This window comes from Vidua macroura, chromosome 15 (assembly GCF_024509145.1).
Source record: "Vidua macroura isolate BioBank_ID:100142 chromosome 15, ASM2450914v1, whole genome shotgun sequence".
In the NCBI taxonomy this organism is placed as follows: Eukaryota; Metazoa; Chordata; class Aves; order Passeriformes; family Viduidae; genus Vidua; species Vidua macroura.
Window position 1 is genome coordinate 9441044 of NC_071585.1, and position 116457 is coordinate 9557500.

The window sequence follows — 116457 nt, forward strand, 5'->3', positions numbered from 1 at the left end:
CTTCAGATCTCAGTTCCCTAAAGATGTCTCATCCAAATGCAGTCCCAAGCCAGAACTACGGGACTTGGATCTTCACAAATGTGATTAACTTCACTAGTGTGAGTCGTCCCATTGGGATTCTTCACCATAGTACAGATAAATGTGTGTAATTGAAGAATCAAGGCCTTAGGCTGTGAGAAGTGAAGAAATCACAGCTTGAGGTACTATATCTGCAGCTTCTTTGTGGGAGGTTTTGTATTAATAGTCAATTAATTCAGTGTGTCAAACAAATAAAGCTTTAAATATTTAGAGATTAGGAGATGCCTAATAAAAAATTTACAGGAAAAAAGGAAGATTCCCTGATCACTACAGGGGCATTGAGATATTCAAAATAAAATAGGTAGGATAATGTAGACAGTTAAGTACTTCACTTTTAACATGTCAAGAGTCTGTGAGAACAGCTTTAGATGTATATAAAAATGCACCAGGAGAGGAAGAGACTTTTCATCCAGCCAGACTTCCCAGCCTGTGTTTTTATTTGAGGTTTTTACTGTTTGTGGAAGCTGTCCCAGGCAAATACTATGCCTTATTTGTTTGGAATTGTTTTCTGGAAGAGGAAAGGTGTAATCAGCAGGCAATCTGCTGTAATGTGTGAGTTGGCAAGGCAGGTTCTCCGCCTCTGCTTTGGATGGGGCTCCATGGTGAGTGGCTGGTTGGACTGTGAGTGGGAAACAGTGACCAGAGACTCTGGGTGAGTGGGCAGCATTTGTGTGAGCAGTGCCAGCTCCAGCACTCTGTTTAATTTGTTGTTTAAGTATTAAAACAATTATCTGACCTCCTCTCCCTGATTTTGTTAATCTTCCTAATGGAGGAGCTTCAGCAGAGTACAGAATGTGTGTGTCCTGTGTTGTCACGCTGACAATGGATCACAGACCCTCCTCAGCACTCCTGACTTCCTTAGAAATGTAAACTGGTATAAACCCTTGGATCCAGCCTTGGGCAATATGAACACCCTGTAGCTAGAGCAGTAACTCAGAGGCGTTCTTTTTATTTCATTAAAGTTTTGGGGATAAAACCAGTCCAAAACTAGAAGACCAGGAAAGAATATGTGCTATTGCAGGCAGGTGGACAGTTTTGTTGAACATGAATTGTCACAGATAATCTCTGAAAATATCTTCGTATTAATGATGGTGAAAGAGGTGAGAGGAAAAGGAGCTAAATCTAAGAAAAAATTAAATATTTAGAATCAATGAACAAACCCCATTAACAGGATGCTGCACTGCTTTTGCTGCTCATTCAAAGGATATGAGTCTTCTAGAAAATAATTTATCTTGGATTATGTGTGTGTAAAGGAGAGGGCTTTTTGAGCTATTATAGGAACTTGAGGTAGTAGTGTTTGAAAATAAATGGGCTTTAGGATTTGTGGATATTTTTTGCTTAGCATTGTTACTGCACTTTGAGTTCATCTCATAGCTCAGCCACCATGAGCAGAGAACAAAAAATAGGCTGAACTTTTTAGACTTTCTGATAATGACTGTAATTAGCATCACAAGCTATGGAAATTGTGATATTCCCTAAAGGTTTCTTGTCATTATCCTCGGTTTCTGCATTGAAAATAAAGATTTTTAAGACAGGGTATCTTCTGTATTTGGTACTGTCCCACTAATGGTAACATTCAGCCTCCGTGACTGCGTGAATCCATTCTTAATGCTTGTTTCTGCTGTGGTCTGTGTGAAAGCTGTATCCTGCCAGAAAGCAAACATGCTCCTCTCAAAGAGAGGATGTTGTTCAGCATCCAGAATGAGCCCTTTTTCATGATGTGGTCAAAGCACGTAGTGAGGGATTTTTTGAGCTGGTGCAAGCGTTACTAGAAGAAAGTTTGTTTTAAAATCCCACTATGTCATTGTTTCAGTCAGGAGTTCAGTGAGGTCATAAAATAATTTTTGCCCTTAAACAAGTGCCAGAGCTGGGTCACACTACTGCAATAAGGCAGATGTGGTCTGATGGCACTGATAGCAGAGACTTGGATGTAGAGGCTGTTAGTGGTGAAGGTGGGCAGATGTCCCTGCCCCAGCCTCCACCTGTAGCACAGGGTACTCAGCCCTCAGCCCCTAGAACTGAAAAGATCTTGTGTTTCTTCCCTTGTTTTTCAGTTTGGGTCATTAACTGCCATGTCTGATGCATTTCTAAGCTGAATAATTTTGACAGCTGCCAATTTGGTACACATACCATGGGCTGAGCTGGGAGCCACCAAGCTGGGAGCCACCAAGCTGGGGAGGACTGAAGCCTGAGCAGAGGCTCTACCTGGCACAGCAACAACCTCAGGCATAAAGGGGGCCCTAAATAGGTATTGGTCAGGGAACGAGTTGGTCAGAGAAAGGTCACCCCAAGCATCTGAGCACCACAGAGGTTTTTATCCTGGATGAACCTCTGCTTGCAGAAATCATTGAACACATTCACATTGCTTTCAAAGCCCCGTTGAACTTTTAACCGCTCAGTCTCAGTGTTAGATTATTAATTACACTGTTCATTATCATCACCATTTATTTACTCTGTATTTTTTTTAATATTTTCTGGGTTTTTTATATTCGTGTCAATTTTGAAATTGACTTGGGTATGACTAGAAGATTATGGGTTCAGGGCTTTGTCTAGAATTCTGCCAGATAACTGCAATGTCCAGTAAATATAAATATTGTTATTTTATTACTTTGTGTTAGTTCTATCATTATGGGACTTGAAGGATTTAATTCTGAAATATGATACTTCACACAGGCGGAGGCAAATTGTCTTCAATGACTGACCAAAGTGGGAAGAAGGCAGAAATGCCATCTCCTCTGAATTAATTATGAACCACACAGCTCTTGCTATTATCTGTTTACACATTATTGGCCTTGTGATGTGCTGGTGAGAGATTTTCTTTCACTGTCTGGTCCAAACGTACATTAAGTCCAATTTCATTAAGAAGGCTGCTCGCCTGCCTTGTTGAAAGGGTCATTGTGTTAGTTATTACAGTGTTTTCTTTGTGCTGGCTTCCCCCAAATCCCAGTAACTATTTTGTAGAAAAGTTGGAAAGTGAACTTTTGATGCCTGTGAAAGCTGCTTCATTGACTTTATTGACTCCAGAGCCTGAAGTTCTTTATCCACAGAGATCTTTTAATGGACACTAAAAAGTTTCAGCCAAAGCTTATAGAATTTGGTACTTATAGTATAGTTAAGTATTATAGACCCAATGCTGTTCCCATGGAGACCTGAAGGAATTTTTCCATTGAATTAAGTGGTAGCAAAGCATACCCTTTATTGAGTGGGAGAACTACTGGACTGGAGAACTCCATTTGTTGTTCCCAGTTTTGTTTGTGTGCTTTCTCTTCTGTATAAAGAAATAGCAAAATTAGATTTTAGGAATTTTCAGTGAAATTTTAAGTATTTTCATTGTGATTCATCTGCTTCAAGCTTGTGTTTGGGGGTGAGAGGTGTGTGTTCTAGGGTAATAACTCACGGCAGGCAAAGGCAGAGCTCTCCTTTCACTCACTGCTGGTGTCTTTCCCTGCAGTCTGGGATGTGAAGAGTTTCAGTCTCCCACTCTCCTGCTTGGGAGAGGTCAGAGGTACGGCTGGTGCTGTTGGCAGGTGGTGTCAGTGCATCTCTCTCGGGTTCTGTGCCACCTGTTCTTGAGGACACTTCATGTCAATTTGTGGAAACACCAACTTGTTAGTGCTGGAATTCCAATTGTTTACTTAATACTCAAAGAAGTCCCAGGTAAACTCATATTTAGAAAGAGTTTTCCCATGCTGGCAGTTTGGGGTATTGCTCAAAGGGTTGTTGAAAGTCCTCAAGGAGCCCTGCTCTAGCCATGGCGTCCAGTGGGAGTTCTGCTGCAGGCACATGGCCAAATCCTGCAGTTCTGGGGTATAAACTTACAGAAAAAAATAAAATGGAGGCCTCAGATTGTACAATATGGTGCTAAAAAGTGGTTTTGGTTGAAGCTGTGTCATGAAATCCTTGGCTACTGAAGTCAACAGATTTATGATTGATTTAACCAGAGTGAGAGTCTTGTCTATAATGAAGTCCTTTCATTTTGTCTCACTGAGATTCCTCTTGTTCTTTCTTAGTGCCTTATGACTTATTCACTCCATCCTTGCCTCAGACAAAGAGAAATTATACTATCATGATACCCTTTAAATATTTTCTATTTGAGGACCTACTGAAAAGGCTCCAGAGGCAAATTTTTTGTTTAGAAGTTGCTATTTATGTCTAGACACATCTGAATGTTGTTATGCTTTGAATGTCCTGGATTGCTTGCTGCTTTCTTTGTAGAGATGGATGAGTCAAGAGAGAGAGCAAATTATTTTAAATTAACTTGAAATAAGCTTTAACCAGCTCAGGGTTTTACTTGTTGCAACTGGCTCCCTTGATAAAAATACATAGCAGAATAAGTGACGCCACAAGGAAAATCTTATTTATTGATGTTTTAAAACAGAGCAGAAGCAGGTTCTCAATAGATGACATTGGATTCTGTTCGCATATTATTATTTGAATTATTATAGTGTCTCAGACTCGTGGACATGGCAAGGAGCCTGCATGGGCTCTGCCTTGTCTTTACTCCAAAGGGCTTCCAGCACAGGTGTAAGGCAGGTGATGACAGGGAATAGTCAGGCACAGAAGGGAAGAAAATAACAAAATCATAATTAGTGCCAAGAGAACTACTGGTCTCTTTTTGCTAACCAATTATCAAACATCATAATAAATCAATAGTTAAGCTTGGCAATTTATATATTTCATTAAAAATATGCACACCTGAAGTAGAAAGCCAAATTGTCCTCAGTGTGTGTATTTCAGCCCCACAAGCAGGTTACACAATATAATTCTCATAGACCGGGTGATCTCCACCTCTGTTTTTCTGCAGTTCTGCATTTCTAAAAGTATTGTAAAGCACCACAAGTTAAATTGCTGCTTGTTTCTGTTCTTTCCTGCAAACTGTATTTGCTTACCAAGCAGGTGAGAGTTATGAGGGTCAACATGAAGAGCAGCCTGGCTCTCCAGCTGTACTGGTGCACATCCATCTAAAAAAAGGATGGACTCACAGCTCTGAAATTACACCTTCCTTGCAGTTTTGTAGGTATTTATCTCACTACATTCCTGGGTGGGTTATAGTAACAAATACATGGTTCTCTAGAGTTTTTATTTCATGAGAAACAGTTCCTCTGGGTCAATCACAAGACTTCTTGTTTCTGAATTTGGAACAGGCAGGGCAGGAGTCACTGCAATATTAGTAGGTAAAATGTTAGGCATGTACAGGTACAGATGTAGAACAGAACCATAGAATCATTTAGGTTGGAAAACACCTTTTAAATCATTGAGTCAAACTGTTAACATCTCCATATCTGCCCTGGACCTCAGGGGTGGAGCTGGCTCTGGCATCCACGCTCAGCTCAAATGGAATGTTTGGGCAGCATGTTCAGCAACATCTCATCCTTAAAGCTGGCAAGACAGAGGCCAGATGTATACAGGAGAAGTGAAACTCTGGGTTTACATCACTTGAAAGACCACAAAATGTCATTAAATCTCTGCATATTAATTTATCCAGCTAAATTGTCTCACTGCTGACTGCATGCTGGGTAACATTCATTTTCAAAGGATGAAGCAAATATTTCAAATGAATGATCAAAAGAATATTTTTCTCTTTTCACATTCTGAGTATGGAGTCTATGAAACATTTATTCAGGAAATGAAGTATTAGGGCCTGACAGATATCTCTAGTGTCACAGAGTAAGCAGGTTATCTGGAGATTTCTAGTGCAAACAATCCTGCACTTTGATGAATACACGAGTAATTGCCATTACAAGGGGTTGAAAGCAATATTAGATTGAAGTTGCAGTCATTTCAGCAATTATAAATAAACTCTCAAAATTAAGTCGATTAAAATGAGAAATATCTTTTTTCATCGGTGCATTTCTTAAGCGAAGAATAACAGAGAATTGTGCTTTAGAGTGTAAATTATAATATTTTTGTTGAGCAGGGGGCTGGATGTAAGGGAAATAGATTGATGCCTGGTGTCTTAGGGAATTCTGCAGGAGGATCTGTGAAATGCTGCAGTCCTACATGGTCATAGCTTATGTTTGTCCTTGATTTTATGTATGACATTCGTCTGGGATTTCGACACTTTATTTTCAGTCAGTGTTGTCGTCAAAATGATGCAGACCTTCTCTGTTAACTTAAGTGTGTAGGAGCTCTGAGACCTTAAATTGTAATTACATTGCTTCAAATGTCAGGTTCTTCAACATCATATCCCTGCTGGTGATAGAAACCTAAGCAGCTTAGGTGATATAAACCTAAGGAGCTTAATAGCTTCACGATGCCTTATAATGTATGGGGAATCTCCCTGCACAGGGAACCTGATAGGGGACATCTGAGTCACGGTGACAGCTTCAACAAGCAAGCAGGAGGGGAAGGCAGGGAGGGTGTGATGAGCTCAGAGGAGGTGAGCTGATGATTTGCTATTTATAGATGCACAAAGAGGCTCAGAGACAGGAACTCCAGGCAGGGCCACTCTGCGCTTCGCTACGAAAATGATTCCTCGTCAGAGCTGCAAGCAAAACACAATTTGGAGCTGGCAGAGTCTCAGGGTGCCCTTGTTGTATGAACACATGGGCATGCCACAGCAGCAGCAGCTTCTGATGAGAGCCTGAAATACAGCATGTTTTAGCAATTCACTGCTGAATTTTATCTTTCTGTTCCTTGGTGTGTTTTGTTTTTACAGGGAAAGAATGAAATGATGCTGTCAATCCTCTACACCAAAAGCAGCCTCCTCTCATTATTTTAAACTGAAGGAGTGCCGATTAGATTAGCTATAAAGAAGGGGTTTTTTTATAATGCAGGTGGTAAAATACTAGCAGAGGTTGCCCAGAGAGGTGGTGGGTCCATTGAAACATTTAAGGTTGGGTTGGACAGGGCTCTGAGCAACCAACACCATGTCATTGACGTCCCTGCTCATTGCAGGGGGGTTGGATGGCAGACCTTGAACAGGTCTCTTCCAACTCAAACTGTTCTATAATTATGATAGGGAATTCATTATTCAGGAATTAATTATTCCAGTTTATTTACTGGAAGACTCTCTTCTCAGCCAGTTCTGGAAACTAGAGTTGTAGTATTTAAATCCAGTAACCTTCTCTTCAAAGAAACATTGATGATTACAAAAACTAGTTGTATCTAGCATCCTCATCACCTTCAATCAAAACCAAAGAGATTGTGTTTGTTTCAGTCACTTGGTAAAAGGGTGTCATAATTTAGTGATTTCCTTAAAAATAAGGGCAGAAAGGGCAGACTGGGCTCAGAGTTCCAGCTAGAAGCCTCACAATCATTGCTTGGAGACCAGGAGCTGCAGCTGCAGCACTTTCCCAGACCATTTGTATCCTAGGTAGGGCTAAAGAGTAGTTTGGGCCATTTTCAAGCTGTGGTTTGGCCATGCCCCCTCTGCACCAGGGAGGGGAAGGCAGTGCCCCTCTCCTAGCTACTCCCAGTTCCAGAGAGGGGTTCAGCACCTTCCATTCAGTCAGGGAGGCACCCCCTTTTTCCTGGAGAAAGGAAAACATTCAATTAGATGAAGCCATAAACCAACAGACATAATCTTACAAGCAGGTTGGACGTTTTGTCATAAATTATTTTCTCAATACTCATAGAATCATAAAATTATTTGGTTTGGCAGGGCTCTTACAGATCATCTCAATCCCCCTGCCATGGCAGGGACACCTTCCTCTATCCCAGGTTGCTCCAAGCCCCATCCAACCTGGCCTTGGACACTTCCAGGGATGGGGCAGCCACAGTTTCTCTGGGCACTGTGTTCCAGGGCCTCCCCACCCTCACAGGGAAGAATTTCTTCCCAACATCTAATCTAAATCTCTCCTCTTTTAGTTTAAAACTGTTCCCCCTTGTTCTGTCACTGTCTGCCAGTATAAAAAAATCCCTCTCCCTCCTTTTTATAAGCTCCTTTTAGGTACTGGAAGGTGCTGTAAGGTCTCCTTGGAGCCTTCTCTTCTCCGGGCTGAACAACCCCAATTCTCTCAACCTGTCTTCCTAGGAGAGGTGCTCCAGCCCTCAGAGCATCTTCATGACCCTCCTTTGGCCCTGCTCTAATAAGATCTTTTCTGCCTTTCTGCTGCAAGAAAAAAACACTTCCCCACCCCACCTGCATGACTGAATGTAGCTCTGCTTCTGCTGTGGCTTAGACCCATCCAAGTCCAGGATCAATGTCATGCCTGTTTCACAGATGCTGAACCAAGTGCTTAGGGCCGAGCTCAGAGCCTGCACACTGTTAAATCCTGATGAGCTCAACGAGCGCGGAGGGAGCTCATCACCTCGGCGGATCAGGCTGACAGTGAAGCCACTGAAGCCCATGCCACATACTTAGAAAGGTCAGTCCCATATTTACAAAAGCCCATCAGAGCTGAATTGTGCCCTGATTGAGATTATACTGGAAGGAAGACCTGGCTGTGCTGATGTTGACATGATTTCCTGAGAAAGTAAAATTCAGGCATTTATTTCTGATGGTTTTGCACAGCGCAGAGCTCTCAGCCTGATTTGTATTCAGCTGCTGCATATTAAGACTGGTCATTGCTCTTGTAAATGGTAGATAGGAAGAATTGCTATACAGAGAAATATTTCCTCTGTTTTAGGGTAGTCTTTAGCTGTAGCCCTTCAAGTTCTGATAACCAAAGCCAGAGTGATGTGTCTGGCATTCTCTGCCCTACACTCCCAGTTATTTATTCTGCGATGTGCAGGAAGGAAGGAGACGTGTGCAATCTCCATTCTTGTTACCAGGAATTGTGCACTTAATTCTCTGTGCATTGTACTGAAAATGAACTAGTAAGATGTGTTCTGCATCAGCAAAAAGGCTCCCTTATTCAGCTGGAATGAGAACATGCACACTTTAACTTGGGAGTAAAGAAAATCGCTGTAAACGATTTCTTTAAACAGAATCTGTTGGGTTTTGCCTTCAATTTTTGCTGAGAGTGAAGATTCTACAGAGTTTTTTTCTCCTTTTTCCTACCCAATTGCTAACCTTGCTGTTGCATGTGTTTTTGCTGCTTCTAGCACTTTTCATTCTGATGGCAGTTTTTCATCTCTTCACTAGCTTATGGCTAAAACAGTCCTTGTAACAGGAATTTCAGTTACTCACTCTCCAGAATAATTATTTCCATTTGTTCCCACTCTGGTCCTGGGGCAAAGGGCTTCCTCGTGTCTTGCCTTGATGGATCTGTCCTCCCAATTCCTCCGCTTTGTACAAATGTCTTTTCTGCAGGTGTTAACACCAGGTGACAGCCCATCCCTGAGATGTATTTTAAGTCATTCCTAGCTAATATGTGGCCTGTACATATATTAGGACTTATTACTAGGACTGGAATTTCCCAGCTGGCTACTCAATTAATAAAAATGCATCAGCATACACATGCATAATTATGGAAATGTGCGTAATTCTGTGACTTAGTCTGAAAACTTTGCAGAATGCTTCACAGACGGGCTGTGAAGTGCCACTAATCACAGCGCAAACTCCAAACACACACAGGGAATGGAGTGGGTTCTCCTCACACTGTTACTCAACAAGTCCCTAAAATAACCAGGGAAACACATTAAAATCGGAATCTCCTCACCCACTGTTCTTTGTGTTAGCTACTACCTAGATCCAATGTGTTATTTCTGTAGCAAAAGTTAGGATAGGAAATTGCAACTCAGAGTTTTTTTCCTGAAGCAAAGTCATTGGTATATTGTGTGACTGTCTAACAGTACAGACCTACAGCTTTATATGGTGCCTGAAGCTTTTAAAATTACATGTCCTGATGTATCTGAAAGATCTGCAGCTGATAGATATCTATTAATGAAAGAATCACTAAAATTAGAGAAAGAGTAGCTTCTTATCTGCTCCCTCCACCTAATAGCTGAACACTGTTCTGTACAATCTTTTTTCACATCAACATGTGTAGGGTGAAGTTAAAACCACTGCAGTTCTGTAAAGGCAGATGTTGGGGTACAGCATGAGCACCTCCACACCAACCAAAGAGCCATGAACCAGGGAAAGGCCCAACGTTTGGAGCACAGGACAGGGCACTGCAGGGATGGCAGAGAATCCCTCTGGGGACAGAGCTCCCTGTGCTGGCACCTCACTGTGCTGTCCTCAGCCACACAGCTCAGAGATCATTTACAGGAGAAAGCCACCTGCTTCACCTAATCTCTAAATTTCAATCAATACAAGTTAATATCAATTTTTCCTGGTTTGGTTGGGACCACATTTGACTAACCTATAATAAGCCACTTTATATGGAAATCAGTGTCAGCGCAGCCCTCGCTCCAGTCGAACTGTATCCATTTATGGATTCACATTAAGTTCTGCAGCAATACAACTTTCTTCTGTAGCAAAGCCCTCGGAGAGTCATCAGCTTCCTGTAGCATCAAGGCATGGAAATATGAAGTGAAGGCTTAGGACATTTCAGCTGTATCAAAGTTATGAATTCTGCCTGAATTCATGAGGCTGCTGTATTATTTAATGCCTCACTGTATAAAGACTCAGAGCTTTGTTTCAAAATTTATGTTGTCTGCTTCAGGTCTGAGCTTAAAGAGTTTTGAGAGGAACAACCCAGTGTCACTTACTGCAATGATCTGCTGGAGGGAGGTGAGGATGCTGACCTGGGCAAAAGGCAGAGGAAATCTGGGCTCTGCAAGTGACTGACAGCAGTGGGAAAGCCCCAGCAGAACGAGTAAAGGCAGATGTGTACTTAAGGGCTGTGAAGAGGGGACGTATCTGGTGATGGGAGGAGTGGTTACAAACAGGAATCATGAAGCAGCCTGTGCCCACAGAGGTCAGGAGGCAAATGACAAAATTAAAGCAGAAACCAAGTGATGATGTGGGTTCTGAAGGGCTCGGAATTGCCTGGAGACGTTCAATATACCACTTAAATCTGTGTGCACGCTCAGCCTGTGAGTAAATGCCTCGTGAGCCTGTCTGCCTTCCTCTGAGAGCCCTGTGCACAGCACACCGGCTCGGGCTTTATTCCTCAAGGGTTAAACTACAAACTGAAGTACCCTTGACTCAGAGCTTAAGTGAGGGTGGTTTTGAGTATCCAGCAGTCTTATAGCAGCTGGAATGTGGAGTCTCATTCCTGAGCAGTAATGCCCATGCACAGAAGCCGTGTCTGCAGAGACACATTTACAGCAGAGACACATTTACAGCAGCTCCCACGTTTATGTTGGTTATAAGCCCCCCAGTATTGATCAGAGGGGTTTCAAGGGTGCTAACCTGCATAAAAGGAAAAGTGGTCTTTAAATACTAAATAAAATAGCCATTTACAGTTTCACCACTACAAGGATTTTTTGCTTGCTGGGAGCAATGTCTTGGCACTCATGGACTGTAGGGTTGCTTGAGGAATGAACCATGATGGATGAGCACACACAAATAAAATACTGACCCCAGCTCAGAGTTTCTAAATTCTACCCAAATCCCTTTAGCTAGTGTTTCACACTGGTCAGGCTTTGCTGGCAATAGGCACAGGGACCAGACACTTCACACTTTATGATAAATAAGAAGAAAGAAGAAAGGCTTCACCCTTTATGAGAAGTAACCATGTGAAGTCAGAACATTCCAAGAGCAGAGGCCTCCTTAGGCCATTTCCAGCTAATTAACATTGTAGAGGTCAGTGCAGGCATTTTGGGTGGGAGATCTTCCTGGCATCCAGGGGCTGGGACACTGACCTCTCCACACCCATCAGGAGCCAGGACTGCCCACAGCCTCAGAGCTCACTTTATGTCTGGCCTCCGTAAGACACCAAAACAGAGATACCCATAAAACTGTCTTTCAGGTTACATTCAGTGAGAGGATGGTTTTCCTTCACCCTCCAGGGTTTACAGTGGGGATTTACACACCTAGGCTGGAGAACAGCAGGTTGTGTGACCCTCTTCACCAACACATCCACACATAGGGCCAGATTTCTTTATTTTTGGTTGCCTTGTGGCTTCTTTTTTGTCTTCAGTCTGGTGACTCTGTCCTGCAAAGGAAGTGTATTTAGGGAGGTACATCTGTAGTTGCAGCCTTTTCATCATGTTCACTTTCCCCTGTAGAGAATATTTAACTGCTACTGCTGGAATGATTCTCCAGTGATTCACATTACTAATTATTGAACACCCATTACAATTACAGTACTCTCTTCTTTCAACCCTGGGGATAAATTTTAGAGTATTACGATTTATTTAATTTTTTTTCAAAACCAGTGCAAAGCCGAACTTTCTGTGTTGCCCCTGGGTTTCACACTGCAAACTTGGTCAGTCAAGCATGCAAAAATCTGGTAAAATAAACCCTGGAGACCAGGTTTTAAATGGCCCTTTCACCATCCAGAATTCTCTTCTGCTGAAAGTAGTTGCCCAAACTGAGCACAGAAGGTTTAATAATAATTAATTACTCTAAGCTAGATAATTTAAAAAGTGGTATAGACAGACTCCATGTACACATAACCAGTTGGAAGCATTAAATTTATTTTCTTCTGGTGCAAACCATCAGTAATCAAATTTCCATTACCCAGTGATGGGTGTGAACGGTCAAGAAAAATACTTAGTTGACAGAATTCCAATTAGAGATCTGTGAGTATCCTGCTTTAAATATGGCAAAGTAAGGGAATATTTTCCCAAGAGGATGGTCCTCTGATGAGTAAGTGTGGTTCTGAGTATTTCACTATAACAAGTATTTGGCAGGAACAAGATCAGTGAAACAAGCCTCCCTCAAGTGCCTGAAGAGAAAAGAAGTGGTTTCCTTTGTAAATGAATCAGTCCTGCTCTGAAATTGTTCTTTATAACATGGAGAAGCTTAAAAGTATGGTGAGACTGTCTCCCAGACATGACTTTTCATGCTGTATTTATAGCATGATACTATTTATTCAATTTCTTCTGATTTGGAGGTACTGCTCAGATTTGGATGGTTGTTTGTGCCAGGTGAAGGATGCTATGAGAAGCTACAGAGCATAATCATTCCTTGGGAAAACATGATCAGCCATCCTTGCAGCTGGGAAGGAGGCAGGGTTGGGTTTGGTCCCAAAGATGAGGGCGTCAGGAGAGGGGAGTGCTTCTGACTGCACTACAATCCTCATGCCTTTCACAGCCATGTTGCTGAGGTTTGCCTCAAAACTCTATGTCTTAGCTACATCACACATGATTTTGAGACATAATTAATATTAATAAAGCCCATTATGTAAATTTAGCCATAGACAGGAGATTCTTTAAAAGGTGAAATCATAATAGTCATGATTGGAGTGTCTGTTGTTGCTGGGAAACTGGGACCTGTCCTGGGCTGCTCCTCAATATTTGCCTTTCATTACAGACCTTTCCTCCCTACTTGTGGAAAATGGGGGTTTAAAGGAGAGAAACAACAATCACTACAAAGAAAATTCTTTCTCTGAGTTTTGGTATTTTTTGCAGTTGAGTCTCGGGTCCAGCAGATAAAAGACAGGTGGAGATTCCTTAGCAGTGGTGCCCTGCAAGGAAAACCAGCAGCAGCACAGGTGGGTGTAAGGCATGATGCTTATTTGTTTGGGAGTATTTCTGGGGGATCCTCATTACTCATTCTTCCATTTTGTCTTCAGAAACTGTGGGGCAGGTTCCCAATCAGGTGTTGTATCTGCAAATCCCTCCATTTCCCAGCACAGACTTTGGCCATTGACCTGTGAACACGTCCTTCAGCCACTCCAATATCTGCCATGAGCATTTAGGTGCGGCCTGCAAAGAAAGCAACTACACACTCTTGAAAAACCTGCAGCAAAAGTGCATAAGCTTAAAAATAATCCCACAAGTGGCACATTCAGCTAATCAGGAGTTCCGATTGTCTCCGTGTTTCTGCGCACAAATCAGTTGCATTTTGGAGGCTGAAGCGGGGAGTCACCACTGGAGCCTGATTACATATTTTAAGTGCTGCCTGATTAAATTAAACTTGGTGCTGTTTAAGGCTGATTTTGAGCAAATGGGAAAAATCAGAGATGCAATCCAGGCACTTTAAGCTGATCCAGATTTTGAGAATGAAAAATTCAGGACTCAGACCTAGATCCAAGTTTTATCCTGAGGCCCCTGTCTTCAGAGTGGGCTGATTCAAAATCTTGCAAGGAAAGTCTCTGGGCTATTCCCCTGTAGTAAACTTATATTTGCTTAGGAATAAGTGACTTAATTCTTAAGGACTCTGGAAGGCTTGTGTCCTCGGCACTGAGTTCACCATAACAAAATTCTAAACCACTGAGTGGTTTACTTAGACAGAGAAATAGGCATCACAAGGTATTTCATCAGTTCCTACAGTACAGTCCAACCTTTGCAGGTTGGCACATGTATTCTCTTTCAGCCTTTTGATTAACTGCATAGTACCAAAACCATACGTATTTATAGCTTGCAGAATTAGATAAATTCTCCAGATGTGGCTTCCTTTTAGTTATGCTGAGATGACTGGAGATCAAAGCCTTTGATCTTCAGCCTGACTGAAACCTGCTGCTGATGTAAGTCTAGAAAATGATGCAGTGAGGGGAACTGGCCACTCTCAACTTGCCCCAGAAGCATCTCAAACAAAACGTATGGGATGAAACTTTGTGAAGGATATTTCTATACACACCATTGAGTCTCTACTCCTGAAAGTATAAGGCAGTTTTCAATGAACCTTTTACTCTTAATAACATATTTAAATAGATTGATTTTCTGTTCCAGCTCAGAAATGATTTAAGACTTTTCAGTGCATGCATATCCTCTATGATACACAGAACTGGCAGGAAATGTCATCATGAGCTAGTTTATAACCTCAATTAAGGCCATTTCCATTGCTCCAGATGTGTAAAGCAGACTTATAGCTGAGTTCCTGGTATAGGGAACTCCCTGATGCATCCCAGGCTCAGCACTGCCAGCTCAATGACATCTTCTTCATGACCCTTGGAAAAAATGATGAATAGCCGGGGAATTGCAAATTCAGACTGACTTCTGGCAACATGAGCACTTTATACAAGTCTTACTGGCTAGGCAGATAGCACAGTCTGAAGACCCTTATCTGGTACCACAGGCTCTTTAGCAGCTCCAGCTGCAGAGCAGTGCAAAGTTCTGTGTGGCCACTTCTGCCTGTCTCTGCAGCTTCATGAGCCCCACAGCAAGGCCATAAACCCTCAGCTCTTTGGGTGATACTGCCAAGAGAGTTCTGACTCCCATGGCCACTTTCATGAGCTGTTTGCTGTAAAAGAAGCTGATAACAAAACAAAACACACACAAAATAAACCCTAACCAAAAACCCCACACAAAACCCTTGTATTCGAACTTCAGTAATCAGAGAATGGACAGATTTTCATTGGAGAGAAAAGGCAGAAATTTACTATCCTAGAGAGAGCACAAGAAATGCAATTTATTTACTAAATCATAAATTCTTTATCAACATCAGAAGCCAGAACTATAATTTTAAGATTACTGAAAATTATCATAAAGGATTAGCTCAAATACATAAGGGAAAATTCAAATGAAAAAGGTAGAAAACCAAATGCAGCCAGCAAGAGACATCAGGGTCAACAAGAAGTAGTCCTTAAGCCCATTAATAATGTGAGAAAAACCAATGAAAGGTTTGTCCTCCTGAGGGGTTTGGACCAAATGATCCTTAAGGTCCATTCCAACCCACTCTGTGATTCTATGCTTCTATGAATTAATGCCTATTTCACAATATTCAGTAGAAAGTAAATAGTGAATAAAAGTTTACTAAATTAATACTAAGGAAAAGAAAATTCAGCACAGATTAGGGTAAAATCAAGTTAAAGAATACTTAGATAAGTTAGAGATTTTGAAATTGGCTGGGCCTGACTTAATCCTGCAGTCCTTGAAAAACTGTAATCTCAGAACCACTAATGGTATCTCTGAATTCCTGGATGGGCTGGGGTGATGCCAGAAGACTGATGTATTGCCTATCTTTAAAAGGTGGGAGAGGTGAGAGAAAAAAGGAGAATTGTACAACAGGCAGCTTACTCTTAAAATCTGGAAAAATGCTGGAGCAAATAGACACATACCTGGAAAATAAGAAGATGAGCAACATCCAATACAGATTTGCCAAGCACAAGACATGTCACAGTGCTCTAATTTAATTTTAAAGAGTAAAAGGCCATGGGGATAGAAGAAAAAGCGGAGATATCAAATATAATGACTTCAGTAAAGTTTTTGACACACTGATGGTGTTCTGCTTTTTTGTCCCTTGCAGAATTTCCCTTTCTTATATAATTTCTTTAAAAAATAATATAGAGGAAAATTAAAATCTAATATTAACCAATTTTAAAAATCCTTTGAAGTTTAACAATTCAATATAATGTACAAAACAGAGGATAAAGATTACAATTTCTGAAGGGTGACAGGACAAACTTCCCCTCACCTCTCAAGAACTCTTATGAGGGCTCACACCCCTCTTAGGTGACAAGTTGTTTGTGTCTGTGTAACCCATGAACACAAGGAAAGATGTGAGGGATGAGATGTCTTCCCATTGCAGGCTCTCCTTAGATAAGGAGACACAGACACCCTATTTTCTCTTTTTTTCTGGTGTGAGTGTTTGGTTGTTGTTTTTTCTTCTTGTTGTTGTTGTTTGGGGGGGGTTGTTTGTTTGTGGGGTATTGGTTTTTTGCTTGTTTATGTGTTTTTGTTTTGGGTTTTGTTTTGGTTTTTTCTTTTTTTTTCTGTAAGTCTGCTGTTCTCAACCTCTCTGTTACAAACTTACCTAATAGAGACCACTGGAAATAGGGAATGGAAAAGGGTGAGACTGTAGAGAATGAAAAATGGTCTTGTTTTTGAAATAAGCACAATGCAATAGTGTAGGGGAAGCAAAGATGAGCACAGTAGAAAGAGTCAGCAGTAAGCAGAGAGATAAATGACAAGTGCACAGCTTACAAGCCAAAATATGGCCCTCTGGAGCTGTACAGAGTGAGTAATGGGCACTTGCACCAGGCATAATGTGTGGTCTGAGCCCTCTAACCTCTCTGGACTGCTCAGCTGAACTGAAGCCAAGAGCAGGAGTGGTTTGTTGTCTTCTGCAGAGCCCAGGTATTGCCCTCAGACTGCTGTTCAGCCAGCACTGTGCCTCTCAAGGGAGCAGACTTTGCCCTTCAGCCTTTATGTGATGTCCTGCTGTCGTGCCAGACCCAGCAGCACGCAATCACCTTTTGCAATTTTATCTCTCTCTATATTTTTATGGCATCACCCTCCGTCCCACTCCACCTGTCTGTCCTCATCCCTCCTGGTTTGCAGCTCTGGAGCACACAGCTGCCTCATCATTACCTCTATCTGTAATAAAAAAGTTTACAATCTCAAAAAGCCCCAAGCCCATATGGTTCAACATCTGATTTGTTTCAAGTCACTTAAGTCACAAGTGGAAAACCCTCCCTTGTGCATATGCCTGGGAGTCAGGGTGTGGATTTCTCCAGAAAGAAGTCTGCTGTCTGCCTTTAAAGGGAGCAGCTTTGCCTTTGATGTAGCCATAAGTGAGGAGCTGGCCTTGTCTCACCGTGTGTTTCCTTCACAGAAACCTTGACTGCTGGGCATTATTTACAGTTCATACAGAAAACCAGAAGCAGAGTCTTACAACACACTGCTAACCCTGCCCAGGCTGGATTTCTAACATCTGAAGCACGGTACAGATGCAGGTTTGGTTATTGTCACATGGAAAGTAGAGGTAATGTCACATATTCTTCACTTTTAAGGGAAGTGAATGTTCTCACAGCTCCAGGGTCAGGTGTGGGCACCCACAGACATTAATGACCTGGAGCAGCTGGTCCCTCTCAGCTGGGGACACCCCTCACCCTCTGCCCAGGAGCCCATTTCAGCTCAGCCCAGGACCCTCCATCTCTCCCTGAGCTGTGTCAGGGAGGTGCTGGGCTCCAGCTCAGCCACAGGCTGTGCTGGCTGTCCATCCCCTCCCTCAGGCTCAGGTTATGGACCTTCTGCCACGAGGGACTTGCTTGGGAATTGCTGGATGGTGTCTGACCTGGATCAGCTTCAGTAGATCTCACCTTGACCTGTGGCGTGTCCTTTGAGCTGCCCCAGCTCCACGAACCTGCCTGATGATGTGGGCTTTTGGCTGAGCCTGGCTGTGACCTGTGGGTCTGCTCTGCTCCCCTTGCTCAGGTTCTGAGGGCTTTGCTGGGTGTGTTACCAGGCTGGGCTCCTGCCTTCCATCCCTAGAAGCATTTTTAAAGCTTAAATCTCTTTGTTTAAAGTTAAGTTTAGTGAATTGACTCATGGCAGAGGCTGAAGAAGTCAGTAAAATATGACCCTTCCCCAGGACTACAGGGCTTGTGCTGGGGAGATGATGTTGTCCAGGGCCATCTTCCAGCTGGTAAATGGAAGTTGTATTTCTGGGCTTAGGTGGATTAGGCTTACTACTGCAGTGTGGGGTATGACATGCCCTTTTTTGGGTGCAGGAGGGCAATGGGAAGTTCAAAGGGATGTGGAGTGTTCAGATGCACCCACAGACTGCAGCTGACACAGGAGCACCACATGCTCCCAGAGCCCTGTACTCCTGAAGTATTATGAATTTTAAAAAAAGATAAAAATTATATTTATAGGTGACATGAATGGTTAAAACCACAGGTACTGTGTGTCTAGGTTGTCAGTCTGGAAGATGTTGCCCGACCCCCTGGCATCCCACCCAAGACTGAAACCCAGGGATGCTGGTATTACCAGGAAGGGAGGCAGTCAGTAACATCTGTGAAGCAATCTTTGAATGTCTGACATTTTCCTAAAGAAGGCTACATGATATGAAAACAATGTATTTTATTCTGTTGGATAATTGAACTAATCAATCCAAATAACTGAGGGTTTACCCCAAACCAAAGTTGAATCTAAATTCTGACAATTACTGCTGCCCACAGCTTGCTTTTGTACTTTGAACCATTTCTGCTGCCTTTGCTCCACTCCCAGGTAGAGGCTTTCTCTGTGAGCACTGCAGACCTGCACTCTTATCTCCTGGTTAGTCAGCTGAGCATTGCTCCCATCTTTCTGCACATCCAGTATTTTGTCTGGATTAATCATGGGCTGTAAGTTACAGTCTTCTGCATCCTAACATTAGCACTGAGCTCTGTCGGGGGGGGGGGGGGGGGGGGAGCCTCTTTTCTGATTCTTAAATTGTCTATCCAAAGTTGAAGAATGTGTTGCAGCTGAAATGCTGATAAAAGCCCGAAATGTGGAGCTTGCTAATACAAAGCTATAGCAGCAATTTAGCTTGTTATCAGGCAGTAAATAAGACTTACCTGCTATTCTTTGATCAACCTTTTTTCTGTTACAAACTGCATGTGTTGACAAATTATGTCACCAAAAAGAAATCCAAGTCTTTGATGAAATAACAGGAAACATGCATGTGCTGGAAGTCTAAAAATTTAAATAAAACTGCTTTAGGATTTTGGATAGTGGTGCTGGATTTGCTTAAGGTGCATGAGGAAGGGCTGGGCACGACACTGGGGGGCCAGGAAAAGCTGGAGTGGCCTCAAAGTCACCCTGAACCCCACACTGGAACTGCAGCCACCAGATGTGACTGATTCTGCTTTGGGTTTGTAACAATGAACTGGCAGTTTCTGTAAATGGGTGGAAATGGATGCCTCTTTAGAGGATGGGTGCCTCAAAGAGATCTGCACCGTGCATTTCCTCATTGTGATAAGCAGCTCTTTAAGGGTGAGATTTGGATCCAGAGCTCTTACATGTGAAACTTTATTATTATTAGAATGCTAACAGTGGTGCTTGAAAGGTCCAGTGGAGCTTAGACATGAGTCTTGGTCAAATTCCAGCTTTCTGAACTGTTTCCCAGAATATTAGACAGGACTGAAACCAATAGGTTTCCACGGCTGCTTCTTGAAAAACACGCAGAGAGCCAAGTGAAATGAGATACCACAACAAGGGAGAAGTGTGAAGTTGGAAAGCACAGATTTGGACCTGAACTCCCCCAGAGTCTGGAGGCTTTTAGATCCAAATTCTTCATTTGCTCCATCTCAGAATGTGAGGCTGCCCCTTGCATCCTCTCTGCCTTGAATTCTCCCCAAGTGCAGGAGAGAGGCTGGGACTCTTTCTGAGGTCAGTTTTTTCTGCTGTAACTGAGCTCTGCAGTCAAAATCTCTAAAAGCTGGTTCTTCCCTAACTATAGGCATGTGACTGAGATGGGCTTCTGTCAAGTGGGAAAGTCTCAGACTGTACCATGCTGGGTCCAGCTGGCTCCTCACCCTGTCTCCAGCAGGCTCAGTCTCACCCTGTCTCAGAGGCTGCAGAAGAGCATCCAGGAGATGTGGTGGTGGGCATGTGCACAAAAGCCTGTTCCCCAGGAGTATTTTCTCCCCCCAAATATGTTAGTCTAATACTTAGGGGGACTGGCTGAAAACTTGATCTTTTCCCAGGCTGTGGCTCTGGATATACAGTTATATTTACCCACACAGGACTTGGGGCTCTCTTTGGTTGTTGCTGATTTATGAGCATACAGGATTTCTTCCAGCAGATCTTACAGCCTACTTTATCAGTTTTGAGTTCACCTCTTCACCTTAGTGAACATTAATTGACTACTAGATCAGATATTAGGAAGAAATTCTTCCCTATGAGGGTGGTAAGGTGCTGGAAGAGTTTCCCAGAGAAGCTGTGGATGCCCCATCCCTGGAAGTGTTCAAGGCCATGTTGGAGCAGCCTGGTCTAGAAGAAAATGTGGCAGAGGGATTGGAATGAGATGGGCTCTAAGGTCCTTTCTAGCCTAAACCATTCTATCATGATTACTTAAACAATATTACAGTTAAATTATCCTTTATGTAGTAATATATTCAAATTCATAAGAACTAAGCCCAGAGGAATTAAACAGGAATCTTTCACATATTTTTCCAGTGGCTCCAGCACTTACTGATCTGAGTTCTCATCCCCTTCTCCTGAACATTTCCCATGTGAATGGGAGCTACTCTGCCAGAGCAGCACTTCAAATTGACCTTGTCCAGCACATTTTAACCATGGCTGCTCTAGGAGTAAATTAATTTCTCCTTCCCCACTGACTGGCACATGCAGGCTGGTCAGGTAGATCCTGCAATTAACAGGGAGAGACTCACAATTCATCTTAATCTCTCTCACATATAGTGCTCAATAAATACATTTGATTGCAGCTTTGATGGAGCTGCTGGAGCTCCAGAGGGCTCATGAAATCAGTGTGTTCAGTCAATTTTTAACCTGCAGAAGCAACCAGTGAAAGGTGTAGATCCATTTGTTGGGAAAACAGCTCAATTGGAGAAATGAAACATCTCACCAGGAACAAATATTGTTTGACAAGGTTGGGGGTAGCAAAATACTTTTCACGGTATTTTTCTGCCTGAGGCACCTCCCTTTTGCTGCCAGTATAACATACAGGAGGGATGATGGTAACAGTGGTGAGATGGGGACAGCTTTCCCCTGTTCTTTCTTCTTTGCCTCTCATCACAGCCACCAGCACAGCATGGGGAAAAAACCCTCAATGGGAAGCTCCCTTGCTGCCTTTTTGCTAAATTAACCTGCACAGGGGTGATAGCTGTGGAGGAGGTAGGGGATTAGCCTTTCCAAATCCCTCTGATCCTCAGTTCTGCAGGAGTCTTGAGATTCCTCTGGAGACATTTTTTGCTTGCAGTAAGTGCTGAGGCGTCCATGGGCTCCTTCCAAAGGTCTGGGAAGGGTTACTCAGGAAAGCCAACCTACTGCAGCCCCTTAGGGGAAATACTGGGGGCTTCTAAGCTGGAGAGGCTGCTGACCACCCCTTGGGAGTGCAGGTACAACCAGGTGGAGCTGTGCCCCTGTCTGAGCCTGCTTACTCCTGCCTCCCGGCTCCGGGCTGTGCTGCACAGACTTGCCAGCTGTGGCTGCCCACAGAAACAGGCTCTATAACCTGAAGGGAGGTTTGTAATTCCAGACAAGCCTTGCTGCACCACCTGTGCTGGGGCAGGTCTCTCTCCTCCCCTCTCCTTAGAATTCACCCATTTGTTTTGTCTACATCTGCTGGATCTGGTAGGAGAGTCTCTGTAAGTCCAAGGAGTAGGAGGTCACAGCTATGCAGGAATTGAGGACCTTTTTAATTTAGGAAAGGGATAGAACTGCTGTGGGAAGCCTGGGATGATTCCTTCTAAAGCTTTTTTGTACATTTGGGTGATGTGAAGAGGACTTGACATAACCTGACTTCATGAGAAAGCCAAGAGACCAGCCCAACAGCGGTAAAATGTCTGTGGTCTCCAAATCTGCCCTAATTTGAACTTGAAAGTGAGCTCCAAAGCCCTGCTGCTCACTTTTGAAAGTACAGCCTTTTCCTAGTGCAAGTGAAGTTCAAGCAGCTTCACCAGCTTGAAGGCTCTTAGATCCCCATCCCTGTAAAGAATAAACTCTGCCTTCCCACCACCCCTCTCTGTAGGGGAACATCAGTGCCCGTGGAAGAAGCTCTGGGAGGATTTTTTTAAGCTTCCTGTAGTTATCTCAAACCTTCATCTCTAAAATGCAAAGGCTTTTATAGACTTTGTATTCTATTAGTGTAACACCGAATGCCCTCGTTCTTCAGGTATTTATAGCAACTTCTGCAGCTCCCATAATAACTCTTCGTGGCTCAGCACCTCACAACATGATGTCTTGTTATCCCCATTTCACAGATGTGGAAATAGGGCACACGGAAATTAAGTGATTTCTGCAGGATCTCCTGTAACCCACTGCAGTGCCTTGACTGTACCACCACCTTCATCTGAGTTTCAGCTCAGGTAGGATATTGTGGGCTTCTGCCATTCTCTTCATTTAAGATTATATAAAGAGACATAAATACTAATTCTAGAGCAATGCCCTGATTTTTAGCAGTTCTGAGGAACCTCAGATGTCTCTGGACTCAATGCAGATATCCAGGAACTCAGAAAATTAGGCTGAGTTTTAGTTGTTTAAATACTGGTGGTGTACTTGCTGACAGAGCAGGGGATTAACAGGAGGTGGAGAGTTTGATTAATTCTTACAGCTACGCTCAGTCTCAGTCAGGAGCTGAGCTGCAGGGGATCCAGAGCCAGGCCTGTGAACCAGGGCAGAAGTGGAGTGCAGGGCTCCCCAGGAGCTGTGTGGGTACACATGGGATCAGGGGATGGAGCAGCAAGGCTCTCCCCCCTGGCCTGATGAGGCTGCAGGATCTGCAGGATCCCAAGCACATTGCAATCCCTCTATGCCTCAGTTTCCCCACCCACAAATCATGCATGGTAATACTTAACCACCACATTGAAGCGACATACAGCTGGATTATTTTCCAGCTTGAGTTTCAGGTCTTTGACTTTGTGACAAGAGTGTGATGTAGGGGCTGGACTATTTGGATACTTGATAAGCATGATGTTGTTTTGCAAGGTGATGACACATTATGGATTAAGTTCTTTATTCCCTAACGATGGAGCAGCTTTGGAATGCCCTGTGCATGCCGGCAGTGAAGGATGACTGTTGGGCAAAGGGCTGCTGTTGGTACAGGAATCTTTCCCTAAGCTGGTGGATAAACTGCTGCTGTGGGATGGTTTTATGCATCCAGAGATGTTTCCTTCTTTTCTTCGGCACAGCAGACCATTGCAAAGCTTGTGCATCACCGAAATCCCTGCTTTGTGCCATCAGGAACAACTCTGGCTAATCACAGAATCCCAGAATGGTTTGGGTGGGAGGGATCTTAAAGATCACCTAGTTCCAACCCCCCTGTACTGGGCAGGGAGACTTACACTGGACCAGGTGAAAGGTCTAATGAATGGCACTGGACAGAGCTGGATCAGCAGGTGCTCAGCATCCGTTGCCATCTTCCTCAAAAAACAACCAAAGCTGAACCTTCAGCTTTTTTGAGGAGAGCTTGCCTTGTCCTGAACCACACTGCACTTGAGACTATGTGGGGAAACTTCAGGAAAATGGCTTTTCCCTATAAAACAATATGAAGACTGCCGTTGGTAAGGTTTTCATTAACCTTGCTCTGGGAATGTCTATTACTTCCAGCCACAGTGTCTGGTACTGCTCAGTACTGAGCACACGTGGAACAAACCATTCCTGCCCCAAAAGAGCCAGCAGTGCAAAGCTGTGCCTGCTTTGGAGACGTTTGCACACGGACATCAAAGGTCTGCAAAGCCCTCCGTGTCAGTGTGTTACACAGATGGAATCTTGGAAAACTGGCAGGTACCAACACAGGACATTTTTAGAAGGATTACGTTTGGTGCAGCACAACAGTCCTTTAGAACCAGGGCCTTGATGTGCTGCTGGTTCACGATGGCAATTAGCTGGATTAAGTTGCACCAATATAAACAAAGTATTAATGAGACAGTTACAGTAAATGGAATGAGCAGCACTCGTCCTGTGCCAGCTGCAGGGGCACTGTCAGGCATTTGGGATGCAAAGCCTTGGGTGCTTGTGGCACTGGGGAGGACATTCACAGCCAAGCCATGAACATCCACCTGCTGTGGTGGCCTCTGCTGCTAAATAGAGCCGGATGGGGAACAGCAGCACTGCTGGCATCCCAGCAGGCAAGCTGCTTCCAGGCAATGACAAATACTTCATCGTGGGAGAGACGAAGGGCTCAGAGGAAAAGGTGAAGCAGCAAGGCTAGAAGTAGGACATAAAATCAGATTACAGCTTTGCTGTGTTTGAATTGCATTGCTTAATTCCAGTTTCTACTGCTCTAAGACTAGACATCAAATAGAATGTTAAAATTATTTGAAACCAAGCTACAAGTCTCAACATCAGAATGCCTATTATACTTATCTGTGACCTTCTTACCATTAAAACCACCACATTATCATTATTGTACATTTTCAGATTATTATTAGGCTTCTGAACTCTGCTGCAGCTTGATTTATAGAAACTGCTTAGTCACTGGCAGCAGTGCTGTGCTGGGAGTGGGAGAGATGCTCGCTGGTGTTTCAGCAGAGGCTCCTGCCAAGAAGCAGACACTGCCCTTGACAGATCATTGAGAGCTGCTGAGCGTTTCCCTCTCATGTAAAACTTCTGGAATAGCTGGAAACCAAACCAACCTTCTTCCCTACCAAGAGCAGAGGTGAAAATACTCAAGGCTTAATTAATGCATCCCCTCCAATCACTTTGGGCAGATTTATGTTGCCCTTTGCATGGAAAGCAACGTTCTGGTTTGCTGTGTGCCTTGCTGGGAGCACTGCTCTGGATTTTGGGGAGGTAGAGCTCCCATGAAATTGGGATTTAGGCTTTGGAAGGAGCAGTCTGACGGGACAGAAGTAGTCAGCAATGCGGGAAGGAGCCAGGTCGGGATGGGAGGTGGGGATGCTCAGCAGGTCCAGGCACCAGAGCACAGAAGACCACATCCAAAATGAAATATGGAGGAGGGCACCTGCTGCTTCATGACATGAATAGGGTGATGTTTCTGTGACCCCACACAAAGAGAAAACACTCTGAGCAGAAGTTGCAGGACAGGCCCTTACATGAAGGGTGTTTTCCCTGGGTTGTACACGCACCAGGGTATGGTAAATGCTAATAATTTACAACCCTCTGAACAAACCAAATTACAAACCTGGTTAAGTAGCTTAGTCTTTAGTTTTATTCACACTGAAGTAAACCATTGCCAGAGATTTTCAGGGAGCTAACAGGAGAGAAACAATGGCTCTATTTGGCAGAGTCCAGTGGATGAAAAGTATAAAAGTATAAAGTCCTAAACTGCTGAAAATAGTGAAAAATAATGGATTGGCTCTTCTCTCCTGACTCAATACCTTTATTCTTTTTGACATTTATTTTTTTATTGCCTTTTCTCCTCTAATGCATTGTGGTGACTCATGTGAAAGGTCTGTAATAATGTTTCATTGCTGTGAAGTTACCAGATAACCACTACTACTGCTCAGGCCCTACACAGTTATGTGTGTTTAGAATACAGCCAGAAATGGGCTGACATTAATAGAACAGGGTAAATTAGAGGTGGAAAGAGCATCTAAAAGCAGGTACTGAGAAGTCACACACCCAGAAGACAATGATTTATATATCTGTTGGAAATCAGAAAGGGCATGCAATAATCTGGGTGATAAACAGAGCTATTTCATGGGATAGCTGGTGCTACAGCAGCTCGCTTTCTCCTGTTCAAATAATTGCACTTGCTCACAGATACAATGCTTTAGTCAATATTTTCAGGAACTTTGCAACTCACTTAGGCCCAGACCATATCTGGCACTTTTTGCTGTCTCAAAGAGCAAATCCCAATTCATGTGATCCTGCAGATGTGCAGGGCTGTGCTGCAGAAGCAGAGCTGAGCTGGGATGAGGCTCTGGAGAAGGAACCCATTCCTTGGTTAGCCTTGGATTTGGTGTTCAGGAGGGAGGTGCCACCTCCCTTAAAGTCTCTGTGCCCAGTTCTGAGTTTTCCAGCTCATTCAGATGCCTGGGTGTTGCTGTAAGGAGCAGAGAGCCTGTTCCCAGGGACTGGACTTTCCTCTTTAGCAGAGACATCCAAGGGCCATATTCCAAGTAGAGACATCATGGCTTTGCCTAATAATAAACCTATTGACTTAGGGCATTTGGGGGCATGAATTCAATTAATTTGTATTTTACTCAACATAATGTTGGCCAAGTCCCTTCTAGCCAAAGGCCATCTCTTCTGAAACAATCAGGGCCCTAAATGCAGCAAAACTGAAAATTTATAACTAAAAAATGGAGTGAGGAGTGTTGGTTTGACAATATTGCACAGTCCTGTCCCAGTCTGCATTCAGTTCTCAGCTATTCTCTGCCTGCAGTCCAATAGTAAAGTCATATTTATTTTCTTGGCTCTGCTGTGTTAATGAAAAAGCCACTTAACAAAACAAATAGAAGGAAGGACATTTGCAACCAATTATGGTATTGCTGATCAGTCACATTGTGCTGGAAATTACATGCTGAAGTTCAGCCCAGGCAGCTGATCAATGACCTGGTAGCTTGGCACCGGTGCACGCTATCAACTTAATAAATCAATGTAATTCCAGTCCCCGTGCCAGCATATATATGTGTAGTCAATATGACATCAATATTATATAATGATAGTTAAAACTAATTGCCCAAACACCGTGCTCTCTTATCTGCTGTGCAACCCCACCAGAGTCTGATGGTGCTCCAGCAGGCAGGGTGGAATTTGGTACTGGCTGTTCCTTAAACATACCCCTGGGCATCACTTAAAATCATGGGTTCAAGGCTTTTTTTTTTTTTTTTTTTTTTTCCCTTTTTTTTTTTGAAACCACAAGGGAAGTCAGCACTCCAGCATGTCATTCAGGGTTGACCAAATTGCCAGCCAGCTCTGTGCCTCTGGGAGGACGAGGTATGCACGCCAGATCCTGGCACACGCTGCAGGAATGGGGTTTCTCCTTGGTGGCAGATGCACATCTTGGCTGGTTTATGCATGGCTTCCTCCTCTTAATTAGCTCTGACATTTTAGCTGTTGTAATATGGGTTTGGCTTAGGAGTTAAGGCTGAAAACTTTGGGAGTGTTTTGCTGGAAATGATGTTTGGTTTAAGTGCAGGGCATTTGGGATGCTTCTAACACTTCTGTGTTTAAGCTTTGTGATGGGCTGGAGCAGGGAACTACAGGAGCTTCTGAGCATGCTGGTGGTCACTGCCTCCCACACCTGATACCACCAGTTTCAGTGCTCTCTGCTCTTGTAGTTCACTCTTGTCACAGAAACTACATAGTTTGTATTTATACAAAACCTGCAATTTATATTAACTATTTGGAAACAGCTTTTTTAAGGGTACCTGGACACTGAAGACATCCTAATAGGATTTTTGTAAGTCCCAATCCTCTCCAGTCAAGTGATTTATTCATCTCCCCACCTCTAATGTTTTATACACAATATTTTACCTGGAACCACAGTAACATCCACTCTGGCACATGCACCAAGCCTCTTACTTGGCCATGGCTTCAGCTTTTCTGGGAACACACCTGGCCCTGTGTTATGTGGGACCTGCTGTTTGTCCCACATCATGACAACAGGAAAAGGGACATTTGGCTGGTACACACCCACCTTGGCACAGTAACTCTGGTTGTATCCTCACACCTCAGCTGCATTTCTCAGATTCATCATGTCCTGGAATAATTGGAAAGATATGTGAGAAACTTCTATCTCATTCCTCTGTGCTTAATTCTTATTAATTCAAGTGTTTTACTACATAAAGGATATTTTAACTGTAATATTGATTAATCAATCATCAATGAATCATGATAGAATGGTTTGGAAGAAATCTTAAAGTACATCCTGTACCAACCCCTGCCATGGGCAGGGACACCTTCTACTAGATCAGGTTGCTCAAGGTCCCATCCAAACTGGCTTTGAACACTTCCAGGGATGGGGCATCCACAGCTTCTCTGGGCAACCTGTGCCAGGGCCTCACCACTCTCACAGAGAAGAATTTCTTGTAATAACCAACCTCTGTCAGTTTGAAGCCATTTCCCCTCATCCTGACACTCCAGGCCCTTATCTGACCAGTCTGATCTCCTGTCCCCCTCTGCTCTGTGCCAGTGACAGCTGCAGCTCACTGGTGGCTCCCAGCTCTGCTGCACCTTTCCTCCAGGGAATGCTCTGTTATCAGCACGTGTTTATATTCTGGGAGCATGTACAGGAATTGAGCCATGGCTCTGCAAGGTGCTCTGCAAAAGTGGAGGGGAAAAGGCAATCCCTGCCCTGAGTGTATGTTCTGCAGGCACTAAGAGCCAAGGGGACATACAGCACACACACACACACAAAATGTGTGTGTGTGTGTGTGTGTGTGTAAATATATATATATATAAGGCAATGAACTTTCTTTGGTAGCATAATTTGGTTTGGCTAATGCTTAGCTGAGAGCAGACATAGGGAGCAAGGAAAGGAGGGAAGAAAATCCTGATTCATGTTGCCCAGCCACAGCTGAAGCTAAGTTTGGCTGGGTTTTTGGCAGAAGTGAGTTGTAAGGATAGTTTTGAAGGAGGAGAAAGGAGTGGCTGTTCAGATTTTATCAGGAAGGTTTTCCCAGGCTTAAAAGAAAGCTGGGCAGAATGTGAGTCTGAGCTTTGGGAAGGAGCTGACAGAAGGATTATAGAGCCTGGTGGGGCAAAGGCTGAGGGCTGGCCATATGTAGGCAGATTGCTGGTTCAGCCAGGTAAGAGGAGATGTGCAGAGGTAACAGGAATAAAGACTAGAAGGAAAGAAGCTCGTAAATTATGTAACTGAAGGACTGGTATGGTCATGGAGTGAATTGATGTGGCCTTGAGGGTAGCTGCTAAACCTGAAGTTTGTAATAACTCATGTAAGAAGAGGGAGGCTTGGAGGAGATTTTTAAAAATAAAATTTTAGACATGATAAAAAGAGAGAATTTGAGACACAGTTCCAAGAAATCCAGCCTGGTATCACTTTGGTGAGAAGGAAATGGAGAAAAGAAGGAGGATGGCAGAAAACAACCTATTCCTGACTGATTGGGAGGGTGTAAGATGGGGGGAAATGCTGACTGGGCTGCTCTGTAGAGCTCTTGCAGTCTTTTTGAGTTATTTGGCTATTTCCCCAATTTATTTTTTGATTAGTGGATTTTTTTTTAATATCACTAGTGATTCTGGTAATTTACCCAGTGTCACAAAACACTGGTGACTGTGAGTGTACCCAGCCTGGTTCTTCTCATGGGACAACAGCTTCACACCAACTTGGTTTCTTTTGATATTTCCAGAAGTTCATAGCAGAAAAATACTCTGAGAAAATTTTGTCTTGTGGTGGCTTATCCTTTATAACTCTGGCCATCACTCAAATAAAAAATGGCAGTGGTCTGTGGAAAAAAAAAAAATTGAAAAATTGATTCCTCCTTATGTTTTTCCAAACCACCAGAGCAGTTTACCATTTCTGGGAAAAGATGTAATCAGGCACTATTTCCCTTAATGTCAGAATGCAGAATAATGCTTAGATGAATTTTTCAAAGAAGACACTTTTATATTTGTCCTGTCAAATGGAGAACATAATCAGCTTTTTCTTTCTCTTACCTTAAATATTTACATCTAGAAACATTAAGTAGATTTGTTTTCCTTCCTTAGTGTGCTTGGTTTGGGAAAATAAAAGGGATTTTACATTGATTTTTTTGATTTGTTTGTGTTGGAGTATACGACCAGGATGTAGAACAGTTGCAAATGGGCTGGGGGATTTATCTTGGAGGACATCATATCTCAGTATGGTATGATGGGAAGAAGGGGTGAAACCCTGCATCCAGTAGCATCAGCAGCAACACTTCCTTCAGTTTTCATTACCTTTATTAGATAAGAATAATGGAATAATTTGTACTCTTTCAAGGTTTCTCCAAAATAAGTGACCTCTTCAAATTGGAAGATTTAACTCTATTTGACCTCACAACCACACCAGGAACAGCTGTGTTTCTGTGTGGAGAAACCTTCATCACAACCTTGGCTCAGGGTTTGCACAAGGAGACCCCAAACCCCTCGTGCAGCCGGGGTGGGATGCTGAGGAGCAGTGCTGCTCTGGGTCTCTGGCAGGTGATGTGGATCACACCTGAGCTCGTGTGGCCTTGCTGAGGAGGGAGCAGCTCTGTGTGCCTGAGGCATCTCCTCCTGAGAGCTCTCCCCGAGGGAGCTGCGCAGCCAGGAGCTCCCTGAGGCTTGCAGGAGTCGCTGTACCTGCCCCACGTGCTGTGACAGACATTTCCTCTCAACAGATGGCTGGAGGGGGAGTGATGAGGAAGGTGAAGTGGTGCAGTCTCAGACTCTGGTCCCCACCAAAAGATGCAGCTCCCGAGGCTCCAGTTTGACCAGCGAACCCACAGATCTGCAGGAGCATTCTCTGCTGAGACACACGGCCCCAAGAAACCCTGTGGCTGTCCTTGGTCTGGGGTGGCACGCACAGACGGGCATCTCCAGCAGCCTGAATCCCAGCTCCTGGCTCTGCCATCCTGGTGACGGCAGCACATTTGCATAAAGAGCCACCGGGTGAGTAATACCTGCCTCTGCAGACACAAATCCTGCAAACACTTTGTGGTAAAGCTGCTGCTGCTCTGGGAAGAGGAGGCACTTTACTCCGAAAGCAGAGGATGAAAGACTCTGTGGCAACGGCTTCTCTTTGAAAGGGCTGAGCCCAATCCTCTGCACAAGCAACTGTTTATTATCAGAATCACTGATCTCCAGAGCATTAATGCCCTGCCTGCACCGAAGGCAGCCAGAACACACTGCAGCCTCGCAGCCTTCTGCTGAGTATCGCAGGCTTACTTCAGCAATGCTGCTGCTAATTGCAATAGAACCGTGGATTGAAGGGATTCACCTGTTCCAGTCACTTGTCGGGTAGGTCAGGATGGTACACGGTGACAGCAACAACCTGAAATGGCTGCACTTGCCCAAATCCTAAGCTACAGGTGTGCAGCGAGGCAGACCTGTGCCTGTCAGCACAGAACTGTCTAAAAATTAACCACATTTGCACCTTCCCTATCTGTCTGCAGATAAGAGCGTTACCTCAGAGACAGGCAGGGGATATTGCTGATAGACTGAACCTGGGTGCTCGCTAACTCCTGACTTTGACCTTGGCCACATATCACTGGAGCAAAATTCTGCATGCTTCTGTTTGCTTACATGGAGATAAGGATACTAGTCTCTGGATTAAAAGTGTCATTAAAGAGGCACATTATGATTATAATTATTATTTTACAAGCTGAAAATAGTGTGCAGAAGCTGGCAGGGCTGCTGCTGAGGTTCTTCAAGGAGTGTGTGCCTTTGCAAAAGGCTGGAAGAAACCGTACAGGAGGATTTTCTCATACATAAGCTGAGGAAAAGGATTATCTGTGAAACAGCTAACAGTTTTTATTTACTGTGAAAATCTGAGTCTCACTCTCAATTTCCCATCAAGATAAAATGCAGGCATTTGGTTAAAATGGTAACTTAATGCTCCAGAGGTTTAATTACCACCACTCTATAATCAAAATCAACACAGAGTGCAAGCTGTAGCTCCCAACTCCAACAAGAAATGCAGCTTCCCACAAAGCAGTCAATAAAAAGAAGATATATAACATGTGCTTGGATTTTGTGGTCCTTCCCACAGCTGAACTTGCAAATCTGCTATTGCTAATGGTTTTCTTTCAAACCTCAGGTTCTCCCTTAGCTTTTATCGAGCTCCAGAGCTCCTTATTTCTACATTTTAACTTTCTCTGTGTATAATATCTATATACAAGGTACTGAATTAAGGGAGTTCACAGTGCTGGGAGCTAAATTTCAAAATTTTTTTCTTGTACCAACAGAAAGCACTGAACTAATCTCAATAGTGGTTATTACTGAAACTTTATAAGGGCCTTGGTTGGGAAAACTGTCACGAAAGCAGGGATGTCTTCTGGGCTGAGGCTGGTGTGATCCCTGGCATGGATCTCCACAGATCGAATGATCCATCCTCCTCCATTGCAGTTCCTGGTGCTTTTCTTTAAGGACTTCAGGACTTCTGGATCATAGGACCAGCTTGGGTCTTGCTTAGGACAGATTTTCCTCTGCAAGTAGAGATTTCTTTTCTCCAGTGCCTTCTCCCAGAGCATTTTCTGAATGGGGCTGTTGTGCTGTGCCAAGTGATGATCCCTGTGAAAATTGCACACGCTCTGTACTTTTTCTGTTCCCTTGCAAGTCAGGTTTCTTGTGAGCAAAGCTTTTACCTGTCCTGCAGCCACGGCCCTGCCAGGCACCAGGGCAAAGGTGTCCAGCACAGATACTGTTAACAAAGCAGTCCTCTGCCCTCTGCCAGGGGCTGAGCCCTGAATTTACATCCTGGGATGCTCCCAGATGCTGCAGTAGCAAGCACAGAAGTTGCTCTCCAAAAAAAACTTTGCTATGGTTTCTGCCCTCTAAGCAAGGGTTAATTTTCCTCCTCATCAGCCCCCCATAAAAAGCAGCACATTTTGTGACCTGCTCCTACCGACTTGTGGAAATAAGAGATACCCTATTAGCAATCCCTGTCCAAACAGTGTTGGACTGGTTAGTGCCAGCACTTTCCATCCAGCACTAGTATTTGTTTTTCCATGCTCTTAATCTTAGAAATTGAATTGAGTCTGATAAAAGTGACTTCCTGAATATTGCATAACAGTTTACATCTGTCAGAAGGGAAGACAAACAGACCTGACCTTGAACTCGAAAAGTTTCCTCCCAGCAGGTAAAAGCTTCCAAAAGTCTGAGCAGGGGATCCTTGTCTCCTCACTGTCCTGGGACAGCAGTGAGGCTTCCCTGGCAGCCATTCTCTCCATAAAAAAAGCTCTGTAAAATGCTTTGGATCCTCCTCTGGGACCTGAGAATCCCCCGGAAAGAGCCGCAGCAGGAAGGCAGCTTCATGTTCTTGCTCCGAAAAGGAGGCAGAGGAGAAATCCTGTCCGTATCTGGCAGGGTTTAGCCTCCAGGGATTAATTAAAGGCTTTTTCAGTTTTTCTTTCAAACCTCACAACATTCATCCCCGCCTCACTGAATAGGGAAAAGGGAGAGGCATTTTCTCTGGTGAAGCACCAGCCTGTTTCAATTTTCAGTTTTACATTGCAGTAATATGCTTTTCCTAAGGGAATACCACAGGAAGGGCAAACTTTGGCTTCTCACCATTGGAGCATTACGTCATTAAAACTAGCTGGAAATCTGAGCAGCGGGCAAAACAAATTCCCTGAACTTAATAATTCCCCCTTCCCTTGGTGCTTCTGTCCCTCTTCCCTGCCCACAGGCAAGGCAGGTGGAGCTGTTGGCAGAGCCAGCATGGGATGGGGACCAGGGAACGAGGAGTGGCTGATGATGCTACAGGAGCAGGAAGGTGTCCTGCATCTTCTGAGCTGCTGGCACTGCTGGGGTTGGGACTAACAGAGCTCTGGGGCAGCAAAATCCTTTCTCCTTTGACTCAGGCTTTTGGTGGTGGCTGCAGCAGGGTGCCACCTGGTTCTCAGGACTCCCTGTGAAACATCTGGGGACTTTTGCACAGCTTTCCCACTACCAGGAAAGAACAGGGCTTGGTAGACTCTGGGTTTTTGGGCAGCATCCTGAGGAAGCACCACAGCTTCCAGCTCAGCCCACTCCGAGTGCATGCATGGTGCCCTGCAGTGTTTGTTTTCTGACCCCATTACCTATTCCAGTTTGGTTTTCAGCTGCTTAGGCTTGATTATTTTAAACTCCTCTATCTGATTATCAGCAGCCCAGCCAGGCCAGATATGGGGATTCTGGGGGATCCCCGGCAGTGTTGCAGAAGGATAATTTGCCTCTCATTCATGCTTCTGAGGGCGTTGGTCAGCTGAGAGGGCAAAGAGAAGAGTTACAGGGATATTCCAAATGGGGAGAAGGCAGCTCCCCATGCAGCCCCTGTGCCACAGCCTCACGAATCTCAAACTTTGCTGCAGGATGCAGTACCTTGCTGCCGTGGGCGTGTGGGGAAACGCGTCCTGGCAGGCACCCAGCACCCCCAGGAGAGCTCAGCGATGGGCACCACGGCACACACCAGCCCACGCTGGCACGGCAGGATGCTTCTGGAAGCAGAGCAGCTCAGGGACACACTGGCATGGCAGGGTGCAGCAGATTGGTACCCAAACCAGGCATCCCTGTGCAACCTTTCCAGAGCTGCCTTGCTCTTGCTTTTCGGTTTTCTATTGTTGTCCTAGAGCTGTTTTCCTCCTCCTCCCCCAGCAGGATGAAGAAGCCTCCAGCTGGCCTAGGAGGCTTATCAGCTCTGTCTGGCTGGGTGTTAGCAGTTTATTTGCATAAGTACCTGTCCCCGTCATATGCCGCTTTCCTTTGTGACTCACTGTAGCTGTTTATTTTTCCTCCAGCAGCCAGCCTTGCGGCTGCTGCTCCCTGAGGTATGCCAGGGCAGATGCCACCACCCCAGGGCACTGTGGGATGCCTGGCATGCTTGGGGCAGGAGCTCACCCTCTCTGGCTCACCCGCTCCTCCTGCCCTGCGGGACCAGCTTGGAAATTAAATGTGTAACTGGTCGGGTCCTGATTTCTCCTGGCTGTCAAGATAAAATTAAACTGACCCCCCCCACACACCCCCCCACCCCGTTTCACACCTCAGCAGCTGTCCCTGGCTGGGGAGAGCAAGGCTGCACCTGGGACCACAGTCCCAGCTCCTGTTGCAGGGAAGGGTGATGGGTAGCTGCCTCCTCCCTGCTGACAGCGCTCATAGAGTCATAGAATGCCCTGAATTGCAAGGGACCCACACAGACTATCGAGTCCAACTCCTGGCCCTGCAAAGGACAACCCCAGAAATCCCACCATGTGCCTGAGGGTGTCATCCTAAGGGAATTTGGACGTTGTCCAAATGCTCCTCAGCTCCGTCAGGCTTGGTGCTGTGACCATTTCCTGGGGAGCCTGCTCCTGTTCACAACCACCCCCTGGGGGAAGAATCTTTTCCTGACATCTTTATTTTAAGGAGCTGAGACCCTTAAAGCATTTTCTGAACTCAGGTCTCAGCTCCAAAGGCAGAGGCAGTGTAACCTGCCAGACAAACTCTTGAGGCTGTGCTAAAGCAAGCATTGTACAGCTCTGCTCCAAATGTTGGTCGTGACCGCGGAGTCACCTCCTCAGCCAGGAGCCAAGCGATCTTGTTTCTGCTCATTAGCTCTGAAAGGTCTTTTTCCATCCATAATAAGAAAGTCATTAATGTTAAACTTCCACTGCCAGGTAGGATTGATTTGAAGATTACAACCACTATAAAGAGGGGGATGCATTGCATATAGAATGTGTTAAAGTCCTGGCATGCAGGAATTGTTGCTTCAATGGTTGCCCATCATCTGTGGAGCTCACCAAAGCTCATCCATGGAGCTCAGACAGATGTCTGGAAAGGGTAGCAGAGTGGCTACTTTCAAAGGGAAAAGGTAAATTCAAATCAGTAACATCCTCTGCAGAAGGGCTGTAATCCTGTCCCAGGAGACAAGAGAATTGGTGATCTAACATGTCTCCATGCTCTTGTTGCTCTGACATTTTATTAATATAGTGCATAGCCTAGAGGTCCTCAGTGTTCACAGATGGGAAATGCTCAGTGTGGGACTCCCTCTCCAAGGAGCTACCAAGACTGACTTATCTTCTCCTGAATGTGGCCCAGAAACCTGGGTGCTGTTGTGTGGTGTGCTCTGCTGATGTGCTCTGCTTCCCTTCCATGGCTGATGTGTCAGTGAATCAGCTGTCCATCCATCCAGCCACTTCTTGTATGTAAAAGTTATTTTAGACATATATCATTCATCATATAAAATGCTTTTGACAATGAGCTGTGCAGGTGTGCGTTGCTCCTCTGACTGGGAGATGGGATGGATGGATGGATGGATGGATGGATGGATGGATGGATGGATGGATGGATGGATGGAGGGAGGAACTTGGTGAGAAGAAAGAGGGATTTGGTTCAGCTCAGCACATCCAGCCTCAGCTCTGACTGTGTGATATTACAGGGCAGACCAAAGTGCGTGAGGAACAAGTGAGCATGGAAAGGCAGATAACCAGTAATTTGCTACGAGTATGATCATTGAAGAGGATCAGTGGATTTGGTTTGTCCAAAGAAAAATGCAGAGAGAGAAAACAGAGAGAGAAAGAAGCAACCAATACACCATGTGAGCCATTCAAAAAGTGGTTAAAGGAGCAGAACCACAGAAAGATAAATTCATGAAGCCAGGAGAGTGCTGCAGGAATCTCATTATAAATATCATGTTAAGTTGTAGATCAAGAAACCCCTGACTTTCCATCTTTATTGCTTCTCCCTAAATGCATTAGCAGCTGACTTGTCCTTCTGGCTACTCTCAGGTCTTTCTGAGATGTACTTTCCCATTCCATGTGCTTCCCTCATCCAGGCTGGGTTTGCTGCATGGGAACACTGATGGAGTGTCCATGTCAGCCCCCCTATGGTTAAAACCAACCCTGTAAGCAAACCTTCATAATTTTATTTATGGCTTTTGGATGAGATAATGGTTTTCCACTTTGAAAAGAAAGCTTGCTACTTCAACATTTATTTTCTATAAATGCCATGGCATTTATATTGCAACAGGAGACTATTCAGTGACATTATCTGATAAATATCGTGTTATACAGCTGCAATTTACAATGCATATATTTTTAACGGTGCTTCTAAGCTAAATTAAATGCTTCTAAAATATGGCACTTAAGGAAAACAAATGTCTGTTCTAGCAATTTTGTTTTTCAGGGTGCACTATTTTTTTAAAACCAGATACCATCTTCATCCTGTCAGGCAGTAAATTATGCACTTGCACTTTCATAAACTCTCCCCTTGGGAACTTAGTCAATGAAATGGAAATGTCTTTTTCACACCCTCCAACTCCAGAGAAATACAGGGAAATAGCCAACTTGGTTATAAACTGAATGTCTAGAGGGAATCCATATGAAATGTGGATTAATGCAGTCCTGATGCATGTATTGTTTAGCATATGTACCATTCACTCAAATGGTGCATTGAGTTGTGACTGGGATCATTAATGTTTCCCTTTTTTTTTTCTGAATTGGGAGAGTAATTGCATGTTCTGTGGTGGGATCTGCAGGTACAAAGACACTCACTGTCACTGGACTGTGAACCTCCCTCCCAAGCCAGGAGACCCGCAGGAGGAAGATAGCTCTGCTGGCCTGCTCAAGGATAAAGCACGATGGCATTTGCACCTCGGTTGGTCTTTCCTGTGTTGTGGGGTGGGACTGGGCAGGACAAGGGCTTGCAATGGCATGTCCTGCCCATGGGATAGCCTCTCACGAGGGAGAGCAGAGCTACTGAGGCAGCTGAATTCAATGTTCCTTGTAGGTCCCTTCCAACTGAATTATTTAAATCTACTTCTATTTTCACCATCCATCACCCAGAACCACAGAGTTTTGCCTGTAGCAGTCAAATGTCTTCATATGAAGCCCTGTGTGGTCCAAGGAGTTGTGCTATCCCCCCACCACATCACATGTGGAAAGTGTGAAAAGCCAGCAAAAAGGCAGCAAAGGAAAGGAAGCCAGGAAGGGATTTGCTGGGGAGTCTGCTGAGATGCCCAAGGATCCCTCAGAAGCAGGAGGAGCTGCAGCATCTCTCCTGTCCCAGGAAGGACACTGAAGCTGTTCACCTGACTACTGATGGTCCTCATTTTCCCCAATCTACCTTTAAGAGCCCTCTAAAAGCCCCAGCTCTTCCACTCTGGGGAATGCATGAAATGTGAGATGTAGTAGATGCATTCGGCAATTGCAGCAAACTTAGAGAAAACAGGAAAATCAACAGCAGCAACAACAAAAAAGGAATCTTGAAATTTGGCAGAAAAAAATGCAGTGCAAACCCCACAAGAACATGAGTATCTTTGCACAAAGCCACTTATGGATGCATTCCTTAAAGGTAATCCCTTCAGACAGTATGAGGCTGCCATTTCTTTGAAAGATATTAAAGCAGCTGTTGCTAGAACACAGAGAATTACTGAGCTATCTGTCAAGGGATGGACATTTGTAATGCTATAGCTACTTTTTTTTTTTTAATTTACAGTTTATTTTGATACCAAATTTCCAGCTACTGAAGGTAATTGAGACTGCAAACAAAATCTCACCATCCACTGATCTGCCAAATCAAATTTTTCCTCCTGTAAGCATAGTGTTTTTCCTTAGCTTCAGAAAGGAAAAGAATTACGCAGAATGAATGAGAAAAAAAAGGGGTTAGTTTAGAAAGGGATTTGTTTATATAATGACCATCGCAGCCATCTCTCCGTTGATCTGTCATAGTTCATTCTCAAAGATGTGAATTATTATCATTGTCATTTAGAACAGAGCTTGTTCATTTTCCTTCTGCTGCATCTGCTTACCACTCTCCAAATTAACACATATTTTAATAAAAACTAAATATCCTGACTATAGCTGGGATAGAGGATGGCCCCAGCTGGGATATGGATGCAGCAAGATTCTTATCATCTTTGCATTGCCCTTCTGGAATGACTCTGCACTGCCCTGGTCCTCGAAAGGCATTAAAGTAGCCATGAGGCTATTTTGATGACTTTTGGCTACCAGAGGCCTCAAAAGAGGGCATCTAAGGCAGTAAATTAGTAGCTGTGTGTCTCCTGTGCTGTTTTCAAGTTGTGTGGTGTTTCTGAGGGGCCTCTAGGAACTCTCTGTCACTGGAGCAGCTCCCTGCTCCATGATGTCCTCCCACACCCAGCACCAGGGCTGGGTGGGTGTCGCAGCAGGAATGGGCTAAGGGAGCTGAGCTTCTCTCGTGGCTTTTTCCCTAGCTAATGTCAGAAAACAAAATACTTCTAAAGATCTTCAAAATGACATTGGATTTTTGTTCTCTTTGGTGACTACTTGCTCTCCCATGGGCCAGTCCTATCCATCTGGTTCTCCTGTACTCTGGTAATCAAATTTGATGCCAACATGGCAACTGGACTTTCCTTCTCTCTCCTGTCTGCACTGAGATTTTCACTGGTCTCAACTCTTACTGAGAGGTTTTTTTTTCAGTCAAAGTGTTGAAGAGTAACTATTTCATATGCTTGTTCTCCTGAAGTTGCTTTAACACTTTTGTAGCTCTAAGGTGAGCCAATTCACCCCTAAAATTCAGGTATTCACACCTAATCACTCCCAGCAGGATGCTCCTCCAAGGTGGGAAAGCAGCACTGAAGTGACAGCTCTGCAGCATTTTGGGGGATTCAGGGTAAGTGATGGGATTTAACTCTGCAGAACTCATACAAAACTCACATAGACTCTGTCCTTCACTTCAAAACATCTGTTAATTCTACTTGTGTGCTCATCACCGAAAGGCTGCCTATATCTTTCCTTTCAGGTTTGTGAAAATAAGCACTGGTGAATGAAGATGAAAGAGAAATGTTGCTGGTTTCTTCCCTGGAGATCGTATTTCTTACTTGTTGCATAACTGCTTATTTTAGCATCAATCAGCCAAGCCTTTGTTGTGCAGACAATTCTGTCCTTTTAAAGGATTTGTGCAGTATTGTTTCTTCCAAAATGCTTTTTTTTTTGTTTTTATTATTAGATTTATTTCCTCTCTTAGCAAATGCCAACTGACAACACCCTGCAACACCCTGTCAGAGCTCTTCATAAGTGCTACATGAATGTCATACTATGTAAACTGAGTGTTGTATATAACATATACATGACCTTTCTGGAGAACCATCCATCAAGTACTGTCTCTGTGTGTGTCACGTTTATGCATTTGTACACAAGCTGTGTTTAAGTGTGCATATATGGTAGCCAAAAATCTCTTAAGGGGAGTACTCAAAAAGCTGAAATGTCCAAACTCTTGTCAGTGCAACTTCATCTACACCCTTTTGTTGAAGCAGAACAAGACTTCAATTGCATGTCCAGATACTCTTTTCCTTCTGCATCACTGTGTGTGCAGTGAGATGGTCAGCGAGGGGCTCAGCAATGCCTATTGTTCAGCACATGAGCCTAGGCAGAGCACATTATTCACCGCATTATTCACATGTCTGACCACTTTTGGATTTCACAGCAATAGAAAATACAGCTCCAATATTCCTCTGTGCAGTTGTCAAAACAGAGCAAGGTGCTCATGTTCTGGATGGTAAAAATCTGCTGAGGTTGCAACCAGGCATGCTGTGGACCTGCCGTGCTGTGCTGTGACCTTCTTTAGAGGTGTATCCAGAAATCCTGGAGAAATGGCCCAGAGGGTGGTAAGACTGTAGCATGCTGTACAGGACCAGAGCAGGAACCTGCAGGTTCCTCAAAAGACAGAATTATTAATTTCCTCATGGCTTTTTTGTATAGCACTTTCCACTACACTGCCTCAGTGCTTCAGCACCTTCATTAATCCTCCCCAAACACTCATTCTGAAGATGGCTCAGAGTGACACATGGATGGATTAAGGTCAGTTTTGACTAATTCAGGGTACTCCATCTGAAAAGCATAACGTCTGCGTTTTCAGAGCATTTAACATGATACAGCACTTCATACGTGCAAGCACAGCACCCACTGCTTCCAGCTGCACAAAGATGGATGTCAGCAATTCAGGCTAAAGGCTTCCAGCCACGCACCACAGTGTGGGCAATACAGCCATCAGCAGCCAAAAGTTTGGGTTAATGACTTGTAGTGTTACATAGCCTGTGGCAAGGGCACGGAAAGAATCTGCTTCTTTGGGAGAGTTTTATCCTTTTGTCACAGTCTGCCAGTGTCTTACAGCCCTTGCATCGCTCCTTGGGCAGTCTTTGGTTATGCAGGTAAGATGAGAACCTGGCTAAAATTGGTTTCCTTTTTGACTTACAGAGCAGATCTGTGCTGTGCAGGTGTCACAGAGAAATCAGATTGTGACAGTGTAACTAAAAAACTGCATTAGAGTAAGTGTGCACAAGAAAATCTACAGAAATTGGTATGGAATGCCTCACTTTGGACATTTCTCATGTCCAGACCAGGTAACACAGCGACCTTCACAATATCCCTTAAGGCAGACTGTGCTGTGGATGAGGTGGGATGTGTAGGTGAAGTCCTGTCAGGGTCTTAAAGACAGGAGCTGTGCTCATGAATCCCATTGTTCTTGTAATCCAAGGAAAAGCTTTTTAGTCAGTAGCTGATGTTTCCTGTCCCCTGGGGGGCTGCTGAGAGGGCTCCGAGCACCTGAAGCAGCAGGTGCCCTAAGAGCAGCATTTTGAGAGATTTCAGCTGCCAGAACTGGGCATGCTTACTGCTATGTAGTGAACTGCTCTTCAAAACCCAGTAACAGGACTAATTTGGGTGGATTTATCTAAAGGATCATAAAAGGCTGCTTCATGCCAAATTTCAAGACCCTGTTTTCAGTGTTAGTCCTAAGAACCACAGAAAGCTCAAGAATTCCCAAAGTGATGCTCTTCTACTCTGCTGTCATCCTTGGAAGCGTGAAAGGACTTGGAACGTTCGAAAAATATCCAGCCCAGGCTGCCAAGGCAGAAAGTTACAGCCTAATTCATTCAAGTTTGGTGATTTATAAGAAGCCACAACAGGGATGTAAGTTGGGGAGCATCTGGCTATTGTAGCTCTGGTTCCTAATGGCTTATAATTGGTAATTCACAGTTTTAGGGCTGACCAGCTTAATGAATCGAAAGAGATGATGGCAGATTGTCATTGAAAGACAGTCTTTAAGTTGAATTTTAATCTTCTGCAGCAATGGTTTAAAACAGTGCAAGCCAACTTCTGTAAGGCCCTTGGGAGTTGGGGTAGATGTATGCTGTACATCCAATTATTATTATTATAATTATTTTAATTTAAGAAGCCGTTTCTATCCCGAAAGCACTGCTGTCGTTGTTTTTAATCCTAAGGAAAACAGCTGGCAACAGGCAGCCCTGAACCACCCAGAGCCCAGAATACTCGTTTGGGGAGGGTCACCCTGTGCGGAGTTGCGCGGCAGCCGCGCCGCTCCGCACCTCTCCGCGGAAACTCTGCGAAGTTTTTTTGGGGGAACACACACATACACAGACACGCACGCCTCGGTGGGCTCTTCTGTTGCGGTCGCATCCCCAGCCCCGCCGTTCCTCACCCATCCGGACCAGCCGCGGTGCCAGCGCGGAGGCTCCGCGTTCCCCCCCCCCCAGCCTCCCGCAGTTCCCACGCCCCGCGGCCGCGGAACTTTGCTACGCGGGTGCGGGAGGGAGAGAGCAGCTCCGCACCGCGGCCCCCGCCCGCCCCGCGATGGGCAAGAGCCGTCTTTTTGACGCAGGAGAAATGGCAAATTTTAAGTACGTCATTAATATGGCGCCAAAACCCTTTTTTTTTTTTTTTTTTTTTTTTTTTTTTTTTTTTTTTTTTAAGTATAAGCTTATTTTTTTTTTTTTTAAGGTTGGCGAAGCCGCCCCGTGTACGCGTGTGCACAGCGCGGAGAGGGGGAGCGGGCGGGGGGGCGGAGAGCGTGAGTGTGTGCGAGTGTGAGTGCGTGTGCAGGGCCGGGCTGCGGGGCGCCGGGGCTGCGGGCGAGCGGCGCTGGGGCTCCGGGCAGCGCCATGGGGCCCCGGCGGCCGGCGGGGGGGTGACGCGGGGCGGGCGGCGGCGGCGGCGGCGCGGCCCGCGATGGGACCCGCGCTGCCCGCACCTGGCCCTGCCGCTGCGCCCGGGGAGGGGAAAAGGCAAAGAAATTGAAGATTTGGGGCGGCCGAGGAGGGGGGGGGGGTGGGTGGGGGGGTGGAAGCACCGCCACCATTATCCGTCCCCGCTCCGAAAGTCGCTTCCCCGCCTCCCTGCCGGAGCCGGAGCCCGGGCGGCGGCGGGGCGCGGAGCGCCGGAGGAAGTGCGGGGTGAAAAAGAAAGAGAAACAGGCGGGCAGGGCTCGCCCGGCCGCGGCGGAGCGGCCATCTCGGCTGGGAGCGGGACCGCATCCATGGAGTTACCGGGCGGGCGCTCCTAAGGAGGGCCCGGGCGGCGCGGCCCTGGCAATGACACCGGATTGAGCCGCCGAGGGGGCTCTCCCGGCCGGGGACTGCGGGAGCATCCCCCGCCCCCGCCTCCTCCCGCCTGTCACCCCAGAGACCGGCGCAACTCCGGGCGGACACTCCTGGCCAAGGTAAAGGCTCGGCGGGGTGGCGGCGGGAGCGGGCTGGGTTTGCAGCGGATGGTTATTTTGCAGCTCCCCCTGCTTTTGCTGTATATATGTCTTTTTTTTTTATTATTTATTTTTTTTCCCTCCCTCCCCCGGCTGCCGGGCGGGGGGATGTGCAGCATTCCCGGGGCGGATGGCGCACGGTGGTCACTCCGCTTTGGAAGTGCGGGAGGGAGGCGGCGGGGACGTAAACAAGAACTTTTCAAGGCTCGGTTCGCCGCTTCGCCCCTTTATTCCCCGAATTAATGACTGCGGCAGCGGCCCCGCGCCCTGCCCTGCCCGCCGGGAGAGGAGGGGACGCCCCGGCGCCCCGCGGGGCTCGGGCGGGCAGCGGGGGCTCGGCGGGCGGCAGCGCGGGGCCGGGCAGCGCGGTCGGGAGCGGAGGGGCCGCGGGCGCGGAGCGCTGCGCGGGGCCGGGATGGCGGTGCCCGGGGGCGTGGCGGCTGCCGGCTCCCGCCTGCCCTCCCCTTCCTCCCCCCTTCCCTCCCCACCGCGGGGCTTTCCCCGCCGCCTTCCCCCCGCCGCCGCGTCCCGGGGCTGCCGAGCCCGGAGGCACCGCCGCTCCCCCCACGGCATCACCCGCGCTCGGAAACATCCCGCGTCCCCCCGCGCCGTTGTGCCCCCGGGCCGCCCCTCCTTCTCTCCCCGGCCACCTGCCCCCTCCCCAGGCTTCCTCCTGCATCCTCCGGGGAAGCCGGCGGCGCCCGCGCCGCCCCCGCCGCGCTCCTGCCCCTTCCCCACCTGCCGAGCCGCTCCCCAGTCAGGATGCGGGGCTGGCAGCGCCCCCCGGCTGCCCCGCGCCCGGGGTGGGAGCAGCGAGCTGGAAGTTGGGAAGCGCTGTAAAGGCGGGAGGCTGCTGGATTGTCAACCTCGATCGCAATTAGGGGAAAATAAAATTCTCTGTCTCCATACCTATACATTTTGAGCGCTTTTCGAGTGGGAAGAGAAGGATGGCATGGCATTCACAGGGAAAATTCTCAGCGCCTTTCTCAGCCCCCACAGTGAAAATTGTTTTGAAGGGCTGAAGCCAGGATCCTCCGACCGACCGCTTGGACAGTTCTAAGAGGAGGTTTTGCTTGGGGGAAAAAAAAAAAAAAAACAATTATCTGATCTCAGCCTTCTCCTCAGGGGTAAGGAGCCCAGCTTTTAGGAATGGTGTTTGACCTTTAAGCATTTATTGGCTACTGGGGTTAAAATAAGCTTGAGATAGGAGTAAAAATAGCTCGCAGAAAGGTTAAATCGAAGGTTAAATTTGTTTTTCTTAAGAAAATTGAGCTGATGTTCAAAAATGTAGGCTTGGAGCAAAGGATGTTAGAGGGGTCTGTAAGCGGGGAGACGCAATTCCTTTAAAGTATTGATGGCTGCTGAGAGTGTTTGACACCCAAGTTCTGAAAGTTGGTGGGTGGGTGGTCCTTCAGACGAGGTCTGGTCTTTACCTTTCTGTGGGTTTTCACCTTTCACAAAGATTGGCATGTCTGTAGCTCCTGTTGTTTTGATACTCAAGAAACCTGCAGGATGGGGCAGCTGGCTGTGGGCATGGAGCTGTGCCTGGTGTCCCTTCTCATGCCCTGTGTCCCTGCCTGCTCCTTCCCCCACGAAGGCAGGGGTGGCCCCAGTGCCCTCAGTAACCTTTCTGATTACCTGTGCTCTGTCTGGGCTTGCTAAAGAAAAAGTAGATAATTATAAGGTAACGAATCAGAAGAGGCAAGTAAAGTTATAAATGTGAGTAGTAAAGAAAAAAAGCCCCTTGTAGGTGTGGAGAAAGGCAAAGCGCAGGAAGTAAAAGAGGGCTTGTTTTGTTTTAAATTGAAATGAGATTAAATTTTGCCCTGGGGAGCCAAGACAGCAGCGTTGGTATGGAGGAGAGGAGGGATGGCTTGCTCCTCACCTGGGCACCTGAGCTTTTGCTGGAAAGCTGGGGCTGGCAGCAGCCTGTAGAGGAGGCGAGGGACAGACGAGCCCCGGCAGGCAGGGGCAGGCTCCTGCTGCCCAGAAAATGGTTGTTCTAGGTACCAGGATCCTGCACTTCAGCATTTATGCTTTGCAGGGTTGCCAGGGAGGTCAGGAAAAGCTTCTCCCAGATGTAGGGGCTGAGCACCACGATTTGCTGTGGGTCTTGTTGGCCCCGCTGATGTGCATCCTTTGGTCCAAAAGTTTGTCCTGTTACTATGAAATTGGAGCTGTGCCAATTTGGGGGATGCTGCCGCTCTCTCAGAGACTCCTGTAGCAGCGCTTGGCTACAGAATTTGTTCTTGGGAAAACGCAATGGGACGAGGACAACCCTCCCACGGTGTACTGACTGGGATGTTCCAGCCCTCCACCCTTTTTATTACACTTTCTAACAACTGGCTGGTGTTCCTAGACAGAGGGAAAAACACACTGAAGGCAGAGGGGAAGCGCTGAGGGGATGCGTCGGGAGCAGCCCCAGGGCTCGGTGGCAGCCGGCGGGCGCAGGTGCCGAGACGGGTCCGGGACGGGGTCCCCGGCGCGGGGTCGGTGGCCGGAGCCGTGTGCGTGCCGCTGGGGGCACTATGTTCTGTTTGTGTTCCTATTTCTGGGCTGGAAGAACAAACAGGGAAGTGGTTTTTCTGCAGTCTCATTGCAGCTCACAAACAGAGCACATCATTCAGCCGCTGTTGCTCACAGCGTCAGAGGTGACGGCGCGGGGACCGAGCGCGGCGCATCCCTCAACCTGCGGGGAGGCTGGGAAGAGGTGATGACCAAATACTTTCCTCTTTTTTTTTTTTTTTTTTTTTTTTTTTTTTTTTGCTGCAACTTATGCAGGTTTCTGGTGCCTGTTCCCTGTGGAAGTGAGGATCACAGGCATGTATGAATTTCTCTGTTTGCTTGCCACAGTTCAGAATGGTTCATTCTTGGAAACAGTGGAAACAGCCTCTGCACGGGGTGCTGGGATGCCACTAAAAAACTAAAAATCTCCAAATCGCACGTGGAGTTGATGTGCAGAAGAGTTTGCAGGGAGCTGGGAAACATCAGGGGGTTCTCCAGAGCACAGGGCTGGTGGAGGAGGGGTCTGCAGAGAAAGATTTCTGTGCTAGCTGAAGGCTGGATGAGGCATTTCGGTTTAGTGTGGATGGGAGCCGGTGCGTGTCCCTGGCAGTGTGCCCTGTTGAGCTCAGGGTCTGGGCACAGGCATCTCTGTGTGCCAGCAGTAGTTGCCTTCACCTCTCCCAGGTTGCATGGGCTGGGCAAAATTGCATTCCCAAGAGCTCCTCTCCAGCCTTCCCCTGCTGTGAGGCAGGACCAGCCAGCCTCAGGCCATCTCCTCCATTTCAACACCAATCGTGGTGCTAATTTGTCCAAGGACATAGTGATTTACATTTGTTTAGGCTGATGAAGGGCCATCATCTTCCTTGATTTAGCATTTATCTGCCTTCCTCAGCTTTGAACAAAGGCAATGCTAAACATGTGTTGGTTTGCAAGCAGTTCAGTTTTTGGTTTCCAGGCATTAGCCAGGGCTATGCCTGTGGATTTGAGTTGCAGACACTTCAGGGGGATGTTCATTTGTTTATAAAAGAAACCCACATCTGTTTCTGTTTGAATTTTTTAAGCAAGCCTACATAGAAACCTTTCACTTGGTTTCTGGCTCTGTAAAAACTAGATTTTGGGCCAAGTTTGACCTAACAGTGACCTTTTCAAAGTATTACAAATTTTTTTGGTATTTGTTTATGACTTTATTAATGATGCCATGTGGGGAATGGGTCAGTTAAAGGTGAAATTAACTTCTAATGTAAACAAAAGATTAATTTTGGAGCAGAGACGATACTTTGTGGGGACTTAATTTGCTCAGTAGTTCACCAACTGAATTGCTCCTGAGAGCTTTTGGGAGCTGGAGCTCCAGCCCTGGGAGGGATGTGGGCAGTGAGTCCTCCCCACCCCCCAGCCACCCCCCCCCGCCCCGCCGAGGGTGCCAAAAGGGTGGTAGGAGCTCAGCCACCATCAGACTTTATAACTCTGGGATACAGATGGGGAAATGGCCCAATTACCATTCTACAGTAAATTCCTCTCTTAAGTGCCATGCGGTTTCCTACTGTTTGGCTGCTCAAGATGAGTCCCTCAGAAAACAGCTTCTTAGCACAGCTTGGAATGTAACAATTTTCTGGAATGGCCTGGTTTTGGCCAAAACTTTTGCTCTTTTGAGGCACACAATAGCTTGTGTGCCATCCCCTGCCCGGCCTTTCAGTGCTGCTGTTCAAAGATGTCCGTACTTTGCTCAAGCCAGAATTTCATTCACAAATTTAATGCAGTTTGGTTTGGAGGATGCTGTCATGCATCCTGCCAAACAGTGGCAAAATGATTTACTGAAGTACAGACGCTATTTTTACCTGCAGTGTGAACCATTTCTGTATGTGAACATCAATTCATCTTGTTACGTAGTGAGTGTGTTAATTCGGTAGGCAGCTGTAGGACAGAAGCAGGATGCAGAGACCAAGTTCAGTGAGAGGGATGATCAGTGCATCTCCTCATGCATATCAGCCAAAACCAGTGCCAGCCTCCTGCTACCTGTGCTGAGCATTGATTGCAAACCTTTTTCCCTGCCTTGGAAAGGAGAGTGATGTCAGTGATGCTGCCCTGCTGTAAAAGCAAAGATGGGAAACCTGGGAAATCTCACTGGCTATCAGTAGCATTCCTTTGCTTCACCTTAGGTGTTTTTTTCCCTTCCTCTTGGCTTTGGCTTATTTAATCTCTGTGATTAGGAACTCCAGAATCAATAAAAGCATTGCTCTATCTTTGTGCTCCAAATGTCTGTTTGTCACTTCAGACCAGTAGGAACCAGTTTCAAAGGTTGAGGTAGGATTTTCACTAAAAGTAAATAAGTTGCAGTTAGAGCTATCTTCAATTTCATTTCCCCCAAGCAAAATCTAATGGCTATTTGGAGCAAGGCCGTTTTAATAACATCTGTTGCCCATTGAATCACCAGGGGAAAAGTATTGATATTGCCATATTCTTAGGGAGTTTTGACAGGGCAATGCCTTACCACAACACTGACAGGTAAAATGTTTAGGATATTTTGTAGTATTTTCCTTTATAATTCTGTGATAGCACATATATTGTAAAACACAGCTGTTACAAGGTTTTTATATGCTTATGTAGAACATTTCCTGATGTTTGGGGGGAAATGTCATGCTCTAGCTTGCTATCCCAGTCTGTGTGCTGCTTGTACCTGCTGCAACCAAACCACACAAACCCAGTGTTTCATTATCATTCCCACTTACCATTTGTGGAAGCCATAGTGAGTATGACATAGGAACACATTCAGATTCTTCGAAAAATTCTCAGAAAGTACTAGGAAGATTTCAATGAGGTTAAGACTGTTTTCTGTGGATGTGTTTTGGCTTACAGACTGTTGGATAGTTGTCTCGTCCACAGGCAGCCCTTTCCATCCAGAGCTGCCCAAGCCCTGTATTGGGGGCCATGTTGATCAGCCACCAGCCACATTGGTAAAATTTGGATTTTCAAAAGTTAAAATACCTTTCTTCTTTTTTTTTTTCCTGAAGCACCTACTTTGAGTTCCAAGTGCTTGGTTCCCAAGGGGCAAGTTCAGGAGAACCTGCTGATTTCAAGCGCTCCTGTAGCTTGTTCAAAGTCTCAAAGCAAATCAGCTGAGCTTGAAACGGGTCTCCATCAGTGCAATGGTACCCGCTGCTGTGATTTTAGCTCTGAGAGGATGGAGAAGGCACGGCAGGTGTGCAGAAGCCGCTTGCCCACTGCTGGGAGCTCTGGTGCCCGCGGTGCTGCCGGGGGGAGCTCCGGCAGGGCAGTGCGCAGTGATGGGAGGTGCTTCCTGTGTGACAGATACTCCCGAAGCCTTAAAAGAAGTAGATAGCGGCTGAATGGGAAGATGAGTCAGAGGGTAAAACCCCAGGCTTGTGGTACACAGGGGTTCTCTTCAGCTCTGGGATGCTCGTACTTCCCCCTGCAGACATACCGAGAGTGTGCAGTTTCTGTTCTTCTGTCTTCACATTTCTTCACTTTGCAGCTGGGACAGGTGGTTCCCAGGAGATCTTTTCTCCCATCCAACAGCACCACAGTTCCTGGAGGGCATCCTCCAGTCTGTGTTGGAGCTTCTTCCCTTGGCAGTGCTCTTGCAGAGGAAGAGTCATTTGGATGCAAATCCTGCACAGACAAATTTCCGTGCAAAGCTGAGTGATCCAAATGCACCCACTGTAACTACTGGGATCTACTGGGATCGGGAAAAGCTAATAGAAAGACAATTAAAGTTTTTTAAAAAATCCATGAGAATTGTTTTGTTGCATTTTTTTTCAGCCTCTGGGTAGTTGTCTGTCCTGAGGGTAAGGACTGACTGGTGCTGGGATAAGAGGGTGTGTGGATATTCATATAGCAGTGCTTTGGTGCTGAGATGAGTTTTCTGGACATGGAGTGTAATGTTCAATTTCTTTTGTTACAGATGGAAGAAAAACGGCGCAAGTACTCCATCAGCAGTGATAACTCGGACACCACTGACAGTAAGACTTTTAATTCAAAGCTTTGAACAAGATTCACCTCCAGCAGTCAAAATGCTTGAATAATTACTTTACAGTGGAGGAAACTGCATTTACTGGGAAGTCTCTGCACAATGAATAGCATACAGGGCTGGGTTTGTCAGAAATGCAGCAACAAGCTGATACTAATTTATTTAAACACTTGGCTGTGGCTCCTCTTAACTGATGAGAGTGTCTCCCTCGTGTGAGGAGTCTGGGCGAGGAGAGCTGCTGATTGCAGATCTGCTAACAAAGCAGCAAACTGGTGAAGCAGCAAACACCCTTCGTAGATGAGTTGTCCTTTCCTGTGAGCTGTAGCCTCAGACTAGTTTGCTCTTGATCTGGGTTGTACCAGGGGAAAGGGAAGTTTTTACTGGAGTCAGAATAAAACTGGAGCCACATTGTTCCCTTCTTGCAAACTGAAGAGTGATGTGGGAAAAGGGATGAGGCTCAAGCCGGCAAAACTTGCGAGCCCACGCTTGCTTTTCAACATCTACCTCACTTCATCCTCATTCAGGAAGGCACAGAAGCATGTGTTCAACAATAAACGTGCAAATGTGCTGAATTTTGGCTATAAATAGAGGAGCACTCTCCTCTCCCACTTATCCCAGGGTTTCACCCACTGCAGACATACTGCAGTGCTGTGGTGTTCAGTACCCTCAAGGCACCAGCCTAATCCCTTGTCTGGACTCCGGAGTTTCTTACTAGTTGCTCTTGGTTTCTTACAAATGTCACAGTAATTTCATCTGGGCCATGCTGGGAATTTGCTCTCCACACTTTACAGGATCTGGCTGCTGGATATCCGAGAACGAAAGGGACTTTACTAAAGACACTAAACTTGTGGGCTTTTTCCTAACAGGATGATGGAGAGATTACAGGGGGTTATGGAAAGGCTGATCTTGCTGGGTTTGGCTGCTGTTCCCACAGCTTCAGCCAAAAAAATAGTCAGTGTGAGTGGAGTTTGCACCACAAGTGCCGACGGGAACCTGCTGTTCGGCTGCCAGCAGGGACCCCCATCCTGCTGGAGCCCGGGGCCCTGGGAGCTGAGCCGTGCCTACGGAAAGCGTTTCAGGCTCTGTCAACACCCTCGCTTCTCGTAAAATGAAACATCTCTATCTCAGAAAGGGGTTTGTTTTGGAAGCCTTGCTCCAAACTTCCCGTCTCCTAATCCCCAGATGCTCAAAGGCTTACGGAGCCGAGCTGTGCTCGCTGGCTTCACTGCCTTTCGGGGGTAAAGCATCTTTAATCATGGTATTAAACAACATGGCCTTATCTCTATGGGGCTTGGATATTTATGCTGCAGGTGATATCCAAGCTTTTGACAAATGCTCTCCTGCAGGATAGTTGTAAACAGAGTGGTGACCTTCTTTTCCATGCCTCTGCCAGGAAAGGGTAGTTGTGGTGTGTTATCCAAGCCTGTAGAGCTGTAGCATCACATTGTAGCTTGAGAAGAGGGGGCAAGGTGGAAATTAGTGGCTGATCTCTCCATGAAAGCTGCTGCTGCTGCACTTCTTGGAGCAGCTTGCTGAGTAAAGGAGTTTGTCCGTGGGCTGCAGCATAGGGATGTCTGCTCTGGGCTTTGTCTACACAGTCCTGTTATGCTCTGAAGTGTTATAAAGAATTTCATTTGTATGGAACCCTCTTTAATAACATCTAGCCTGCAACTTCAAAAAAACAAGCTGTCTTTTGGGAAGAGGTGATGCCCCTTCACTTAATTTTGTGAAGTACAAGAAAGTGCACTGCAAGTAAAGAATACAGGTTGAGCTGGTGCCTCTTCCCCTGCCAGGAAAAGTGGACATGTGAAATTTACCTGGGCTCAGCTGCCTGAGCTGGTAGAACAGCAGTTTCCCACTGCAGTGGTACCACAGCCTGATCCCTGAGTCAGCTCAGCTCCTGGCTCCATCGTGTTTGGATGTTGCTAATGTGCACAGTGCTGTTTCTTCCTATTTAGCCCTCCAAGGATAAAATCAGTGTTAAATGGGCCTATTGATAGTTATTTTGTTGCAACCTCACAGAAACATTTTTATATCCTGGAATATGGAGGGCTTCCTGTACAGAAGACTGAACTGTCATCATTATTATACAGAAATACTAATAATCAATTTGTTATTTATTATTAACAAATACAGTCTTACATTTAAGTGGTAATGACACAAATGGGTTGGAAATAAAGATCAGTAATGTATGGTCCCAGTACATTTCAGGTTTTAGCTACTCTTCCCTTTCAGGGGTAGCAGCAGTGGTGATGATACTGCACAAAAAAAAAAGTCATGTCAAGGTGTTATCCCATCTTAGTGCTGACCCAAAGTGTTGGCTGAGGCTGGCGCTGTGGGGCTGGTGAGGTAAGGAAAAGCCTTGGCTCTTTCCCAGGTAACCTGTCTCTGTTGCCTTGTTGCAGGTCACACCACATCCACCTCCAGATGCTCCAAAATTCCGAATACCAAATCCCCCTGGTCACGGCAGAAGGAGAAAAAGCCCTCTGAGGTACGTGGGCTTTTAGGCTTTTCCTGAAGGAGAGTTTTCCCATGGGACTGCACTTGCCCAGATGTGGCAACCAGCGTGCCCATGGCTGGCTGTGGGCAGTGGGTGCCAGGACAAGGTATCCCTGAGAAGCCAGAGCCCGTGGTGCAGAGCCACAACTCCCAACAGCCGTGTCAACCCCAGCCCCCCTGGGGAGGGAGCTGATGGGGACACACAATGAGCATCTCTGGTGAAGGGTGGGGGTCCTTGTGCCCACTCCATCCCTATTGAGGCAAGTAAAGAGAAGTTAAGTTTGGTGGGACTAGGAGGTCCTGCAGTATTGGGTGTCTGCATACCAAGATTTGGGTTTGGGTGCCCTCCTGGGTGCCCTTTCATTAATGGCACAGGTCACAGCACTGATGGCAGGGGAGGGTGATGTAAAGACTCCTCCCCATGAGCAAGTGGGAGGCGTGGAGAGCTGTGAAATGAGAGACAGCACAGCTGAGTTGCAGATTGTGCTGTGTTGTTTCCCCCTGTCACGGGGCTCACGTTAAGCTGAGGCCATCAGTGTCTGACCTTGCTGCAGGGTTTCCCCTCGCTGGTCTGGGCAGTGCTGCCCATGCTGGGGACACTGCCCAGCTTCACCTGCTGGCTCTGTAGTGCAGGGTCTGGGCCCTGGGTGGGAGGGGCTGTTTGTCCCCAGGACTGTGTTGGAAGGGGTGGTGCTATGTCCTGTTTTCCTTTTGTGCCTCGGATACATTTCCACTAGCCATGGAAACTATACCAGGCATGAGCTGCTGTTGTAGCAACCGCAGTGTTTGGCAGTGGTCATCTTCATTTCAGCAGCAGCCTGAGCAAAGCCAGAGGGACATTGTTCTCACATTCCCTTCCCTCTGGACTGGGGTCTGGAGTCAAACAGTGCTAAGTTTAGAAGCAGATGAAGCTGGCATGGCTCATGTGAACTCCCCATTTCACCTCTCCTGACGCTGTGGCCTGGTGAGCACAAACCTCTGTAACATCCTCCTTTTGCATCAAGCTGAGTAGAGATTTTGAGGTTTTCCTGTGGTCACTGCCTGAATTACAGCTGCACTTGGTTCTTACTGCTCTGTTGGGTTTACATTGAAATATCTGTGTTGGCAAAGGATACAGACTGAAAGAGTCAAAGTTATTTGTGCCTTGGGTAAAGAGAGGGACTGGAAAGCTGTTACTACCAGCTGAGTTACTTGGAAATACTCCAGAGAACAAGAACCAGGGGTGCAGATGTCACTGACTGCTAACAAGTCTGTTGAAAAATTGAATATTAGCACTGGTAATGTTGGGTTTTGGTTATAGATGTGTCTCTCAATGTGGGTGTGGGAGAGAATTCTGTGAGCTGAATCCTCCTTTGGAAAGTGAAGCATTTCGGGCATCTCCTCCTCCTGTGGCACTGTTACCCCTTTCTGAAATAACTGCCCATCCCTGTGCCTGATGTGTCCATAAAGGCCTTGGGTGAGCCCTTCAGGTGCTGTCAGGAGTCCCTGCCACAGAGATGCCTCATGTTAGAGGATGTGGCTCATGTCACAACAGTGTCATAGGTGCCACCCTGCTGCTGCCCAGCAGCAAAATCCTTCTCCAGGAGTTGGGACATCTTTCTGCCTCACTGGTGCAGACACATTTTTGTCTTTAATATGAGTCAGTTTAATCAGCCATCTAGGATTTTACCTGGCTGCTACTGAATATAAGTCCAAGATTTCAAGTGCAAATGCTTCTGGACTTGATGAAGTGTGGCAAGAGCTGGATCCAAGTTGCTGTCTACAACAGCTGGAGTGAAAACTAGATATTAGTCCATGGCACCTGGGGAGACATCAGATGCCTGCAGAGGGCTCCTCCCTCTGCTTACTGCTCCGTTATCCCCTGAGGAGGGTTCTCAGTGAAATGTTGCTGTGGAACAGATAAAGTGGAGCAAAAGCTGAACAGTGCCCAGCTTAGCAACAGTTGGGACAAAAAGTGAACCTCTGTGGCTTATGTGAACTGAGACTCTAGGGGAATTTGGGGAGGCAATGTGTGATTACTCAAGCTGGAGTTTGGCCAGGATGCTCAAGCTGACAAACCATCTTTTACAAAAGCATGGTGGGCACACAAGCAGATGGAGCAGTACAGATCTCAGCTGTGCTCCCCTCACTGTGCCTTGCCCCTGCACTTGCTGGTGTCTGGCTCTGCTGGAAATCAGCACCTGTTGAAACTCAGGGGTCAGGAGATTGTTGGAGGTGGATATATCACCTCAAGACCTGCAGCAGGGAGATGGTTTGGAGATCACTCCAGTATGAATTTCCTCTCCAACAGCATCTTCTAAACTTCTCCATGAGTGACCCAACTTCTGTTCTTCCTGTGAGCACCCGTGAACGTGTCTGGTCCAAACACTGTGGAGTTTGGCACATCCTCCCAGGAACACTGGGGGATTTCAGGCATAGACTGTGACAGGCATCATATCCTCTTGGAGCAATACTGAGAAATGTAAAACACAAACTACACCACTATCAAACTACTTCACATGAAATAGTGAATCACCTTTTCTTTTGTCCATCCTGCTGAGGATGGATGTTGATCTCATCATCACTGACAGATAGAAACCACAGGAGAATAATAGGGAGAGCAGGATGAATGCATTATCAGATACTGAACCCCCAGCCATTTTGGGTCTGGACACATCAAAGGATAACTCAATCTCCAGGTTTACACATTGTAGCTTTATCAAGAGCTGCAGTGGGTGCAGGCCTGTCTTGAGTGAAGGCCATGCTGGGTGATGGGCTGGGGAAATGGCATTTGTGTGTGTGGACCCACCAGCCTGTCCTGCCCTTCTCCAAGTCATGTCCCCATTTCTGTGGGAGCTGCTGTCTCAGAGAAACACACATTCCTCCTGACAACTGGGCAGGAGATAAAAAAATCGAAAGCATTAGTGTTACATAGTTATTAGTCAGGTCAGGGGGTGATGTTTATTATGAAAGACTCTGTGAGAAGGGATTAACTATACACATTAAAAACCATCCGATACAAGGCATCTGGAAAAACAAGCTTCTTAACATGGAAAAGTACTGAGCTGTTTGTAAACATCCGCAAAGGGGCCATTGCCAGGGAGGGTGATTATATTTATCTGTGCCTGTCACGGGGCTCTGCCCGGGCTCTTTCCTGACTGTCCCAGGCACCAGGCCTCTGTCTTGGCTCTCTCCCTCGCAGAGGTGACAGTTGTCCTTCCTGCCCCTTGCCTGGGCAGCGGAGCCTTCAAGGCTAAAACCTGATGCTGATGGTGCCCCGGGCATGGCTCTGCTGCACTGCTTTGCCTGAAGGCAGAGGATGAACGTGGGCAGCTGCCAACAGCTTCTTGCATCTGCAGTGATAGCAGTACCAATCTGGTGATTTTAATTAATCTCATTAGTGCTCGTTTGTCTCTTAACTTGTCTGCAAATGGAGCATGGTGGCTGGTATCCATCTCCCCGAGTCCCTGCAAGGAGCTGCTGGTCATGCTCCCCACCCTGGGAGCTGGAAGGAGGGGATGCTCGCTCAGGTTATCCCTGCCATGGATCTGAGTCTGCAGCAGGGAGTAACGCATGCCTGAAGTTCGGATTTCTGCTTCTGTTAGTGGCACATTAGTGCAATCCTGCCCCCGGCTGTAGAGCTGCTGGGGATGTGAGCACAAGCCTTGCTGGTCTGACTGCAGTCTTCAAGCTTCTCTCCTGTTCCTGACAGGGAACAGTTGTCAGTGTCTAAGGAGAGAATCTAAGAACAAGGCAAGTGTGTAATGATAGTCTCTGGTTCTATCTGCCAGCTCCCAGCCATCAGCGGCCCAGGGACTCCCTCGGATGCTGCCTCTGAGTCACTGCCGTAGCTGCTATGTTAGTCATTACCTCCAGATCTATTTGAGATCCACAGTGCTCACCTGCACTGCTGGAATATCTTTTGGAGGGACAAAAGCCTGCTTTTTTTGTGCAGAACACCTGCCTGCCAGCCCTCCAGCTGTCCTTTCTCAGCTGAAGAGCCCTGTGCAGTCTGGGCTGTGCTGTGCAGGTGCTGCTCATCCCACCGGACATCCTCGCTGCCCTTCTCCCTCACTCTGGACCTTCGGGAGGCGAGGGGACTGCAGCTGCAGGCTGGGCTCAGGATGAAGGGGAAACCACAAATTTATACAATTTACATTATTTTCTGCTTGCCTTGTTTAGATATTACTTCCGTGTTTTGAAATGCGCCTTTTTGTATCTCTTTACAAGGATTTAACTCTTTTCCCTTCTAAAAAGTAATTCTTACTGCATTGGATCATGTTTTTTTCCTCCTGCATTAGATATATAATGACCCAGTGCAGTGTGAATTTAGTTCCTGTACTCTCCTGTGCTTGGAGAAGAGCTTTAATGGATGTGGCCAAGCAAGACTGGACATGCTTTTATGGGGCTGGATGGGGAGAAAATCCCTTTCTGTTGAAAGGTTTGACTGCAGTTTGGCTTTGTCAGTTTTCCCTTTTTATTAAAACCATTGTCTTCTGAATGCTGAGAAGGACTGGACAAAAATGTCTCTTGTTCCTATTTTGAGTTCTGTTGTTCATTGAATCTTTAACACCCAGCATTTCAAGAGGAAACAAGACTAGATGAAGAGATAGGAGACTGGCTCCCCAAATGGACATGGGAGTTCAGGATTCCTTCCCCCACAGGCACATAATATCTGGTTGCAAACACACTCCTGGCATTGCCACATTTCAAAACCTTGCTACTGAGTATCAACTCTCTTCTCATTTTGGAAAGGGTTGGAAAAATGTGATGGAACAGCAGGGATATAGGACTGGGAGGTCCAAAGGGGAGTGGGGTGGGGCAGCCAGGGCTGCACGGACAGAGGTGCCATTTCAAGCTGATATCAAGACAGGTTGTACAACCAAAACCTATTCTCAGGGCTCCCATTGTTCCTGTTGTTTTCTCTTTCTCTAAAGATCCTTGTGACTCATGAGCTATAACAAACAATTTTATGCTTGAGAGAGTGAAGGGCTGAGAGCTGGCTGGCAATGAGGAGGGAGTCCTGTGCATGAGGCAGCTGGAGACCTCCCTGGTCCCAGTGTGGATGGAGGAAGGTGGTTATGGCTGGGAGTATGCAGGAGTCAGCTGCCAGGACTGCAGTCAGGGAGGGAAAAAAGAGTGTTGAGCCAAAGCCTGAAGAAAACTTGTTATGTCAATGGCAGGAAGCAGTCCTACACCCTGCCTGCAGTGATCTGCTGCTGCCTCTGCTTGGGAGTAGCTCTCAGAGCACCCACCACCCCTGCTTGCTATGGAGGGGTCATCACTGTGAGATACCACGTGGCTGCTGTGGGTGTGAGGGCATCAGGGAGGATTACAGTTCTGCTGGGTGATGGAGGGAGTGAATTCAAAGGTGAGATCTCGGATGCAGGCTGTGACCATCCCTTCTCACCTCTCCTGCCCACCCTCACCCTAGTGAGCGCTGTGTTTTCTGCACGCACTTCATTTTGGGCTTCTCTTCTCTTACATTGTGTACCACTGCTTTGCAGCGTGGAGTGCTTTGGAAAGAGTTCTTTTTGCTAAAACTTTTTAGAAACAGAGTTGTTATTATGTATTAAAAAAACGGCATCCCATCCTGGGATTTGAAGGAGGAGGGACTGAGTTTATTCCTCTGCTCCAAGAGCAAGGTCTGAAAGCTCCAAAGTCAGCTGGGTGCAGATGCAGGGGAAAATGTGTAACAGAATTCCTGCCAGCTCAGGAAGCCTGGTGTGCAGGGACCCAGCCTGCTGGAGCCCATCTGTGTTGGGCTGAGCCGCCTGGTCCCTCTGGAGCTGTTTTCTCCTGGGCTGGCTTGCAGCAGGCGCCTGGAGCCGAGTCCCCGTGCCGGGGGATGCCGAGGCCGTGCCGCCTCGCCGGGCGCGCTCGGCTGCGCCGGATCCGGCACAGCAGTCCCCGGGCTGGCTGCTGCTTTAAAAGCTAATTAAACCCAGTGCTAGACGAGTGTTTCTTTTCATTTCGATTTAAAGCCCAAAACAGATCCGGCTCTTTGGCTCTCGCCCAGAGCTGGTTTCGTACAAGAGGAAAGTCGTTACCACGGGATCTGAGTTTGGTGCTTTCGGGTGGGATATTTGGGGCAAAGGGGATATTTGGCAGGCTCAGACCTACAGCACAGTCACTGGAAAAGCCACGTCCTTGACAGAGCACATGGAGTGGGAACTGAATGGCAGGGAGATTGCTGGCCACTTCATTAAGAGGGGTTTGTGAGTGAATCACAGAGCCTAGAAATTGATGTGAGAATTGCATGGAAAGGTGGTGGAGATACTCCCAGAGGGGCTGGATGGTGATGGGGCAGAGGCAGAGAAGGAGGAGAATGCTGGAAAGCAGCACAGCCTGGGAGTCCTTAGCTAAGGGAGGGATGGGGAGCAGCATTTCTGATGCCTCATGGCACGTCCATCGTCCTGCCTGTTGTGGTGAGGCACTCTGCCTCAGCAGCTTCCAGGGGTATGTTTTTCTCTGAGGTTGTCCAGCTGTTGGACAAATTGATGCTGGTCCATGGAGAGCTCCCAGAGATGCCTCACAGGTGTCACAGGGTACAGGGAGAGGCTGCAGGGCTGTGTCCAGTGGGAGAAGCAGCAGTTCCTCACCAAAGTGGAGCAGCTGATATACAAGGTGCCAGGGGCTCAAGGAGGAGCCAAACCCAGCCCCTGCCTTGCAGGTTTCTGCCATACCTGCAGGATCATCCTTCCAATGCCAGGCTGGATCCAAGTGACACATTGGGATGTGAACATCAGAGGATGTTACATTTAATTAGCTCAGGGTTTGTTGTTGGGTTTTTTGTTTTGTTTTGTTTTGTTTTTTAAAAGGTGAAAGCAATACAGCTTTTGCCTCAAAATAGCAAATTACAGAAATTGCAAAAGTACCGATGTATTGTTGGGGAGCACCATGGCTATGGTGTCCCAGTGTGTTTTCATGTTGCTGGACTGCCAGGACTGGCTCTACTGGTGAGTCAGTCCAACACCACAAACTGGTGGGCTGCAAGGATGGGGAAGTACTAGGGGTGGGTAGTCCAGGCTTGCCTGGCCTGTGGAATACAAGGGAGATTAAGGTTTTCCCCGCATTTCTTTCTTTGCCTGGAGTGTGAGGCTGCGCAACCACACCGACCTGCTGTGGACTCCATGTCCATTTCTTTTGGAAATATGAAGGAAAAAATATCTTGGGATTTTGAAATTTCATGTTCTTTTTCCCTGTCTTTAAAGCTGACAATAACAAAGGGAGAGGCTGGCCCTGGGCACTGGTGTGATGCATCTCTGAGCATCACTAAACCTCCATGAGGTTCCTGAGCAAGCAGAGGTAATAAAGGAACGTCTTGGTTTGGCCTTTCCCATTGCTGGCAGATCGATAGACAATAACTCAGATCCCATTCAGGGCTGAAAGGGAAGGACAGAGCCTGGCCAGGGCTGTGGTGGTGGTGGGGGGAGCGGGTGCAGGGCAGCAGACAATCTGTCAGCTCCCACGGCCAGGGAGAAACAGTAAACACTCCTATTGAGGGAAAATTGCTTGTTTTCTGGTACCCAACTTTCTCTTCATCGCCAGGTCCTTGGTTCATCAGTGCCCAATTTATCCTTTATTTGGTTTTCATAAATAATTCAGAAGAGTTTGAGTAGAATAATTGAGTCTTTTCCCAACCCTAATCCCAGACAATTCAAAACAAAAAGACATTTAGATTACAATTTGAGCGTATTAGCTGTTGGGAGATTTCCAGACAACTGATCTGCTTTCCTTTACAATTTCTGTGCTGTTCTATCATTTCTAAAGTGTTCTGCTTTGATAGTTAATAATTTGAGCATATCCAGTTCTTCATGAAAAGACAGAGGTGTCGCTGTGATAAAGTGCGGGCGCGCGTGCTGCCGTCGGATGGGTGAGCTTATCTGTTTTCCAAGAAGGACTAAATAAATGAAGTAGTGAGATTGCAAATCCAGCCTGCGATGTGCCTTATCTTCAGGGAAATAGATACAATCGTGCTTATTTGGCTTAAAATTAAAACTAAGCTTCTATTCTGATGCGAGCTGAAAGGCCAGAAGGGATGAATTTGGGGAAGACTTAACGCAGGAAACCATGGGCTTGGGATCTGCGCCGTGCAGAGGGGAGAAATTATTCCGAGGGCTGGTCCCGTTGTGCAGGCTCCTCCGCCTCCCTCTTCATCAGTAGGAGGAGGGTGACAGGCCAGGATTTTGACACTGTTCCATGGATGCCCAGCCCTGGTGTTACCCAAAGAGACAGGGCTTGTCACCTCACTGCTGTCATCTGGTGCTGACCTAGCAAAAGAAAATGGTGGTTTTTGCATGGGGTAAGGGTCTGGGAAGTCCACAGCTGCTGTGGGTGCCTGGGGAGGCCTCAGGGCAGGGTAATGATATGGCTGGACCCTCCCAATGGTTGATTGTTCTGGAAAGGTCAGTCCCACTCCCAGTCTCACTCCCGCTGTTCTGCACTGCTCTGGAGCTGGCTGCCGGGTCTGTGCACTGAGGTGGGAGCAGGAACATGCTGCCATCCTGCCCTGCACTGCCAGCACTGCCCTGAGCAGCTTCCTGGCAGAATTGGGTGTATTTGCCTGCATGAAAGAAGAATGCAATGCTCCTGTACCCCACAGCATCAAAGGAGGTGTCCCCAGGAGGCAACTGAGTTGGCATTGAGGGAGGAGGGTACTCACATGTCAGCAGGATCCAGTCCAGGTCGTTCAGAAAAGCTTTTGGGTGCCCTGCACCTTTGGAAACCATTCCTGCTTGCCTATGCCCACAAATCCCTAGGGCATCTGTCTTCAAAACAGTATTTCCTATAACAGTATCATGCTGTTGCCAGGGGAAGGTTAGATTGAATATTAGGAAAAAGTTGTTCTCCGAAAAGGTGGTTAAGCAGTGCCACAGGCTGCCCAGGGCAGTGGTGCAATCACCATCCCTGGAGGGAATTAAAAAGACATGTGGCTGTGGCTCTTGGGGACAGTGCTTTAGTGCTGAGCTTGGCAGTGCTGGGTTGACAGGTGGACTTGGTGATCTTGTAGGGCTTTTCCAATTGCAATGATTCTGTGCTTCAGTGATTGTATGGTGCTGGTGGCCAGAGCAAGGAGGTGGCACTGACCTCCATGGTGGCCTCAGCCCCCTGTGGTTCAGGCACAGGGGAGCATCTCATCCACCCAAGCCAAGAGCTCTGAGGTGTGAGGGATTACTCAGGTTTGTGTTGTCCTCATTGGAGCTGGGCACTAAAACTGGGCTAAGGAGATGTTGTTGAGCCAGGCTGTGACGTGTCAGCCAGGGCTGTCAAGAACATGGTGTATTCCTACCCTTTATTTTAGAAAACACTCTACAGTGGGATTCCTGCACTTGTCTGGATCACTGACCCACACTGCTGGAGGGACTATGATATCTCACATATCCCTTCTCATGTTTAATTAATGTCTCTTTTAATATTTTTTTTTAATTTCCCACACTGGCGGTTTGTTAAAAGGTTACTGTGGTGTTTATAATGCACAGAGGCTTAGAGGAGCCTGATCTTTCCCAAGCTGAGCTGACTGTAATATATAGGCTGTTAATTATGTTTGTTGAAGGGTGTGCCTAGACTGTGTCTGACCAACTCAAATCAGGTTTATATGGACATAGTTAAAAATGTCTCCAAACAGCAGCATCAGGAGGAGAGTACCAGTGAAATTCAGAGGTCCCAACATAGCAAAGGTTGTTTATATATTGTATTTAACTCTAATTGGGTTAGCAGCTGAGGCTCTGAGGATTAAACAAACTGACCTAAATACTGGTCTCAGTGGTCTTACTTAATGTCTAGTTTCCTGCATTTCAGTCAATTTGGGTTCCCAAATACTCTCCAAAGTGTGTTATCTTTGTGTCAAAAAAATCTAAAACTATACTGTATTATATCTTGTGATTCTGACAAAGCAATTCTCATTTGGAGAACAGACTGTGAAGAGATTAAACAATATCCAGAGAAAACACCTGATCCATCCCAGCCTTGTGGAAGGAATGCAGAAGTAGCAGGGATGGAGCGAGATGGTGTCCAGGCAGGATTGCTGGCATTGGCAGTTATTATTCCAGCTAATAGCAGATGGTAGAGAGGAGAAATCATCCATTTTCATTTACAATTTATTTTTATGCTGCAAGAGGCAGGATTGCTCGAGTCATTGCTGTCAGGCAGCCCTCTGGAAGGAAAACCTTACTTACCGTGAGGGATATTTTTAGAATGAGTTTTTCATCCTTGTATATTGGGAGAAGATGCTGCAGGGCCACAAGTGAGATGGAGAATGAGCCCATTCACTGACTGAAGGACTGGAGGATTTTCCTGCAGGAGGGGACCAGTGCTGATCTCAAAAGGGGTTTATTGAGTCAGGAAAAATCTGTGTTTGTGGATATGTAAGCAGCACCTAGATCACATTTTAGCTGGATAATTTCTGTCTTAAGCTTTTGTCTGTCCCTGTTCAGGACAATGAGGTGATGTGATTGAAACATGAAGGTGCTTGGGGGGCAGGGAGGTGATCTGAAGGGGACACAAAGGTGCTCAGGATGGTGAAGTGACATGAGGAGGATATGAAGGTGCTTGGGACAAAGTGTCTCTGTGTTTCCCACATCTTCATTCAAGACAAGAACAACATTTTCTTGTGTCCTGTGAAGGCCAAATGTGGAGAAGCCCAGTAGCTGTACATCCCTTGGCATTTGGAGTAGATTTGTATGGTTGTGCTGAAACCATCAATCCTCTAAAATAAAGCAGCCTGTTTCTTCAGTTAAAAACTAATTTTTGATCTGCATCTTGTCCAAGCTCACTCCCTGTGGCTGGATTTCCTGACTGCCCAGTATGGGGGACCTTGAAGGGGTTGCAGCTGCAGGGCTTGGGCTCTTGGCACTGCCTGGCTGGAGGGGAGTCCCTGCTTGTTGCCATGTTCTCCTGCCCAAAACTTGCCTTGCAGGGACTTAATTTGACACCCTGAAGCCACTCAGTTGGTGATGCAGACACCCCCTGAGCTGTGCCTTGGGGACAGTTTCCCAAGGCACCCCCCCTGGGCACGTGTGCCCCCAGCCTCTGCTGGACTCTGCACTCAGGATGGTTTTTTTCCCGGTGCAGGTTTTCCGGACTGATCTGATAACAGCCATGAAGATCCCTGACTCCTTCCAGCTGAGTCCTGACGAGTACTACGTTCTGGCTGATCCTTGGAGACAGGAGTGGGAGAAGGGTGTCCAGGTGCCAGCAAGTGCCGAGGCCATCCCTGAACCTGTGGTCAGGTAAGTGAGCAGGGTCTCGTCCCTCTGGTTCTGTCCACGGGCCCCCCTGTGCCTGGTCCTCTCTGTGGGGTTCCCTCTGCCTTGGTGGGGTGCACAGCATCTCGGAGAGCACATAGAGGTGATGGGTTTTGGGATCCTGGGCTTGCACAGGGATGCAAGGGGACCTCCCACTGCATCCTGAAAAGTCCCTCTCATGCGCGTGGCTTTTTTTGGGCAGTGGCCAGCTGGGACAGCTCCTTGTTTGCTCTTGGTCAAGAAATGTTAAAAAAGATCTGATAAAATCGAAGGAACGATAAAAAAATAACAACAGAAAACCGTGCAGAATGCCAGCCTCTGCCTGGCTGCTTGATGCTTTTCTGTCTAGGAGCACGTGGTTGTACCGCTGGTATTTCACGGTAGGGAAGCAGGAGTTGGCCCTTAAATTAAAAACTTCCCTCTTTACCATGTTTGTGCAGATTGGAGACGTGCTGGGCATGCTGAGATTCAGGGCTTGGGAAAAGGAGCCCGGCAAACACAGAAGCATCTCCCAAGACCTTGTAGAGACGACGTCTGTCAGCAGAGATTGGGGGCTCATTAGCTATTTTAAAATAGGGAACTGAGTTTTAAAATAGACACTTAAACAGCTGCTCAGGCGAGAAGGAAACATGGGGGAGCTGCTACTCCCTTGACGTGTGCGGGGGATTATCCCAGGGCAGTGGCCAAAGCTGTGGGGGAAAGGTTGGTGCTGCCAGTGGGGGGAATGGAAAAGGCTGGGAAGGCACCCCAGAACTTGTAGGGTCAGATCTGGAAACTTGCAGGATCAGACCCAAAACTCCCCACAGGGTTTAGAGGAGCTTTGCATCTCTTGTGTGTTCCCTTTGTGATGTGTGACACCATGTGTGCATCCTGCAGAAACACTCATGCAGCATCATGCCAGGGTGATGCTGGGGCTGCTCATGGGAGTGGGGTGGCTGCTGGGGGATGTGTTTTGCCAAGGGATTTAGGCACGGAGCAGAGGCTGGTGGAGGCTCCGCTTGTCCCACAGCAACAGCAGCTGCTGCTGCTGCAGCTGCCGACCCCGCTTCTGAAATAAACTTTTGTGTACGCTCCCCTTCCTCCCCCGGGGAAAACAGAGAAAGAAATGAAACTTTAATGAGTCTGAACACATCAAAAGGGAAGTTGTAAAGGGGGCTGTTGAGTTGATTTAATCCTTGGAAAAAAAAAAAAAAAACGCAACCAAAAAAAAAAGAGAAGAGGAAAAAAAAAAAAGCCTCTGTGTGAAATATCTTTTTTTAGTTGTCTTTGATAGCTAACCGCAGTCTGGCCTCGCCAGTGCTCTGCTTCCCAGCTGAGGGCTCGTGCTGGGGCTATTTCCAGCTGAACAGTGATAGCTTGGCACCGCCTGGGCTGGCAGTGCCCATGGAGAGCAGGGAGTGCTGCTTCCCAGCAGTGGGATTTGGCATCCCAGACCTCTCAGCCAGGGGCTCCTGGGGTGCAGGACAGGCTGGAAATGCACCTCTCTTCTTGTTTCCGAGCCCGTGGATTTGGGGGTCCTGGAGCAGCTCTGCTGCATGTTTTCATATATGAATATCCCTAGAGTGGTGCCTGGAACAGATCATTCTCTCCCAGGTCCCCATCCCACTCTGTCCTGCTCTGGCACCCCCAGCACCACAATGATGGTGGTGGTGTTCCCCTTTGGTTTCTGGAGGGGACATCCTGGTGCTGCCCTATCATCTTGAGTATGAAGTTTCACTTCCAGTATCAGTTTCACTTCCAGTGTTATCCTCTGAAGAATTTCCTAATTCTTTGGATTATTTTGCTTGTTTGATTATTCTGAAAATTGGCACTTTTCCATAATCCTTGTTGAATTGCCTCCTGAAATAGTTCCAGCTCTTTCTTCAGTACCTCAACATTGTTTTGAGTTCAAGCCTTGCTCTACAAAGAGTTTGTTTTGTTTTTAAAGCAACAGATATTAGAAAGAAATTCTTCCCTGTGAGGGTGGTGAGGTGCTGGCACAAGTTGCCCGGAGAAGCTGTGGCTGCATCTCTGGAAGAATGTCCAGGGTAGACAGGGCTTTGAGCAACCTGGTCTAGTGGAAGGTGTCCCCACTCATGGCAGGGTATTGAAACTAGATGATCCCTTTAAAGTCCTTTGTAGGTCTGTAATTCTGAAATCTGACCCATTCTCTATGACCTCTCAGATACTCATTGCTGACTCTGTCACTCCCAGCTAATCCCAGGTGGATTTCTGCAGCCCCTCTAGTTTGTGTCAAACCCAGCTCATCCCAGGCTGCTCCTGGGCTGCTTGGAGATTGTGCTGCTTGCTCACAGCTTCAGTTTCCTCTTCTTTTTTCTCCTTCTGCTCTGTCTTGCACTGTGTCTCAATTGCCTGAACCATCTCTCTTTGCTGGCTGGACAGCAAGCATGGCCTGGAGGGCTTTGTCCTCTGATAGAAGCCTGTTTGGGATATTCTGCCTTCCCCAGTGTGATGGGAGTGAAATGAAGAGCTCATTTTACAGCAGTGTTAATGGTTGCACCTGGTTTGTAGCCATGATGCACTCCCAGGGGGACAGGCAGTGACACTGCCAGATTTTTTTTTTAATCAGGACAGAATGCACGCCAGAAGGCATAGCAGAGATGGTGTGCTTCTGCTGAGCAGCTCTCCCTCCCAAAGCATCCCTGCCCTCAAGGTTTTCCCACTTGGGCCACTGATGTGAGAATGGGAGGTGGAGAGGGCAGTGTTGGACTGCCAGGGACAGTGCAGACTGCAGTAATTTTGCTATCTCCAGGGTTGACAACTCCTTGCATCTTGCCCTGTTTTGGAGAAATGTCAAATATTTTTTCACAAGAGATGACTCTATTTTATCTGCCTTAAGAGAGCAGCCTTAAAAGGCCTTACAACTCCATTTACCTCCCCTGTTTAATTGCTTTACCAGTTTAATTGCTCACCCCAGTCTCCCTCCCAGGAGCAGCCACCCTGGGCAGCTCCTGCCTGAGCTGCTGCTTTTGCCCCTCACCCTGTGGCTGCTGCCCCATGGCCTTGGCATTGCTTTCCTCTTTTGCTTCCAAATTTTCCTTTCTCCCTACTCAAAAAATTTTGTCTAAACCGAACATCCTCTCTGTGTTGGGTATGGACATTCCAAATTCCTTTAATCTGCTGAAAAAAGTCCCAGCCTTGATGCTTCTTATGGACTGGAAATGTGGAGCCCAGCGGCTGATGCTCTTCCTTGCTGTCAGTGCTCTGCTTTTCCCCATCTCAGAGGTGTAACAGAGCATCCTGCCCTTAGGGGGGGATGCCTGTGCTAATCCAGTCCTGATGTCATCACTCCTGACAGCCACTTCCATGTGAGATTCCTAGAGGGAGGTGGGGAGGCTGGAGAGAAGAGCCCCGGGAGCTGGTGAGCAGACAAGCACTGCCTGCAAAATAATAGCCAGCCCATGGTGCTGATGCTCAGGAGTTGGTTCCTGGGCTGAGCCATCAGCAGCCAGTGGATTGTGCTGTGGGGTGTGTGGGAGCTGCTTCCCACTCCAGAGATGGAGCTCGTTGTCCAAAAGGTGCTTTGTGTTGGAGCAGAGATGGAGTTGTCCGAAAGGTGCCGTGCACAGAGCCGCTGCTGCTCTTTTCATCTCCCGCCTGGCTGCTTGGAAACTGGCTCTAGGTTTTGTGCCTCCAAAGCTGAAAATGAGATTTTAAAAACATTTTGTTTTACTGGAGATGTAAAATGTCAAAAGCTGGGGTAGAGGCAGAAGGCAAGAGCTGTATTTTAAGGAATGCTTTCTCCAGAAAGCAGCTGTCTCAAAATGCCGCCTCTAAGAGCCACCTTAAACTCAAGGGTCCTTTCTAGGTTAGCACAAATTGCAGTGCAGTTGTGAGGAAAGCAGGGAAGGAAAAGGTGCAGCATATCTTGGCTTGTTGTCCCAGGAGGATGCTGCTGGCAGCCACCTGGATGCCAGGGTCATCAGAGGCAGCACAGGAGATCAGCTGTTTCCTCTCCACAATCTCTTCTGGCTCACAGCTATTCAAAAGGGTTTTATTTAAGCCTGAGAATTTTATTGGCCTGAGAACTGCCCGGAGCTTGAAGGGCTCCTCTGTGGAGATAAAAGCCACTTCCAGTCAGATGGGAGCTGTTAGAGGAGTGAGTAGTCAGGACAGTCTTCCCTTCCAACAGGCAGGCTGGCATCCCCTGCCCATGTGTCTCCTGGTCATCCACCTGCAGTGTGGGTGGTGGTGACACTGCATCCCCGTGGTGCCCTGTGTTCCACCTCTGCTAGAGCCCATAGTGGAAGGATCTCCACTGGCTTTCTTGGACCAGAGCTGAGCCTTACAGCCCCTGTGTGAACTCTGCAGTTATTTTACAGTTGTGTAAACAGAGGCACAGAGATTTCCAGCATGAGGAGATCCAGCTAAAAGGTCTCAGTCTCCTGTGGGGTGCAGTTGGGTGTTGGAGGCAAAGTTGGCTCATTGCAGTACAGCTTCAGGATTAAAAAAGGTAAAGTAAGAGTTATCAGCAGATCGGGAGCATCAGGGTCTTTGGGTACCTCTCCTGTTGTAAATGGGAAGATGTTTCAGGTGAGTTTTGTATTCCCAGAGTCACACCATGATAAACACCAAAGGACACAGATTTTGCTGGTTGATATGGGTGCTTGTAGGAGGCTGTGAAGCCATTTTTGAGCAGTGAATGTGCCAGGGACCTGGGCTTGTCCCTTCCTACTGGTGGCGATGCTGGCAGCATGTTGAGCTTGCACAGCAGAGCATCACTTCGTAAAGCAGCGGCACCTATATGGGATTTTATGCACCTGTGCAGGTTTTATTTCCTCCTTTATTTAATGATTTAATGTTCTTGGCATGTGGCTCCTTCCCCAGGCTGACAGGGATGGAAGCAGGATCTCAAGGTGGCTCTTGGATCTCGCATTAAGCCACATTAGTATGTGCTGTAGATTCTGTTTCCTGTGAATTTGCACACAGCGGGAGGACGAGCAGGAAGGCTGCTTCTTGCTGGCAGGCTTCCCAGATATTCTTGGCATTGCAGATCTATACTTGCATCGTCGCTGTGGCCCTGTTTGAACAGAAAACAGAAAGTGCTGTGCTAACAGGAAGGCACAACCCCGGCGAGTACCAGCTCGGCGATGGCAGCGGCACCGACACAAACGCCGTCTGCCATGTGGGCACGATGGCTGTGTCCCTGTCCTGTCCTCCTCCCTCAGTCCCTGCTGCCCTTCTCTAATGGCCACACACACAGCTCAGGCAGCTCCTGGCTGTGCTCAGGGGAACACATCCAGCTGGTGGATTGTGATGGTGTGGCACTGCCCACTCGGTGTTCATCTCCTCCGGGCTGCGTTGTCCTTTACTGGACTCCCATAAGGAGTTACCCCCATGTCTCCAGGAGTTCCAGTAGCTCTTACCAAGGGTTTGTAGTTGCTGGCAGGTGGTGTTTTTGTGATGCCAGTGTCATTGGCAGAGGAGGCACACGGAGCAGGTCTGTCTGTGGGAAGCAGTGCTGGAGATGAGTGTACTGAGGCGGGGAGAAGAATGAACTGGTGCACCAGTAGTGGGTGTAGGACTGGGACAAATCCCTTCCCCCATCTTGCAGTGAAAAGACACCACAGCTCCTCACAGGGCTGGGTGCTGCATCCAGAACACCCAGTGCTGTGAGGGAGCGATTCCAGCAAAGGCAGAAAATCCCTCCAGGAGCAGTCTCTGCTGCAATGTGGAGCATGGTAGCCTGAGGAAAGATGGCCAGGCTGGCCTGGCAGCAGGGTGGCACGATGCAGATGTCCTAGCTATGTCTGGACGTCACCTCTCCCTGTCCCTCGGGAGGGCTGGCTGGCAGCCAGGCTGTATCCTTGCAGCTCCCAGCCCGGGGAGGGCTTCCCGAGGCTGCGTTCTCAGTGTGTACTCGATGAACCAGCACACTTTGTTCTCAAGTGGTGAGATTGGACTTCCTTTCCTCGGTCGGCGACGCAGGCTGGCTGTTGACTCATCAGCTGCTTCCCTTGGGCTTTGCTGCAGAAGGGGCAGGCAGGATTCTGCAGCAGTTTGAGTAGCTTTTGGAGCAGAGCTTTTTTTCTTTTAACATAATCCTTTTTTTCTTTTTCTTTTTTTTTTCCCTGTTTTTTTTTTTTCCCTTCCCTCCAGCTCATCATGAAAAATGTGTGAGTTTGGAGCTTGCAGATGGCATGCTGGCGATTTTACAAAGGGCTATTTCTTGGGTTGGTTATCCCCGTTCTGTGGCTGCCTGCCCTTAAATATGCTTGGGTTCTGGTATGCTCCAGAAATACATGTACACTTCCCCCAGAGACTGTGCTCTGATCAAAAGAAATGAAAATCCCAATTGCCCTAGGCCTAAATGTTTTGATCAGAAGCCCTGGGCTATGTGTGGGGAGAAGAAGGCTCCCTGCCTGCCCATTCCTGGGGACCCCCACAGTGACAACTGGCTGTGGTGAGGATGGGCTGGCCAGTGGCACTGATCCAGGACTGCAAAATAATCCTAGTAATGTTACATCACTGAGTTTGGTCTCCAGCTCTGCCACTGGCAAGGGGAGGTTTCCAGCCAGATCTGCTCAGGCAACCCTTGTCCCTGCAAGCAGTGGGGAAGGATGGCCTGTGCCCAGGGTGGTCTGTCCTGCCAGTGCTTCAGGTACCTGGTTTAGGATGGGATGAATCACACCCAGGGCAGCAGAGGGTCTGGGCCATGCAGGAGGTGGTACTGGTGCTGCAGGAGGTGGTACTGGTGCTGCAGGAGGTGGTACTGGTGCTGCAGGAGGTTGTTGGCTCATGCCCTGTGCCTGTGAGTGCTTCGCAAAGGAGTAAGCGTGATTTACTCTGCCTGTTACTTGTCATTTCTGGTTTACTCTCTGCTTGACAAGTTCTTGTGTGGGCTTTCAGCAAGTCCTCACCTTTATTAGTTTGCTATGGGAAATGTGTTAATCCAGCCTGTTCTTACCTCATTCTGAGCCACTTGGACTTTTATTTTGAATGTTTGCTAATCTTCCCAGTGGATGCCTGTGGTTTATACTGGATCAAGCACACAGAAAGTCAAGTGTACTTCAGCAGCAAATGTATAGAACGAGTGAGCTTGATTTCCTGCTGCTCTGTAACAAGGTTTACAGCTCTTGGGACTGACTCTGGTTTGGTACAGCCTTGGGAGCTTCCACATCTCACTCCATTGCCTCTGCTCTCCATCCAGAACCATGGATTTATCGTGTAGCCAGGCAAACCCCAGCAGCTCTGATTGCTGGGCTTGCAACCGCAGCGCTAATGAAATCACCCCTTAGTGATTTAGTGCACCTTGGGTCCCCTTTGAACAATGCAAGCAACTATTACTTTTAAGTGCTCTCCAGAGTAATGGGAGGAGCGGGATAGCCCTGCAGCAGGAACAGCTGCTCAGTTCTTGGTGCTGCTGTGGGTAATCCTGTTGAATTTAGGTGAAGTATTCCTGGAAAGTGAGCTTCACTATGTTGCCAGGACCTTGGGGAGGCGGAGGAGAGCCAGTAGTGCTTTCTCTCGGTGCACTTGAAGAAGATCTGGAAAATGTGATCTAGTTGAAGGTGTCCCTGCTCATGGCATGGGGCTTGGATTATGTGACCTTTAAAAGTCTCTTCCAGTTCAAACCATTCTGGGGTTTCATGAGGTGCACCGAAACAAGTGTAGCTGCACAGGGATGGTGGAAGAGGCAGACTGATCCCTCCTTGTTTTCTGGGATGGGCTGTGGCTGCTTCGAGTGTCTCAGCGTCAGAACTATTCTCATGTGTTTCAGGATTCAGTGTTAGTTCAGTGATCCAGAACACATTAAAAGAGTCTGGATGCTGCCTTTTCAAATTCCTCAAAGCTTTGCTTCCAGTGGGCTGGGTTTCTTTAAGGAGACTCGTGTGAAGACACCATGCTGGTGGATGGGAGCTGTCATGTTGTGCCCGTGTCTGTGTTTTGAGCTTTGCCATACTCAGCTCTGTGAGTAACAGTGTCAGGGGGATTTGTCCAGTTCTTGATCTGCCGTGGCTCATGCTCAGACCATGGCAGGTGCAGAGCTGCCACCATTGCTCATGTCTTCTGTTTCTGGTCTCCATTAGTAGGTGCATACAAAGGCAAGTGGAGCTGTTTGCATTACTGAAGTAATTATGGAAACATTATCTGGCTGGGATAATTAATTCCCGATGCTTTAATGTTAGTAGCTTGGCTTAAGTTACATAAAGAAGCAACTTTTTTGTCTTTTTACATCCAGAAAGCACACACTCAAGTGTTCCTGGCTTCTCTAGTAGCAATTCCATGACATATATTGCTTAAATGGAAATGAGCAGAATACTGGTGGCCTTCAGGCTGAGTTTGGAGAAGGTTGCTGTGTGACGTGGGTCCCTGAAGGGCCCCCAGGTGGGTCAGTGATGCTCTGGGAGAAGGGAGAGAGGAACCTGTGGGTACTGGGGCTGGCTCTGCCCTGCTTGCCTGCAGGGAGAAGGTGCTGTGTGAGCATCCTCTTTAACTCCCCTGGATCTGGAGGCTGCTGCGTTTTGCTGGGTTTCAGAGCCAGAAGAGCAGCACAGGCTGTGTCACCTCCCAGTATCAGGGCACAGTCCCCCTACTGCTTTCAACACCACTGTTAGAGCTGAATGGCACAGAGAGAAAAGGGGGAAAGGAATATGGAGAAGATCTTTGCACAGCATCAGAAATTATGTGTGTATTTTGCTCTCAGCCCAGATGCTACTTTTGTCTAGTCTGCCAGAAAAACATCTGCTTTTTGTTGTTTCAATCAGCCCACCAGCAAACCACTGCCCAGCCATTGCTGTGTCCCTGCAGCCATGGTTTTCCTCTCACAGAAGTTGTGGAGATGAACCCAGCTGTGCTATGGTGCTCTCCTCTGCCTTGGGAAAGCAGACACTGCTCTGCACCTCAATTCTTCTGTACCAGGTCCCTGTTCCCATCTATATCAAAATGATTCTCTGGGCACTGAATCAGAGCTGCACTTAAATAATTCATTTGTTGAGCTAAATCTCAGTGAGATTTAGGCTGGAATATAAATGTGAGAAAGACAGGGACATCAGCAGTGGTCTTCCTCCAGTCTGCTGGGTATCAGGCTTTTTATGTGGTGATAAACAGCTCAGAAATGGAATTGGAAAAGCTGTCTGGGTTTCACAAGATGGCTGTTTAGTGCCTCCTGTTCACTTGTTTTCCTCTTTTTACCACATCAAAGAAGAGTGAATCACTTTCTGCTTAGAGGATTATGTTATTGCAGGGGCCTGGAAGGACCCACTATGGTTACAGGCTGTTACAGGAGATTTCAGGTGGGGAGGGAACAACTAAGCATTTTTCTTACTGCACCTGTTAACTGTAATTGGGAGCTTCAGCTGCATTTCTGTAAAACTTCCAGAACCTGCCTATGTAAATCCTAAATTGCTAGCAGCTCCAGAGGGGTCACCTTACCCCATCCCTAATGTTCTGCATGGAAATGGGATTGTCACAAGGAGATTTCCAAGCCCAAAGAGAGAGCCCTTGAATGGTCCTGGAGCCGAAAGGAGCTTGATGTGCCGGCAGCTGTGGGCGCCGAGGCTGTGCCCTGCGGAGCTGTGCTGTGCTGCTCACAGATCAGCTGCTCCCCATGGCTGGGGATGTTTTAAAAGCTGATAATGAAAATTTCTAACATTCACTGGGTAGCGCCGAGTGTCAGAATTCAGCTGGGAAAGACAGCAGCGGCAGCTAAAGGGACGGTGGGCGTAGCTGCGGCACCCTGTCCTGGGCTGGTCCCTGCCTGGCAAGGGGACAGCAGGGTCCCTGAGACATGCCGGGGTCCCTGAGACATGCCGGGGTCCCTGAGACATGCCGGGGTCCCTGACGCATCCTGTGGTCCCTGACGCATCCATCTCCAGCGGGAGGGATGGGGAGCGCAGCCTGCACAGCCACCCAGGCATTACGTCACCCGGAGCTGCGCTCACTGGCTGCTGGTACCCGGGGGGCAGGACGCTGCTGCAAGCAGCATTAACCCCCTCCTGAACATCCTCAGTGCTGCTTGGGTAACACAAAGGGACCTTCACAGAGCTGAGCATTAGCCACCGATGTCTGTGCAGTCGGGGGTGTGTTTTGGGCACAGCTTCTCCTGTTACTGGAGTTTGGTAGATCCTCCTGGGGCCAAATTCAGCCGCGTTGTTCTCTCAGTACGGCAGCAAAAGCCGAGTGGAGCTTGCTGGCGGGACTGTGTGTGTAACTGCCCGTGCAGGTTTTGGGACAAGCACTTAAAGGAGGGTTTGGGTTATAGCAAAGGGCAGTGCCAGCCCAGCCACCCACTGTGCCCATCAGCGGCAGTGGGGACAAACTGCATGAGCTGTGTGCTCAAGCATGGATGTACAGGGGAAGGGCTGATGTTAAGTTCCCTCCATCAACCTTTAGTGCTAGGAATGAGCTTGTTACAGCCCCTGCCATGAAGATAGCCTACAAATGGTGCAAAATGGGTGGCAGAGGGGGCCATCAGGCATTGCAGGTTTCCCTTCCCAGACCAGAGGTTCCCATTCCTGTGGCTGCTCTATTGATGTATGTGTGATGAATTTTCATGGATTTTCAGAGGCTGTTGCCAAATCTTGAGGGGGTTTTGGCTTCAGCAGCCAATAAGGAAATACTGCAAATCGTTTATTTTCTGCACAAAGTGGTCCCAGCAGTGCCATCTCATTCTTCTCAGGTTCTTGTTTGTTTTAAAATAAAAGAGTTTGGTGACAATGCCCTGTTGAGAGACACTGTGTCACCTCTCTCTTCCCTCTCTGGGTCCAGCTGCCTCCAGCCATCTCTTCTCCATCCACAGGAGGATGTGTTGACAGACTCTGGGTACCTGTGGTCCCTCCTGCAGGGTCCAGGGGCTCTAGTGTCAGGTGGCTTATGCCAGGGGTGACAGCAGGGTGCCCACAGGGCTCTGAACTCTCTGTGCTGGTGACCGGGGTGCTCCAGATGTTACCTGGAGTATCTTCAGCCAAGGAGGGAATGGGTGAAGTGCACAGGTACCTGTTAGCACCAAGACCTGGATCCTAAAGACACTTTTAGGCTCATCCAGCTGGTCAGGCCAGCTTGCTTGCAGGTCTGAACCTCAGGCCAGTTAATTTAAAACCCAAACATATATTATCTTCTTGGCGTTCCCTCTCGTCTTTGAGCCCAGCTTTGGGAGTACAGTTTGGCTCATGGTTTTATAGCCTTTACTAGAAGCCATAAAAATACAAGAAGTAGGAGTAACATGGTCAGTAAATCTGGGTGTGGGAATGCTGAGGATCACAAACCCTTGTGTGTGGGTTGTGGCTCATTATTGTGGCCATCCACCACTATCTCCAACGCTATCCTTCACCCTTATACCCCCAGGCACTTTTTCTAACTTAAATGCTTAAATTCTGCTCTGCTGTTGAGAGGCAGCAGCATCTATAAAATCTGTTAGCTTAAGTTCATAAGAAAATGGGGCATTCAGTCCAAATGGCCTGCTAGATACTATTTTAATAAACAGAAAGTGAAAATCATCCCTTTAAATTGCCCTTTTAAAGCCGTTGTGTGCCACAGGAGAATTCCCCCATAAGCAGAGCTGGCAGAAGGAACAGTATCAGCACTGAAGGTTGCTGGCAGAGCTGTCTTTCCACTGACTTCCTTAAGCTCTCTTATTTATGGACATTGGACAAGACTAATTTAGACTGGAATGGAGGTAAAGAAAATATTACTGACTAATGTCTTCATTGTAATAAAATTAAGTATTTTTAGATGAGAAACACTATGTAAGATTAATTCTTTCTATCTGATATATTAAAAGGGAGCACACAGGAAAAAAAGCCTTCTCCCTTCAGCCACGTGAAGCATTCAGTTTACAGAGATGATTAACCATGGGAATTTGCTGAGTATATTTTATTACTGTGTAATCTTCTCTAGGGATAGATGTGATCCTCAAGAGTGTTGGGGTCCACTTACTCCTTTTCCTCAAGTGCCCTTGAGACCCACTTTCAGACTAATGGCCTCAGGTTTGTTGTGATTTTCTGGCTGATCCCAATTTTCAGCCCTTCATTTAAATGAGCCTTTGATTGATACAGGATTTAAAAAAAATGCTGTGTCTCTGGATAAATAAAGGAGTAAATGCTCCTCCTGTGTAATCGAGCTTCTGTGAATGCTCTGGCTCTTGGTGGAGGCTTTGCCTCTGTGATTCTTTGCCATGATGGTCCAGGGAATTTGGGTGGGTTGGTGGCTCATGTGCAGACTCCTCATCACCCAGCCTGGGTATTTCTTTGTCTACCAAGCAGCTATTTGGAAACATGGTTTCCCAATGGACTAAGACTTGTCCCTGCACAACAGGGGAGCCCTGATGACATCCCCATCTCTTGGAGCCCAGCAGGACATGGATAGACACTGGTGAGGGCAGCCTCTGCTTTGTTCCCTTTTTCTCGCTGTGTCTCCTCTGCAGTGTTTGGACAGGACAAAGCTTGCAACTTTCTGGGCTCCAGTTTCTTGAAGCTACTGGAGGTGAGGAAGGGTGCCCAGCTTGGTCTGTTTTCTGTATTGCTGTGAGGCAGGGCATGGTCTGTTCCAAAGGATTGCTCTCTTGTCTTAAACTGTAGTTTAAGTAGTAACTGTAGTAAACTTAAACTTCTGAAGCTCCTCCTAGCCTAAGGCACTGTCAGTGCAGTCACTGATCTTTATATCTCAACAGCAGGAAGCCCTTTCCAGGTGTGTTAGCATGTGTCAGGAAGGAGTGGGTTGCTTTTTAGGAACGTGATTTTATCCACCAAAGCAAATCCAGGAATCAATGGCAGCTGTGCAGCTCTGGGGCATTGGGATGCCCCATGTGAGCCTCAGCATCTGGCAGCCTCCAGCTCCCCTCAGGGTGAGAGGAATGTTCATGGGAGCAGGCACAGGCTCTCTTAGGGTTTGCTGAATTGTTTGCAAGCCATAAAACCTTTGTGTTTAACTGAGTGCTGGAGATGAGTCAGAGAGTTGATCTGGACCAGGCTTCCAGCAGGTCTTCATAGGGTTATACAAGTTTCTCACTGTATGAAAAATAATTTAGCAGCTATTTCAGTTTCTTAATTTCTGACCTTCTCTGTTTGCTGATATTTGAAATGTTGAGAAAATGGCACGAACATGTCCCAACATCCCCATGCCTGAGTTAACTCCAGGGGATCCCAGCCCATGCTGCCAGATCAGCATGAGGTTATGGGAAGGAAACTTCAAAAGTAAAGTTTAGTGATCCTCTTAAGAAGATACTTTTCATATTAATACTTATTCCTTGTAGGAAAGTGTCTGCTGAGTGCTGCAGCATCTATCATCCCTCCCTGATCCCTGTGTTCCCAGACAGGGAGAGGCACCTGCCATCACTGCATTGGCATGTTTCAGACCTTTTAACAGACTGCTGGTGAGCTTGTTAGATGTTTGTATCTTCATTACCTTGATCTTCATCATCAGTGATGTGGTGAGAGGCAAAATGTCACTCTCTAAGTGCCAGTTCCCATTAAACCAAAGCAAACTGCATTTAATTACAGTTTTAGAAAAAGCTGGGTGTTGATCACTGGTGGAGCTGTTGCCATCGGTGAGCCCCTGAGCTCCCTGTGACCTCTGCATCACCAGGGACTGTGCAAAGCCAGGACCTGAGAGTCTAAGCATGAATCCAGGTTTGGGGGGGGTTGGGAGCACTGGGAAGCGGGTGCATGACTCGAGGGGAGAGTCACTTGTCTCCTGTCTCTGAGCATCAGGTTCAGCAAAACTTCTCTAAGATATCTGCAGAAGGGAGGTGGAGGCTGTGTGCCCAGCTGGGAGTGGACGTGCCCAGGCTCAGGCAGGTGCTGTGTCCCACACCCGGGCAGTGTCCTGTGCACTGTGTGAGATAACCCCAAGGGGTTGCTCCAGTCACGTCAGCATCCTTATCACACTGAGTGCATTTCAGTGCTGTCAATACAGTAAATGACCTGTTCAGGATACTCCTTTGATATGTACACAGAGCATTAATCTTTGCAATTTTATGCCAGGGTAAAAATAGCAGCCCTGTTCCTCCTGCCACCCCGAGCATCCGTGGCTGGCTCGGTATCAGAGCATCACCTGTTGCAGGGGCTTTTGGATGAGCAGCTTGTGTAACTTGGCTTAGTGAGGGCTTATGGCCCTGACCTCGTGCCTGCTCAGGCAGCTCTTCCCAACAGAAGCATTCATTGCAGGTGAAAGAGTGTTTTTTTCTCTCTTTTAACAAGGCTGTGCCCAGCCTGGCTGCTCCCACACCAGACTTGGGCTCGTGGGAAGGAGATGTTCAGTGTGACATGAACCAATGCACATTGCACCAGCAGCTCCTGCTTTATTTTTTTGTTAATAGCATCTTCCAATGGCTAAAGGAACTACAAGAAAGGCTGGGTGGGGACGTTTTAGATGGGTATGTAGTGACTAGACGGGGGGGATAGCTTTGAACTGACAGCAGGCAGATTTAGATTAGATATTAGGAAGAAATTCTTCTCTGTGAGAGTGGTGAGGCCCTGGCACAGGTTGCCCAGAGGAGCTGTTGACTGCCCCATCCCTGGAAGTGTTCAAGGCCAGGCTGTATGGGGCTTGGAGCAACATGGGATAGGGAAAGTTGTCCCTGACCCGGGTAGGGAGGGTTGGAACTGGGTGATCTTTAAGGTTCCCTCCAAACCCATCTATTCTGTGATTCTGTGATTTTAGGGGTTTGGGAGCTCCTTAGATGCCAATCCTGTAGCTGTGGCTGGAGCATGCCTAGTTTCAGTGTTAATGACTGCTCTCTGCATTAGAGACAAATCCCCAAGTCCTATCCTAGATTACAGTGAGATTGTTTTAAAATGTGGGGACTGAGACCTGTCCTTCCATGTGGCTCCTTTTGGTTCTTTAACTTAAATTTGGAGATGTACCCAGGACATTGGGTCACGTGTTTATTTTCAATTTACTGATGGGGAAAGTAAAGCAAAAGAGATTATAAGAACCCACTTCTTGATGTTTCCCTCTCTGAGCCATAAATTGTTGCTTCTCCTGCTGGTGGCTCTGGAAGTACCTCCAGTGTTTGTGACCACAGAGGACAGCAATTAACCTGCCTGTCTGGGTCTATAGGACCTCCAGGTTAATTTTCCTGCCCTACTACAGTTTTTCTTCCTGACCATGGGCAAGGCAGGTAGGGTCTCATTCCCAAGGACAGCTGGGCTCAAGTGTCTCTCCTTGGCACATACAGACCTTGGAGCATTGGGTGCCACAATTCATCTGGTCCTGTGATGGACACCATGGCTTTGCCCCAGACACATCACAGAGCACAAGGCACTCGATGCTCTGACATTAGCTTACATAGCAGGACAGAAGGCAAATAAAAGCCTTCCCAGCTGGCACTGGTGCAAAAGCAGGGCTGGGTCCTCCAGCTTTGCATGGGGAGAAGTTGTTTGGAAGGGGCTGACGTGCTGCAGTGAGGTATGTTTGGTTGCTGTTTCTTTGCAGCATCTTTCTGGCTTGATATCTGTGCCAGGTGGAGGATTTCAGGGGAGGAAATTTGAGCTGTGCAAATACTGCAGCAAGCTCCAGCTCCCAACTTCGCTGAGATGTGTCAGCTGGCACCACAGGCTGCTTCTCATTTCCAGCTTGTCCTCTGCTTGCATGTCATTAGGCGTGACACTGTTGACATGTGCATGGCAAGTATCATGCATATTGCTGCAGAGTTGCCAAGGAAAGGCAGAAGAGCTGACAGCCAGCGCCTGGTTGCTCTCTGTGCAGGGAGTTTGCAGCAGATGAGGCAGCTCCTCTCCCCATCCCTGTGGTTGTGATTAGAGAACACTCAGAGCAAATCTCACAGGTCTCCATGGGATGTTCCCCAGTGCCAAGCGTGCCGAAATGCTGCCTAGCACGGCGTGGATGTGGCACTGCAGTGTAAGGCACACTGGAGGTGTTCATGGAGCAGTTAATGGCTGGGGGGCTTGCTGCCAGTACTTGATCATCATCTCCATTGCACCTCATTTTTCTCATGTAAAGAGTTAATTTCTGTGGATGAATGGGAACACTCCTGCTATAGTAGTTCTGCTGAGGCTGTCTGTCAGTGCTGGCCCATGGACTGACTTCAGGTGCAGTGGCTTTGTTTTCCTTCAGAGTCAGGTGCCCAGTGTGGTCTCACCCTCCATGGCAAGAAACAGAATATTTTTCTGAGTTGTAGCTCTTTCTCAACCTCCCCTTCTTTTCTTCCAGGATCATCCCCCAGCTGGAGAGCTCTCTTTCACAGGTTTCACCAAGCAGCCTGCCTGTCTCTGAGATTTCAGAAGCCACAAGGACTTACTTGCAAGGAATGAGCCGCTATGACCTGGACGAGCTTGATGCCTGCTGGTTGGAACTTGTTAACATGGAGCTCAAGGAGATGGGTGGGTATTGCTGTTTTTTTTTTTTTTTTCCTTTGTGGCCTGGGTGTCCCGCAGTGGGCATTCGGGCTTTTTGAGTAAGCATGTGGAACTAAAGGCCTTGAAGAAGAAATGTCAGAAACACTGGTCCTGATTGTTTCCTGTTTCAGGCATCTCTAGATATCACAGCATAACATTGCCTGCATCACTGCTGTTATATCACTGCGCATTCTTCAAATCCTTTAGTGGATTTTGGTTGAGTGCAAGTACCTGAGCTTGGAATTTGACCATTGGCACTAGTGCTTAGCATGGTCTGCTGGGCAAATTTGTTGGCACAGACCCATGGGTGTGTGTAGTCCTGCCAGACTGTGGAGGGATTTTCCAGTCCTTGTTAGGGAAGGGTTGCTGTGGTGTGGCTGCTGCTCTACAGGTAAGAGTAATACCTCAGTAAAGCATTCACCTTGTGAGGTCAGTGAGGGCTGACCAGGTGCTTGAGCAGATGGGATCGTGCACTGCGGAGCAGGAGGGTTGTGCTGGCTCTCACAGGCAGCTGGTTGAGGGCTGCAGCAGGATTCAGGATGAGGTCAGGAAGATGCAGTTCAATGAGCTTGCATGGAGCAGGAGCGAGCTCAGAAGTTGGCCATGACATTGACTGATCTTGGTTTTGGAAGATCTGTCCTTCTGGTGTACTCATGATGTACAATGAAATTTTGTTACCATGAGCTTGAGAAAGTTGTAGAAGCTGCTTTCACAGTTTGTCTGATTATCTGGTATAGGTATCTTGTGTATTGGATTTCCCATAATCTCAACATTGTGGAGCCTGTAGCATCACAGAGAAATTACAAGTCAGTTCTGCCCTCATTAGCTGGTCCTGTATTAGCAGCCTCAGCTCTGTCATTAGCACACACAGGTTTTGAGGCACTGGCAGCTACAGTGAAATCCTTGGGCAGAGCAGAGGGTGCTGCTGGATAAAGCCAAGTGCCTCAGTCCTGCTCAGGACTTGCAGAGGATCCACCCTTCCTAACGCTGCGCAGCTGCTGTTGCTGCATCGAGAAACCACCTTCAACCACACTGGGCATCATTCTGACCTCACTGTGCCTTCACTGTATCCCCTGCTACATTTCCCTTGCCATCTCCACGGCTTCGTGGCCATCAGAAGTGTCTCTGGGCTCCAGAGAAGCATTGTGTCTATTTCCACTTCCTCTTGTGTGCATTTCATAGGTCTCTAGAAATGAAGTGGGCAGAGATTTGGCTTCTCCAGCTCAGTTGGATTAAATTTGCCTTGCTTTATAATTTCTTCAAAGTCTTAGGTTTCAAATGCAGTGTCCAGATGTGGAGCTCCTGGGGTGATGGAAGGTTGAGATCATTGAAAGGTCCCTGCCCCAGACCAGACTGGCTGCTGGCTGTCCCCATGTCACCTTTGGGCTGGCATGTGCCAAACCCACGAGTGCTGGGGTAGAGTGCTGGCTTCTCCAGCAGCACTGCCTTGGGAGTGAGTTGAGTTTAGAAGGGGAAGTTGAGTTTCATGCCAGCCATACCCCTGCTCCGTGCTTGTGCGAGGGCTGGCACCTCAGCACCCCAGGGAATCCCAAGTCAGGGCACAGGCAGTGCTTGGCTGCTGACCCTCAGCCATTCTGAGCAAGCTGCATTTTTCCCCCTCCATCTCATCATTTATCAGCCAGTCACCTTTTCCAAGGAGTGTCCTTAGGAAATGTTCGTCCAGGGCCGGGCTGGATGAAACCACAGAATCTGAGGAAGCCCATGAGCCTTCCTGCCATCACCACCTCTAGATGGTGATAAGGACCAAGGTGATCTCAGCAGTGCTAGTGCAGAGAACGTCACTGCCCATCACCTGCTTCTCCAGCCCATTCCTGTCACTGAGGGAGCACTGTCATTACTGGCTGAGTCTTAAATATGCTGAGGAGAGAGTAGCTTTGAAAACCAGTGTTTGGCATGTGAAATCTACTGTGGATACAGCTTCAGCCCAATAGATTCTGCTATCCTTCCCCCTACCCCAGTCCTCCCAACTTCTCTAGCAGTGCAAGGGCTAGTACATTTTTTCCAGTGACTTGGAAAGGAAAAGGTGTGGCTTTGATAATAGCCCATCCCTGATGCTGCAGGGAGCTGGGGGTTTGGCAGGTGGGAAGCAGGATGGGAGCTGGTGCTCCTGGCTGCAGGGCCACGGTCACATCACCCGTGGCAGCTGTGCCTGCCGTGGAGGCTGGAGGTCATCGGGCTTCTTTGAGGGGATGCATCTTCCTTCCCGTGGAAGTGATGGGGTTTGGGAGCTCATAGAGGGAATCTGTTGTAGCAAATCCATTGCTGTTCAGCTCCTAGGCTGGGACAGAGCAGGGGCTTTACTCCCTCTGCTTCCCAGATGGGAAAAGCCAGGGTGGGATTTGGGTGCCCTTCACCACCCAAGGCAGAGGATTGCCGCTGCCTGGGTTGGTCCAAAGGCAGTCCATAAATAGCGCTTTCTCCCGGAAGCCCTTGACATTAATGACACCGTTAATGACTCGCTGAGATTTCCAAACCTGCTTTGCTAATCTCTGAGATCATTAACATGACTTAACTAGAGAAGGGCAGCCTCTCCTCCCATTCAGAGGAGTCAGGAGTTATCTCCCAGCATTAATTTAGGAGGCAGGCAGAAGTTTAAATTCCTCATGGGTGTTTGGCTGAACTGTTGTCACTGGGCTGTCCAGGGGCACAATATGTCATTCGCAAAATATTTAATGACAAAGAAGGATCCAGATCTCTGACTGGCTCCTGAGGATGTGTGGGGAGGAGAGCTGGAAAACACCTATGAGATCATCCAGCTCGCCTTTCGTGGGTCTACGTAGCACACAGCACATGCCTTTTCCAGTCCTTTTTAGGTCACCCCAGGGATGGAATTTTATCATCAAGATCAGATAAACCTCCGGATAGCTCCAGCTCTCTGCATTCTGCCTGCTGACTCTTCTCCCAATTAAGTGGAATTGCTCCAGAAAGCAAAGGTTTTACTTGAAAAGCAAAAGTTTTAAACATAAAAGAGCTTTAAATAGTTTTAAACCCCCTAGTAAGATGCCTCAGTAGCTGTTGCTGTACTCAATGGAAATGTGCTGTTTAAAGAACCTTTGTGTGCTAGAGATGAAGTCAGTGTTTAGGCATGCCTAAGTGTTTTATTTGTTGCTGCTGCAATATGAGATTGTAAAAAGAGTGGATCTGAAGAAGACTGAATGGAGCCCGGAGCCAGATTAATGTCCATGCCACTCCAGGCAGCACAGGCCTGTCCTTTTAGACAGGAGCCATGCCATAAGTCTTCATTTTTATATTAACATTTTATGCTGTGTTTTTTGATCTCCACTAAATCCAAAGCTATTGTAAGAGTGGAGCTAGAGAGACTTCAAAGGCCAAGGCTGAAAGATCCTTTTGCAGTGATCGGCACCTCATAAACACACGGAAAATCCTCAAGAAATTGCTAAAATTGTTGTCGGAATCAATTTTGCTGAAGGCAGAGTCGAAGTTTCTAAGTATTCCCTTGACTTAATCCATATGGTGTATTCTGCTCACATATGCCCACCACAGCTTCTATCTTGGGAGCTGGAGGTGTTCCTGGTATTTTATGGCAGGAACATGCAAAGGTCACATGGATTGCTTTTGAAGCTCCGGGGGGAATTCATCGCTGCATACTTGAGATATGTCTGTGCACTAACGAGATGATACCTCCCTCGGCGGAGGTGAGATTGGTCAAGTAGATGTGAAATCAGCTGGAGTCAGTGGAGTACCCTGGGCAAGATGTGCTCAGTGGAGCAGAGGCTGCTGTCAATCCTGCTCCTCCCAGCGTGGCTGCTTCCCACCCTGGCAGTCTTGGGTGTCACACTCGGAGGCTGATCCTGTCCCACTGCATCCTTTTGGGGTTCTGGGAGCCCTGTTTTCACCCTGAGGCAGGAAGCTGGTACTCCCTAGGCAGAGCCTGTTTCCAAGCAGCTGCTGCCCACCACCATGTGCCCATGTCCCACTGTGCAGGACACCCCAGGATAGAATTGTAGACTGGTTTGGTTTGGAAGGGACCTTAAAGCTCATCCCATTCCAAGCCCCCTGCCACGGGCAGGGACAACTTCCAATAGCCCAGATTGCCCCAAGCCCTTGAACATTTCCAGGGATGAGGCAGCCACAGCTTCTCTGGGCAACCTGTGCCAGGGCCTCACCACCCTCACAGGGAAGAATTGCTTCCTAATATTCATCTCACCCTGCCCTCTGTCAGTTTGAAGCTATTCCCCTCTGTAAAATACCACAAGCCTCTGGATCTGAGTTTATTTATCTCCTCAGAGATTCAGATAATCAATACCACATGTAAATGAATGTATTAATTGTTTGTATGTAATGCATTAATGTATAGATTAGCAGGGTTGGAGATCAGTGGGAGACTCCTAACACATTTTCCCTCCACATTTTCAGCACAATCAGTTTTCACATCAAGTCGCTGTTTTGCTGTTTCCATAAATTCCTGGCAGTAATTGCAGTAGTTTCCAGCAATACTCCAGTTTTGCTGCTGATGGGGTGAGGAGGCTTTCATCAGGAGTGCTCTAGGACAGCCCTGTCAGAGCCAAGCATCGCTGCAGAGAGACAGCAGCTTCTAAAGTGGCTTCTGAAACATTTTGTCATCATCTTAAATTTGAGCAATAATTGATGTCGGTGGGTGGCAGAAAGGGTGATAATTGGTTCCTGTAAATCTTTTAAGTGCATTAGCAGGCTGTGTTTGTAACAAAATGTCTGGAGGTTTCACTGTGGATGCTCAGTTCACTGTTTGTGTGTTGGTCACGCTTTACGTGTAGGGTCTGTTTATAAATAACACTGATAAAAGATTAATGTACAATTAATGTACAATTGCTGCATTGTCCAAGGGTTGTGTGTCTGCAGGTGGTGGGCTGGAGGTGGCTGTGGGAGTCCCAGGTGGTCTGATGTGGTGTTCAGGTGGTTGGCTGTCATCCCCTGATGTCCCTGCAGGATGCCCAGGGGGGCACTCAGCCCAGGGCAGGGTGGCTGGTGTCCCCACGAGTGCCAAAGCAGGCAGGTTTGCCTGGGGCGAGCTGGAGGGCCAGTCAGCTGGAAGGAGATTTCTGGAGTGTGTGGTCCCTGTACCATGTGTGAACACCCCATCCCATCAGGGACCTGTCATTCTTTCACCTCAGATTTTCAAAGATAGTCAGAGACAGGCCTACATCATCTCACAATTGCTTTCCCTTTTCCATTATAATTTTAAAAAGCAGTAATTTTGCTTGTTTTTTTATATATATATTTCCTGAAAAGTAGACTCCCAGGTTTATAGTCTGTGAATCAGCGCATGGCACAGCCTGCAGTCCTGATAGCTGTTTGTTCATGAGCTGTTTCTATCTCCAGGTATTCTCCACAGGGGGAAAGGATTTATTGTTTCAGTAAATTGATATTAGTGGAGCACAGTTCAGTCAGAAATAGGTCTCTATTTTGTGAAAGGTGGCTCTCCAGCTATTTTTTTTCTCCCCTCGCAGAGTGTTGGCTCACACCACGGCAAGGAGTAGCTGAGAATTCATTTAGCAGAAGAATATTGCTCCTTCATGCCACATAAATTACGATATTACAGGAATAATTACAACGGAGGGCGGCGTTGTGTGAAGGAATGTGCCTGGTACTTCTCCCCGGCGCGGCGCTGTGGCTGCAGTGCCAGCCCAGTAATCCCACTTCCTGTGGGATAGAATGCTAAAATTCTGTGTTTCAGGTGCTGTATGGGCAGTTGTAAGGGCTGAGTTGGGTGGAGTTGAGCTGGGCTCCTTAGGAGGCCCCTGGAATGATGGGGATGCTGGGTGGCTGTGGAGCTGCAGGGATCATGGCAGACCCTGACACAGACACACAGGGAAGACTTTTTTGCTTCAAGCAAAGTTCCTTCCTGTTTTCTTTTCATGAATCAGATCTGGAGACCTCCTGTAGTGCATCATTATCTGTCACCTCTTCTCCTCCATTTCTGAAGCAAGCCCCATTTTCTGGTGCTTCCTTTAGCTGGGAAGGTGCTACCCTGCAGCATCCTGCCCTGTGCAAAGAGGGGACAGATTTTCTCATCTGTCTGAGAGGCCGTGGGAGGCAGCATTCCCTGGATTACTGCCCTTCCCACTGTGGGGCAATACTGGGGTGTTCCAGGGAGGCTGGGTAGCCACATCAAAACCCATCATCATTAATGAACTCAGTGTTAATTGGGAAAGGGTGTGGGTGGCCTCCTGGAAGGGGTGATGGACATATTCCTCCTGTGTTGGTGGTTTGAATGAAATAGCCAGGGATTATATTGGCACAGGATTGAAGTCTCACCTCTGCCTGTGTCTCTCCAGACAGAAACTCTGAAGAAGTTTATGGCTATCACTGCTGTCTTCTTTGGGGACTCAGAAAAGCTTTGTTTTCTTGCCCAATACCCTGGCACACCTCAACCAGGTGAAAGTACTGTTCTCTTGGTCAGCAGGTAGAGTCCGCTGACCTGGGGATGGTCCCAAATGTGGACATTGCTGGATTTGTTAATTGTGGCCAAGATCACTTGTCTGTGTCTTTGCTTTCCTTCTCTGGGGACAATAATAGTGTCACTTGTGCATGTACACAGGGAGCGTTTTGGTGGAGAATTTTTTTGTTTGCTGTTTAGCTGGCCACGATCAATAAAGAGAGAGTTTTTGCAGCCAAAAAGGTGACAGTTTTATGAATGGAGTTTAGTAGCATAAACTTCATGTGATGCAGAAGGAGATAAATGGAGCACAAATGGAAAAAGCACTTCACCCCCAGGCCCCATTGTTCAGTGTTTCATAAACGATTAATCGCTTCATCCCCATCAAGTGCAATTGTCAATTCAATAAGCTCCGAGGTGTTTGGGATGCCGCTTGGCAAGCGCATTCCTAATGTAATTACACCTAAATGGAGTGTGAGAGGGGACAGATCCATACTCCCCATGTAGTGCTGTAACAGCTGCATGCCACAGAGGCTGATGAGGGAACCCCACCAAAGTGCTGCTCTCCCTCTGCCCCTGGCCATCCTCTGGAGCAGGAGTTTTGGGATCAGCATGAACTTTCTTCCCAGGGTTAAGCAGGTGATGGTGGAAAATTCAGGATGTGGGATGGGTGCTGCTTCTTTCCACTCGAGGTGAAGTGGAACGGTGGCAATGCCAGCACGATCCTGACCCTGGGCAAGGTTGAGTTCATGATTCCTGTGGAAAACCCCCTCCCTTTCCTTCCTCATGCTGCCTGCAGCTGCCAGCTCTCTGCCTGCCCTCTCCCATGAGCACAGGGCAGCTCTGGAAAGTGTGTGGGGAGAAGCACTGGGAGCACCTTGGTCTTTTGCTTTCCAGAAGAGCAGAGCCTGAAATGTTGGGAGGAATGGAGTAACTCCAGACTGGCACTCTGATGCCCAGGCTCATAGTCACAGATGGGGAGTAGAAACCCTGACCAAGAGGAGGATATTCTTGCTGGACTGGTTTAATACTCACATAAAGTCATGTTGAGCAAGTGCACCTCAGGTGGTGTGTTTGTAAAAGGACTCCATTAAGGCAGAAATAATGCTCTGACTTTCTCTGTAACGTGCAGGCAATGATAGGACAAGGGGGGGGGTGGCTTGGAGTTGAAAGAGGATTGATTTCGATTAGATACTGGAAATAAATTTTTCCCTGTGAGGGTGGGGAGGTTACCCAGAGAAGCTGTGGCTGGAAGTGTTCAAGGGAACACTTGGACAGGGCTTGGAGCAACCTGGTCTAGTGGAAGTTGTCCCTGGAGGGGAGGCTGGAACAGGAAGATCTTTAAGGTCCTTTCCAAGCTAAACCATTCCATGTTGCCATGACATCCAACCGGAACTATGCCAAGAGCAAGATGGTGGCTCCATCCCAGCCCTGGTGCTCAGAACTCACTGTGCTAGTGCAGGATGCTTCACATTGCTGAGCTGCAGAGGCCACAGGCAGCCTGTGCCAGCCTGGGGCTGAGATCCCACGCCCATCGCCGGGGCTGCTGTGGAATCAAACAGGTATCAGCAGGTTCCTTGGCATGTTGCAGCACAGCAGCCCGAGCTCTTGAAAGGGCTGTGATAGGGAACAGTGTTGTCTGTCTTAGATGGTATCTCAGACTCGACACAGACGTGTAAAATGCCAGGCTGCATGTTTGCAGGGACTTGTCAAGCCAAGGGAAACCGTGCCAGTGAAACATTGGGGAAGAGCTTAAAAAGGCAGACAATGGTGTGTTTGCTTGCCGGGCTCGCCTACGTGATGCTTTCCCCCTTGACAGAGTTTTTTCAGTTGATCAGTGGCTATGGGGGGAAAGATGCAGCCTCTGCCAGCCCCATCCAGCCAGAGGTGTTGGGACCCCTGCAACCCCATCCCTTGGGGCTTTAGAGCAGCACAGAGTTCAGCCCAGAATTGGGACATCACACTGTGGCTTGAGAGATGACCAGGATGCCAGATCTTTCACTGAACATTTAATTAGTAACTGGTCCTTATGGGTTCTTCCTCAAGCCCTTTTTCTCCATCTCTGTTTATAAATGAGGCATTTTCTTCCATTGCTTTGGAGTAAGGAGGGTGGACAGCAGTTTCGGTCAGGCTCCTCCACTGTCTGGCCAGTTGTGGATATTTCACACTAATGAACTACAAAGTCTTAATTGTTTTGTATTGCATCCTGCTGGTACTTCTGTTGTCCCTGCCCCTTCTCCTCTGATGACATAGAGCTCATTGGGAGTCAGGGTGTGATGGGGGCTTAACCCTGCGTCTAACCCTTTACAGAAAACCTCACTCCTGCTCCTGACAGATTTTCTTCCTTGCCTGGAGTGACCTCACGCTGCATTTGTGGCACCAGGATCTTTGTGTGCAGGTGGGATGCAGCACTTCTGGGACAAGCCTTCTGTGTGGCACCGTTTTAGGGCTGCTGAGCTCCTGGTAGCAGCATGCCCTGTGTAAAAGCAGCTGGGTATCTCACTCCTAGAGGCTGCTGCTCTAAAAAACCTCTGCTGGTTATTGACCTTATATTCCTGGTTGTCTCTGTGGAGAAAGCTCTGGTAAAGCATCTCTGCCATCTCTCTCCATTAAAGATCCTGGTGTGGGGGGAATAAAAGACCCAGCGGGGTCTGACCTCCTGATTTCACTAAACCCAAACACAAAAAAAGCCCCTCATTTATCCTCAGTTTGTGCCTTTGGCTTCAGTTTTACATTTCCGTTTAATTTGCCTTAAAATGGTCAATTTTCAGTCTTAACAATTAAAGCACTGACTTTGTGTTGCCAAAGCTTGTCTGAGCCCTCGCTGCAGAAAGCATCTTTGCAAAACTTGTCTCCTTGAACATTTAAACTGTCAGCCCCAATTATCCGCATTGCTTCAGCTGAATGGGTTTCCTTCCTCTCAGCCAGCAGCAATATTTTGTTACTGTCTATGAAATATAAACTGCATCCCGAGTAAGGAGCAGCCGTTTTACGAATCGCCGCTTTTACCGTCGCTGTGGATTTGCCACATTCTTGAGTTGCCATGTGAAATGCTCAGCCCCTGGCAAAACGCTCCCCGAAGGCGGGTGGGCGCCTGTGCCGGAGCTGCATCGGAGCTGCACCGGTGGCTCTGCCTTCACGCTCTGCCTTCTGCCTTGCAGAAAAGCCCGAGCTGGACGAGATCACCCTGGAGCGAGTGCTGGAGGAGCTGGAGACCATGTGCTACGAGAACATGAACATCGCCATCGAGACCGAGGAGGGCTTGGGCATCGAGTACGACGAGGACGTGGTGTGTGACGTGTGCCGCTCGCCCGAGGGGGAGGACGGCAACGAGATGGTGTTTTGTGACAAGTGCAACGTCTGCGTGCACCAGGTGAGCCCGGGGCGGGCCGGGGTGGCGGCGCGTGGCTCTGCTCATCACACTCGGGTACCCTCCTGCTCTGGGTTCCTCCCATCCCTTCCCCTGGGCTGCTGTAGACGCCTGTTAAGCTTTCCTCATGGATCCCAAGTGCAGCTCCACAGGAGTGGGGATAGCACCCCACCTGTGACAGTCTTGGATAGCTGGCTGACAGCAGACTTGCTTTTCTTAGTTTCTTACCCCCAAACATTTATAAGTGCCCACAGAAACACACAACCAGAGGTTGAAGTGCCCCTTCCTCCTTATTCTCTGGTCTCTGTAATATTTTATTTTATATCTCTTCGTCCTTTAATATGCTTATTCTTCTTTACCCCATTTATTGAACCCCAGTGGGATCTTTAGCACTTTCAGGTGACACTTGACTATGTGCAAGACTTGGCAGGTGGCTGGATGGGATGTGGGTCTGCAGTCCTATGCTCACCAGAGGGGTGGGCTTGCACAGACCCTCCAGCTTCCTCCTCCTCTGCTTTGTCTGGAGAATGGTTGGACCTTCCAGCTCCACCAGTGCGGTCTCACATCGCAGGGTTTCTGTTCCAACTTCCCCACTCTGTGAGCGTGGGATTTCATTTATTTTGCTGCCAGGAGGAAAATAATTTTATTTTTAGAATTGAATACTAATGCTTCAAGCTCTTGCTGGGGGGACTCTGTGGGCCTCCTGCTTTTGGGGAAGCCTTGAGAAGGGGAAGGCAGCCACGTGAGGGTCTCCTGGGTCCCTCGTGGACCCAGGGAGGTTCTACTGTTCGTGCTTCAGGGGGAAGCGCTGTGTGGTGCTGGGATGGCAGCAGCAGCACCTGGGCTTCATCCTCTGTGTGAATGGTTTTGGGGTTTTTTCGTTCTAAAGAGAGCCATTTGCTCATCTTTTGGGCAGCTTTTCCATCAGTGCTTCCTGGAGGTGGGAGGGCACTGGAGATATCTATAGTTGCGGGTGGTGGGTGTTTTGAATGGTTTCCATCAGTGAATCAGATTCCACAAAATACCAGAATGATTCAGGGTTGGGTTCAAGGTATTTTTTTGTCTTGGGTTCTTTTTTAACAAGCCCAAGTGCCACTGTCAGGCTGTGAGCTGGCATAAGCCACAGCAGGGACTCAGGAGGAACCATGGCACCATGTGGGCTCCACTTTAAGCAGCAGTCCCAGTGCTGCAGAAGGGGACACAGCAGCCTGGATTTCAAGGCTGTTGAAAGAAAACAGGGATTTTCAGTTGTTTTCAGGAAGCAAAATCCAGCCCTAAGCCCTGTGCCAGCCCGTAAGCTGCCCGTGATTTAATCTCTGCCCTGATTTACACCCTAAGCCACGAAGTCCAGAGCCACAGTGTAGGGTCTTACATGGCATCATGGTTATTTAACCTGCACCATGCCTTTGCCAGCACCACATCCAAAACCTGCTGGGAATAACACTTTCCTGCAGGCATATGGGTGCTGGTGCCATGGGCTTCACCAGAGCCATGCCTTGTCCTCCTGCATTCCATTGGGAAGGGGCTCAAGACACACGATGGTGGGTTATGTGCCAGGTGATATCGTTGTACTCACTTCATCTGCATAACACAAGCCATGAGGCTTGTTGCTATTAATTAACTCCTATGAAGTGAAGCTTTTAGAAAGCGCATGCAGTTGTCCTTTTAAAAATTGTCAGTGAGGTGGAACCATGCCCCCCGCTGCTAAATCACAGTTCATTGCTCTCACAGTGACAACATCACACTTCTGTTTAGCATGGGAATGATCCACCTTCATGCCATGGGCCTGTCATCACTGAATTCCCTTTCCCTGCTGTGGGCTGAACCCACCCTCTGTTCCATGGATCACACCAAGCTTGTATATGGCTTGGCATCTTCCCTGTTTTTTTGGCATCTTGTTCTCAGTGATGTTGCACCCCAAATAGATGCAGCAATAAAAATAGCTGTGCTGCTCCTATTCAGCATTCCTCTGGCTTCATATTTCTGGAGCACCTTCTGCTTGGTGCTGGACTTGGAAGAGTGTGTTTAGCTGATAATGCACCTTGTTTCTAGAGCTGCTCCTTGTCTGGGATGGAAGCCCTGTATTTGCTTCACAGGAGCAGAATTACACCTTCAGCACTCTAAAATCACTAGAAATCAATAACCAAGATCCAAGAGTCTGCTAGAGATGGTCATAATTCCTGCTTTCCCCTGGATTTTGAGATAAGTCTGCCAGTTCATTTTGCTGCTAGTACATATCAGGCTGATTCCTGCCTGGTAGTAAATCACGTTTTATAAAACTGTGTTACAGAAATGATTTATCTATCAGTTTTGGAGGCACTGTGAAACACACAGTTAAGTCTCTTTGAACCATGTACACTTGCAGCAATAATATTTCCTCTCTTAATTCCTTGTTATCCCAATAATCTGTTCACAAAGTGGCTTTTTCCACTTGGAAACCACTATCAATTTGTGATTTGGGGCAACCTAAAGTCATGTTGTAGTCTTCTGGGCCAGTAGAGACTGATGATGTACTTCTGCTAAGCTCACACATCTCCATGTGCCCCCTCTGTTCCTGTCTCCACGCACAGCACTGTTACTTGCAGTGACAATGACCTGAAGCAGCAGGAGAAGAAGCTGCTCTTTTTGGAGGTAAACTTCAAGAAGTGGAGCTGATGAATGCCTGGGCTCGATTTGCAGCCACCAGTGCTGGGGGTCCTTGTCAGCACTGGCTGCTTGCCTTCTGCAGGGTTGTCAGAGCAGCCAGATGTAGAATTAATTACATCTCCTCGCTTTAAATAGGGACTAACCCTGTGTTAGTGCCCAAGGCAATGTGTTGACCTCTGAAAACCCTTTAAGTGTGAGTTATCAGGACCTGCCAGTTAAAAACTGTCTAGTTTTAGTAGTAGCTGTTTAATACAGTCATAAATCATGGTGAAAGTGGGAAGTATTTATCATTATGTGATATGGCTTATCATTTGGCTCTTCCCCAAGTACGGAAGAGAAATATTTATGGAACACTTCGGCTTCTCGGTGTCCTGTGTTACCCCAGCAGGTCAGGGAGCTCCATGGGCAGCCCGAGTCCTTCAGTTCTCACTCTCTTGGCTGGAGACTTGTCTGTGCCCCCTTTAGATGTGTCATCCTTAAGATTTATTATCCCTTTTGGTTCCTCCCATCTCATTTACATTCATGACTATTGGCTTCCCCTTTTTGCCTTTCCGTATTTATTTCTGCTTCCCCTTTGGGCTGTGCTGGGTCTCTAACCAGTGTGGTCAACTTTCTCAATCATGGGCTTGCGGCTTTTCAGCCCTCATTGACCTCAGAAGATTTCTCTGCACAGCATTTCTGACTTTTCCCAGTCATCGTGGGTCAGGAACAGGCAGGACATGAGCGGGCAGATGTCTGCACCGCAGAGCTCCTGGTGGTGGGGGCTCTGCCCACCCCCAGCCTGGAGCCAGGCGGGTGCTTGGCATGATGCACAGCACATTTTTATACTTAGCTTTTAGTTAAAAGCCAGGACACATTGATCCACCATGAGCATCCATGTGAAAACAGGGAAAGTAGTAAGGAAGAACTTCAGCTCCCTGTCTGTGCTGCGTTGAGTCTGCTGTTTATTGGGATGGAGCGGCAGTGAGAAAGGTGGGAATGACAGAGGAGGTCTGGGAGGGCGTTCATCCTGGGCTGCTGGATTAACCCTTGTCCCTCACGTCTCCACAGGCGTGCTATGGCATCCTGAAGGTCCCCATCGGGAGCTGGCTGTGCCGGACCTGCGCCCTCGGCGTTCAGCCCAAGTGTCTGCTGTGCCCCAAGAGGGGGGGAGCGCTGAAGCCCACGCGGAGCGGGACGAAATGGGTCCACGTTAGCTGTGCCTTATGGATACCTGAAGTAAGACGTTCTCCAGCCTCCTCCTGACACGTGGGTGGGCACAGTCCTGGTTCCAGCTCTTGGCCCAGGGTGTTGGTTAACAGTGTAAATAACAAGTGCAGTTTGGCTCGTCAAGCTGCGCCAGAGCCACAGCGCCTGGCAGTTATCATGCCGTGTGTTTAATTAGCAGCCAAGGAGCACCCTATTAAGGGAGGGCAGAGAATTGGGCTGCAAGGCCACAGAGGTGGGAGGCATATCTTTGAGCAGAGTAAAGCTAATTTCATATGCCCATCTGAGATACACCTCAGATGAGGAATTCATGCAGAGGGAAAACCAACATAAATTTTTCCTTCTTTGTCATCCAGATTTGTTTCTGGTTTTGGGGGTTTGGGTTTTTTTCCAAATTACAACTGACCCTGAAGAATAAGAAATATAATCCATCCCTCATTCAGACTGCCACAGACACCCCCTTGTAGGAGATTTGGGACCATAGCCAATATTTACAACTTGTCTTCTATCTTGTGGCCAGGTTAGCATTGGATGTCCTGAAAAAATGGAACCCATTACGAAGATCTCACATATCCCAGCAAGCAGATGGGCTTTGTCCTGCAGCCTCTGCAAGGAGTGCACTGGGACATGCATTCAGGTATGTAACTTGGCACTGGAGAAACTCAGCTCAGGGGTTGTACCTGTATTACCTGAGAGTCTTGAGATGCTGAAGGACATGGTGTGAATGACTCTTATTTCTGTTCTGAGTAAACCTAATGACAAGAACCTGTCAGGCATCGTCAGATGTTGTTTGCAATCATTTAATGCACTGAGTGCTAGAAATCTAGATTAACTTTATTTGCATAACACAGTGGTGTTGCTGTAGTGACACTAATTACTGGGACTGCAAGTGACCTTGATTTAGATCAGAAACCTCCAGGAGAAGGGCTTTGTGAGGCTGCCAGGAAAGTGAGATGCTCATGGGATACATAAAATAAGTATTTCACAAACCTCAGGAGGTCAGCCTTTCAGCTGTGGGGGTATCAGGGTGCACCAGAGTTGGATAGTCCTCACTGACCTGCTGGCTGGGAAAATAAAGTACTTACCATGTATTACATTTCCATATTTTCTGTTGTGCCACACCTAAACAAACCACTGCAGATACCTGATTGCCCGCCCTCCCACAACAGGAGGGGCAGACATTCTGTTTTCAGATAGAAAGCAGGATTCTCCAGGCTTTTCTATTGCAAAGGTGAGACATAGCTTCCTACACCATGATCTCTATTCATGGGGAGCAGAGCAGAAGCTCCCATCCATCATGCAGCACTCTTGGTGTGAAGGCATTTGGGGAGCCCTGCTGAACTCCATGATTCTCCCTCCTTCCAGCTGCTTGGCCAGTGTGATGTATTGGTGGTCCCAGAGGATAGCCATTAAGCTTTGAAAAATTGAGAGAAATTTAGGGATGTGTCCTGACCCCAAGTGATCAGCTCTGGTACCTCAGCAGGAGCTGCACGGTGTAAGTCGGTGTTTGCAGCAGTGACCATAGACCAGGAGCTGCTGGCTGGCGGCAGAAAGACAACAGGGAAAGGAGCTCTGCAGTGCTGAGCTGTGTTTGTGCTGTTGCCTTGGGTTTAATACCTTAAAGGCAGCTATTTAAAAGTAATCCCCACAGTTTGAAATGAAATCTCACAATACTTCTTTAAATCTGTCGCATTGACTCATTTTTTTGATGGCTCTGGGTGCTTATTCACCCTGCCAGATGGAGATACTGTGTCAGAATGGCAACTGCTTTCAAAGAACAGAGGGGCAGGGAAGGAAGCAAACAGGCTTGGCAGCATCAAAAAGAATTCAGTGTCTCTCAGGCTTCATCCTCTTAGTGCCATCATGACACGGGAGCTGTGAGAGCCTGGGTACTGAATGGATCTGCATTAAAGGTCACCTGAGACAGAACAGGAGCCTTGCTGCCTCATGTGCTCAGATGGTTTAAGTCTTCACGAGATTGCCACCGGAGCATTTGCTGAGGCCACCCTGCTGTGTGCCTGCGGGGTGGTTTTGCTTCAAGGAAAAGGGGGAGAAGTGACAAAAAAGCAGGCAGTGCCTTTATTTAAGGGGTAAATTAACACCCATAGGTAAATAAATACGCTCTGTACTCATCCATGACACAGAGCTCTGTTTTGAAAGCTTATGTTTATGGAGCATATTTTCTGGAGCATATTTTATGGAGTGTATTTTATGAAGCACATTTTTGCTAGTGCTTGTTTATGCAGGTGGGATCTACCCTTGTCAGCATTTTGGGTTTTGGGTGACCCAGCTCTGAAAGGAGGATGTTGTTTTCTGCAAAAGCATTGGGTGTTTGTTCCTGGCAGCAGCAGTCAGGTGCTGCAGGTGGGCAGGTCTGTGGAAAGAAGGAAGCTGCTTCCAGGAGGGAGTTTTCCAAGTGGCTAAGAGGGTTTTGTGAAGGTGAAATCTCAGAGGCAGGCTGGAGGAGTAGAGGACTGTCATCCAAGCAGGGCATCTCAGAGGCAGCACTGCAGCTTGAGAAAACACCCACCTCAGCCACATTTGCAGAGACAAACACGAGAAGTCTTTGTAGGGACCTCTGTGTGTGGAGGTGTTTTTCCCCCATCTAAATTTGACCATCAAAAGGGAAAAAAACTCAGAGAAGCTCGAGAAAGGTCTCCCTGCTTCTGTCCATGCTTTTGGCCTTGCTGCTGCACATAACTCAACCCCTGCTCTCTGGTACAGAGCTATGAGCCCAGTGTAACTTGGTGTGACCGTGACCGAGCCTAAAGTACTGGATGCTGTGCAGGGATGCAGCTCTGGAGACACCCTTTGCCTGACTCCTGTTAAGGGGAAGTCATTACTTCATGGTGGTTCTTGTGGTCAGACATCAGGAGATGCCAGAGAGCTCAGAATGCAGGAGGAATTTTCTTGTTTGCATTTCTGAGATGGAAAAGAGAGTGCCAGGAGCCAGACTCCGGAGCAGCCTGAGTCCTGACCATGCTTTTTTGGGACTCTGCTCCCTCCTCCTTGCTTGTCAGAGCGACTGGAAGAGATCACAGAGGCAGCACAGAATGCCAGGGCTCTCTTAATTGTTGGCAAGTTTCTCCAAAGAAGTCATCATCTTCCAGCTTTCTTTTTGTTGTCACTTTTTGGAGAAAAAGCCCTTGGAAATATCCTCCATCACTCCCCCATTCATCATCATTTCTCTGCCCACTGCCGCCCCCTCCCATTAAGCAAGCAGTGCCCCTGGTCCTCATCCACTGGAATAACTGGTAGTTCCCTAAGCTGTCTTCTGCCTGTAGTCCTGAAAAGGCATCAGGGATAAGAGCAGAGTGTGTTGCCCATGCTGCCCCAGTCCCATCCATCCTCTGCCCCACATATCCGAGGAGTCTGTGAGGCTGAAATTGCCATTTTTAGCTGAGAAGCTCTACCAGGCTCCAGACCATCTGTGGTCATGAAAAATCACATGGTAGTTTTTTAAGGATGCAGAAGTGTTGTGTCTGATGGCTTGGCCAGTGTTCAGCACCGGTAATTAATTTTTCCTTCCTGAGCTCCCCTCGCAGGTCTGTTGGAGGAGCCACTTCCTTCCCCTCAGCCCCAAACTGCAGCAGGGCACCACTGCAAGCTGCTAAACTTCTGTTTGAATGACCTTGGCAACTAAAATCATCTCTCTGTTTCTTCCCAGTAAGAATGATTTTTAGGACTAATTAGGAGCCCACTTTAAGTCTCTGGGGCAGTTTTTACCCTCTCTCTCTCTCAGAATTTTATTTGGGAATGGATTTGCCTGGATAAGCAAAGTGTGCTGAAGTGCTTGAATGAAAGGTGCCGTAAGATAATGAAGCACAATCGATAACGAAGCGGGGACTGCTCCAGTCTTTTGAGCCTGGTTCATTCTGTGGCAGATCCCTCCCTCCTGCCACAAGTGGCTTCGTTCCAGCGCCATTCTGGGATGGATCAATATGTTTTTATCGTTAGTTTATCCAGCGTCCCTCTGTGGCTGTAGCCGACCAGGTATCTTTCTTTGTTGCCCTGTCAGCTGAACTGCCAATTATTTTCTGTTTGCATTTTGGGCACAGTTTCTGACAAGTGCTGCTTGCCATCTGTTGGAGTAGAGAGATCCAGGATGAGTGTCACTGGATTTGCTTTATTCCTAAGGTGGAGTGATGGTCATTCCTGTTAGCAGGACACTGTCCTGGCAGAAGACATGGGCGTGTTGTTAATGCTGTTTTTAGCACTGATGGCAGAAACAGAAGGGAAGGGACAGCACTGTGTGTGCTTTCAAAGCCAGCGTGTGATATACTGACTGCCCTGAGTAAATCTGGAAGCTGCAAGTCAGGCTGGGCTCCCTCTGTCCCTCCTTCATTGCCAAAAATAAATACTTGGGAATGGAGCTGGTGCTTCAGCTGCGTGTGTGGCTGTGACAGGGCTTGTCCCAGGGGCAGGCCAGGGTGGCAGGGCAGGCACCCTCTGCCCGCTGCGGTGGTGAGTGCCCTGGGCTGGCACAGGGAGCATCAGTGGCTCCCTCACAATGCCAGGCTCCAAGCGAGTGCCAGCAGCATAGCAGAAGGAGTTGACTTTTGCAAGTTACCAGATATTTCTGTGAACAATTTCAGACTGAAATTAGGACCAAATGGCCATTTTTAAACTGGATGAAGGTGGTGTCAGAGTTCATAATCAGCTTGCTTGTGGTCCCTGCAGAACTTAGTGCCCAGCATTGCTGCCCAGAGCCATGCTGGTACAGTCAGAGCTGCATCCAGCTCTTCCCACTGCACTCTGAGGCTTTGGAGCAGGGCCTGGAGAGCTCTGGAAGTGAAGGATTTGGACAATGCTTGCCTGTGCTTTTCTTGGTCCTGGCAGCTTCTTGAGTACCAGCAGACTCATAAAAAAATTCAAAGGAAAATACCTAAAAGCAGCAGCGTCAAAAGTTTGCCCCTGGGTGCCTGAGCAGGATTCAGGGCTGATGGATGGGATGATGATAAAAAGCTGTAAAACTTCTGTTCCTCAGCTACTACCAGAATATATTTTTCTTATTGATAATTAAGGTGCAGCAGAGCCCCAGTTAAACTAAATGGTTTGTCATCAACATTCAGGAAATTCCACATGCCTCCACCTGGTCCTTCAGGCCACAAGTGCATCTTCATCCCCCACAAGAACAATTCTTGTATTAATGCCAAAGTAGTGCCTACAGTAATAGCCCACTTAAAAGGTCTCATTATTGCAGTTTAACTGGTCATTAGCAGCTGGAATAGACTGATTTCTTATGGATTATGGTTGAAATAATTACCTGACACTCTGAGCCATTAAAAACAGTTAATGAGTGGAGGGGGAGAAGGTGCTGACATGGATACAGGCACAGGTGGCTGTTGGGAGTTCCTCTGTAGGACACCAGGCTGAGATTTGTTTCCTGTGGGATCCAATGTAATTTAAGCCTGAGGTAAGTTTGGAACATCATTAAAAAAATTGTTCTGATGCATGTTTGACAACATTGTAGCCAATGTAAAAGTTCTGTAGTATTCATTTTGTGATGTTTTGCTCCAGCTGTATTTTTTTTCTTTTTTAAATGGAGCAAGTTAGAGGCTGTGTAATTTCCTGAGGAGGAAGGCATTTAGGAGTATTTCCTGCTTCTTAGATCCCATGTTCACTCCTAAATCTTGCCATGTTCTGTATGCTTCCAGTAAAAATGGCATATTGGCTTTAGATGTGATAACAGAGGGAGAGTAGCTTGAGGGTGAAATAGAGGTGAGCATCTCTCCATCAGGAGAAATCCACTGACAGTCTTAAGCATCCCATTGGCACGTGCTGTTCTTTGGCTTTGGACGTGTCTTGTTGGAAGAACCATTGGAAGCTTCTGGTTATGGTAGGTGAGAGATGAGCAGGGCCCATTACAGAGGTGGATTAAAGAAGGTTAGGTGGGAAAATGCCACCTATTGAACTCTGGGGTTCTTCTGCTTGTGTTTGTGGTGTTGGGCCCTTGGGTCTCTGCGACTGGGGCAATATAGGTGTTCCTCCATCAGGGATTCCTGCTGCGGAGCATCCATCACTTCATGGCAGGTGTCACCCTGAAGGTCTCCCTGGGTTGGTGGCATGCCCACGTTGCCTGTTGTGTTGTGAGTGTCCCCTCAGCGATGGTGCCTGGCCCTGAGCCCTGTCCTTCTCCCGCAGTGCTCCATGCCCGCCTGTGTCACCGCGTTCCACGTCACCTGCGCCTTCGACCACAACCTCGACATGCGGACTATCCTTGCAGACAACGATGAAGTGAAGTTCAAGTCCTTCTGCCTTGAGCACAGCACCGGGGCCACCAAGTTGCCCGAGGAGGCACGGACAGAGCCTGACCAAGCCCAGCTGGACTTGGAGAAGGTCACGCTGCGGAAGCAGAAGCTCCAGCAGCTGGAGGAGGACTTCTATGAGCTCGTGAAGCCTTCAGAGGTGGCAGAGAACCTTGACTTAAGTGAATCACTGGTGGACTTTGTCTACCAGTACTGGAAGCTGAAGAGGAAAGCAAACTCCAACAAACCGCTGCTGACACCAAAAACGGATGAAGTGGACAACTTGGCTCAGCAAGAGCAGGATGTTCTCTACCGACGCTTAAAGCTCTTCATGCACCTCAGGCAAGACCTGGAGAGGGTGAGTACAGCTTCTCCTTCAGTGGTGTACCCATCAGGGCTGCTGGCACCCACAGACAGCACAAGCCCTGTTCTCCCTGACTCAGTTTGACTCCCCTTACAGTTTTGTTCTTTCATCTTCATTCAGAAACTTAGCAGTGCTCGGTGTGTGTACATCATCACTGCCAGAACATTGACATTGAGGGAATAAGTTAGTGTTGGGCTCATCCAGTGTTCAAAAGAACAAATGTGTGCAGGAAGAGCCAAGGCAGGGCTGGGTGGATGGAAGGCAGATGATGCTTCAGGCTATGTCCACTATACCTAAATAGTTTCACAAAACTATCCTGCGTTGCCCCTCAGATGCTTTGCAGCAGCAAGGCTTGGGAACACATCGTTATTTACTTAGATTAAACATCAAAGATGAGTGAAAGGCAGAGTGAGAGCAGGGCCAGTGGGACTGGGCATCCCCTGCCCTGCTGCAGCCAAAAGTGGGTCAGCTCCTCAGGGAACTGCTGGCAGAGGCAGAGCCAGGCCAGAGGATGCAGATGGAGGATGCAGGCACCTGCAGCTCCCAGTGGTGCAGGGCATCCATGAATCCTCCCAGCCAGAGCAGAGGATGCAGCCTCCACAGCAGCTTTTTGGGTGAGAAGGGAGCATTGGTGGAGCACCAGTGCCCAAGTGGTGCCAGAGCTCCCTGGGCTGGGCTGCTGCCACACCGTGCAGCTGCCTGTGGATGTGGCTGTCATGGCTGCAGAGAGGGCTGGAGCAGGGATGGGGCAGAGGCTGGAGAGGAGCAGCAGCCATGAAGGTGAGAAGCATCAAGAGGAAGAAGCACAGGGGAAGAAGAAGCACACACAGAACCTGGGGTGAGATGGCAGAGAGGGGACAGGTGCAGTAGTGCTGCTGCTGGGGAGGCACAGGGGCGTAGCACACGGCAGCAGTGGCACAGGGACAGGCAGGGCAGGGATGCTGAGCTTGGCACGCACAGCCCAAGCTCCTTCTCCTCCTTTGCTTAATACCCAAGCCCTGCCTGGTCCCCTCTCTCCTGTTCCTGCCAGGGGGGTGAATCCATTGCCCTTGCCCAGGTCTCTGTTAGACCACCCACCCACGCCTTAGGGAGTCTCTAGGAGCAAGGAAGAAGGAAAGCAGGAAAATAGCATTGTTCTGACCTGGTGGATACAATGCTGTGGTTTCCTGAGCAGGGGCTGAGGGTGCTGTAGGTGACATGCAGTTCCCTGGGAGGTGAAGGTGGTGGGGATGCTGCCCCTGCATGTCCCTGAACCCTGAACCCTCTCTTCAAGCTGCTGTGGGTCTGTAGCATAACTGAACCTATGGGGAGAAGGGCAGTGTGGGTGGGCACTGTGTTCATGTCCAGGTGGGGGTTCAGCTTTGGACCAGCCTGCCCTGGTCCCCTGCTGCACCCACCTCCCCTGTGGATCCTGGAGCCTGAGAGCCTCCTTCTGTGTAGAAATAGCTGTATTTGAACCTACTGGTCTATTTTCTGTCCTTCTGTGGGCTTTCATCCCTGTGGTCATCATTGCCATCCCTCTGCCAGTCTGTCCCCGCTTTGTTCCTGCCTTTACTTACCACATTTCCATCTCTGTGTTGTGCTGGGCTGGTGCCACCATTAGTGGGTCTCCAGCAACAGGCTGCATCTGCCTGATCCGAGGGTGACAAGTTCAACTCACTTTTTCCCCTCATCTGCTCTATACTGTAAATCTAAACCAGCCTCCTGCTGCTTCCTTTTGTTCCAGCTTGGCTTTTCCAGCTGCACTGAACCACTGTGCATCCCTGGGTACCACGCTTTGCTCACGGCAGCTTCTCTTTGATTTCTTTGTGTCAAAACTCTGTGTTTTACCAGATTTCTCATTTTCCAGAATTGCCTCCAGGCTTTGTGGGGTGTGCCCATCAGCATTCAGCCTCTGCTTAGCAACTCCCTGCCAGGTTTCACTGCCTGGCCCTGGAAGAGCTGTTTGTTTGTTCTGCTTCCAAGAGTGGAACAATAAACACCAGCCAGATCAAAGTCCAGTGCTCAGATGGGTGATAGGGGTTTAAATCCAATTGTGAGCAGAGCATCCCAGGTATCTGATCCTGCATCTGGCAGGTCATGGCCACCCTGTTTCACTTGCAAATAGTGAGGAATCACATCAAATTGGGATCAGAGGAGCAGCCTCAAAAGCTCTGAAGGCGTTCAGAGGGTGTCCATAGGACGTCATGTTGGATTTTAGCAATTTCAGCAATTAATCTGGCAGAAGTGATTCTGAGGCTGATAATGGTATAGGGGTCCAGGAGTTTGAGAGGCAGAAACAGAGAGCAGATGACATGGGGACAGCCAGAATGATGGTGGTTCTCTCTGTAATTTCTTAATCCCTGACTTTTCTGTACTTCACAGTGTCAGCAAATTAAAGCTATTACCTGGGAATCCTAATACAGTCCCTCCATTTTATTTTTGGACATTTTTAACCCTCTTTGCCTTTTTTAAAAAAACTTTTTCCAAGGACTGTGTGTTTAAATTAGCTTTAACAAAAAGCTGTGGTTTCCAGGCTTTCACACCAGCATCTAAACTTGGCTTGGGGAAGCAGCTCTGGATGGTGTTGAGCTGTGTAAGTGTGGGTAAATACCAGCAATCTCTAAGCAAAGCTAAAGTAATGTTTTCTTCCAGGAATATCAAATCATAGAGAAGAGATATGGCCAAACTCTTGAAGAGTCAGGTTGCCAGAAGCAGTTGTTTTCTTCATAAAGAAATAGTTTGATGTTTTCTTCAATCCAGAAAGAAAAAGAGAGAACATAGTAAAATACACTATATAACTCCCTGCCCTGTATTTACAGCTAGGGGATTCAACAACAACAACAAAAGAGTAGCTTTTTCTCCTTTTTTTCTAAACATTCCCAAATTGTCCTTAGTGAGGTAGTACTAGTCTTGACTGCAGTTGTCCTGCTGCCCTCACAGCCTTTGGTGGCAGATATGAGGTAAGCGTGAGATGATGTCCTGGCTTGCTGTGTTGTTGTGAGAGGCACAGAGGCTCCTGGCCACGTTGGGACAGTCCCCCAAGCCTGGAAATATTCTCTGCACAGAAGGGTGTGAGCATGAGGAGGGGAGGAATCGGAGACATCAGGGTCACATGTGAGTGTGGACATACCCATGTGCATGTTCCCCTATTCAGGCCACCTCCTCCTTACCTTGTTACAGTCAGCTTTGCTCTTTCAGAGCATCAAAAAGCTGAGTAAATGCTGTCAAATCCTGTTAGCTGCCATTAGCATTTTATGCTCTGCAGCTGAAAGCCTCTGCTTGCTCCAAAAGCCTTGATGTCCATTGTGGCAGCAGTGCCAGAGCCTGGCTCTCCAGCCACCTTACGTGGGGCTGGCAAAAGCATGGCACTGAAACTCATCAAGTGCCAGGTGCCAGGAGCTATCAGCAATAGCTCTGTCATCTTGTGCTACTGGGGGTGTTTATCAGCAGCAAGGTTTAGCTGCTGCTGCACTGGCTCACGTGAGCAGTTACATTTTGTGCTTTGCTGTTTGTGTTCAGAGCTTCAGGTAATCATAGAATGGGTTGGGTTAGAAGGGTCTTTAAGAGATCATCTTCTTCCAACCCCACTGCCATGGTTAATGAAAGTTCTTGAACTGGGACACAATGCACCAGTGATTTGCAGGTAGCTGTGGAGCAAGTGTAAATAACCATATGGAGGGGCCAGATTTGAGGTAGGGAGCTGCTCCAGCTGCTGACCTGGGTCAACACCACCAGTGTATTTTGCTGTATTTTCTATGCTTTTTCCTGGTATCTGCTTTAGGGCAGTTCTGTGAGGCTCTGACATCCCCATCCCAGCTCAGTCCCTTCCCTGCACTGGCTGTGGGAAGAGGGTTTATCCCTCTCTGCAAAAGTGCAATTTGTGTATGAGAACTGGTGCATTGACTCAGGGCACCAAGCTGCTTCATTGAATTTGGCATTTTTTTGTGCAGGTGGCCATGTCAGGTGTGAACAGAACATGTGCATGATGCAGCTGCTGGGCCAAGGACTCAGCACAGTGCTCAGATGGTTGGTGCTGGCCCTTTGCATGACTGTGGTATAATGCTCCTTCTACAGCATCTTCCTTTCCCAGCCTTCCTGCCCTCCGTGGGGTCCTGGCTGTTGGAGCCAGGATGGAGGTGTTTGGGCTTGGAATTACTCACTGCTTGGTTTTTCCCATTGGTACCACACAGTTTGGATCAAAAGCCCTCACTGCTAGCCCTGGCTCACCCAAAGGGCCATGGTAGGAGTGCAGCACAGATGATGGTGAGGTGAAAAGGATGGAATCCCAGGGAGTGGGGATTTCCCTAGGCAGCAGGAGCAGCAGCACAGCTTGAGGGGACCTGCTTTGACCCTGCCTAAAACAGACGCCGTTTCTTGTGTTTCTGTAGGTTAGAAATCTCTGTTACATGGTGACAAGACGGGAGAAAATGAAACACACCATTTGTAAACTGCAGGAGCAGATCTTCCATCTCCAGATGAAGCTTATTGAAAAAGATCTTTACCCAGGTCAGTACCACAAAACTCATTCTCACAGATGCTTCCCACTGAAGCCAAATTGCGTGCCCCAGCTCCCCTCACCAGGGAAGCCAGAGCTGTCCCCTCCCCTGATATGTTATTTTGGCATGGTTCATATATTGACTCAGAAACATTCAATAAAACCAGACTCTGGGTGACTGGAGTGCTGGAGCTTTTTGTTTTCACAGATCCCTCTTGAGCCTCCCCTTCCCAGAAATCAGTCAGAAGGACCAAGCATTTGCTTAGGTGGGGATGCTAAGACAGTATTTGGTGACTTTTGTGAGCTGGGACTGCTTGGGAGGAGATGGCACATTCTGGGCATGGGGCTGCTCTGCAGCTGGCTCCCTGGCACAGGGTGGAAGCCCTGCTTCAGGCTCTTTGCAGATGCCTTTGAGCATTCTGTCAAGAATCAAGGGTTAAGCTGCTGGTGGGGAGTCTGTTGCTCCAGGAGACCAGCTCCTTTAGCTCCGGTCAGCTGCAGCTCCCTGCTTCACATACCCCTTAGTGGAGATCATGCTGCTGACTGCAAAGCCTCTGCCAACTTCTACTAAGGAGCTGAAATAAAGCTGGTTTCCTTTTGTCCTACTTTTTTTTCCTTTTGCACAAGCAGTGCCGGAGCCCACAGCTCCTGCTCCCTCCTCCTTCTCCTCCTTTGCCTTGTGGCAGGGCAGGCCAGACCCCATGGCTGCAGAACAGTTTTTCCAGCAGCAGCATCTGGTGCTTTGGCAGCTGCTTCCGACGGTTGTTGTGTTTGTGGCTTTGGAGTTGTATTTGAAGCCATCACATGGTTGGGGTTTCTTCAGGAACTGTCTGGGCTGAGCTTTCCTTGACAAAAGTCTCCTTTGACTGAAGTTTTGGAGGCAGAGGAATGTGAATGCTGAGATGTCTGTGACTCAGGCCCATGCAAATTCCTCTTGATATCCAAGGCCAGGCAGCGATGGGGCACAGGAGGGCTGGGGCCCCAGGGTGTGCTCTGGGGTGATGTGGTTCCTGTAAATCCCAGTCCTGTAAGTCCCAGTCCCAGTCATACTCTCTGTTGCTCCACATGTCCTTACTGGACCAGAGGTACAGCTCAGCAGTCTGAGCACACACAAATTGTGTTTCCACCGACTGGGACCCCACGTTGCACACCCATTCCCTGGCACCCAGGGTGTTATGTGCACGTTATTCCTGAGCTGGACCCCCACCTCACCGCCCTAGCCAGCAGCACCACCTGCCATGTGCTGTCACTGCCAGCTTCTGTGGGTTTTGAGGCATCACAGGGGACTTTAGGATGCTGGGCAAACTCCTCCCAGGGAGAGCTGGAGTAGGTGAGCTGGGAGCCTCACCAGTGGGGTGCAGATGCCAGCCAGTGATGGGGAGCTGATGTTGAGGCTCTGCTGGTGGTGTTCTGGGGTTGTCTGCCCTGCCCAGTGTCGGTGCTGTGCGATTGCCCTTCCCAAAAATGTCACGGGTGTACTTGAGAAAAGCATGGCTGCTGTGCCCATGATATTTGTTCTGCCTAAAGGTGAGTGATCAAAGACAAACCCACAGAGGGAGGGTGGCTTGGTGGGGATTGGTGTGCAAGGATCACTTCAGACCTTGCAATGCAGATGCCCTTCTCTCCTGCCCTGCCTGGCTGGCATTTGCACTTCTCCACTCTGAACCGACCGAGCTGAGCTGCTTGTCTCCCCCAGGAGAGGGGAACTTACTGGTTGAGCCTGAGCAGGGACTGACTGCTTCCTCTGGGACCCAGCTCCCATGAGTCCCTGCTGCCAGGGAAACAGCCCAGCTCCAGGAATTTAGTCCTGGGGTCTCCAGGTGGTTTGGGCATCTGGGTCCTTCCCATGCCAGGGGGACATTAGGGCCCCGAGTGCCTTTCAGCATCAGTCTGTAGAGTGTCCTGAGCTCAGACGGGGTTCCCTTGCCAAGACCACACCAGGAGCTGCAGATACTGAGCATCCAGTGGAACCAAAGCTTTGGATAACTCTCTGCTGCCTTTTCCAGCATTACAAAGCACTTACTGGTTTGGAAAGTGGGGCTGGTTCCATTAGCATCCTCCCCCACAGCTCCTGACCAGGGTGCTCTCCATACCTGGGGTTCCTAGGAGAAAGGAAGAAGTCTCCATTATTTCACCAGGATGAGGGCAGTTTTTAGCTGCTGTTACAGTAGCCATCGACTGAGATCTGTTGGGGTTGTTCCAAAGATGGTTTTGGCACAAAGGTTTTTTTGGACTGGCTCCCACACAAAACTCAGAACAGGAGGGGTTTATTTTTCCCGCTGTCAAATGATCATTTAAGCAGGAGATTCTTAATAAAATCAGTGAGAACTTCCCATGTAAAGTGAACTGTCCTCTCTTCCCTGTATTTTTCTTGCACTGAGTGGAAAGTAAACACTGTCTGGCTTTGAAACACGGCTACTATTTTGACAGGTTCCTCTTCAAAAAGTGCTGCTCGGGTTTCTCTTTAGCCCCGTTGTGCTGTCTAAACAAAGTTAGATTTTGATTTTGTAAGCAAAGTGAAAAATGTGTCTGCCTTCCTCCCATTACTTGGCAGGAACGTAGCAAATACCGAATTTGCTTTTGCATTTCTTTCTTTCTGTAAGTCCTTTGGTCAGGAGGGGTTCCTGGCTGGCAACTCCAGGACTGTAAATCCTCTGTTAATTCAGACTCAGGCAGGTGCAATGCAGAGTCTCTCCCCTGCTCACCCAGTACATTTCCACTGCTGCTGCAGGGGGAGAGCCGAGGTTATTCCCTCTGACCCATCCACCCCATGGCCTCTCTGCTGAGGATTTGCTGCTGGCTGACACAATAAACTGATTTCTTCCTTAAGATCATTGTTTGGCATGTGGGCCAGACTCTGAAAAACTGCCTGTCTTGCCTCCATTTCCATGAGCCATCCACATTTTGGTTTAAGGGCAATATCCTTCCCTCACTGAAAATTAATAGAAGTTTTAGCATGGACTTCTGGAGAAGAATGGCCTAACAGAGTAAGTAAAAACGGCTGAAAGTATTTTACTTGGCAATACAACTTGTACTTTTATAGGGTATTTGTCCTGTTTACCCAAGAGGAATACATCCAGTAGAAGTTCAAAGCCATTTAGGAAATGCTAATTTTTAGCTGAATGTCTTTACAGCTAAGAGTTAGATCCCTGCCTTTCCATTGGCATTCCTGGTCATCTTTCCTACTTCATGTACCTGTATCACTTTGGGGTTTTTTCACTCCTGCATAGTTTTGTCAAAAGGTCAAATCAAGGTTGGCTTTAAAACTGCTGGTACCATTGTTCTGCCAGTCTGGCTGTGCAGCTGAATCCCTTCTGGAGATGCTCTTGTTGGTGATGGGTGACACAGCACCAGGTTTATAGGTCACCATGGCTCCTGCAAGGTGTCTGAGCAGGATCTGGGGTTACTCCCTAGTGGGTCCTCACCCCAAAGTCCAGGTCTGTGCCTGTAGAATCTCCAGCAAGCCACCTGCTTCAGTGGGGCTGCTCCTGTGGCCACTCCTCTCCAAGGCTAAAATCTCCTTTTTTTATAACCTGCAGGATTAAGATTTTCTTAACGTGTAGAGACTTAGCCTACAGCTGGCCAAAGAGTGGCCCTTGTTCTCCCTTTGGCTTGGAGTTGTTTGCAGGTCTGCTCCACATCTCCACTGCAGGGGTGTGCCCCAGGGGAACTTGCTCACCGCAGCATCCCTGATGCCTCGTCTCACACGGCGTTTTCCTTTTTTTCTAAAAAATGCCAGAACAAACTGGGAAGAAGACAAAGGGTAAGAAAAGTGACCCAAGAAGGAAAGGAAGAGATGGTAGAAAAAATAGTCCTGAGAAGACAGAGAAAAGGAAATCGGTCAACGAAACTGTTTTGGGACAACTGGGTAAGTCTGATTTTATGGCGCAGAGTTGACCCGTGATGCTGGAGGCTCCCTGTTTTGGGGAGCAGGGTTAGGAGTCCCAGCCCCTGATCCCTCCTGCACGTAACATGGTGGAATTACACTTTCCATCTCTCCTTTGTGGGAATCAGCCTGAGTTATCCAGGTCCTGCCAGAGAGACTGGGTCAGAAACATGCTCACTGGCAGGGCAGGGGATTTAAAATTCCCCTCTGTAGCTCCAGGATTGGGAGAATGTGTTACAAAACCTGTGGTGTGCTGCTGGAGCGGGATTTCACTTTCAGGTGATAAAATCAGACTTACCCACCCCATGGCAGGGCTGCTCCCCTGTGCCTTCTGTGCTGTGCAGTGATGGTGAGTACAGCACGTGGGCTGTGAGGTTTCATGACCATCCATGGCACATATGGCCATGCTGGTTGTGCCAGTGGTGCAGGAACATCCAAGAGTCAGGCACAGAGCACATCCATCTCTTGAATTTGCTCAGGGGGTGAGGAGTCTGGCCCTACAGATGCTTCAGCCACCTCCAGCAAGTCCCCGTCGCCTACAGCAGCAGGCAGGACTGGGGGAAGAAAAAGAAACAGAACAAAAAGGTTGTTTTGGACAAGGTCCTTGACAACTGCATATGGTTTTTACATGGAATTGGGTTGTTGCTTGACTTCCTCTGGTGCTGCCACCTCCACCAGCAGAGGCAGAAGGTGATGAGTTCATGTGTGCCTAACTGCCAGGGCACAGGGGAGCACTGGTCCTGTGAGGCTCTCAGGCAGTCTGGAGATGCTGTAAAACCCTCCAGGGGGTACAGAGCATTTCTGTGGGAGGTCTGGTGGTCTGGACCACCCTGCCTTGTTCTGCTTTGCACATTGCTCACCTGACTATACTGCTTTCTGGTCATCTCAGAGCTGGTGGATCTTTGGAAATGGGGCTTTTGCACTCATTCTGTCTCTGCTCTGTTCTTGGCTAAAGAAGTTTTAGATTTACTGGGGCAAATTCCAGCAAACAATGGAGGCTGGAGAATCTCAGAGGAAAGCTGCATGGCTACGAGCTTGGGAAACCAGGCAACTTGACCCAAAGCTTCACCAAGGTCTTGTTACCTTCTGCATTTTGTGAAGGATTTGAAGCATCCCTTGGGACTGCTGTCATCACAGCAGGGCTGGGGAAGGTGAGCTGGGCAATGCCCTTGCCCACACAACTTGGGCTTTTTGGTATTTGGGCATCACGCAATGCCCAAAGTTCATCCTTGCTCCTGCTTCACCTTCTCTGCCTTGGGCTGGTGTCAGGGTGGGGTGCTGTCTTCTCCAAAAAGGCTGTGGTGAGTTGCAGGAGGTGCAGGGTCACAGCCTGTGTTGCTGCTCACAGGTGAGAGTGATGTAAGGCTAACACTGCTACCAGCAAACATCGCGGGCATGAGTCACCCTGCCCGGGCCACTGCTCTTTCCCTCTCTGTTGCTAGACTGACTGTTTCAAAGGAAAGCTCTTCCTGAAATCCAGAATTAGACCTCATTTTTCCTCCATCCATAAAACCAACTCAAATGTTGAACCCATGGGTTTCTGTTTCAGAGATTAAAACTGCCTGTGCCTGTGTAGGTGTGCACCTTCCCATTGCTAATTGGACCCAATTAGCCCAGCCCACAGTGCTCACTCTTGCTCCCAGTGATCGTTATAAGGAAGTTTTTCAGCTTTTTCCATTCCAGCCTTCATCTCTGCTCCTCTTCTTCAGTTTCCATGCCTTCTGAGATGTTCTCAGACCTGCAGAAGTAGCAGTGGAGTGGTCCCATCACCACACTGGCTGCCTGGCTCTGGTGGTGGCCTTGCAGCAGCTGCTGCCTGGAGAGCCTGTCATCCCCTGTCTGGGCACAAGTCTTGCTCTGTCACCATATTTTTTAACTTACACTTGAATTATTTGTGTTCTGCCTTTGCATGAGAGTGTTTCCACCTTAGCTGGGATGTGTCACTGCTTGTCATCTTCGCTGAAGGAAGAAGCTTGGTTTGGATTCAGAGAGGTTTATGGAGAGTTGGATGTGAAGGACTGCTCGGGTTGTTGTGCTGTGACCTCAGTGAACCCCAAGTTCAGCACTAGTGCTGGAGTAAACCCTGCTCTCTGTCTGGTGTGGTGTGTTATAGCTGATCTTTTGAGTGTTTCTCCAGTGCCAGGGAGTTTTGGTGGAGTGGGTGATGGTGATAGAGGGCAACATAGCTGTTCTTGGTTTCTGAGGCAGTCTTCCACTCTTGTTTTTCCCAGGGTTGTCAACCTCCTTCCCCATTGATGGGACCTTCTTCAACAGCTGGTTGGCGCAGTCAGTGCAGATCACTGCGGAGAACATGGCGATGAGCGAGTGGTCACTCAACAACGCCCACCATGAGGACAGCACCCCTGGCCTCTCCGAGGAGCTCCTCCAGGATGAGGAGACCTTGCTGAGCTTCATGATGGACCATTCCCTCAGGTCCCCATTCAGGCAGAGTGAGACCACAAAGAAAGTGAAAAGCAGAACGAGAACGAACACTAAGAAAAAGCTGCCGAGGAGCAGCCCCTCTGCAGTGGGTGGGGGCCACCCGGAGGGCTCAGAGCCCTGGACTAACAATGCCAGCAACTTGTCGGATGATCCCGCCAAGCCCTTCGCTCTGGATTCCAGACCGAGCAAGTCGGAAAAAGGGGCAGCAAAGCTTCCCACCGACCGCAAAGGGACAGGTGAGGCCAAAAAGGTGGCCAGGAAGGGCTCTCTCCAGAAAGCCAGCGAGCCTCATCCCCCTGCTGGGACACGGGGCTGCGTCAACAAGGAGGAGGAGGAGGAGACGCCGCGCTGCGCTCAGACAGAGCCCAGCCCCGTGGCCGAAGTGCCTGACTCCATAGGTAGCCCCAAAACCATCGTGCGGTTCAAATTACCAAAGGAGAGCCGGGGGCCGCGGCGCTCGCAGCCCCCCAAGGCTGACGGCGCTGGCGGAGCTCCCTTGCGTCGCTTCGACGCCGACACGGACGGATACTTCTCCGACGCCGAGATGAGCGACTCGGACGGGGAGTCCCGCGGCAGCCGGGCACCGCGGGGCCAGCTGGACACGGCCGGCGAGGACATCGTCAGGATGAGCATCCTGGCATCCTAACTCCTCCGACCGCGCCGGCTCGATGAGGCCTCAACCCAGTTCCAACTGCCATGTCCAATTTCTGCCTGGTATCACAGCGAGGGGGGTTTTTAATATGTGTATATAGTTGGAAATTCGGCACTGTTGTCTTTCTCTTCTCGATACGCCTGAGATACAGCTTCAGCTTCACCGACATCGACAACTGTGACAGCAGTGGTCCCTCCCCAGCTCCCTGCCAGACCCCACTTCCTGGGAATGTGAGCTGGCACCCACCAGGACCGGTGTCGAGGGTGCTGAGAGGGTGGAGGGTGCCGGTACCCGTGCTTTCTGCAGGGATGACAGTTCAATTAATGGGCATTATTTAATGAGGGGCAGATTTCTGCCTGGGACGGTTGCCCTCAGAGCAGGGAGCGAGTAGAGGGTCCGGCAGTGGCCAGCTGTGGGAGGGGAAATTCCCACCTGTGTGTGTGGAGATAAGGAGGTGAAATAAGCGATTCTAAAATAAATAATGACTAAAGCACAAAAAGCTTGTTGGAGGAAAACGCTTGGGGTGGAAGAGAGCAATGTTACATTTCTATTTTTAGGGAAAAAACCTCTTGGTCATTATTTTTCCCCTCACCTTTCCATCTGGTTGGGATCCGTCCAGGGGCCAGGACGCAAAAGTCCTCTCCGTCCATGCCCTCACTGAGGTTCTTAGAAACACTGAAGTGGTTTACTCAGGTGAATAGATCAGCAAGTGGAAAATGGAAATGTGGGGCAGGATGGAGGAGGAGGAAAGCGTCCTTTAAAACCACCATGGGGAGTCAGGGTTGGTGTAACATGGGAGCTTGAGCAATTTTTTTGCCCATGCTTCCCTCCAGTGCTGCTGTGGTCTCACCATGCCAGGGCAGCACATTTGAAATCCCCCTTACAAACCAAAACTATGGCCCCAAGGCCAAATGTGCCATCACTGAGGGGAAATGGCAATCCTTGCCACCACTATTATGTTTTCCTTCTAAATGCTACAATGGAAATGGTGAATTTATTCCTCTCCATCCTTTGTTTTGGTTTGTTTTTTTGTTTTTTTTTTTACCTTAAATCCTGGTTACAAGCTGTTGACTCGTTGTGGAGGGGTGATTCACAGAAGCTGACATTATAAATATTACAATAATTTAATGCATAAAATGTCCCCAATAAGCCTTAAATGTTGTTTAAAAGCCCATGTTACCTATAAGTCAGGCGAATTTCCATGTTTGCACTTAATTGCACCATTACTTCGGTTTTGGCTTCAAAGGTCACAGTTAAGTCATGCTACGTGTTTTATTGGAGTGACCCCAGTGTGAGCTCAGGGAACAAAAAAAAAAGGAATTCACTGAAACTTTTGTTGTTGTTGTTTTTTAAAAATAAAAAAATGTTTTAAAAAAAAACTAAAAAAAAAAAAAAACAAAACCAACCCAAACCTGGGACACTTCTGCAACCGGTTAAACCCATCACTAAACAAAAAAACCTTGCAATTGTTAAACCAGTCAGTCAAAGAATTTTGTGGATGCCAAAGAAATATTTTGACAGTCAAGCAGCACAGCCAGAAACCGGAAACTTGTCATTATGAAAAAAAATTGGAAGTTATTTAGCAACCAAGGACTAAAGACACACTCATACCACACTGCTGCGGCGTTAGGTTCCAAGCTTGCTCCGAGGGATGCTGCTGCTCCGAGACCGCATCCTGCCATTTCGGTTTCCGATGCTTTTTGCTCATTTCACTGTGAGCTTTCTTTTTGAAACTCTGAGACTATTTCGATTGATGTTTTAGAGTAGATCATCATCTTTATCAGCCTTCCAAAGTCCTTATTATTGATAAAATTGCAGCAAAGATCAGCGATGACAGCCCAGCTGATCCCAGACACGGCGACCGGTGGGGGCTTCGGGTGGGATGCCCAGCCCTGCCTAAGCCCAACACTCACCTGGCTGAGACTGACCGTGCCTGGGAAGGAATCTTCCTCAGATGGGAAAAATGTGACACAAGTTATTAGTGTTAAAAAAAAAGAAAACAAAAAACAGCAAAATACCAACAAAACAGGAACTACCTTTGTTATAAATTAGCATAATCCATTGAGGTTGGAAATGAAAATCTGCTCATTAATTAAGGCTCAGTATGTTCAGATAATGTTAAATACAGTAAATAGGACTTAGTTTATCTTATCAGGCTTGCTAGCTTTAGCTCCAGTATCCTAGTATACGAGTCATAACAATAATCAATATGCTGCCTTTTAATGAATCTTGCTTCCGTGTGCTTCACTCAATTATGGTTAAAAAAAAAAGCAATCCACAAATTTCACTGTACACAGTTCCATTCATCAGCTTCTGCACTACTTGTCTTCTCAGTACAGGAAAGCAAAAACGGGGAAACTTTAAAGAACAACCAACTTGGCACCTCCAACACTGGGCAATAGCACAGTTTGAAACACTCCCAAAACACCAGGCATCGTGTTTTGCCATCAAGAGATGGGGGAAAAGCTAAGCGAGCTGGTGGGGCGCAGGGAGAAGAATGGGATGGCAGGAATAGAGAGGAGGAAAAGGGCTCTGGTGAGCTTTGGGGCTGAGCAAGGGCTGGACCATGGCAGGATGGCTGCAGCCACCCCAGAGCATCCCCTGCCTGGAGCATCCTCGGAGCAGGGGAGTCTGGTGTTCTGGAGAGAAAATGCACAAGGGAAATATTTTTGATGTTAATGTAAATGTATTTTGAAATTAATAGAAAGAGAAGAAAAAAAGGTTTATTTTAGTACAGAAATGTTATCTTTTAAGATATATAAACTGCAGGAATTGACATTTGCACTGTAAGAGCACCTGTTTCCTTGGAGAAGCAGCCGCTGTTGAGATGAGGATGCAGAAAGCATCATTCCCTGATGGAGCACAGCCCCACACCAGCCCCAGTCCTGATGATTGAGGGAGTTTCCCCAGGACAGCTCCCATTCCACACTCCTGTTTTCCCCAGACCCATCTTTTGATTTTTTTCTTTTTTTTTTTTTTCTTTTTTTTTTTTTTCCACTTGCACCTATTTTATGGGGTTGGGATGCCTGCTGTCCCAGGGAGCTCACCCCAAGGTTGGATGCAGAATGGAGCCAGGATGGATACAGGCTGCAGGAAGATGCTGCTACAGGGCAGGGCATGAGGTTTGGTTGTTCTTTAAGGAAATCCCCTGCAGTTTGCACCATTCCACATTCAAAACAACCCACTTCACATCAGTTACAGGAAACGATATGAATGTCACAGGAGGAGAAACCCTTCTGTTTTCTTTGTTTCAAAGAACGTGATGTGCCATTTGTTAATACAAAAGAGAAATATTGAAAATATATTGAAAAGAGCAATTTTAAATTATTTTTGGCTTATGTTGCAATATTTATTTTCTTGTATTAGAAATTCCTTTGTAGAGAAAAAATGTATTTTTCATTAATGCAAAAACCTATTTCTCCTTTTTGTACATTTTCCATGTTAGTTAATCCTTAAAGCAATATAATGTTATCAAACTCGTTCTGTGTGAGACTGTATTATGCATGCTATTTGTGTTGCCTTGGAATAGCTCTGTCTGCCATTATTTTCATCCTGTTTAGATACAGTGTATGCTTTAATACACATTGGGACCATGGCCCATTGCTTATGAAAAGAAACCCCTTTGCATTCCTCAATGTGTTGGCTAATGCAGTCAATAAAGCAGTGTTTTCTGTGTACCTCGTGTCGGTCTAGTGAGCATGGTCACACAGAGCAAACTCATCCCAGGGATGCAGCTCTGTGGGGATGCAGGGCTGGTCCAGCCCGGATGATGCAGCCACTCTGCCTGTGAGTAGCACATTTTTGAACTTTCATTGCATTTCCATTGCCAAATCTTAGCCAGCTCTTGGGAAACACAGCTGGAGACATTTGTAACAGCTGGAAGGGCAAGCCCAAGCAAGAGGATGTTCACAAAGTTCCCCATGCCTGAAAGTTTCTGTAATTCAAGGTAGCCACCTTTCTGGTGGAGATTTAAGTCTTGTTTTGCAGACTTGGAGCAAAGCCCACAGAGGAAGTCCTGCTGTGAGACAGGATGCTCAGAGGAACAGCTTCTTGCGCCAGGAGCTGGTTTAACAGGCAGGGAAACAAACTGCTAGATCTGCTATTCATGGGAGCAAAAGCAAGCTGTGAAATCCAAAATACTCCAGTGATGTGTTCCTGTTTGTAAGACACTCTTTGTACCCTGCTGATACCAACCAGCAGCCTGTCTAGTGAGTGGCATCCCTGCCCATGGAAGGAGATGGGAACTAAGTGGTCTCTGAGGTCCCTTCCAGCCCAAACCATTCTGTGACTCTGCTGGTATGGGCTGTGGTTGGCAGCCTGACCCTCCACCTGTGGAGTGTGGTGGGAGCACAGGGGTCATCACACAGCTTTAAAAACTTGAATGGGAACCACATCTTGTACATGCTTGGCTGGTTTGGAGGCCACAAGCAAGGGTGCTGCCTTGCTTCAGCAAATATTTGAGTCATTAAGGAATGGCTCTTCTCTTCCACATTTTTTGGCCTCTACCGGCACATTTTTCTCTGTAAAATTGCCCAAGTGCCCAAGCTGCTGAAGGAAAATGAGCTATTTAGTAGACATACTTCGTTCAATTTGTTGGTGAAGTGATTATTGGGCAGGTCATGGTGCACAGTGAAGACAGTGCAAAACCATTCATCTGAGATGGGTCTTGTGCGGGGTGGAGCAGCTACCATGGCCGTAGCTCTTCAATGAAAAGGGAAAGGATTGGTTTATTGTAAACTAAGGATTTTGTTACTGGGCTGTGTTCTTGCTCTCAGCTCTCCAGGCACCACAGTGAGGAACTCAAAGTCCAGTCTAGTCCCCAAAGGCCCTCAGGG

The 116457-nt window shown here is 47.6% G+C and overlaps 1 protein-coding gene across 4 annotated transcripts; it reads left to right on the top strand.

Moving 5' to 3' along the window:
• Positions 1-43012: 43012 nt before the first annotated feature.
• On the top strand, positions 43013-115299 carry JADE2 (jade family PHD finger 2). Of its 4 annotated transcripts, XM_053990976.1 has the most exons (13): positions 43260-43383; positions 46014-46132; positions 49847-49904; positions 52318-52403; positions 63464-63621; positions 79750-79919; positions 89493-89704; positions 93398-93565; positions 94074-94190; positions 99698-100159; positions 104536-104653; positions 108382-108510; positions 110760-115299. In XM_053990976.1, exons 3-13 carry the CDS (start codon positions 49847-49849, stop codon positions 111614-111616), a joined length of 2535 nt encoding a protein of 844 aa, XP_053846951.1. In that variant the 5' UTR covers positions 43260-43383; positions 46014-46132; the 3' UTR covers positions 111617-115299. The 4 variants fall into 4 exon arrangements, with proteins under 4 accessions (XP_053846950.1, XP_053846951.1, XP_053846949.1 ...); XM_053990975.1 differs by lacking the exon at positions 46014-46132 and having other exon boundaries at positions 43013-43383; XM_053990973.1 differs by lacking the exon at positions 43260-43383 and having other exon boundaries at positions 43964-46132.
• The last annotated feature ends 1158 nt before the right edge of the window (positions 115300-116457 follow it).

Bases quoted from the DNA above. Each gene is read 5' to 3' on its own strand.
- JADE2 (XM_053990973.1), top strand. From the start codon at position 45,827: ATGCGTCGGGAGCAGCCCCAGGGCTCGGTGGCAGCCGGCGGGCGCAGG. The intron at 49,905-52,317 runs GTAAGACTTTTA...GCCTTGTTGCAG, and splicing joins TAACTCGGACACCACTGACA to GTCACACCACATCCACCTCC. The intron at 63,622-79,749 runs GTAAGTGAGCAG...CTTTTCTTCCAG, and splicing joins ATCCCTGAACCTGTGGTCAG to GATCATCCCCCAGCTGGAGA.